The sequence below is a fragment of the Nuphar pumila genome, chromosome 3 (genome assembly GCF_984573655.1).
Source record: "Nuphar pumila chromosome 3, dmNupPumi1.hap1.1, whole genome shotgun sequence".
NCBI classification, from domain to species: Eukaryota; Viridiplantae; Streptophyta; class Magnoliopsida; order Nymphaeales; family Nymphaeaceae; genus Nuphar; species Nuphar pumila.
This window is the reverse complement of record NC_143251.1, coordinates 9,356,892-9,482,668: the sequence shown is the minus strand read 5'-3', so window position 1 is coordinate 9,482,668 and position 125,777 is coordinate 9,356,892. Positions and strand designations below refer to the sequence as shown.

The window sequence follows — 125,777 nt, the reverse complement described above, 5'->3', positions numbered from 1 at the left end:
TGAGTTTTTGCAAGAGAATCTGTGTGCGTGCGTGCGGATCTGCGTGTGTGGCCATGTGGGTGTTGCTGTTGTTTTTCTCACGCATGCAAACTTAGCCGCAGACACGAACTGAGGTGGGTGTGGGTGTGTGCGCGCGCATCCGAAGTTACTCCGTGCGTGCGCACGAGGTGATGCACCTCTCTCTCTCTCTCTCTCTCTCTCTCTCTCTCTCTCAAAAGACCCCTTGAATGGTTGTATGGTGAACCATGTTTCACCCAAACGTCAAGTCTCCACGCTTCATTTCATGCTCTCAGTGTACGAAGCTAGATTACTGGTAGGGAATTCATTTAGAACAAATGCGGTGCGGTTAAATATATTACAGATCGCAGCAATTGGCTTAAGGCTTGAGGTTAGTACTTTCGTTCTCATGTCCCGATGTCTGAATGGGGTGAGGGATCTTTGGAGGATTATACAAATCGTCCATCTTTGATTGTGTGAATTATGATCAGTGGTTTGTAAGCCACAAAAGGGTTTGGTATAGTGGGATGGGGGCCTAGGTGGCTAGGCTGCAATCTAGGTTCAAATTTCATGGTTGTCACCTCTTGAACAAGAATAGTGGTGACTCTCTTAGGGCAAGGGATAAGCTCATGGAGTTTTATGCTGTCAGAACAGCGGCAGATAGAGCCAGGCTAGTCTCTGATCCTGAGAGCAGTGTTTTCGTGTAAATGTAAAAAAAAAAAAAAAAAATCAGTGGTTTGTATGGAAAGACTGTGCTAGGAAGTCTTGTTAACCATTGTTGTTTCTTGTTGTAGTACTGTGGCTCAAGCTCATCTTACCTGGCCTAGATATATCAACTGTTGCCCACTAGGTTGTGCTGGTAAACCAGCCAACTAAGTTGAGCTCTTCTCTTTTTTCGTTTTTTATAAGCAAGCAGGGGTTAGGTTCAAGCTTAATTGGCTTGTTTTAAGCAATATGAGCCTTGGTTGACTATGCGTGCAGACTCACTATGAGCACAAACCGTGCTACGCGTGGCTCCCTTGAAAATAAAAAAATACTTTTTATAAATAACAAGGGCGATGAGAAATTTAATTATAAGGCTCGTCTTTCTAAGGTAAAAAGAATGAACGGCCAACCTCTTGTATACAACGGGTGGCCACCAATTTACTTACACTTTATATAAACCAAATTAAGTAAAATTCATTATACATATATATTTTTGTTATAACCAAGGAATCACTAAGAACCAGGTTACTTAGTGGGTCCCTTGTTGCCGTTTCATCATAACGGAAATAAGAATGCATACATGGATGCAATTTGCATGCACAGGTGATCGGTGTTCTCCTCAAGGTGTTCTCCTCAACCTATCAATGCCTACGATGAGCTCAGGCCTTAAGTCAATGGTGGGCAAGACCATGAACCTTGTATATAAAAGAAGAGTATACATACTTGGTTATTCTCATCATGCAACCAGGCCCCTTCTTATAGGCTTCTAAAAGAAGCCTATAGTGGGAGTAGTGGGTGGAAACCACTACTAGTGGTTACCCTGCATCAGTTGCAATAAATGTCTTGTAACTCCCATGATGTACCCATGTTAAACCGGATCACATCAGATTGGATCTGATCCATATTTCAAGATTCTTCCACTTGACCCATTGACATAACAAAACACTACATCAAGGTTTTATTGTTATCTTGATTCAATTTTCATGAGGGTTCACATGCTATCCTTTGTCAAAAGAATGAATCATAAAGATGAACACTTTATCATACATCAGAAGAAATCAAACAGACTCATCCCCTTTACACATTGATAATATAATCTTAATGCTAGCCTTTTAGTAAGAGAAACTACAATCATTTATTTCATACTGATTGTATTAATACGTACTAAATGATTCTCAGTCATTTCTTTAACACCAAAGTACTTTAAGTACATGTGTCGATACAAGGTTGAGCTCTTGTTGTTATTCAAGAAGGACATATCAGCTTCATTACACTACAAAAAAATATTATTTAGCGACAAAAATTTATGATAGAAATAATTCATCATAAACTTGCAACGAATTAGCGAGCTGAGAAAACTATCCATCCCTAAAATTGGAATTAGTTGCAGAATTGGCAAAAGAACAATTCCATCGTAAACGTCGTCGCAAATTTGTGATAGATTAGCGATGGAAAAATTCTATCTTAAACTTTATCGCAACTTCATGATGAATCAGCGACAACATTTTTCTGTCGCAAATTTGCGGTAGCATTTGCAATAGAATAAATCTGTCGCTAAATTTCCCATAAAACCCTAATGTGAGCCCATTTCTTTTCTCTTTTTGTTTCATTCTGTCGATCGCTCCTCGTCGCCCATCGTTCATCGTCCGCCGTATGTCTCTTTTCGCCCTCTCCTTCACCTTCTCCTTCTTCCCTCACTCTATCTCTCTTATTGTCGTGTGCCACCGCCATCGACTCCTGAGCACTCTTTCAGTAGCTATGGTCATTCGGCAGGGGCTAAAGCCCCTGCCAGTATTCCATTAGGTCAGCAGCCATGGCAGTTCAGTGTGCTTATGCCCCTCCCTCTCTCGCATTCAGCATGCATGTGCCCCCGGCTTGCTTGCTCACTCGTTCGGCGGTTATGCCAACTAGTGGGAGGAGCTCCAGGCCTACTGTGCATGCTTTGGACATGGGTGGGGTTGGCTTTGGTACCCAGCGTCGTCATGGCTATGAATTGTGCTTTTCCCACGAGGTGCTTGGCTTCTCTTCCTGTCTTCAAACAGAGTCTTTGTTCCCCTTCGATTTGTGGGATCAATTTTCTGTTTTATTTTAAGAAACCGAGTTTTCATTTGTATATTTGTGATTTACAGGTGCGTAGCAGAGCTAATTGTGTGATACTTAGTGCTAAGCATTGCATGCGGCTAAAAATGTCATGCAAAAAGAAATAAAAAAATGCAAAGGGAAAAGCATGTAAATTGGGTAAATACCCATGGTGAGTAAGTGATGTAGGCGCATCATAGGTTATTTACTTTCTTCGATGCAACACTTTTTTGTTCACACACTCACTTAGTTGTGGATATCTAGGAATGCTTTACTGGAGTTTGGAGATCATGCTGAGAATGATTTGAATATATGAAAATATAAGTGCTCTTGTTTTTGGAGTTCGGATTTCATACTAGTCATGGTAGTAGTTAGGGAGATATTGGAGTGTGTTTGTTGCAAGTACATGTTTGACATTGTTGTGATATGAATGAGTGATTGTATTGTCATGTTTGATGTGATTGTATCCATGCTTGTATGAAGTTATTTTCAATTTGATTATGCCTTTCATGTGAAATTGTATCATTAAAATATGTTTCAAATGAATGTATCGTGTTGATGAATGCGATTTTATTATTTTAAATATCCTTATGATGAGTGTAAATATAATGTGATGGTTTTGCACATGAAAATATTAAGTTATCAATGCATGCAGCATAGTTATTGTGATTGAATGACATCATATATATGTATATATATATATATATATATATATATGTGTGTGTGTAATATATATCAAATCATTACATCCACCATGAATGCATGATAAATTAGATATTTTCTTCATCATAGCATTATTATGATTTTCTTTTAACTGGTGAAGATAACATCTGTAACATCATAGGACAAAATGGTTGCAAACCGTGAATGGATATGTCGTAGGATAGTTGACAATGAGATTCGCTCGAATATATGGATGGTGTTGACAATTTTATTGAATTTTCAATGGCAAGTGTCAATACAGTGGATCCCACAGGTCGGATCAGGTGCCCCTGCACGATGTGTTAGAACAATCAAAGTATAGAACCTCATGGCGTTAGACATCACCTATACAGGAAAGGTTTTGTGAGTGATTATCAGAATTGAATGCTTCATGGAGAAGAATTTTGGAATAATTTTGACGCATAGGTGAATGTAGTACATGATAATTCATATGTAGATTTGATATTTGATGTCGCATGACCAGAACTAGGTTCTGCTATGGGTCATAGTGATGTACCAAGTAGGGTAGAAGAAGAAACACCAAACGATGCAACTAGTAGATTTTATGACTTACTTAGAGATGTTGATGAGCCACTTTGAAATTGTTGTGATAGTCACACTATCTTGTCTGCAGTTCTTCAACTACTGAATTTGAAGTCAGGGTATAATTTTAGTCAATCATGTTTTGATCGTATGTGCTCTATTGTGAATAGTATGTTGCTTAAAGATGAAAAATTGCCACAAAATTTCTATCGTGTGAAGGTTATGGTCAACACTCTAGGTATGGGGTATCAAAAGATAGATGCTTATCCAAATCATTGTATGTTGTATTTCAAAGATCAAGAAAATAACAGATCATGTCTGTCATGTGGGCATCCTCGGTTCAAGCCAAAGACAGGAGGCAATGGTAGCATGAGGTCAAAAGAAGTGTCATACAAGTTGCTCCGCTACTTCCCTCTCACCCCTAGATTGCAATGATTGTATATGTCTTCGAGGATAGCTTAGCACATGAGATGACATGTAAATAAAGTTCGACATGATGAAGACAAGATCACACATCTTGTTGACGCGAAAGCTTGGAAACACTTTGATCTTACTCATCAGACCTTCGCAATGAAATTGAGAAATGTTAGGCTCGGTTTATGTACAGATGAATTTGATTCATTTGGGGGTAGATCAACTCCATACTCGTGTTGGTCAGTATTTGTCACATCATACAACCTTTATTCAAGCTTGTGTATGAAGCGTCAAAATCTTTTCTTGTCTCTATTGATCCCTGGTCCGACGTCTTTGAGCTAAAATCTTAATGTATATTTAAGGTCATTGATTGATGAACTGAAAATACTGTCAGATGACAGTGTTCTCACGTACGATGCCCAAAAAAAATAAAACTTCAATATGCAGGTTGTTGTTTTATGGACAATCAGTGACTTCCCTTCATATGGTATGTTATCTGGTTGGAGCACACATGGGAGGTTGGCATATCCGTACTGCATGGAGGATACAAAATCTTTTAGATTGACGCATAAAAGGAAGTCATGTTGGTTTGATTGTCATCATCGATTTTTACCCAACGACCATCTGTTTCGCCGACAAAGGAATATGTTCTGAGCATGCACAACTGAAATAGAAGGTTCACCTATACGATTGTCTGGCATAGAGATTTTAAGATGATTGTGATACTTTTCATATGGACTGACAGATGCCCGTAGTCTGACGCCCTTTCTTGGATTTGAAAAAGATCATAATTGGACAAAGAAATCTATATTTTAGGAAATACCATATTGGCTAACCTTATTAATACGACATAATTTGGATATGATGCATGTAAAAAAAATGTGTTTGATAATATGTTCAATACGGTAATAAATGTCAAAGAGAAAATGAAGGATAATCCAAAGGCCTGTATAGATTTAAAAGTAATATGTGAAAGACCAGAATTGGAACTCAAAGAGTATAATAGCAAAGTACTGAAACCAAAAGCAAGGTACATACTTGGACCAGATCAAGTAAAGCAGGTATGTCAATGGTTGAAACAGTTGAGATTTCTAGATGAATATGTCTCTAACATTGCTTAGACTGTGAAGATAGACAAGGGACAATTATATGGGTTGAAGAGCCATGATTGTCATGTCATTATGCAATGGTTGATTCTCCTAGCATTCTATGATATGTTAAACAAACCTATATAGGGGGTATTATTCGAGTTGAGTAGGTTTTTTAGAACATTGTGTGCATCAAAAGTTGTAGTAACTGAGGTAAAGAATCTCGAGGATTCTGTCGTCACTACTATTTGTCAGCTAGAGAAGATATTTCTGTCAGCATTTTTTGATGTTATGAAACATGTGATCATACATTTGCCATATGAACTTAGGGTCCGTGGTCCTGTGCAATATCGGTGGATCTACCCATTTGAAAGATATATATTTTTTTATATTTTCTCTCAAATGCTGTTGAGAATTTATCGTATTACGAGATGTATATTGTTGACAGATGCATATTTGACCTTAAAAAACAGGTTCAAAATAAAGCAAGAGTGGAGGGTTCAATTTGTAAGGCGTACACTTTAAAAGAGATTTCAAATTTCTCATCTATATACTTTGAACCTCACATTCCAACACATTATACTTATCCACCTCGTAATGATGATGAAAAATAAGTTATTATGGCTGACAAACTATCGATATTTAAACCACTTGGGCACGCCTTTGGTAGTTGTCAATCAAGACTCTTGAAAGATCGAGAGCAAGACGCAGCATAAATCTATATCATTTTTAATTGCTCAGCGATCGACCCCTACATCGAGTAAGTATACTTAATATGTTACACTAAGTTCTCTATATACGTACATGGTTCAGTAATATAATTATTTGTTAAGTGTAGACAATTTGATCTGGAGTTACGAAGAGAACTTTCACATCTCACTGATTCAAGAGTACAAAAATAATATGCAAATAAGTTTGTGGCATGATTGAAAGAGTTGGTAAGGACGATGACATGCATTCTTTTCATGTAAACAATAATATATTACTTAATTGGCCATGAACATAGTCATTTTTTATGCTTGTAGGTCTGCCATAGTGATGTTAATGACCAAGGAATATGTGATTTATAAAATGGTCTGACCAAAGTTGTGCAATGTTACAACGGGTACATCGTAAATGGTTATCGATTCCATACAAAAGACTACGGTGTAAACAAGTCAACGATGAATAGTAGCATGTGTGTCAAGGGTAGCAACTACGGTGAAAATGAACATAACTATTATGGTGTTATAGAAGAAATAATAGAGTTGACTTAGACATAAATAACAGGGTAACTTTATTCAAGTGTCATTGGTTTGATCCCACAACAACAAGAGTCGACAAAGCCTCAGGCATTATGGAGGTGAATTATAAATCAAGGTTTGGAATATATAAACCATTCATATTAGCCTCACAAGCTCAACAAGTTTACTATACTTCATATCTGAATACAAGGAAGTCAGATAGAAATGAATGGTGGACAATTTGCAAGGTAAAGTCTAAACTATACCCCGAGTATAATCGATTAAAGAAGACAAGATTACTAAAGAAGGTGATTACTATCAATCAGATGATATGTATGACTTCTCTTATGGTCACGATGTCACACATGGTTTGCATGTCACATCTTCATTGTCCGATGACATACGTATGGAAGAATATGATCCAAATGATATACCAAGTAGATGGGCGCCCAATGAAAAAGAAGACGAAGAGGAGGAGGAAGAAGAAGAAGAATATAAAAGTCAAATAAGTGACGAGGAAATATACTCGAGCTAGTGAAATACATCTTGTAATACATACCACATCACTTTCTCATATGCTCTTATATTTATATTTCAAAAACCATGCTAGTTATGGTTGTAGTTAGTGGGATATTGGAGTGTGTTTGTTGCAGATACATGTTTGACATTGTTATGATATGAATGTATTTTAATGTTTGATGTGACTCTATGCATGCTTGCATGAAGTTATTTTTGATTTGATTATGTATCCATGTTCATGGAATTGCATATCATGTTACATTTCATGCATACTTATCATGTGCATGCATAGTTATAAAACTGATTTATGTAGGACTTTTAAATCTTTACATTTCGTGCATATGTTGTGTCCATGATATGATCAAAGTTATGTAATTGATCCAAATAACATTTTTATTTGTTAGAATATGGTTCGTGGAGGTCACAGTGGTTGAGCACCTAGTGGTCGAGGATCAAGTGGAGGCCGTAATAGCCAGTCTTAGCCTTCGTCTTCACGTAATGCTTCGATAGGTATATCATTTAAATAATTATATACTTGATTAATTTAGATGTGCATTGTGTAAATTTCTAACTCATTTTTCTATAGATGATGTTTCGCGTACATATAACCCACCTACACCAGTTATTTATACACATCATGAGACAACATCGGATGCAAAGTCTTCTCAGTCTGACACACGATGACTCATTTAAATAATGTATATCGATAGTCGACCATAAATATTTCATTTTCACTTATCCAATACTTATCTTATAAATAGTGTATATTGATAGTTGATTGTTAGTGTGTATCAATTCATGTGCAACGCGAGGTTCGAGCTACAAGAAGTAATACGAGAAATTAAGTAATCACTAGTTCAACATCTTCCAGGACCGATCACTCAATAGAAAGAGTACGTGAAGGAAGTGTTGGACAGATTATTGTCCTCATTTATGGTATGTAATCGTTTATCATAACTAATGTGTTCCATATTTAATTTTTTGTTATAGTCATGTGTGTTAACTTTCTGAAAGTATTTGTAGGCTTTGCATCGCTTCGCGACTGCGAACGAGGAGAAGGATGCGAGGGCAATGTGGCAGAAGGTGACTGTCAATTGATGTACCCACATGTTGCACAATATAAAGACTACAACAATAAAAGCAGCTAGTGAGATAGATGATCCACTGCAGTGGAAGAGTCATGGCCCTTGTACTATCATAAGAGATTATTGGGAGGGAATGTGCGACAATTGGGTGAGCAATGAATTTTGAAACCGCTCAGCAAAGACTACACAAAACTGAGCGAAGATGCCCGATGCCCATCTACACACAGGTGGATCTAGGACTTTTGGGAGCTACCAGAAGAAAATGGTAACTCATCAATATATATATTGTCAAATTCATAAGTACTTTTTAATTGATTTTTTTATCCCTTAACCTTGTAGGAAGCAGAAAAAGGAGACATTATGCCTTAAAAGAATATGTTTGTTGAAACACATAAACGTAAGAGCACAAGGAAGTTTGTATCAGAGAAGGTGAGAGCGAGATCGGTATGTATTTATTGTATTAATAAATATTATAATATACAAGTTACCATGAATATTGTAATTCTTAATTATTAATCCATACTGTAATCATTACTTTATAGGAGTCATACAAGCAGTAGATGATAGAACAATATGACGATGACTCCACTCAACATCCGCCTTTTGATCCTGCAGCATGGGTGTCTGCAACCGGTGAACCAAAAAAGGGTCATGTGTTCGGGTTTGGGAGTAATATGAACACCACACCAGTCGTTGCTTCCTTTAGATAGGGCTCTCAGAGTTCTCCCGCCAACATCAACTCCCAGTGTTCGATTGACCCTGCTAATTATTGGGATGGTGTCCGCCAACTTGTTAAGGACATAGTGTGTAACTTTTTACATGAAGTCATTTTTTACATTGTCCGTAATGAGTTGTGCAACTTTTTTCGGGACAGAGGAACTTCGTCTGCAGGTGCCTGTCAGGTATGAAAGTTTCATGTCATTTATTTTATTTTGTTAGATTTCAAGATAGTGTATGCATGATTTCATCACATATGAGCATGATTTCATCACTATGAAAGTTTTTTTACTGCGTTATAACACATATATGCATGATTAAATGACTATGAAAGTTTTTTGACAACCTTAGAACACATATATAAGCATGATTTCATCACTATGAAATTTTTTTACTGCCTTAGAACACATATAAGCATGATTTCATCACTATGAAATTGTTTCACTGCCCTATAACAAATATATGCATGATTGAATCACTATGAAAGTTTTTTGACAAACTTAAAACACATATAAGCATGATTTCACCATTATAAAAGTTTTTTTACTGCCTTATAACACATATATGCATGATTGAATTACTATAAAAAGTTTTTTGACATCCTTAGAATACATATATGCATGATTGAATCACTATGAAAGTTTTTTTATAACCTTAGAATACACATATAAGCATGATTTCATCACTATGAAATTGTTTGACTGCTTTATAATACATATATGCATGATTGAATCACTATGAGAGTTTTTTTGACAACCTTAGAACACATATAAGCATGATTTTATCACTATGAAAGTTTTTTGACTGCCTTATCACACATATATACATGATTGAATCACTATGAAATTTTTTTGACAACCTTAGAACACATATATGCATGATTGAATCACTATAAAAGTTTTTTGACAACCTTAGAACACATATATAAGCATGATTTCATCACTATGAAATTGTTTGACTGCCTTATAACACATATATGCATGATTGAATCACTATGAATTTTTTTTATAACCTTAGAACATATATAAGCATGATTTCATCACTATAAAAGTTTTTTGATTGCCTCATAACACATATGCATGATTGTGATACATAACACATTTATTTGGCAGCTTTATAAACCATATATGCATGCTTGAATCACTATGACATTTTTTTGACAACCTTAGAACACATATCTGCATGATTGAATAACTATGATTTTTTTTTTTAAACTTATAACACATATCTGAATTTTGTTAATGTCCTTCACTTTATTGCTAGTTTATGTATCATTCATCCATGTTACTTTGATTGCCTTAGATTATGTGCATTGCATATAATTTATTTCATTATATTTTGTTTATTAATACTAACCTTTCGGTTCTCTTATAGGATACTGGAGATAATCAACGTAGAGTAGTTGATGGAGGCGTGGATGAAGGTGCATATCGAGACAATAAAGATGATGATGCTCCGAATCTTGGCGATGATTAGATTCATGTGTTGAATTTGTTGCACCTTCTTGTTGTTTCAAATGAAACTCTTTGTATATGTTCACTTGTAAATAATTCTAACTTGACGAAGATTATAGTGGATCGATAAATTTTTTTCCCTTGTAACTTATGTTAAATTTGTTTCACCTGCTTTGTATAAGTATTTTTTATGTGTACTTTGTTTTTCATACATAGGATATATAAATTGTATAACGAGAAATTTTTTCTCGATATTTATATTTTAAAAAAAAAAATAATTTTTTATTTTTGTGATGGATTAGCGATGGATAATATCCGTCGCTAATTAGTATCATCCTCCAATTTAGCGACGAATATTTATCCATTGCAAAACTGAATCAACCAATGTTTTATGACAAATTATAATCCGTCGCAAATTCGTCGCTATAATAGTGACAAAATTAGCGACGGATGTGTATCTGTTGCAAAACCAAATCTTTGCGAATTAGCGATGGCCTTGCGATGGATCATGACATTCGCTAATCCATCACAAATTAGCGATGAAAGTAACGACATATATGTTTCGTTGCTAATTAGCGACGAATAAATTATGATAAAAGTTATTTGTCGCTAGTCTGTCGCTAAACTATTTAGTGACAGATTTGTGATAGATTAGCGACGGATTACGTTTGACGCTAATTCGCATATTTCTTGTAGTGTTATCACATAAGATCTTTAGTGATCTTTCAATAGAGTCCACTATACTAAGATCCACAATGAAACTTCTAATTCATATGGCCTCGGATAAAATCTCCTATAAAATTACTAATTTCTGCCTTAATGGATTTCAAAAATTACTTCATTGTCCTGCAGTGAGAGATGTCACCTCGAATATTCTGAGTCACTCATAATTATAAAAGCAACTGGCTAAGAATATTCGAACAGGCTAAGAATATTCGAACACTCCTACTTCTCATAGATATCCTTTTAAGCGCTCCTGCTTTTCATAGACAACCTTCATAGCAGTTGTTATATTCTCTGTATGAGTGAGAGATAAATTGTTCTATACAATATTCATATTGAAAAGGTAAATGTGAGACCCCTTATTTATTCACCTTTTCTGAGATAAACATAATTCAGCTATTATCATTCCACTTTGATAGAAACAATAATACTCATAGTTGTTTCCCTTCCTCAATTCATAAGGAATTGATTTCAATTGGTGAAACTGACAGATTATGTAATTAGAGGCAATTCAACACTGTACTTTTGGGTACGAACATGCTTCATGGGCTGATATGCATATGTATTATTGCACCCTGTGTAAATTTGGAATACAATGACCTACCTTTCGTTAGAATCACTGTTTTATAAAGTCACACACAATCATAATGCTGGATCTTAATACAGTTCAAAGAATCCTTAATCAATACAACTCATATTACTTTAGTGATTGTATGAGTCAATTGATAAAGATCTTTTACCGCAAACATATTCGTATTATGAAGCATGCTCATGAACACTTGATAATGCATGTATATTCATGACAAAATATGCATTATATCTTCAAAAATACAAGATCGTGCTTCAACACATATGCATAAATAAATTTTGATGAAAATACATCATAAATGTCATGAATTTAATCATATTTCTTGCTTAAATATCATGCATAATGTTAAATAATCATCAAATGCATGTATGAGTCATGCTTTCTTGATAATAAATACTTATAAGGCATAAAAAGTAACAAAGCATGCTCTTTTGTGTAAAACAAAGGGTTCTCAAACTGGATTTGGTCCCTAACTGCTTCGAATCGATCTAAAATGGTCCCAAACCGGTTAAGTAAAGGCCGGAACCGGTCCAAAAACTAATGAATCGGTTCAAAACATGAACAAATGACTTATAAGCCCTTAAAAATGAATGAGAAATCCTTATTATTTTACTAATACATGAAAAAGAGGGTTTCTTCATTCAAGAACTGATGAAAAATCATCAGGAACAGGTCAAAAGGGCTCTGAACCGGTCCCAAAAAGCCCTGTATCGATCACAGAACCAGTTCAAATGTAAATAGTGCTTGGACCCTGTTGCGGATTTGATTCGATTCAATTCAGATCTAGATTAGGTCCATAACAAAATTCAGGTCTTGATCCAAACAGTCCAGATCCGTTCTATAACAGGAACTGGATCTGGTCCAAAGAGGACCTGGGTCAAATCTAATCCAAAGAGGACTCAGGTCGAACCCGATCCACAAAGGACCCAGGTCGGACCTGGTCCATATAGGATCTGGGTCGGATCCAGTCCATACAAAACCTGGGTTGGCTCTGTCCATATAGAACCCGGGTCGGACCCAGTCCAAATAGGATCGGTCCAGATCCATACCTGGTCAGATTTGGACCACGATCCGGTCTGACCCAGACCCAAAACAGGAAACACGATAAAAGACTAAAAGTTTTTTGATTTCTCAGAAACCGAAAACCACCACCGCGTCGCCCCCATGATGGTGTTAGACCTCCGGTGGCTCACATCCACGTAGTCTGTTGTGCATGTGGGTGTGCCAGTGTTCTTAATGTACTTACCAGAATTTTTTTTACTAGCTAAGTAGGGAACTAGGCCATAAACTATTTTTGTCGGTGCGTCCACTAGTGCCGACGATAGCACAATTGATCGCACAGGAACAGGAGACCATGTCATCACCTTTGTTTTCTCTTTTCTGTCGACTTTATCGGTGTTGAGCCGCTGTCATCGGCAACATATGAGATATGCCCTTAGCGATCAACGGTAGGGGTGGCAATCGGGTCGGGTTGGCGGGTCAGCATACCTCAACCCGAACCCGACCCGTTTATTAAACGGGTCGGCTGTGGCAAACACGAACCCGACCCGTTTTATCGGAGGAAACTGCGCCGTTATGTGCCTGGCCTGCCATACTTAAGGTCGCTGTCATGACAGCATACAACTATAGGGACTTACCCCTCGATCCTAGGGAGTCGCCAAAGCTTTGGCTTACATAGGTGGGTGATGCTCATGGGATTTGAACCTAGTTTGCTGTCAAAACAGCCTAGACCCCATCCCACAAAGCCAAACTCCTTGAGAGGTAAAACTCCGGGTTGAGGACACGATCACCCAGCCTTGTGTACACCAACCATGATACACAACAGCAGCCCCATCAGTGGGATTCGATCCTGAGCCTTCAGCTTGACACAGGACTCCGCTGACCACATAGGCTCCAACCTAGCTTAATAAAGCCTTTTTTTATGAGCTCATTGTGCAACAGAACAGAGCTGAGTCGACTAGCATGATTCACTTAGCGGCCCTCCTGCAGGCCTGTACGCAAAGACCAACGTTAAAAACGACAAAATCTTGTTTTTCAAAAATTCGTAAGAATTTGAATTTTTTTTATAAATTTGGTGTTTTTTGGACAAAATTTTGTCAAAAATATTAATAAAACTTATTTAAAAATAAAAATACATGATTTTTTCACAATAAATAGTTGTTTATAACATAAATATCATGTTTAAATCACGGTATTTATATTTTTCATAAATTTCACGATATTTTGAAAATCTAGCAAAATTTTGCCGTTTTAAACTTTCAGGAAAACTTTTCGCGCTTGCAAGCCAAGGAAAGCCCGACTTCGTGTGCAACACTGATACCCTTTGTACTTTATCCCAGCCAGTGTTGTTTCCGAATGTTTGGCGACATGGTTATAGGAAATGGATACGGAAAGCGAAACGGAGAAACGTGAAGCGTTTTAGACTGTGTGTCTGTTGGCTGGGTGGTCAAAGGTAAGGTTGGTAACATATAAAAACGAGCTTCTCAGAAAAAACCTAGAGAGAGAAAGAGGGGGTTTTGGGGACCTTTGCCGTGGTTATCAAGAGAGAGAGAGAGAGAGGTATTGCATCATGTTTCTTGGGGCAATGCCTCGCCGGCCGGACAAGGCCACGGCGCACAGAGAGCTGAAGAAGCACCTCACCGTACTGGGCGTGTGGGTTGCGGTGATCCGTGTCACCCCCTACATCCTCCATTACCTCTCCGGCAACAATGAAGAACTCAAGCTCGAGCTCTGACCCTTCCCTACCTTCTTACTGCCTCCCAACAGCTGGTAAACCCCATCTCTTTTCAGTGTTTTCATTCGTTTTTGGTTTTTATGCACTAGGCCTTTAGCTTGGTTCTACTTCTGAATCTTCACGGAATCCTTTTAGCTATAAGATGCAAAATTATTTTACTTGGTTTATCTTATGCTGCTGGCTTTAATGGCTATTGTTACATGTGTTTGTCCTCAATTTCTCTAACTTTTTCATCGATATGCCGATGATGAAAAGGCACGAACACCTTCTTTTAGCTTGTGTGCTTCTTTCCTTTGAAATTGTGCACTTCGAAACATAGGCCCGGATATGATATTTGTGCAACTGTGTGTTTTCTGGTGAATGTTTTTACACTTCTTTAAATCGTCTGTTTTTGGTGCCGTATATTGTTTGATATGGTCCCATCGATGTATGAAAAAATGTATGTGTCCTTTAGCAAAGTAAAACCATGAAGTGTTGAAAGAATGTAAGAACGGGATTTGAGCAAATTGTAACAAGTCCATCATGGATATTCTGCGAGTTTTCTAGTTTCCGTTTGTAAGAAAGAGTTCTATCATGTGACTGCCACCAAAAAGAAAATCCTCCTTAAGGCTGTGGAATACTGAGGGGTTTTAGACAAACTGTTGTTCCTTATTAGACTGCTGCTTATGCTTAGAATCAGACCACACAGACTAAATTATTACGCGTGGTTTTCTTGCTTTTGCTCTCTCTCTCTCTCTCTCTCTTTCTCTCTGTTTTATTGGAACATTTGAAACTCTACTTTTGGACTACCAAAATTGGCTTCCAAAGATTTCTATTGGAGCGGTTTGTGTTATTTTGTCATGCTTTCATCTGTCACTCTTACTAAAGTTTCTGTTATACTTTGCCTTTTTTATTCAGTATATTTGCATACTAAAGATATTATCCTTTTCAATCTCTTGATTCATCCCATTAGCTTCATCATCATAAATAGTCCATCCAAGTCTCTTTTTTTTGGAGAGTTTATGCTTCTTCAGTACTCCTTCATGTATGTGTTGGGATAAACCACCACAAGTGGTGGTGGTTACCCACGACGTGGATGACATCCCCACGGAAGATGCTCCTTCCAATAAACTTGCACATAATCAGGGGGAACAATTACGCAAACAGTTCCCACTTTGTGCCTATAAAAGGGGCATCATGAGCGACCCCCAAATACGGTATATACAGAAAAATACAGTAAAATACAGAGGAAAAACAGAAAGGGAAAAGAGGTCGAGTGCCTTACCTTTCATCCGGTGAGGGAACATATCCTGCTCACCGACTGCATTCGGAAGCCTGCGCTCATGGAGGGCAGCAGTCCGGCTGAGGAGAAGCTTTCCCTTGTTCAGCCATCACCAACAGCTTCCTTTGCTTCAGCCACCGATCTCGGTTCACCGATGGCGGCATCAGGTACGCCTTCCTTTTCTGTTTGTTGTTTATACGCAGGTTGAACCCATCAATGGGTTATGGGCCCACGCATGCTGGTTTATGCCATAACCGATCAAGGTTTTTTGACAGAACTGATGTCTGAGTGGCGACGCCCTAATCCTCCCTTTCTTGACCTCATCCAGGCCGATTTCTTAAAGGAGGGAGATGCAATCGCCACATCCGAGACTCAGACGAGCAATCCCTTGCCAGTTTTGGGAGTGCCGGACTTTGAGCCGTTTATTTCCTGAAAGCGCCCAAAATTAATCCAAAAAAGGTCTTTACCTCCATTTTTGGGCATCGATCGGGGCCATGATCCGCCGACCGATCCTTCCCTGCTTTTTTCCCTTGCGGGTGCTGCAGATCTGTCGCGCCGTCTTGCCGACAGTGTCACCGGTCATGGGAGCTGTCAGCACCTCTGCAACATGTTAGGCTGTCGGAGTTGTTGCCTCCCCACTGTCGTCGACCATAACCGTCAGGCTATTGGCAAGATGGTGGAGGGTGCCGCATCTTTTGCCGACGGAGTCGTCGGTGACCTTCCAGTTGTTGGACCGTCGAAGACGCTCTCTGAGAAAGGGGAGAGAGAAAGTCGGAAGGAGGGTTGATGCAGGGCAGGATGGACCCAGACCCTACTCCAAGACCCGTGACCCGGATCCAGATCCATCAAGAAGAAGACCCGGATCTCATCTCGGATCCAGATCCATCAAGAAAAAAAACCCGGATCCGCCAGCTGAATAGTTAAAACCCTCTCCTAGGGTTTTACGAAAGGGAGAAGATTAATTCCTTGGCAGCAGCCTTTTCGTTCCAGCATTTTTTTTTACTTTCTTTCCCTTTTGTCTCATTCCTTTGCCTTGTTTGCTATTTTCATTTATTATTCAACATTGTTTTTTGTTCATTGAAGTTCTCTATTCCAATAAAAGGAGGTTTTAGCACAATCACCATCATTTTGGGTGACTGTCTCTCTTATTTTCTGCCCATTGCTGAACGTGAGAGTCATATTTCCTCATCCAGCTAGCAGATAAGTTGCAGCCGATCCTCACCACTGCATCAGTTGGTATCAGAGCCAGCGCCTTTCCCCTCGTACGCAAGATGGCTTCGGAGGTGAGGGGCGATCCGGCGACGACAATCGAGCAGGAGGATGCCGGCAACGCAAATCCAATACTACGGATGATGGAAATGATGACAAAGATGCAGGAAAGCGTATTGCGAGTCAGCCGGGACGTGGCAAGTATATCATGGCGATTAGATGGGGTGGAGAGTCGAGTTGCAGCGATTGATTCACCAGCAGTACCACCCTCAGCGTCTATTCAGCAGGTTGGTGTCGTCCCTGTCGAATCTGTGGCTGTGACCCAACATCACTTCCCGTCAGTCGTGCCATCTGGTGATACAGGGAGGGAGTTATGCAGGGACGTCGGCCAACCGTTACCCCAAAGCCTGCCCATGAGCAACGTGGGTGCGCAAGTAGGGCAACGACCCACGCAGCAGGGGCTGCCAATCGGGCACGGTCTGCGTGGGCCGAACCTGATGCTGAGTCAAGCTGCTAACACACCCACCTCAGCCCAGACTGGGGTGGGTCTGTCAGTTTTCCCAGCACCTGTGCGCGGGGGCGCTGTTGCACCACATTTGCAGACCAAGGGGACTGAACCCCTATGGACCGGACCTGCTCCAGCAGGGTCCGGTCGAGATCCCACTAGGATCGGACCCATACCCGATTTCCAGGGACCACCCTTTGGGTTCCCGGTGGCGGGTATGGGTCCTGCAAACCCATATCCAGCCTACCCAGTTGGGTTTGGATTGCCGTTTACTACGAATCCGGCCCAACCCGTTATTTTCGAACCCCAAATGGAACCCCATACCGACCCAAACCTGTATCGGACCCGGACGGAGCTCCAGCTTGATGTTGAGCCGGGTCAAAACCAGACCCATCATTGTATGGATCGTGGATCGAGTTCAAACCAAGCCTTTTACCACAACTCGATCCCCGATCCAACCTATTCAAATTTGGGTCCGACGAATAGTCTAGGATTAGGCCCGATCCATATCCAGTCGGGCGAATCATCTCAGTCCAATACCAACCCAACCAGATACACGAACCAGAACCAACCCGGTAACCCACCCTAGATCCAAAACCCAATACCATTATCCTAACCCGACCTATAACCCAAACCCAAACCCATACTATCCAATTTCTACCCACCTAGAGCCCGAGACCCGACCAACCCTTCCGCCTATCGCAGGACCACCTGTCATACCAGTACCCTAACGTCGGACACAGATGGCTCCCGCCCATGGGCCAGCCAGACCGAGGCATATTCAGCAGGGACCGACGCGACCTGAGCGTCGTCCACACGTCATTGGAGTAACACAACACCAGCAGCCAGGCGAGCAGAACCGCGATGATAGATCAGTGTGGGACGATACTTTTTGGGATGAATACCCTGCAGGCTTGGTGGAGGCCCGTCAGCAGAGAGCACCAGAGCGCCCCTTCACGTATGGGGTGAAGTTAGAGCTTCCAGAGTTCGTAGGTCGGTTCGATGCAGAGCAGTTCTTTGATTGGTCATATGCCGTTCAATTCTTCTTCGACTACCATGATGTCGCCGAGCACCGTCGTGTCTCTCTAGCCTCCACTCGGTTGAGAGGCCTAGCACAGACATGGTGGGTTGAGATGCAGCGGTCGAGGGAGCGACAGGGATTAGAGCGTGTACAGACTTGGGGAGAGATACAACGGTTGATGCAGTCTAAGTTTGTGCCGTCAGATCACGTCGAGAGAGCCTACAAGGAGTACCTGACCCTGCGTCAAGGCACCAATACTGTGGCGGATTACACTGCGGAGTTCCATCGTCTCTCCCTACGAGTGCAGATCGAGGAGACCGCCCGCCAGCAGGTCACGAGGTATATTTCTGGTCTCCGTCCTGCTATTTCTGACGACTTCAGTTGTATCACAGTCGAGTCACTGGATCAGGCAAGTAGTTATGCTATGAATGCAGAGGAGAAACTGAAAAGGAGGCAGGAACATAGGACATCCCGTAGTGATCAGTTCAGTCAACCCAAGTTGAGTTTCCCAACCAGGGGAGCGAGCTCTCCTAGGAAAGAAGACTCAAAGTCCACCCAAGGAGTTGACCCTAGCAAACCCGATCAGTCTGGACCCGCGTACCACACCAGATCCAAGAGTAAGCCCAATGAGTCCATTGTTCGTTGTTTTAGGTGTCAAGAGTTAGGTCATATTGCATCCAAGTGTCCCACCATGAATAAGAACACTCATCTAGCAGAGGGCATTGTTGAGTCTGCGTCTGATAGTGAGAGCGAGGGTGAGTCGCTTGTTGAGGGGAGTGACGAGGTGAAAGTCGTAGAGTTCGATGGCAGCATCAAAAATTTGTTAACCATCCGTCATGTGTTGACCATATCTCGAGAGTCGGCCCCCACGAAATGGTTACGAAATAATATTTTTAGAACCCGGTGTAACTGTGAGGGGCGTGCGTGTGATGTTATCATTGATACTGGAGCGTGCGAGAATATGGTGTTCGAGAGTGTCGTGTACACCTTGAACCTAAAAACAGAAAAATTGTCCCAACCTTATAAAATGGCATGGTTTAAGAAAGGCAACGAGGTGCCCATCACCCTGCGTTGTCTAGTTCGTTTCTCTATGGGGAAGCATTACCACGATGAAGTGTGGTGTGACGTGGCGCCCATGAGTGCGTGTCACATCCTGTTGGGACGTCCCTGGCAGTTTGACCGTAAGACCATCCATGATGGCCGTAGGAATACGTACACATTTGTCTTTCAGGGTCATAGGATAGTTCTCCTTCCCACCAAGGAGACCGGGTTGCCCCGGCTAGCGGGCCTATTTGACCGATCTTTCCTCCTTGGGTTGCCCAAAACTTGGCACTTTTCTCCTACATCTAAGGTGTCTGATCTATATGCTTACTGTGGAGACAACAAGTCGTCAGAGCCGACTTCTTTCCCACCAGGGGAGAATGATGCAGGGCAGGATGGACCCAGACCCTACTCCAAGACCCGTGACCCGGATCCAAATCCATCAAGAAGAAGACCAGGATCTCGTCTCGGATCCAGATCTATCAAGAAAAAAACCCGGATCCGCCAGCTGAATAGTTAAAACCCTCTCCTAGGGTTTTACGAAAGGGAGAAGATTAATTCCTTGGCAGCAGCCTTTTCGTTCCAGCATTTTTTTTTACTTTCTTTCCCTTTTGTCTCATTCCTTTGCCTTGTTTGCTATTTTCATTTATTATTCAACATTGTTTTTCGTTCATTGAAGTTCTCTATTCCAATAAAAGGAGGTTTTAGCACAGTCACCATCATTTTGGGTGACTGTCTCTCTTATTTTCTGCCCATTGCTGAACGTGAGAGTCATATTTCCTCATCCAGCCAGCAGATAAGTTGCAGCCGATCCTCACCACTGCATCAAGGGTTAAGGGTTTTCTGAAACCCTATTTCGTAAAACAGGGTCTTATAGTTTCGGGTCGGGTCCATAATTTGGATTCAGACCCACCCCACTCGAATCGATCCATAAGGCTCAGCTGGATCGGGTCCATGCTTCGGGTGAGGGATCCAGTTTTCTCAAAAACCCAGACCCATGTAGCTTCGGATCTGGATCAGGTCCACAATTGGATCCGAACCCGACTTACCCGTACCGATCCATAAAGGTTCTTTGGATCGGATTCGGTTCTCGGGTAAGAGACCCAGACCTTGCGACCCTGACCCGTTTTGGTTTTGGATTCGGGTCAGGTTTTGTGGAACCCGATCTGGACTCTGGATCTGTATTCGATCCATATTGTTTCATTGGATCGGGTCATTGCTTTAGATCTAGATCTGTGAACCCGTACCAACCCATAAAGTTGTTGGGTTGGATCTGGATACAGGGTTGCAGATCACAGTACCTGAGTCCAAATGTCTCTGGATCAGATCCGGGTAAGCAAAATCCGGTTCTTTTAATGGCAGATCCAGAATCTGATTAAAACCAGATTATACAGCTCTGGATCCGTCATCATGACAAAACCAGATCTGAATGCACTGTAACAGAGCCCGAACCGTCTCAGCTAGTTCAGTCTGTTTCTGAATCGATCTGGGTCTCTCTGGAACCGATGCTTAGACAACTGAGACCGATTCACTATAACAGAGACCGATTCAAAGTGTTTTAGACCCGGTTCAATGTATTATGAACCAATTCAGAGCTTGTTTTGACCGGTTGATCCATTTTTGGCACAGGTTTGGGGGTCCTTTTGACCAGTTCTTTGCGTTTTGAGACCGATTCAAGGGATTATGTCATCGGTTCAGAGGTTTTATAGTTGGTTCATAAGGATTGAGAACCGATTCAATAAATTGGTGACCGGTTCAAGCTTTCATTTCAACGGTTTATCAATTTTTTGATATGAATATTGATTTTTTCTTCGGTCTATGGGCATAAGCATTAAGTTACAACATGTTTAAAGTGCTATTTCATTATTTTATGAATATTCAATATTGGCATTAAGGATAGTTAGATGATTTAGTATATTCACGTCACCAAAGTGACTGAATACACGTATGTTGTCGAAAAATTTCTAGTACTATCATACAGTTTTAGCCAATGTAAACATTGTACTTAAATTCGTGAAGCGATAAACGACCTAAAGGAAGTTTTATCGTGTTTGTAATTTAAGTAGGGTAAAATAAGGTAAATGTGTCGAGATACATCACACATGTGTATCCAAAAATACCTTGTGTCGATGGTCTAACTTCACAAGAACCTTAGTTTTACCAAATATGGTTGGTAGGCGAAGTGGTTTCGCGTGTTGGAGCTCTTACCAAAGTAAGGCTTCAATGACCCCCTACACTCGTTTGGAAATAAGCATATTAAGGGCATTTATTCATTTGCTTTTTCCATTAAGTTTTGTCTCGTACGAATGCCTTTTGATACATGTCTTTTGTCGTGCAGTTTCTAGTCATATGATTTTAGATGGCTCTAGTTATATTCCCTTTCTAGATGGATCAAACTTTAGTGATTGAAAATAGATTATTTTATTTACATTAGGGTATATGGATTTAAATCTGGCCCTAAGGATAGATGAACCCGCTGTCCTGATTGATTAAAGCACTGCTGATCAAAAGAGTGCTTTTGAAAAGTGAGAGCGCTCGAATAGGCTTAGTGTGTTGCTTTTGCAATCTAAGGTAGCTAATAATATTTGCAGTGCTATCCCTCAATGCAGGACGGTAAAAGAATTTTTGAGTGCTATTGAAGCACATTTCATGAGTTGAAATAAGGCTATAGCCAGTACCCTGATGTCAAAGCTCATATCTATGAAATATACTGGAGGGGAAAACATTCGCCAACACATTTTAGAAATGAGGAACATAGCGTCTCAGTTGAATGACATGAAGCTGACCATTTCTGATTCTTTCCTAGTGCATTTAGTTCTAGCGTCTTTATCCTTGGTGTACGGACCTTTCAAAATCTCTTACAACACGCATAATGATGGATGGACATTCAATAAACTTATGCCCAAGTGTGTTGAAGAAGAAGAGAGATTGAAATGAGAGAAAGTGCAAAGTGCATATATGGCTTTTCATGAACCCAAGATAGGACCGAAGAAGAATGCATTCAAGAGAAATGCTAGGAAGAAGCCAGCAGGAGATAAGACATCCCAAGGCAAGCAATCTAACTCTACTCTAATAAAGTGTTTCTTTTGCAAGAAAAAAGGGACACAGGAAGGCAGGTTGCATAAAGTACAAGAAGTGGTTGGAAAAGAAAGGTAATTTGTCATTTGTTTCTCATGAATGTAATTTATTACAAATTCCTGAAAATAGCTGGTAGATTGATTCTGGTGCTATTGTTCATATTTTCAACTGTCTACAGTTGTTCCTAAATAGAAGGGAATCAACAATGCATGAGAAGAACATCTATTCGGGAAACAAGATGCGTTCGCATGTGAAGGGTATTGGGACCTGCATGATTACTTTAGATACAGGCGTAGATTTGGATCTTCATGATGTCTTTTATATTCCATCATATAGTAGAAACTTGATTTCAATTTCAAAATTGGATAAATTTGGATATTGTTTTAAGTTTGAAAATTTCAAGTTATTCATTTATAGAAATTCAATTGAAATTGGTTTTGCATCAGTTTATGATGGTTTGTACAAATTAAACGTGAAGATCCAAATCCAGGAGTCTTTGACTTTTGAATACGCATTGGTTGAGAATAAACGTAGCATGATTAATGATGAATCCTACATGCTTTGGCATCGAAGGTTGGTCATATCTCCGAAAAGAGAATAAAAAGACTCGTAAATGAAGGGATCTTGAAATCTCTAGATTTTACCGACAATGAGCCGTGTGTTGATGGATGTGTGAAAATACAATAAAAGATAAGATTTAGAACGGGGAGATACGTAAGAAGGTAGGCATTGCACCCATTGAAAATAAGATGAGAGAGAATCGTTTACGGTGGTTTGGACATATTTGACGAAGGCCTAATGATGCTCCAGTTAGAAGGATGGAGAAATGGGAAAATTTATTAGTTAAAAGAGGTCGGGGTAGGCCTAGGAAGACTTGGATGGAGATGATAGGAAATGATATGAATGCTTTGAACCTCACCGAGGACATGACATTGGATAAAAATGATTGGAGGAGAAGGATTCATGTGGAAGACCCAGAATGATTTTCTTTTTTGGTTCATATTGCCGACACCAATTGTTTTGAGATGAAGGCGTTGTTGTTGTTGACCCGTGTGTTGATTGCATAAAGGCTAAGCATACAAACACATATAAAGAGGGTGTCAAACGTAGTAGTGAGATATTGGAGATAGTCCATACGGATGCATGTGGACCATTTACCCTCTGTTGTACAGGCGAAAAATATTTTGTCACCTTTATTGATGACTATTCACGGTATATGTATCTTTACTTGATCTTTGAAAAATCTGATGTTTTTCAGATGTTTAAAGAATCTAAGAAAGAAGTAGAGAAACAAACTGATAAAGTTATTAAGATAGTCAGGTCTGATAGAGGTGGTGAATATTATGGTAGGTTTACTGAGATGGGGCAAAGAGAAGGACCATTAGCGTGATTTCTTAAAAAGGAAGGCATTGTGCCTCAATATACCATGCCTGGTAGTGCCTACCAGAATGGTGTAGCTGAAAGGAGAAATCACACGCTTAAAGAAATGGGGAGGGCCATGTTGAATTATTTAATACTTCCCATGAAGTTGTGGGCTGAAGTCTTAAGGACAACTGTGCATATTTTGAATAAGGTTCCTGCGAAATCTGTGCCTAAAACTCCCTACGAGTTGTGGACAGGTAGAAAACCATCACTGCCTTATATGAACATATGAGGATGTTCAGCAGATGCTAAGTTGTATAACTCCCACATTAAAACGTTTGATATAAGAACAACCAATGGATATTTCATTGGTTATCCAGAGAGATCAAAATGGTACAGGTTCTACTGCCCATCTCATTCACCATAGATTGTTGAAATGGATAAGGCAAAATTCTTTGAAGATGATTCAGTAAGATTAAGTGCACTTCAAAACCTTGGTTTTGAGGAAGTACATGATCCAGTTTCACCACCTGTTAAAGAAAACATCGAAAGATACCACATTATTATTCTTAATGATGAGGTGGTTGATCACCCGGTTGTTGATGCACAAATCCAAAGTAAACCTATTGTGGACAATGCGGAAGAGCACGAACAAGATGATTAGGTTCAATCTGAGCCTGAAGAACGACCTGTTTGGAGATCTGCCATACATCCTGATTATGTGGTGTACCTTCAGGAGCCTGATGATTTTATAGATATAGACGATGACTCGTTGACCTTTATGGAAGTTGTGGAAAACAAACAGTCTTCATGCTGGATAGAAGTCATGAAAAAAGAGTTAGACTCTATGACTAAGAATCAAGTGTGAAATCTTATCGAGTTACCTAAGGGAGTAAAACCTGTAGAGTGTAAATGGATCTTTAAGACAAAAAGGGACTCCAAAGGTAAAATAGAGAGACATAAGGCAACATTGGTTATTAAAGGATTCACCCAGATGGAGGGCATTCACTATAATGAGACATTTTCTTCTGTCTCAACTAAAGAGTCAATGAGAATAATTTTGGCCCTCGTAGCTTATTATGGCTTGGAGCTACATCAGATGGATGTGAAAACAATGTTCCTCAATGTGGATCTGAATGAAGTGGTATACATGGAACAACCTCTTGGTTTCTCTGAAGATGATCGTTTGGTTTGCAAGCTTAACAAATCAATATATGAACCTAAACAAGCCTTCCGATAGTGGTATGTTAAATTTTTCCAAGTCATTGTGACTTTCGGGTTTACAGAAAACATTATTGATCAATGTATATACCTTAAGGAAAGTGAGAGTAAGTTCATTATATTGATGTTGTATGTGGATGACATTTTGCTTGCAACCAACGATATAAAGTTACTTTTAGAGACAAAACAGTTTCTTGCATCACATTTTGATATAAAAGATATGGGTGAGGCTACTTATGTACTTGGCATAGAGATCCGTCGAGACAGAGTAAAAGGTTTTTTAGGCCTCTACCAAAGATCCTACATAAATAAGGTGTTAAAGCGATATCGGATGGAGAATTGTTCTCCTAGTTCAACACTCATATCAAAAGGTGACAAAGTGAGCCTAAAGGATTGCCCACAGGACGATATTGACAAAGCACAGATGAATGCTTATCCATATGTATCAATTGTTGGCAGCTTACAATACGCGGAGACTTGTTCTCGTCCAGATATCCCTTTTGCAGTAGGGGTGCTTGGTAGATTTCAGTCTAACCCAGTCATACCCCATTGGAAAGCTGCCAAGAAAGTCTTGCGGTATTTGCAAGGACAAAAGACTATATGTTGACATATCATAAAGTTGATCACCTCGAAGTCATTGACTACTCAGATGCGGACTTGATGATGCCTTGATAGTAGAAAGTCTACTACTGGGTACTTTTTCTTATTTGTTGGGGGCACAATCTCTTGGAGGAGTGAGAAGTAGACGGCCACTGCTGCTCACATCATGAAGGCAGAATTCATAGCATTGTACGAGACTATCTCATAGGTCATATGGTTGAAGAACTTCATGTCACAGTTAAAGGTGGTTGATTCCATTGAGAAGCCACTAAAGGTCTACTGTGATAATGAAGCAGGGGTGTCCTTTTCGAACAATAAAAGTATTACATCATGCAAGCATATGGAGCTAAAGTATTTTGTTGTTAAAGAAAGGACAGTGAATCATGTAGTGCATATTGTTAATATTGGTATCAAAGAGATGATTGTTGATCCTCTTACTAAAGGGCTAGCACCGGGATTATATTCCGAACATGTATTGAGAATGGACTTGTTAAACTCTTTTTGACATATGCATATGAATAAAGTGATCACATTCAGTTCATTGATTCTCGTTCTTACTTGTTTGTTATTAATCTCATAAGGATTAGAGATTCAACTAAGGATCTACAGAATAGATCATAAATGCCAATCTATTCATCATGTCATTCCCATAAAGTTTTATGGTTAAGGGTTTATCGTCGGAACAAGTGGAAGAATGTTGGGATAAACCACCGCAAGTGGTGGTGGTTACCCACAATGTGGATAACATCCCCCACGAAAGATGCTCCTTCTGATAAACTTGCACAAAATCAGGGGGAACAGTTATGCAAACCGTTCCCACTCTGTGCCTATTAAAGGGGTATCATGAGCGACCCCCAAATACAGTATATACAGAAAAATACAGAGAAAAAACAAAAAGGGAAAAGTGGTCGAGTGCCTTACCTTTCATCCGGTGTTTTTCCATCCCGTGAGGGAACAAATCCTGCACTCATCGACTGCATCCAGAAGCCTGCGCTCATGGAGGACAGCAGTCCGGCTGAGGAGAAGCTTTCCCCTGTTCAGCCATCACCAGCAGCTTCCTTTGCTTCAGCCACCGATCCCAGTTCACCGATGGTGGCATCAGGTACGCCTTCCTTTTCTGTTTGTTGTTTATGCGCAACCCATCAATATGGGTATCATAAATTGAACATTGGAATCTTTTCAGTAATATTACTTCTCTTTTGCTGGTGCTATCTTTAAGTCCCACTAGCTTGGCGATTTTTTTGTCATCTTGCCCAGATTTCACAACTATGGAGTTGGCATTAACAGATTTTTCCCTTGGTGTGCTTGGGAATGTTCTCTTATGTTTGAAGGTGTTTGTGATAGTATTACTCGATCTTAACAAGATGAATTGATTAGCAATGTGACAATAGGTTCGATACTTAAAAGGTTTTCTCTTTAGCTTCAGATGTTAGATGCCTCGTGGGCACACAGTCTGGTGTCCGACATTGATGAGATCAATTATGACCAATGTTGTGGAAAGCGTTGAGGCATAGCAAAACACCCCACCAAATATGAAGCGAGGCTTAAGCCTCGAGGCATAAAGTGTAAGCCTCAAAATAATTTTTTAAAACTTTAAAAAATATGTAAAAATACAAATAAATAAAATAAATGCTTTATTCATGAAGCAACAACCAATAAAAAATATCAAATAAATGTTGTAAAATATGATAATAACATGTAAAAGTAACATGAATGCAACAACTTGACCTATCTAAGTATCTAACAAATAAAATATGAGCATTCAATGAAAAATTAAGTAACAGAATTACTAAATTAAATTCCTCAACATTATGTCATCATCATCGTATAATGCATATCAACATTAACAACCAAAAGTTAATGTATTTGTCCAAGACCCTTCAAAATGAGAGATGAGAGTGTTACAGCATTACAAGTGAAAATGAAGGACAAAAAAATAGATGCAAAATGCCTATAGTTCTATCATATGAATTAGGCCCTAGGCTCTTCTTGTGTCTCGTCATCATTAATATTCAAACTTTCAATGTCATCACCTGAGGAATCTATATAAACATGTTCTGCTTCATCCTTGTTCTCTGTCTTTTCATCATCTGAACTTTCTTCTTCCACATTAATCATTTCTTTACCTATAATAAAAAATTATATATTAAATGCTTATTTAATATAATTAAAAAATTACATTTATGTTCATAACAAAGTAAAAGGTAATATAGCTTTCTGTAGGGATCTTGATAACCTTGCATTATTGTCTTGCCTAGAACCACCTTGTGAACCATGATGTGAAGTGGCTTTTTCAATTAGCACATGCTCAATGACACTTATGTCAAAGTTCGGGTCCAACAACGAATCCTCCAACCAATTAGGATTACTAGGTAATACCAGATCTTCTTTCTCAACAATTCATTCATCATTTAGGTCTATGTGATCTAGACATATTGGGTCTTTGGTTGCTTTTCTCTTCGTATTTCTCTCCCTTAACTTCATATTGTACATAAAAAAAATCAATGCATTCATCTTCTCTTGTTCAAATTTATTCATCCCTTTTGAATGCTCCTATAATTTCAATCATCGATAATAATGTATAAAATATTTAAAATTATAGAAATTATTTTAAAAACAAAATGCAAAGTCACGTACCAAAGAAAAGGTAGTCCAATTTCACGTATATCCCAATGCACTACATGTCAAAATTAGAATTTTAATTGCAAAATTCATCAGCTTTGGATCTTCATGCCCAAATGAACTCCACGCTACATTCAAATAAAACAACAAAAAAATGCTAAAAATAATAAGAATTTCACAATTAACAAAAGAAACAAAACATAAAAAGTTTATATTTATTAGCAACATAATTGCAAACTTACCATAACTTTTTAGTTTTTTTTTTTTACGGTTGCCTCTCTACCAAACAATCCTTTTGCCTTTTTAAATGCATCTATTTGTGTTTTAATTTTCAATCAAACATTTTTAGCAGAAATCATTTTTTCAACACAACCATAGAAACCAATCATAACTTCTTCATCTAGGGTGAAGTTTTCATCATAATGATAACGATGATTTAAATAATAAGCACTTGCATGCAAAGACTTATGGTGTTGCAAATCTCATTGTTTATCAATGATATCCCAAATAGGTTTATATTTTCTTTTAACATTACCAAGGTACGAAGCAATTTCCTCATTTTCTCTATTCATTGCCTCATACAAAAATCCCATGGCAGGTTCGTTAACATCTACTAGTTGCAATACTTTGACAAAAGGTAGCGTAGCTTTGCATGTGATATGGTAACCCAAAAATTATGATCATTTCTTCTTAGCATTGGGCTTTTTATAATAATTAGATGATTTAAAATCTAAAGACAAGAACAACAACTTCAACTCTTTTTTGTTGCATCCAATGTTATGAAGCGTGAGATATGCTGTGAAAAAATGAGTGATGGTTGGATGAAAAGGTTTTCTTTTTTTATAAACTTTTTTCATTAAATTTAATATCTATGCATGGCTATAGATGTATCTTGTGATTATTTTTGTTTTTTCTATGGTATCTGCAAAAACTAGTATCTTTTCAATATCTTCTAATGTCAAATCCAAGCAATGTGCCATACATGGTGTCCAAAAAATCTTTTATCTTTTGTTAACATATTCTCAGTTGTCACATAATTTGGTGCATTATCTGTAATGAATTGCACCACATTCTCTTCATGAACTTTTTTAACAACTTAAACAAATTTTCAACAATTTTTTCGTGTTATTGATATCAACAAACTTAAAAAATATTGTCCCTGATGAGCTATTCACAAGAAAATTAATCAATTTTTTTCCTTGCCATTTGTCCAACCATCTGCCATAATGTTGCAACCAACTTTGGACATTCTTTTTTAATCTCTTTTAACATATCTCATGAGTAGACTCTACCTCATCCTTTAAAATTCAGGTTCTGATATCGTGGTAGGAAGGTGGTTTAAATCAGAGTTACCGGAAGCGCCTAGGCAAAAGGGGAAGCGCGCTTCCCCGAAGCGCGCTTCGGAAGCGCGAAACGTCGCGCTTCCGAAGCGTGAGGGGAAGCGTCCCCCTTTTTTGGGAAGCGCGCTTCCCTTTTATGGGAAGCGCGTCCCCCTTTTATGGGAAACGCGCTTCCCATAAATGGGAAGCGCGCTTCCCCCACGCTTCCCCCACGTTTCCCCCACGCTTCCCCCACGCTTCCCCTTCGCTTCCCCCTCGCTTCCCCATTTTTTCATTTTTTTTCGCTTCCCCTCGCTTCCGGTTCGCTTCCTAGGTCGCTTCCTAGGTCGTTTCCGAGACGGTTCGGAATTTTCTTCTAAGTGGTCCCACGCTTCCCCGCTTCCTGAATTTTTTAAAGTGCCTCGCTTCCCGCTCCCGCTTCCCGTATCGCTTCCCGCTCCCGCTTCCTCGACTGGTAACTCTGGTTTAAATCCTTGCCCATAGTTTGCTACAACTTCTAGCATGTGACCAAAATATGGGTTGTTATAAAGATTAAATGATAGGGTATTGACATAAAAACATTTCAATAGCATGCCATACATATTTTATATCTTCCCTTTTAAATGCATTATTAATTGTGGTTTGTCGTGCTTTTTTTGTACAAATTGGTTGGGACCATGTATGTTTGTTTTTGCCACACCACTTGATCTACTATTATCCACATTATTGGCCACTGATGATGTTGAACCAAAATAAATACCCCTACCAATTTCTGACTTTTTTTGTTTCCTTTCCTTATGGTTCCTTAGATATTTCAGAAAAAAACTTCTCACATCATCTCGAATGTTGTCGCATTTTCTTACACTAAGCCTTATTCCATCTAAGTGAAGTTTCAACCTCAAAATGCCACCTTTAGTCTCTTTCTTACAATACTTGCATATTACATGCCCTATGAGTTTCTTATCATTGTTGGGATTTGGAACTTTAGTTATGACCCCACCTTGGATGTCTTTTCGTCTATGTCACCTGGGTACGGGTGTGGGTACAAGTAGGAATGGTATGACACAAAAATTCCAAAAAATGTGTGTCTAGGGACACAGTTATATATATGTATATATATTAAATATCACATAAATCTAAAATAAACTATATTCTAAATATATATTATATATTGAAAATATAAAGTTATAAATTGAAAATATAATTATCAATTATCAATTGAATACAAACTTGTATGTACGGAGGGTAAAATGGCGTGTCTCGGTGTCAACGCGTGTCAACACGGGTAGAGAGGGTAAAATGGTGTGTCCTTGTACATAGTTTCCATTGTTCAACTGATGCAGAGCAGAACCGGGTCTGGTCTCTACAGAATGAGACTCGTCAGAACGAAGGTCTGAAGCATGCACACACACGTCAACAATGTTCCAGCTCGACAGCGTTTCATCACGTCAACAACATCGGGTTTGTCTCGGGTCCAGGGATTGGACCTGAGATCCAGATCCGTTAGCAACCTTTTAAATACCCTATTCTAGGTTTGCATGAGAGGATATTAAACTTGGAGCAACCGTCTTTTTCTTCAACAACTTTTCTTTTTTTTCCTATTGCCTGTTTCCCCTTTGTCTTTAGGTTTCTTTACTCGTTATTTTCTTGTCATGTTCAGCCTACAACCTTTTGGCTAGCTGTATTTATGTTATTTGTCTGTTTGTCAGTAATTACAACACTTTCATTTTTTGCCTTTATTTTCTTTCATTCCAGTCGCTAGTTTCACCTTGCTATTTACCTTGTCTTTATTCATTGTAGTTTTCCCATTGTCTCATAAACCATTGATCGGACCAGTTGATCCGATTCCTTGTCTTCCATATCTCCCATTGAGTTACTGTTGCTGCACGACTATGCACTGGGAGAGCAGCCCCAACGTTAGTCCAACAACGGAACAACGTCCATTCCCTCAGTGCAACTACGATAATCACATCGGCATCCTTTAAGTGAAGGGTTTTCGCCTTCCGCGCTGCATCAAAATGGTATTAGAGCGCAGCTCCTCCTCCTTGGTCAACGACATGATGCAAGAAGCGAGGAACGTTCCTACGAGCGGAAAGGTGCGAGAGGAGATCATGAAGCGGATACTCGACATGGTGACGGAGATGCAGGAAGATATGCTATGCCTAGAAAAGGAGGTAGTCGGTCTGTCGAAGCGCATGGATGGGGTCGAAGCACGGATGCATGCGCTTGAATCCAAGGCGGATGCACATGCAGTGCAATTGAATCAGTTAGGCGCGCATGCGATTAACCCTGTTGATACTACTGTCGTCGATCCAGCCCCGATAACGCTCCAGCACACGGTGTGACGAGAAGGCGTTGATGAAGCCTTGCACAGGGATGCAGGTTGCGGCAGTTCTCCCCATCCGGTACCTTCCCTCCATCTTGAATCGGCAGCGACCCCGGGTCGCCCATGTTCGGGTACCCTCCAACCAAACTGCCAAGCGGCGCAGTGGGTCCCGGTGACTGCGTCGCAGGTCGGGCCTGAGTTGCAGGACCACAACGTTACACTGGGTCCTGTCCCAGGCCTGGATTCGTGGCCTCACACCATGGGGATTGCGCCATAGTGTGGGTCAGACCTGCAGGGCCCCGACGTCTTACTGGGCCTTGCTAGAGACCCGGGTACCTCTGTCCGACCCGGGAAGGCAGTAACCTTCCCCCTTGAACCCGTGCGTGGGAGCCATGAGGCTTGCAACCATGAGTGGGAGCAGGGGGACCTGGGTGGACGGGTCTGGATGCAATTGTGGCTGTTAATGTTCGTCTTGGCGGCATTCAAGAAATCTCTTTGGTATTGAATCAAGCTTCATTACAGCATGGCATGTTCAGGGCTGAGCATATCAGAAGTTATAAATCTGAAGTTGACGTTGTGAAGGAGACAATGAAGTGTTGCAAAATGAAAGGGGCAATAGATTTTGGAAAAACGCTCTGTGGGTATGGTAGGGTGGCCAACCTTGATGATGATGGATTCCCATTTATTGGTGCCAACTTGTGAAAAGACCATAATACCCTTATCGGGTATTATGGTAAATACATCTATATTTATATATATATAGATGTATTATTACATATTATTACATATGTCTTAACACACCTTTCTCTCTCTCTCTCTCTCTCAAGAAGAAGAGAGGAACAATTGAACGCACCCTCTCGAACTCTCTCTCTCTCACTCAAGTACACATACTCTCTCTCTCTTCTCTTCTTCTTCCTTCCTCTCTTGTTGTTGCTTCTTCTTCTTCTTCTTATTTCCTCATTTTTTCTTCCCTCCTTCCTCTATTGTTCTTCTTTTTCTTCTCTCCTCCTCCTCCTCCTCCTCCTTGACGTGCAATTAGCGAAGCACTTTCAAAGTTTTAGAAAGCAGGAAGCATGGGACGACTTAGAAGCGAATCAAGAATCGTCTCGAAAGCGACCTAAGAAGCGAAAAAAGAGAAAATAAAAAAAAATAAAAATAAAAAATAAAAAATAAAAAGGGGGAAGCACGCTTCTACAAAAAAAATTGGTGCTTCCTAGCACGTTTTTATTTCAGGGAAGCGTGCTTCCCCACTTGGCTAGGCGTTTCTAGTAACTCTGGTAAGGATTATTTGTCATTGAATTCATTGCAGAATTTGACCATCGTTTTCATTTTTTTAAGATTGTACATATGTAATATTGTGATGTTTATGTTGTATATTCACTTCCCCTTCCGTCCGGTTATGTTTTATATATTTGGTCGTTGCATACTCTTGGGAAGATGACATTGGCTACATGAAACAATTATTTGATTGTGCATATGATTATGTTCTTCTTGATGTGAAATTAATTGACTATGAGTATAGGTTCATAAAATTGATTGTGCATGTGATTATGTAAGTAGATTTTTTAAGTTTTTAAAAAAGTTTTTTTGAGGCTTACACTTATAGTCTTTTCCTATGAGTCATGATAGCTATATATAATTTTCATTTTTATTGTGGCAGTTGATGATGCAGTGCGGAAGGCGAAAACTCTTCACTTAAAGGATGCCGACGTGATGATCGTAGTTGCATCGAGGGAATGGACGTTGTTCCGCTGTTGGGCTAACGTTGGGGCTGCTCTCTTAGTGCGCAATCGTGCAACAACAATAACTCAATGGGAGATGTGGAAGACAAGGAATCAGATCAACTGGTCCGATCAATGGTTTATGAGAAAATGGGAAAACTACAATGAATAAAGACAAGGTAAATAGCAAGGTGAAACTAGCGGTTGGAATGAAAGAAAATAAAGGCAAAAAATGAAACTGCTGTAATTACTGACAAACAGACAAATAACATAAATACAGCTAGCCAAAAGGTTGTTGTAGGCTGAATGTGACAGGAAAATAACAAGTAAAGAAACCTAAAGACAAAGGGGAAACAGGCAATAGGAAAAAAAGAAAAGTTGCTAAAGAAAAAGACGGTTGCTCCAAGTTTAATATCCTTTCACGCAACCCTAGAATAGGGTATATAAAAGGTTGCTAACGGATATGGATCTCGGGTCCAATCCCTGGACCAGAGACAAACCCGATGCTGCTGACGTGCTAAAACGTTGTCGAGCTGGAGCATTGTTGACGTGCGTGTGCATGCTTTAGACCTTCGTTCTGACGAGTCTCCACCGTCCCATTGGTGTCAACCGGATCATTCTGTAGAGACCAGACCTGGTTTTGCTTTGCATCATTCTTCTCGGGTTGGGAAGAAGTCGGCTCCGACGACTGATCTTCTCCACAGTAAGCATATAGATCAGACACATCGAAGATAGACGCTTCCATTTAAAATTGTGATCTGCTCCCGACTCTGCAAACTTACCAATGACCACATCTCCAGCTTGCAAGTTGGCACCAATAAATGGGAATCCATCATCATCAAGGCTGACCACCCTACCATACCCACTGAGCATTTTTCCAAAATCTACCGCCCCTTTCATTTTTCAACGCTTCCCTGTCTCCTTCACAACGTCAACTTCAGATTTATAACTTCTGATATGCTCATCCCTGAACATGCCATGTTGTAATGATGCTTGATTCAATACCAAAGAGATTTCTTGAATGCTGCCAAGACGAACATTAACAACCATAATTGAATACAGACCCGTCCACCCGGGTCCCCATGCTCCCACTCGTGGGTTTGCCGCCTCATGGCTCCCAGGGGTGGCCAGCCTTGATGATGATGGATTCTCATTTATTGGTGCCAACTTGCATGTTGGAGATGTGGTCATTGGTAAGTTTGTAGAGTTAGGAGCAGAGCACAATTTTAAATGGAAGCACCTTTCTTCGGTGTGTCTGATCTATATGCTTATTGTGGAGAAGATCAGTCGTCGGAGCCGACTTCTTCCCAACTCGGGGAGAATGGTGCAGAGTAGAACCAGGTCCGGTCTCTACAGAATGACCCGGTCGACACCAATGGGACGGTGGAGACTCGTCAGAACGAAGGTCTGAAGCATGAACACGCACGTCAACAATGTTCCAGCTCGACCGCGTTTCAGCACGTCAGTAGCATCGGGTTTGTCTCGGGTCCAGGGATTGGACCCGAGATCCAGATCCCTTAGCAACCTTTTAAATACCCTATTCTAGGGTTGCGTGAGAGGATATTAAACTTGGAGCAGCCGTCTTTTTCTTCAGCAGCTTTTCTTTTTTTTTCCTATTGCCTGTTTCCCCTTTGTCTTTAGGTTTCTTTACTTGTTATTTTCCTATCACGTTCAGCCTACAACAGCCTTTTGGCTATCTGTATTTTTGTTATTTGTTTGTTTGCTAGTAATTACAGCACTTTCATTTTTTGCCTTTATTTTCTTTCATTCCAGCCGCTAGTTTCACCTTGCTATTTACCTTGCCTTTATTCATTGTAGTTTTCCCATTTTCTCATAAACCATTGATCGGACCGGTTGATCCGATTCCTTGTCTTCCACATCTCTTATTGAGTTACTGTTGCTGCACGATTGTGCATTGGGAGAGTTGCCCCAACGTTAGCCCAACAACGGAACAACGTCCATTGCCTCAGTGCAACTACGATCATCACGTCGGCATCCTTTAAGTGAAGGGTTTTCGCCTTCCGCACTGCATCACCCCTATTTATACACAAAAGAAGAGGAGTGAGAGGCCATTGGGGCTCCCACATGGAGTCGTTAGGTGCCCCCAACGACTCTATGTTGGGACCCCCAATGCTATTTAAAAAAAGAGAAAATAACAAGAAATAAAAAGTAAAAAATATAAAAAAGAATCTACCTAATTAAAATAGTTGTTTCTAGAAATAACTATGTAAAAAGACTAAAATACCCCTAGCAGGTATATATATGTATGTATTTTAGCAGGGGTGCCCTAACATCCGGCCTCCCTCCTCGCTTTTGTTTCGAGTTTTATTTTATTATAAATGAGGCGTGCGCCTGACCATGAGGCACACCTTGCCATGCGGAGTGCCCCCTAAGGCGTATGAGGCGCACGCCTCAACCACTTTTGTGCCTTGGGCTTGCGCCACAAGGCAAAAAGCCCTTCGCCTTTAGGCAAGGTGCGCTTTTTGCACCTTGAATTGCACTTTCAACAACAATGCTTAGGACATTATGTTGGAGAAAACAGTTTGTTTCTGCTTTTGGACAAGAGTATAAAGGGCTGAGAGAAGGATGTTGACAACCTTTCTTGACAGTCGAGGCATATAGGGCATAAAGATTCTGTTTTAGATCTTTCTATATTCCCTGTTATAGACTTATGTCCAATTTGTACCTCATGTTTGTTGGGCAAGAGGTCCTAGTGAATGTTCTGAGTTGCTTGGTTACTGTTACATGACAAACGAACTAACTTTAGAGAGGCATGCAATATGGTTTATTGGTTTTATGATACTGATCCATGAATGAAGGTTTTTGAATCTGACAAGCCTTGTTACCTTTGGTTTGGCATGAACCTCTCTTTAGATTGTAGAGTAGAGGGGAATTCTGTTGGAGCTTTTTTGATGATCTTTGCCTACATAATGTGGACTGATTAGTGCTGAGATGATAGATTATGCTGTCCTAATGTGCCTTTTGTGTTCAACAAGCTTTTGTCGATGTCTGGTTTCTGGCTTGTGTGTCTAGAGTGTTGTGGATATGTTTTGGTTCCTAGCCAGATTTCTTTTATGCATAGATGCATTGTTGTAGATATCGAGCAGCAGAATGCCTTATTCCTTGATCTCTGGGATGTTGGTTGTTCATTACATTTGTATGTATCTCTGGGAGTGACTTATAAAGAGGGTGAGTGAACGTTTTTTCCCCAGAGTTGGAGCCATCTTGTCAAAAATTCCATTTGTTGTCTTTCATTCTTCTGGTTCTGTAGCAAAATCATTAACATGAAGTTGAAAGCACAACACTTCTGCTATTCTGAGCAAGCTTGGTCAATATGCTGTGGTCAACAGCTTCTCAATTTCTTAAATTGTTGTGAAATGCTTGTTTCTATGGGCTTCCGCTTAATCTTTATATTTGGTATTGCAAGAATTTATTGTTTCTTGGTATTCTTGGAAGCGACATTATATGCCCTAATGTATATTATGCTTTAGGCTCTGTTTGGAAACTGGTAGTCCAAGGGAGTTTGTGTTTGGAAAAGTGGTAGTTGCCAAGTCCCGTGAAATACTTGTTTCCAAGGTTGTTAAATGCATTGAGGCGAAGCGAGGCGTTGAGCTTGTTATGAAGCGAGGCGTAAGCCTCGAGGCGTTGAAGCGTAAGCTTCATGATCAAAATAAAAAATATATATAATATTAATAAAATAATAAAAATTTTAAATAAAAACTAATAATAACCACAGTATAAAATAAATAGTATTTTCCTATAGTTAACTCGTCGTTGTCGTCGGGTTGCTGCTCTTCCTCGCCGCCAACCTGCGATATCAAATGACATTTCTTTTATATCACATAAGAGTAGTACAACCTGCAATATCAGATGATGACTGTGTGACTGTATCTGCACCATGTTTAACAGGTGTTTAGGATTGCCCTTTTTTCCTTTTCCTGTTTCTGTTAAGATTTATCTGATCATGAGGCAATAGATTAGATGGATGAATGACTCAAAAGGGGTATCTTGTTACTCTTTTTGTGAGTTCATAATTTGTTTATTTACCTGGTTGCAGTCATCTCATCTATTTATCGGTTGAATTCATTTCTTTAAAATATTCACCTTGCCTGAAAAAAGTAACCTGCAATTAATTTGGATTCCCATCAATGAGGAATATAGGAAGAGTGGGAATTCACTATATGCAGAGACTTAATGTTGTAAACCACACTACAAGTTTAATTGATGGACAAAATCGTGTTATAGAGTCTTCTCTGTCTTATTCATGAAAGGGCACAGCACAAGGTACTTCACTCCTTTTCATTTTGATGTCACTTCTCAAAATTGAACAGGGAGATATTTGTTTGATTATACCTTAGTGATTGGATAAGAATTTTCTTCATTTTCAAATTAGCATCATGATTTTTCAAAGCATGTAGCTATTGATTCAGCAAGAACGTATTGGCCCTCTAAATGATGGAGTCAATATCATCATCTATTAATAAAAGGAACTTCTTGATTTGGCCAGAGAGCAAACTTACCAACTGCAGAGTCATACGCAAGTGACTGGTTCAGAACCTCAGGTGCCCTATACCTGGATGATAACAGGTCAGAAAAAACTGGGGCAAAAAAAAAAATTGTAAGAACATGACCTTAGATGTATGGTAGCCTTACCATCGAGTTGAAACATATTCTGTGTATGGTGGCTTAGAGAAGACTTCACGTGCAAGACCAAAATCAGCAATCCTAATTGTATCTTTGGTAACCAAAAGATTCTCTGCATGAAAAATACAAGTACCTTTACCACTACTACTAAAAAAGAAAGCATGTTCACTTTTAATTCATGACCCATAAACTTATTTTCACCGCAACAACATCAACCATCTCAACCGCTAATCAAACACTATAATGAATAACAAAAATTGTAGTTAATGACCAAACTGTGCCATGGTTTTGACTATAAAACAGGAACACAAGCATCATGCTCAAGGCCTTCCTTATACTTCTGTTAATATAAATTCGAATCTTGCAAAGAAGAATTAGTGCTACACTGCTACCACTTCTACCAATTGTAGTGTTAAGCAACAGAAGAATTCACCACATCTCCACTGATATTTCTGCTCTACTGTCTATGCAGTGAGAAGCGCTAGGCAACACCTAGATATTGTCTGGAAGCCCAAACAAAAATTCATTTTTAAATGAATCTTATAAAATTGAAAAATAAAAGTTACTAGATGATCATCTTTAAAATGCCATATTGAAAATTTTAATTATTTTCTTGTGAATCTACCTGTAAGTGCTTGCCTTGTGCCTAAGATTCATATGAGCACCGCAAACATAGCTAACCATGACCATGGCACAGGGCATCAATTCTAAGAACCACCTTGAAATTACAAGGCAGAAAAGGCAACACAAACATGTGTGAACTAATCAAACAGACAACCAGATATAACCACTTGATTGCTAGCAATTTTTTATTTCCATGAAGTACAACATTAATTTACTTAGAATGCAATAAAACAGTCCACCCATTACTCTTTCAAAGTTCAAACAGTAAAATGAAACTTGCAGTTAACAGTTAGTCTGCAATAGCAAAGAACCAAAAGAAGCCCCTTCGTATTATCATGCAAACGTGTCATCATCTTCTGATGTCATAATTCTAAATGTGATAAACATAACATAACTAATGCTGCAGACCGTATCATCATAGTTAACTGTAGCATTGCTACAGGATAAGAACTGCTGCTTCTGCTCTTAATACCACAATAATTTACCAATACCAAACTCCAATTTTGAATAATAATTCTGAAACTAAAACAGCAGAAGGCAACACAAGGACAAAAGATCTGAAACAGATTGGTATTAACAACTAGAAACCAAAGCAGAATATCTTGCATCAACCGCTCGATGATCTTTCCATCACCAAAATCATAATTATACAATAAATTATTTCTAACCACCGGAAAATGTCGCTCCAGGCACCACCTATTCAATGAGCTTTATTGATGACTCTATACCAGTGATATTTAATAGCACATGCACTTGTATGACACAGTTGATCTTAAACGACTAGCAGCAGAAACTTGAATTAGGAAGAATAACTACGGAATAAAATATTCAATGATCAATATGATCCACTTAGTCAAATGAACCTAGTGTGAAATGGAAAATTCACCTGGTTTCAGGTCTCGGTGAAAATACCCTTGCTGATTCATGTAAGCAAGAGCCTGAAATACTTGGAAGCACCAATTTCGCACTACAGCCTCCGAGAATAACTTGCCCCTATCTTTCATCAGCTGGTACAGGTTACATTCCTAACCAAAAAGTGAAGGCTATGAATCAGGAGATGTTTTCCTCAATAATCATGAGAAAAACTAAAAGCAACAGAGCAGAGACCACAGCCGAGAAAGCCCTCCCTGCCCTCTGTGATTTTTAAAGAGGGTTGGGGGAGGCACAAAAAGGGAAAGGAGGGGATGCGACGCATGGGGGGATGAAGGTTTAAAAGAAACCCTCGCCCTCCCCCTCTTCAGTGTTTTACTTTTATATATGTGGGTTGTACATGATGCGTATGCCTTCAAATAGAAGCGGGCCTCGAAGCGAGGCGCACACTTCACTCATGTGAGGCGTGCGCTTCGAGTCTGCAAACGCTTCACTACAGTGCTTCGGTACTTAGAGGTTGCGCTTCGCCTCTGAGGCGTATCCTTTAGGTATTGAGGCGTACGCCTCTCACAACACTGCTTGTTTCTATTGGCTTGTGCTTAATCTTTATATTTGTCATTGCAAGAATTTATTGTTTCTTGCTATTCTTGGAAGCCACATTATATGCTCTTATGTACATTAGGCTTTAGGCTCTGTTTGTAAATTGGTAGTCCAAGGGAGTTTGTGCGTTTAGAAAAAGTGGTAGCTGCCAAATCCACTCTTTAGTGCAAATATAAAGCAAAGAAAGTCTCATCCCTGTTGCCAGTTTCCAAACAACCACCACCAACATAGTTTGACCATGTATCTATCAAATGCATAAACTCTCATCCCTGGAACAGCCTTACAGTAGAGTTCTCCTTGTAGCATCACTAGTTTAGATGTACTTGTGCATTGCAGATATTATTGATGACCAGTACTAATAATCTATATTGCTTCTGGTACTGCAGATTTCCACTCTGCAAGAACTGCAGATCATTCCCTTTGTTTGATAATATTGGCAAGCCATTTTCTTATGAAATGTCTAATTACCATTATAATTGATTTTGCCTATGAAATCGTTATTTTTTGTGCGTGTGGATATGAGATTTTTTCCTCAAGAAGTTGCATATTTTGCATTTGTTGTTCCAAGTTGGATTCACGAGAGGTGTTGACATCTGCTACTATTGCACCACTGCATCCATTTGAATTCTGCCAAAGTTACAAATTGGCTTATAGCTGGATGAGGTGCTCTATTGTCCATATCAGATTATCTACTTCATTCTTATTTTGCTCATTCGTGACTATTTTAATCTAGTTGAGTGCAGACATATAAGACTTTGAATGTGGCTAATTATTGATTTTGCATACAACTTATTGCATTTGTCTTTTGGTGAATCATCCATTGGGTTGTTCTTTTTAGCTAATTGGCAACTTGAGTTTGTTAAGATTTTCTTTTTCTTATGGAAATTTACAGGTGGGTGGTGGGAGGTCGATGAGGAGGATGACAGCATGTTAGCTTTTAGATGTTTAACAGTTACCGTTCATACAGAGAGATAGTCTGGCAAGAAATAAATTGATGTTTGTCTGCATTTTTCTCGCGGGGAACTCAATGTGATATCATGGCTACTATTCCTGCTCTCTAGTGAACTCATTCCAACAATTTTCTTTTCTATTTGGTAGTCTAAGCTTTAATATATCTATCCTAATTTTACACAGTCTGAATCTTACATTTTTCAACTAATAAAACCGTGAACATGAGAACTGGCCTGAAACTGATGGTTTTTAAGCCAGGATTGCATATAGGAGCTCTGTTTGTCAGGTTTCCAAGGCTATGGGAAGCTTGTTTGCTGTGAATAATAATTCAATTGGTGCATTGATCCGGGTTAAAGGAGATGCGATTCAGTGAGCTTGCTCAGAGTTCTAGTTCCTGCCCGGATTCATGAATGACTTGGCCATGTTAACCCAACCACTTGAATCTATCATGTGGCTCATCTAAACGTAGACTAACGTGATACAGTGCTACCTCAATGATGCAGATTTTTATGTTCTCCTTTCATCATCGGGGGTAGCAAGTAACCTCGTATCTTCTTTTCCTTTTTTTTTATTTTTTATTTTTACTCGGAGAAACCACCCTAAGATCATAGACCTAGTTGTGCTGGTTCTGCCTGCCGTACTTCTTAAACTCTGAGGGTTTACCTCTCGCCCCCTTGGAGTCATCACGCTTCAGCTTGTGCAAGAGGTGACATTCATGGGGTTTGAACCTAGACCACCCACCTAGCGGCCTAGGCCCCCGGTTGTTATGGATACTCTTTACATGAACCAAGGTCGAGCTGTTTTCTGAGTGAGTCCATAAGTCTTGCACACAAGCTTTCAAGTGTCTTCCATTTCAGGCTAATGCGTTTCTGGGCAGGACTGAAGCCAATAAGAGCTCCCATTTTGATCTTCGAGTCCCACACAGCCCCTACCAGACTGACTGGAGTAGAGATCCAGGGAGCGGCTAAGTTCCATAGCCAATCACACGTGACTCAGTTTGGTTTGTCACGAACTCGCTTGTGATCGGTTTGTATAGTTGGTGAGCCAAGCCACAAGCAGCTCGTTTAGTTTATTCGAGTTGAGCCCCAACACAAGATGATCAGCTCGGCTCAGCTTGATAGTGCTTGTACAGGTAAAATATATACTTTGTGTAATATATAAAAAGGAAGAATGCATAAAATATATAAAAAAAGGATGAATGAAAAATATATATATATATATATTCAAGTATAATATATAAAAATGCATATATAATGTATAAATAATATGGATGTTTTGCCAGCTACGGATCGGCTCTTCTCATTCAAGGATGAGTCAGACTCGAGCTCGGCTCAGCTAAACATGAACACGAGCCGAGCCACGAGCTCAATCCACTAGTAAATGAGCCGAGCCTGAACATGCCCTGTTCAATTTGTTTGGCCGTTTACCAGCCCTACACATAGCCACATTCAATGTGGGGTCCACTCTCTATAACTGTGAGCCCCATGCAATGCTGTCATGTGATTGGCTATAGCACTTAGCCAAGTCACTTAACCGATCATTTGATCTCAACTTGATTGAGAGCTGCCCCTCCAACGCAAGTTCCACCCAGCCCACAAAGCAAGTCTAAGGATAAAAAATTTATGGTCATTTTCACCTATGAGTGGGTGGTATAATATATCCCTCCATATGGAGACACCTAAAAAAAAAAACGTGGCCACATGTGAGCTTTACATATTGAACTCAACCAATAGGATGGCATCTTATCCATCCTCTTATCCATCTATACACCCCGCTCCATGAAATAATCTCCTCTTTCTTCCATTTTATTCACTAGAAGAGAAGAAAGAGGAATAAAAACTTAGAGGGAAGAGAGGAAGAGGGGGGAGGAGAAGACCAAGGAAAGAGAGAAAGAAGATGGCGGCATCTCTTCAAGCTGCAGCCACCCTCATGCAGCCCACCAAGCTGGGGGTCTCGGCTCGGACCAGCCTGCTCATGAGGTCCTCCTCGCACATCTCCAAGGCTTTTGGATACGAGCCGGCTGCGGCCAGGCTCACTTGCTCCGTCCAAGACGACTTGAGAGAGATGGCTCACAAGTGTGCCGATGCTGCTAAGATCGCCGGGTTCGCTCTGGCCACCTCGGCTTTGGTCATCTCGGTAGGCCGTCCCCCCCTTGACACTTCCTTTCTATGTATAGTTATTTAAGATTTGTCCATTATTAAGGCGAAGCCCGCAAGGGCTAGTTCGAAACCCAGGGGTGACATCCCTTGCCGCGTGGTCGAAGCTGGGTGTGATCTTCAGTGGGCAAGGGAGACCTCAAGGGTTTTACCAACAGGAGGCCAGCCAATGTGCAGTCGGTGATGGGGTTTGGATCCCTTGAATTATCTTAAAAAACAACAATTAAGGAGAAAATATATACGATTATATGAGCATGGATGATGCTCTTGATTTAGTGTTGCTTCTGATGGGTCTGTGATTGCGCTTGGTGACTGGGTCCCACGTAAATTCCCGGTTTGATAATTTTTGGATCGAATGGTGCAGATGATAGACTCCTCCTTCTCCTTCCCATCTGCATCAGCAACCTGATCACGCAATCATTTTCCTATTTGGCGATACTAGGGTGTCTTTTTAATTAACAAGATAAATCAGGATCTTCCAAATTCAGTGGTTCTTTTAATCAAGGTGCAATTATATATGCCTAAGATGGTTTGAATTGCGTATCAGTTTTTAAATACTCGCTTTTTTTAAGTTACAAGAATTTTATTATTATTATTTGAAGTATTGTTAGAAACAGTGTTAATAAAATGCAACTCTTTTTCAAAATAATGAAAATTTCAGAGGCTATGGTTGATATCGTTGATTAATGAGAGGGATTATTATATCCCACCAAATTAGTTTGAATTAAGTAGCCATCTTATAACCCCCATTACCTTTTGAAACTTGGACCAGTAAAGTAGTCAAGATTTAATTATGTCGGAATTAATTGAGAAAACTGACCATTTTCTTGAACCAGAATTACCAAAAGTTTCAAATTCTATATATTTTTGTTTATTATTTTCTTAACTGTTTGATTAATTTCTTGGTTAAATTTATAGCTATTTTTATATTAAGGTTTAGTTTGATTTATTTCTCTTGGGTTTGCAACCATGGTATAATTGATGGCAGGGGGCGAGTGCAGAGGGGGTGCCCAAGCGGCTGACGTACGACGAGATACAGAGCAAGACGTACATGGAGGTGAAGGGCACGGGGACGGCGAACCAGTGCCCGACCATCGAGGGTGGGGTCGAGTCCTTCGGCTTCAAGGCCGGGAAGTACAACTTGAAGAAGTTGTGCCTGGAGCCCACCGCCTTCACGGTCAAGGCCGAGGGCGTCAGCAAGAACGCTCCCCCGGAGTTTCAGAGGACCAAGCTCATGACCCGACTCACCTACACCCTGGACGAGATCGAGGGCCCCTTCGAGGTCTCCTCCGACGGCTCCGTCAAGTTCGAGGAGAAGGACGGCATCGACTACGCGGCCGTCACCGTCCAGCTCCCTGGCGGCGAGCGCGTCCCCTTCCTCTTCACCATCAAGCAGCTCGTCGCCTCCGGCAAGCCCGACAGCTTCAGCGGCGAGTTTCTCGTCCCCTCCTACCGCGGCTCCTCGTTCCTCGACCCCAAGGGACGGGGCGGCTCCGCCGGATACGACAACGCCGTCGCGCTCCCCGCCGGAGGGAGGGGTGACGAGGAGGAGCTGGTGAAGGAGAACATCAAGGACGCGTCGTCGTCGACGGGGAAGATCACGCTGAGCGTCACCAAGAGCAAGCCGGAGTCCGGCGAGGTCATCGGCGTGTTCGAGAGCATCCAACCGTCCGACACCGACCTGGGATCCAAGGCGCCCAAGGACGTCAAGATCCAGGGCATCTGGTACGCTCAGCTCGAGTAGTAGGTCCTCTCTCTTCTTTGGTGCTTCTCTTCTCAATTATTGTGAAAGTAATGACAGACCTTGTGCTTTCAATCTCTTGCAACGTTGGGAGTGCGTACATGCTGTGTATAATTCGAGCATATCTTTCTCTTTTCTGGATAAGTGGGCGCATCGGATTATGAAACAAACCCTCTCGCAGTAGGTTTCTTTGCATGTTTGTTTCATGCTCTTTTCTATGCTTTTTCAAAGAAAATAGAGCTTCTTTCCTACAAATTAAAAGTGAAACAAACACGCCCATGAGAAATATGGGTTGGGACTCGCATAATAAATGCAAAATAAACAGCTTTTCCAACAAAATAATTGGATATAAATTATGCATTTGAAAAAGTGGCATCTGCCCACTACCTCAATTTCATTCTTTAGCATGAGCAGGCCTCGCTTCTCAACCCAAATCCATTAACACCCCGTCCCAGCTATCAGTTTCCAAAAGTCCACCACTACGGCCCTGATTGGAAACTATTAGCTGGGATGGAAAGTGGCATTTCAGGAAGTGACAATGCCACTTCCCATCCCAAATGCATTAACTCCCATCCCATATCTACCAGCCAAACAGCCAGCAGGTGGTAGTTTGACCAACTTTTTCTCAAATGCATTAACTCCTGTCTCAGTTCCTAGATTCCAAACAGGCCCTAAGTTAGTTTGACCAACTTTTTACCATTTCCATTAACTCCCATCCTAGCTATTTAAAGGGCTTGTTTGGAATCTGGTAGCTGGGATGGGCGATTATGTATTTGAGATGAGAAGTGAGGCCCTTACTACTTTGTATTTACACTAAAGAATGAATTTTCCTCAAATGCATAAACTCACGTGATTCTATCTCGGGTAGCAGATTCCAAACAGGCCCTCAATTTCCTTATCATGATTACCGCCTTCTCTTCACCCAAGGATCTTAAGCCAAAATCTGAAGCTGATTTAGCTTAGATGTAGTGAGGCTTGAATTAGTTTATATATCTAAAAATATGCCATCGGATCCCCACTGGAGTCTTGGCCCAGTTTATTTTCACTTATGTCGACATCATGCCTCCTAAGCTCGGATATACTTAACCTGGGTCCAAGTAACTATATCCAACACATTTTGTCACTGTGGCGACCTGACAACAAAAGGGCTAAATTTTGGTTCCTTGTCCGCTCTATAGTGTTTTGCATGTACCCTCGCAACATTGGAAGGCCAATAATATTCTCAAACCATTGTGGCAAACCCAAGCTTTTATGTGAGTTTAATTTAACAAATCCAAAACTAAAATAGGTTTCATTGACCCCCAAAGGGTTGCCCACATGGCCTCAGGCTCGTGGATAGAGTGATATCCACCCACCCCTAGTTCAACTCTTCCTCCCTAAGGCGAAGCGGGGGGCTACCTAGCTAGGGTCGAGGAGGGCACTACGGTTTTACGGTGCCGGAACCGTAAGTATGGCGGACAAAGTCCAGCGCAATCAAGTCTCTGATTTCGGAAGTGATTTCTCGGTTCCATGAGAAAAAGGGAAAAACAAAGCAAAATAAAAAGTTTAAGACTCTTCAAAGTGCGTCACACCAAATGCAACCAGTGGCTCGTTTCTTGCAAAGACGAGAGAGCAAAGGGTAGATTAAACTTTCAACTTCCAAGAATTCCTTTGCAATCAACATCTTACCTTCCCATCCACATGCACTACTATCCTTTTGGGATCCCGATATGCATGTTTTCTCACCTGAGAGTAGTCCACTTTGTCCTGTATTTTGAACCCGCTGCAACTTTTTGTTTTGATATTTACACCAAGAAACCACTCACAGGATCAAAGACCTAGCCAGGCTTTGCCAGACGTAATTACGGTTACGGTTGCTGTTTTGATGGCGTAAAATTCTATGGGCTTACCCTTTGCCCTACTAAGTTGCCGCGACGCCCATGAAATTTGAACCTAAACCGCCTGCTTAATGGCCTAGGTCTCGTCCCACTACGCCAAACCCCTTTGGGGCAACCTGCCGCAACTTGAAGTTGGATGCTAATTTTTTTTTTAACAGTAACCACGTCACTTAATGGGATGTAAACTCTTGGTGGGGCTCACGACCACCTTGTCTTACTTGACTCACTTTACCCATACACCAGTGAGGTTTCATCGCTCAACACCTTCACAAATATGGGTGTCGACGAGTCATGTTTGGTTCGAACTCAGGTGGAACCATACTTGAATTGGATTTTTGGGTATGGTATCCGACTCAGACCCAAGTCTAATCAGGTCTATCTTAAGTGTAACGTTTTAAATTTTGAAACCAAAAAATTTAAGTTTTTTTAAAAATCTTTCTACACAATTTATTAAGAATACAACGAAAACTCTTTTTAGATTCGGTTTAAACCTTGAGAGGGTTACAGTTACCAACAAACACTCAAAAGATTAGAATAAATAAACCAAATAATTAATTAAATTACAATAAATCAAATATGAGCCTTTAAAACACTAGAGTTTACAAGATTAAAAAAAATATTAGAGTAAATAAAATCATTTAGTCCCTCCAACAAGCCTAAAAGAATGTAAGTCTCTTGACGCCACCGGCCCCAAGCCTCCTGTCATCATCCTCTATCTTATTCGTTACCTAAAATATTAAAATGTATGAGCATTAGCCACAACCCTAGTAGAAAAATACTCTACACGTAGGCATAGAAAGAATACAAATTCATAAAACATACATTTTTATCAAAACACTCAAATTATAGCATGTCATAGCATATAAACCCAACATAGTTAATGATTACAACACTAATAATTTAATCATGCAAGATTTCATAATAATTCAATCTTACCATAAAGTGTTGTACCAGAATAATCATTAGTCATCAAAACAATAATCGAAGGATTCATGTATGCCAACATATGCAGGAATTAAAAATTATACATGACATGCATAGAGATTTATGCCAATATTTCATGATTAATTTAACCACTAGTGAACATGATCTAATGTATTGTTTTTCTTTTCTTTCGTGAAGGGTACGTACTCAGGACCTAATCCTAACTTAACAATCAGATGGAGGTTTATTATGCTATGTATTTTAATTAACACATCGATTCAAATAGTCAGGACAAACATCTATTGAAATGATTTTTAATTGAGAGAGAAACTTACATTAGTCCAAGCAATTGATTCCTACTCTCAGATCCTGACTGTCTACCTAAGATAAATTGATAGCCTCAACCCTTACATCGACGACTGAATGCCAAAAAGGTATCAATGCCCCCAAAATATGTCAGTCGATGAGTGTACCTCCTACCCTCTCCAAGGTAGGTCACTAGAACAAATAAGCTATTAGGTGTTATTTATATTAAGTCAAACTATAACACTGGGTGCACTCAACACCAGGTTCAACAACCCCAAGCTCCATTATGATCAGCTCAACAAACCACGGTCTCACAAGACAAAAACTCACAACTCCCACAATCACTGAGGTGTCCTAACATAGCTTATTTGAACTTAACTCAAAGTAAGTACTCAACTTAAAGAGCACCTAAAAGTATCTCAAGGTACGTACTCACATTAAGGAGTACCCAAGAGTATCTCAAGGTACGTACTCACATTAAGGAATACCAAAGAGTATAGTTAGAGTGTGTGTACATAAACATATTTATCAAAGCCAAACTAGGTACTCACAAGCAATCCACAGGTTCTACCAAACTTGACTTGCATTCGAACCTCATGTATGCATGCTTCACATGACTTACAACATATCGCAAGCCACATATCACACTCCATGATGAATGAAACTCATTTCAATTTAACATGAAACATAAATTTCATAAAATAACACATGCATGATCATGCATACCATTTGGTCTAATTCTCATGTTTAATATATAGTCTCATATGCCATCATGCCCAAATAATTCAATGTATATATACAACATATTTATGACAAATTCTACATTAACATATGCATGATTAATATCTAATATCATAATCAAACACATGATTTTGGAAACATAATTTTACAAGTTAAGATATTATCTAAAATCAAGAACTGTATAATATCAAAATTTGCATGTTGTTCATGGGTCTGAAAAATCATCAAAATGAATAGATACAAATCTGTAAAAATTCACCGTCATGTCAGAGTATATTATATTTTAATTCCAAGTGGTAGATCTCAAAAAAATGAATTTGTTTGCTCGTGAAAATTCATGGACCTAAAACTATTTTTCTATTATTGACAGAACCTGTCATAATCTTTCTTTCCAAAGAAGCAACCACCAAGCCCAATCCGAGAAGAATTCCGTCCTCCCAAATTTTTTGGTGAAAGGTATGCTTGCTAACTTTAAGAATCATTTGAGTTTGTCAAAAGACTCTATCATATGAATTTTCTAGGTTTTTTGGACCGAAACATGCTTGAGAGAGTTTCAGATCTAGGTTTTTTGTAAAATCTTGAATCTTTCACTATTTGTGTGAACTTTCAAGATTTACAGAGAATAAAAAATATTTTTCTTTTATTTTTTTTAGATCTGTCCGTATGATATGAATGACATATCCAAGAATCAACTATTAATTCAAAAATCATTAATTTATTAGATTTTTGGCAAAACTGACTATCAAGAAACACTCTGCACGCATGATAGAATTTCTGTCTTGGGTTGCAACAACCATAACCCTCACTTTCGTACAACTAATAAGGCTCAATATTTTTTTGAGACACCTTCCAAATGTCTTAAAGGTATCTATGAAAGGGTTTGGCTATTGGTGATTCGATTTGAGAGGTAAAATTATTTAATTATGATGGATCGGTCAAGAAAAATCAAGAAAATATGAAAAATATAATATAAATCATGAGAAAAATAAGAAAACTCAAGCATCTTCATGAAATAATGATTTTTTAATTATGAATCAACCCATGGACAATATCTAAACATCATCTACAATTATAAAGAGACATCATGTGATCATTATACATGCTTTGGAATTGAAACTATCAAAATAAATGATGTTTTTTGCATAAAATAACTAGTTTAAGATGCTAACATGTGAAACACCATGAAACACATAAAATATATTTGCAGATACATGATTCATAATGTAAACACATGCAAGAAAGCAAATATACATTTATTTATACTAGAAACAAAGATTTAACTATCTAAAATTATGTAAGAACACAAAATTATGCATTTCGAGTTACCCAATTTCTCGGTTTAGCCATCAAGAAATAGATTTACAAAAAATAATTTTCTAAATCTGTTTTAAAGCATGATAATGAATTAAAAACACTTTTAAAACCTTTTTTTAACCTATTCCAGATCTGATCCACCATGAATCAACCTGTAGAATTGGCAAGATGTACGGTTTATGTATTTGCATTTGATCTATATTACACGTAGGTTGAATCCTACCTTAATCAAGTTTTCAAATGTAGATCGGTCTTCGTCTCCTATCTTAGAACCTTAGAAGAGCTTCAATGGTTGCTAAAAAAGCTCTAAGAAGAAGGAAATAAAGAAAATGAAGAAGAAGAAAGAATAGAAAAAAAATAAGAAGAATAAGAGAAATACCTCTCTCATTTTTTTTTTTAAAGTCCACCAAAAGGAGAGGGAGGGGGGCATTACCTCCTTAGAGTCCAACACTAACCAAAGTAAGCTAATCTCATCCCTAAGGGTCCTATTTCAGAATTTTACTAACTAACTCGCTTAATTAAATAATTAATTAATTTAATTAATCACTAATTTATTTTAATTACTAACTAATTAATTTAATTAGTTGGGGGTCCAGTAGGGGGGCGTCCTACCCTCTTTAGAATCCTCTCAGGTTTTAAAAGACCTTCTAATGAAATCTCTAAAGTCTGGAATGGATCTCACTTGGGTTCAGATTAAAAAATGATTCAAATCCAAAACCCAATCTAAATTCAAAACTTGATCCAGATCCAATCTTCAGTTGTGTTGGATCTAGGAACCAAACAAAAAGATCCAAATTCAAGACCAAATTAAAGATCCATATCAAAATATAATATTCAAATCAACACTAGATCCAAACTTAACTCATCCAGGATCCAAAATAGCCATGTGTCACCCTTGAACCCCTGTGAACTACTCTAACCATACATGGTACCCCACTGGGCTAGGCGTAGCCCCTCTGAGCCTCTCATAGGCCCTGGTTTGAGTTCAAAACACCACTTAGTCTACTTAGACTCTCAAGTTTTACCTGAATATAAAATCGATTTTAAAAGTTAAAACTAAAACAAAATCTCTATTGTTACATTAAGAAAAACCATACCCAAACCTGATAAGAATTACATGAACCAAACTTGAACCATACTTGATAAAACCAAATGTTGTATCATTTTTACATTGAAAATTTGTGGGTCTCAATCGAAACTTGGGTCAGGTCCAAATCTGGTATAAAATTTCATAAACTATACCTGGGTCCATGTATTAATCAGACCTTCGAATCCAAAGATGAGTCTTAATCGGGTCTTCTTATTTATCACCATATACTCGAACCCTATAGGGTGGTTCGGGTTGGGTCCGGGTAAACCAGGCCCATTGACAATCCTATTCACAACCACCTTGCTGGCCAAGGGGTGACCCCGTAGAGGTTAGTACTCTGCTACAAAAAGTTGAAAGACAATACCGAGGGTAGCTTTCAAGATGGGTTGGTTTTATCTTTATACAAACAAATGATCAAGAATTTTTTAATAGTAATACTCCCTTTTAGCAACCACCTCTTCATTGCTAGTCTCACCTTATGAGCCAACTTTTGGGTGGGGATAAAGACCCCAGGTTCAAGTGCGACCACTTATCATGGGGAGGGTGGTGTATGTTCTCCCCCGATGATTCACTGAATCCCACGTCTGTGTTCGGGGGTCTGAATGAGCACCACGTATACAAGCACATGAGGCTCGTATCCCCGTGTATTTTGACATCACTTAGCATTGGAGTCTGGTGTGGTTGCAAAGACTTAAGTACTCTTTTTTGCTATTTTTTTCATAAAACGATGATTTGAGAAAATGACAAAAATGCCCTTCATTCAAAAAAGAAAAACAAACGGTTCAAAAAAAGGACAAACAAGTCCTCCATCCAGAAAGTCGAGGATGATGTTGACTCTTCAAAGTCTACACAACGAAACAAACCTTAATCGTTTCGCCGATGGTGAGCCGACAATTCGATGGTGAGCCGGCGATCCGATGGTCATTCTGCGAAACAAACCTAAGCCATAAAAAATGTCTGTTTAAACTTTTCATCGTCATCTTCTTCTTCTTTCTTCTTCGTAAAACACTGTAAAACCCTCTCTCTCTCTATATAGAGAAGAAATCAAGGGAGGCAAAAAGTTTCCCTTGGTGAAGGCCATGAACATCAACTCTCACCCTTCTCTTTCTACTTCTGTGCACATCCAACAGACGATCCTACATTGCTCCATCAAACACTGCGCTGGGAGGAGCCCCGGCCCCCCTCCGGTAAGGGAAAAAACTCTAAATAAGGCTCCACAACTCATCAAGTTGAATGATGCTACACACGCTGGGAGGAGCCCCCAAACCCCCTTCTGTAAGGGCAAAAACTATGAATCAGACTCCACAACTCATCAAGTTGAACGATGCTACCCACGCTGGGAGGAACCCCCAAACTCCCCTCCTGTAAGAGCAAAAACTCTGAATCAGGCTCCACAACTCATCAAGTTGAATGATGCTATCCACGTTGGGAGGAGCCCCCAAACCCTCCTCCTGTAAGGGCAAAAACTCTGAATCAAGCTCCACGACTCATCAAGTTGAATGATGCTACCCACGCTGAGAGGAGCCCTCAGACCCCTCTTCGGTAAGGGTAAAAACTCTTAATCAGACTCCACAACTCTTCAAGTTGAATGATGCTACCCACGCTGGGAGGAGCCCCAAGACACATCTCCTGTAAGGGTAAAAACTTTAAATCAGGATCCACAACTCATTTAGTTGAATGATGCTACCCACGCTGGGAGGAGCCCCCAAACCCTCCTCTTGTAAGGGTAAAAACTCTGAATCAGGCTCCACAATAATCAATGTGCAGGTCAGTCGGTGCTTGATGGAGCAATGTAGGATCTTCTGTTGGATGTACACAGAAGCATAAAGAGAAGGGAGAGAGAGAGAGTGAGAGGGTTGATGTTCATGGCCTCCTCCAGGGGAGATTTCTTTCTCGGATAATCCTGCAGTGCAGAGACTGAGTCTTAAATAATCATCTTCGGGGCACTTAAGTCTTTACAACCACTCCTTTTCTTGAATCGTCATTTTTTTTTGCACCAATGGAGGAGAGGGTACTTAAGTCTTTGCAATCACATCAAACTCCAACGCTAATTAATGCTGACAAACATGGGGATACAAGACGCAAATGCTTAAATACGTGGTGTTTTTTGGGACCCCCGAGCATGAGATGCCCTGGGGGGGGGGGTAACATATAACCTGTTTCGCTTATCGTGAGAGCCTTTATTGCGATTAAGAGTACCACCTGCTTTTTCAACCATATTACCATCGATCCTTTTCATTTACCAGTCAGCTTGTCAAGACCATAGTGACAAATATAGATCTATGAAAAACTTGCGAGAAATTGCCCGAAAGTTTAAAGCGGCATTTTTTCCCAAGATTTTTAAAATATCATGATATTTATGAAAAACATAATTACCATAATTTAAACACGATATTTACATTTTAAACAGCTATTTTTCATAAAAACCCGTGTTTTTATTTTTAAATAAATTTTATTAATATTTTCTTATAAAAATTATGCTTTATATTTTTAATTTTGTTTTTTATTGCCTTGCTTTTGCCAAAAAAATACAAGATTTATGAAAAAAATTCAAATTCTCACAAGTTTTTGAAAAACAATATTTTGCCATTTTTAACTTTTGTCACTATGATCAAGATGCATCTTCTTTAAAATTGTCAATTCATGTATTGCAAAGGAACTTCTTTAAGTAATAATTTCGCTATCTGCTGATAGCAAGGGAACGAAATTATTGAGTAAAAATCGCTTCTTTTTTATATTTTATTATTTTTTCTAAAATATGGTTTTCATGTGATTGCAACATGAAGGTGTTTTTTCACTAGCTTCAATGCGTCAACTTCATGACCAAACATTTTTATATTTAGGCCAGGCAAACACAACCCAAGGTTCTATCGCTAGCAAATAAACTGTGTTGAATGCATTTACATGGTTGGTTGGATTGAGTAGTTGCAACTTACACATCAATTTAGTTGGGACCATAGTTATTGGAAGCTTCTTGTTACATGGAGAAACTGGCTTCCCTTAGCTTGCTTTGGAAGTGAAAAAACTCCTTGATTCCTTCATAGGAGATGAAGATTTGGGAAACACGCTTCCAAAATATAGAAAACTTGAATTTCTTTAGGGAAAAATCCACTTCCTCTTCATGTCTCAAATGGATTCCATTTAGCTTCCTTAAATAGGTGTCACTTTTCATTCACTTTCTCCTCACTTCTCATTTTTTCATATTAGAAAATTATATATATTTTATAACAAGCTTACATGTAGGTTTTATATCGAATTATATTTGTGTTCATGTCCTTTCTTATTTGCTTCAACCTACACTTTGTATTGCTTTTTATCTATTTTCTTTTCATTTTTTCATACAATTGCATAATCACTTCATAACCATATTCCACTTTCCACTTTTTATCACTCGTTTCTTCGCATCCACTTCACGCATCGCTTCTGGCATCCATTTTGTTTCTTGGTAAGTATGTATATCATAACTAACCACAAACTAAAGAATATAACAAGCATGTTCAATTTATTGTTTTCTTAACAATTCTTCTCTTTTGTATAGTTGAAGTCATGACTCTTGATTTTTTCAAAAAACAATTTACATGGTGCCTGATTTTTTCAGTCCACAACTTGCATGGCGCCTCAATTTTTTAGGCAACAACTTAGACAAGTGCTTTGACCACGGTGCCTAATTTTTCAGGTGACAAAAGGATAAAAATAGTCAAGAAAAAATCAATTGACCAAATTTGTTATATTTTGAGTCACGAATTGGCTAGTCTTGTCACATTTTTTCTATCTCGGCCAAAATACATAATAGTGCCAAAAGTTAGTGTCATCCATGTATTTGTTAGTTTTTAATTCATTATTCAATACCTTCCTTACTAGCGAATATTTACCTGTTTTACAATAGACACACACACACACACACATATATATATATATATATATATATATATATATATATATATATATATATATATATATATATAGAGAGAGAGAGAGAGAGAGAGAGAGAGAGAGAGAGAGAGAGTAATGCTTTCTTTAGGCCCTTTTTTTGGTTAGGTCTCTTAGGCCCCCTTAAAAATTATAGTTTTAAGTATTTTTTCTCACATCTAACACGGTAGATATGATCTATAGGTTTTGTTTAGTAGGAACCTGCTTTTGGATATACAAGTTTTTTGGGTGATCCAAAATCAATGGCTATAAAGGTACCAGTTTTTCTCAACTCATAAAAGTATATTTTTTCATTGAAAAAACATGATCCAAGAGTATATTTCCAGTGATTAAATCAATTGTGATAAAACACATCCAACTATTCAGATCTATCATAAAACACTTAAAACCTATGGGGCAGAACGAGAAATGGGGCTTAATATGTTCAGCTCTCATATATATATATATATATCATTTGCTACCCTTGTGAGTAAGGGTCCCTTAAATAAAACTCATAGGGAGAGGTTGCTTTGACCAAATATGACCTCATAGATGTGTTAAGCATGGTCAAAATAATAAAAATTGACCCTTTAATTATAGTTTTTTCGCACAATTTTTGTTGAGGCTTAAAAAATTGTTACATTGCAGGCTATCATTTTTTTTCACCCTAGTAAAATCTAACAGATACATCAGAAAAACATGATCCAAAGGTTAGTTTCTACTAAACATAATACATAAATCACATCTCAAGGGTTAGATATGAAAGCAAAACTAAAATTTTGAAAATATTATATTTTTTCACTAGAAAGTTCCTTACAAGAGTAGCAAACATTTTATCACAGATACTGGAAACTTGTAGCTACATGGCGAATCACACTTCAAAACTAAAAAACTCTTTGCTTCAATAAAAAAATGTGAGGCATTGGGAAACCTGCTTCCAAAATATAAGAAACTTGATTTACTTTAATGGGAAGCTTAGTTCCTGCTTGTTCCTCAAAATTTTTTTTTTCTTAACATTTTCCTATCCTTGTACATTTCCCTCACTTCCTACTTTTTTTTTATATATAAACAAGCTTGCATGTTGATCTTATAAGGTTTTATACTCATGTTCACGTTATTTTTTATTTGCTTTGGCGTGCGCTTATGCTTTCTACGTGTGTCCTTTTCATTTTTGGTGCATTTGTATAAACAATTTACAACCCTTGTTTCGCCTCTGGCTTCCACTTCATACATCGTTTTTTTATCAATTTTGTTTCTTGGTATATGTGTGTGTGTGAGAGAGAGAGCCTGTTAAATATTCAATGTTCTATATTAATTTTACCATCATTCAACTTATTGAAATAATGATTAAAATGTATTTGAAAGTATTGGTTTTGACATAAAATTAGATAATTTTTATTTAAGGATAAAAAATTACCATCACATTTAACCAAAAACCATAAATATAAAGTTTGGTGATTTGAAAATTTACTCTTGATGTTTTTTTCTTCAAAATACAAAACTTTGCCAAAATTGCTCCCTTTTTCTATGATGTGTTATTTCAATAGTTAAACACTGCTAAGGTTGTGTTTAGGAATCTAGCATTGAGATGGGAAAAGTGGCTCCAATGCTTTGGTAAAAACATGAGTTTAGAAAATTATGTTACTGCCAATTCCATTAGTCTTGCAAACTCTTTTTGGTTTTCAAGTGGTTTTGCCAATACAAGGAATTGGTATTGGCTACCAAACATGCTTCTCATATTCACCTTTTGCTCTGTTGTATCTACGGGAAAAAAAACTTAGAATTTTTTTTTTAAGAAAATAAACATGGCCGGCCATAGCCAACCACTGTTTGGGAAATGGCCGACCACTCAAAAATTAAGATAAAATAATAAAAAACACAAAAAAGTCATAAGCTGGAGATTTCCAAGCCACCCACCGGCCGGTAAATGGTTGTGAATCTAAATTAGGGTGGGCACAAATGCACAGTAAAAAAAGGAAAAAACCTAAAATCTAATTAAATATTTATGTTATTTAAGAAATAAATATAAAACCTAAAATTTAAACCGCAACAAATATCACATATATATATAATAATTAAAAAACTATAAAAATCTAAGTTTATAACTAAATCAATCATGTGGATTCAAGTTTAATATTGATTGAAAAGAAAAAACAAAGTACCTAAATGCTAATAGAAAAAAAAACAGAAAAACCTCTAAAACCTAATGAAATATTCATGATTCATGCCATTAAAAAAAAATAACAACAAAAATCCTAATCAAACATTATTCACATGTATATATTAATTGAAAAAAAAAACCTAAAATAATAAGTTTCTAACTACAATTAAGCATGCTTACTGTTGACTAAAATCAAGTATGTGAAATCATGTTTATTGTTGATTTAAAAAATACAAAAATAACTAATAAATATTTATCCGATTAAAAAAAACTAAATGTTAATTAAAAAAATACAAAAAAACCCTTGAACTTAATTATTGATATGCAATTATTTAAAAATAAATAAATAAACCCTAAATAATAAGTCTTAACAAACATCATTATTAATTTCATGTGCTAATTAATAAAACCAAAATATTCTCGAAATCCTTAACCATGAAAAAGGCGCAATAAGTTTAAACGTCCACCGTACTGGAGAGACGGCCGGATGGCAGACGGTCTCGGACGCAGCCACGCATACAGGCAGCACGCCTAACCCCGGCTAGAGTCTAAATTCAAAGAGAAAGGACCTCGGCAGTGGTGCCACCTGACGGCGAATGGCCGAAGTCGTCCTTTGGTCTGGTGGTGTTCAGAGAGAAAGGTGGGGTCGAGAGGGCACAGAGAGAGAGAGAGAGGGTCGGGGGACATGACACACATCGTGGATGGGCTCGGGTGGTGCCTACCTTGATGGCACCTCTAATGTGGGCACGATACCCTTGAGAGAGTTTTCCACTCCGGCCATAATGTGGCTCCGCCACTGGTGCCAGCCGGTGTGGGCAACAAAAAACTGGCCTTGAAACCTGAAAAAAACAAGAAAATTTTATGGCCTTTTCCAGCCAGCCACCGCCCGGGAAATGGCCGGTCGGACAAAGTGAGGTGGGGAGGGGGTGAGGTTGAAGAGTGAGGGAAGATGGCTACCTAGGGCATCAAGCAAGGTGTCGGGCAGGGAGTCCATCCATGAAATCCACAAAACCCACCTCTCGATGTGAGGATTGAATCACTGCATTGGGGAGGGTCTCAGAGCTGCCAAAACCCTCCCCATCACCCACGTTTTGACAAAACGTTGTTCCCAAACATCGAATCCCCATTGATGAATCAGCAAAACAGTTAACAGCAGTTCGAATTTCGAACCCTATATACGCTTTCAGAATTCAGACCACGAAGGTTATCCAACAGCATTTACCGTTAACATCCAAGTTTGGACAATCCATAAGTTTTATTACTCCATACCAAGGCTATTGTTCTCAAGAGTCAAGACCAAAACATATGCAAAAAAGCAAGGCCAAACCACAATAGCGAGTAGAACCCAGCTTGGCACATGAACAACCAATGACCAACCTGCAATAAGTCCCAGATAGTGCAGTTTGTGAAGTTTCAAGATCCGAACCAGCTTAAAAACGGACCGAGCTTGAGCTCTCGAACCACACACAGCTCGGCTCGGTTCTCCAGTGGACCACGCCAATCACAGGAACGCATAGAGAAGCGCACCGTTTTAGGCTTCCCAAGGGGAAAAAGATCTGATGAATGTCGTACGCAGGATCGCTGCAACACATGAATGCATGCTCGACCAGTGCATGCAAAGTCTCGTCAACATCACCGCCCTACCAACGTTCTCTCTTCCTCCGACGAAATGACACTTTTAGCCTTCAATGAGTGGCAATCTTCTGTTTACGTTCCAGGGCACGTGTGGTAAACGTAAGAAAAAGAGAGTGCAAAGACAGATTCTCGTATTTTTATACCTCACGGTAGCACTCGTAGGATAGGACCGGTCGCATTGATGCGTTCCCTCCCGAGAAATCAATGCGCGCACCATCCTCATTTAATGCTTGAAGCTAAAAGCGAGCCCCAACCAGACGCAACATTAAATTCGGCACGCTACGCCCATTATGACTCTGTCCCCTCCGGAAACTACCTCTTCCGCTGGTGGCGGAAACCGTTCCTCCTCCTCTGCTACGCACAAGGAAGCAGCAGCACCTCGGTTTGGTTCTACCGCCGGTTGAATCTCTCCGGCGATAATAGAGCCTCCGGGTCGCCTGATCTCAGACGGCTCGACGAGAAGGCGGCGACAGACCGCACGAACATGGGGCTCGTCATCGACTTGCAGCGCCGAGACGAGGAGGAGGCGCCATCGTGGACCCGCGACTCAGAGAGAGGGAAGAAGCCGCCCAGAGAAGACGTGCTCCTACGGCGGACAAACGGCGACTTGAGGTGGCGGAAGGAGAAGACCGATGGCTTCAGGCCGAAGGGAGACGGGCGCTTCCCCCAGAAACCGCCGCTCCGACGGTACCTCCACGGCGACGCCGTCGCGGCCTCCAGGACGAGCCGCTCCGTCGCGATGTTGCTCTCGAAGCCGAAGGAGTACGACCTCTTAAGGAACCCGAAGTTCCGGACGGTAGCCGGAACCTCCGCGTCGTCTCCGGCGTCGTTCTTGGACGGGTCCGGCGAGGCAGCGGTGCTCGAGAAGGGGGAAGGTCTGGCCTCCGCCGCCGGCGGATCGGGACGCGTCTCGGTCTCGATGATGATGTCTCGGAGGATGCCGTCGTCGAGGCTCGGGCGTATCCGGGAAGCCATGACCGGGACGAAGGGGGAATCTGGGTGGAATATTCCGGCGCGGCAGAGGGGGCAGTTGGCGTGGGACCGGAGCCAGATGTCGATGCAGTCGACGTGGAACGCGTGGCGGCATCTTGGGAGGACCCGTAGATAGTCGCCGGAGTCGAACTCCAGGAGGCAGACGGCGCAGTCGTGGCTGCCGTCGACGAGCCGCTTCCCCTTGGCGAAGACGCGTAGGGGAATCGTCTTGATGACCGATTCGTCCAGGCCGTAGGAGGAGAGAGTCGGGTGGAAGAAGGGCGACGAGTCGTGGGAGGGGGAGGCGCCGAAGCCGTCATCCGAGGGGGCGGAGGGCCGCCGCCACCGCCGGAGCAGTCGGAGGAGGCGGGCGAAGGCGGGGAGGATGTACTTGGAGATGAGGCGGGAGTAGGCGACGACGAGGAAGGCGGTGGCGACGACCGCAAACATGGCGATGAGCGGCGGGCTGAGCTCCGGTGCCGGTCGGGCCGGAGCGGCCGTCGGTGTCGTCCCCGGCGGCCACACGAACTCGTACTCCGGCCGATCCGTCGCGTTCATTCTTCTCTCTCCAAATCTTGCTCTGCTTCCACCGACTAATAAAAACACACACACACACACTCTCTCTCTCTCTCTCTCTTTGGGATGACACGTGCGGAAGAGCGTGTTTTGGGTGCAGACGGCACGTGCTTACCTCGAGCCGACGCGAGCACGTGGCACGAGTCTGAGATGGTCACCCGCGGGTTTGAGGGATGACCACGTTTCCGGATTCCCGTTAAGCGGGATTAGCACACCAGACCCGAGATCCAGAACTAGCAGAGACTGTAGACTGGTCGGATCCGGGTCGGATGGGGCACTACCGAATATCATGTGATTAAATGTGCCTGATTCAGATATGGAAACATATTCTGATACGGATACAAAGCGCTTGGTCAAAGCCCTCACCTGGTTAGCTATTTGCCCTTATCGGATTTGGGTTCCAAAGGCCTTGGTCCGGACCATGGTATATTGGAAAACCAAATTTTAAACAGCATGACCAGTAGATTTGGATCTGGATCAGAATTGGATATGGTGGTAATGTACATAGTAAAAATAGGTTTGAGACAATGAGAGCAATCTAGATAAGGGGTGATTGATTGACCATGTATCAGTACCAGACCCCACCCTTTGACGTCGCTGAAAACGAGGAGTGGGAATGATAAGAGAATATAAAGTAATAAGAGGCAGCTGAGAGCAATTAATGGAGATGGATGGATACAGGCTGGTCACCACCGGATTCAGGGCTCGTAGATACCACATATATATATATATATATATATATATATATATATATATATATATATATATATATATATATATAAATTAGTTGCATTGTGTGCTGCCAGCATAGTGACAAATATCGCGAGTTATATGAAAATCCTGCGATAATATCGCGAGAAATTGCCTGAAAGTTTCTTGCGAGATTTTCAAAATATTGCGCAATTTGTGAAAAAAACATAAATACCATGATTTTAAACGCGATATGTATGTCTTAAACAGTTATTTATCATGAAAAAACTGTGTTTTATTTTTAAATAATTTTTATTAATATTTTCTTATAAAAAAATAATTTTAGATTTTTTAATTTATTTTTTTCTTTCCAAGATTTTACCAAAAAAATGTGAGATTTGTGAAAAAATTTCGATTTTTTGCAAGTTTTTGAAAAACGAGATTTTACCCATAAAAACGTTTGTTAGGGGCTAGGCTCGGATGGCTCATGCAAGCTGAGCCAAGCTCAGCTCGTACGGGCCCAACCCAAACAAACTGAGCCCGAGCTGGCTTGCCTAAATAAAAAAATTTATTTTTTATCAAAGAGTTCATAGTTAGAATAGAACCCTCAACTTGTTGGATGCAAGTGTGTACCCAACCACCCAACTTGTCTATATAAACTATCTAAATGAGCCTATACGAGCCAAGCCAAAACGAACACCCTGTGCTCATACTCAGACTCGGCTATATATAACGATCGAGCTCATGCTCAGCTCGCCATTCAAACGAACCGAACAGAAACAAACTTGGGATGAGCTGAACCGAGCTGAGACATGAGTTGCTCGGTTCGGTTACCAGCCCTATACATGGGTAGCTTGGATTTAAGTCCATATTGGGTTGGGTATATTACATGGAATATATACCTGGATCAGGTTTTTTAACAGTTCGTGCTAATACAGATTGAGTTTGTAATGATCTGGTTCTCAGTCAGGTTGGATGTTAACCGGGTGGGGCTGTGTTTGCGTCGTGTCCTTCTTGATTCACATACAATGATACAAGCCACTTTAATAAAATAGTTTGTTTGAATCAGTTCATATAGAAACTGCAAAGAACTATGTGGTGTTAAGTGCAAAAACGGGTTGGAGTTGTGTGGGTTGGGTTTTGTAGTGATGGACCCAATAACCGAGTCTAGCTTTGTAAATTCAACCAGACCAACTGATTCGCAAAATCAGGTCCAGTTGGGTCTAGAGAGGTCACTTTGGGCTCTGCATTTGGCCTATGGTTGGAGTTATGTGGGTTGGGTTTTAAGTAACGGGCCCCAACAACCAAGTCTAGCTTTGTAAATTCAACCAGACCAATAGATCCATAAAACCAAGTCCAGTTGGGTCTAGGAGGTCACTTTAGGTTATTCATTCTGCCTAATCGACATGCTTACTACCGTATCAAGCAGAGGGTGGAGAATTTCATGCATTCATGAGGTCAGATTAGGCCCTAGATGTGCAAACGGACTGGATATGGGCCGGATTGTGCTTGAACCTGAATCCAAACAACGATCCAACGTACAATTATATGACTTTGATCTGAATCCAAAAATAATCCAAGTAAGCAAATCCAAATCTGATTTTAATACACATTCAGATCTTATTTTTAGGATTTATATCCGGAAATAAGGTGTCAACCCCAAATTGGAGCTATGACTATTGAGTGAAGCTGATCCATTTGCGCCCCTATTAGGCCCCATCTGTTTACTAGATGGCCCAAACAGTTCGTCCCAACATCGGTGGGCCTAGATCGAGCTGGACTGGCCCAGGGTCCATTCACAATTGCTTGTTTGGTTGCATCTCAAATAGGGGCACAAAAGTTTTTGTCCTTTTTGTTGCTGGTAGAGCGTCATGGTAGATCCGAATTTTGAACCGTAGATCCTGATCTGAACTATATCTGACGTAGTAAAACTCAGATTTTAATTTTATTTGGTAACAGTAGATCTTGAAAAAAAAAGGTTGGGAATACGGATGGAAAACAAGCCGAGTCGTTCATGTTCGGCTCATGAAGAGCTGTTCAAACTCGTAAAGTAGGCTCAGCAAGCTGAATATATACAATAGGTACTCGGCTCAGAAATAGTTTTTAGATGTATTTTACATGAATTATTTTGTAATCATATTTCTTCCAGATAAAATACAATGTATTTTTGTATAAACGAGCTGGCTCTAACTCGGGTTGATTATAAGCTCAAACTCGGCTTGGCTCACCACAAGAATGAGCCAAACTTGAACAATTCAAGCTTGACTCGTAAAGCTGGTTTACCAGCCCTAATTGGAAACAAGTGCTAATGCATTGGATTCGATCCTGATTCAAATACATATCCAACAAAACATTCTGAAAGCAGATCCAGAAAGGTTCAAACATATAAGTTATATCGGATCCAAATGCACATTCAGTTTCATTTTGAGATTCATATCCAAATATCCTACCAAATCTGACCTACTTTCACAGTTTCTCCCCTTGACTATCCGGCACTGTAAGTGGCGAAGACCCGAAATGGAGGCTCCTTATTTTGGTGGGGGCACTGGGCCCATATTTATGCAATAAAGACAGCTAAATAAATACTGATACTGTGATACATGCTTCATCAAGACTAGTGTCAACAGGTAGGACCTTCATCGGACATGGATCTGATTCTGAGGTACGGTACTGGACCTGGGACATGTTCAGACGGGAGCTATCATAGGAAAAACCACACCTGAGTCCTATGAGCATTACATATCATACCCAGTCGGAGCCCAGTAAAATAATATTTTTTTTTAATTTTTTACATTGAAAACTACAAATCTTAGTTGGAACTTAAGTTGGACACAGGTCTGGTATGAGATTTCATAAACCACATCTAGCTCCATACATATTTTATATATTATTAAGCTTTAAAAAAATAACCTTTTTAAAAAACAAGCCAGTTTGTGATCAGCTCGTAAAGCTCGGCTCGTGACGAGCTCACAAGATGAACGTGAGCAGAGGTGCAGCCTTAACGAGCCAAACACAAGTTCTTTTCGCTCGGCTCGTTAATTTACCAGCCCTAACTGGAACACACATCCAAATAAAAAAAATATTTTACAAACTAAAAAAAAAATTAACTTGTTTGGGACAAAAACATGCTCCTCACGGCTGGTTATAAGCACTCCAAAGTAGGGGTGTCAACGGGTCTGGTTTACCCGGACCTGAACTAGACCAAACCCTATAGGGTCCGGGTATGGTGACAATTAAGAAGACCTGATTAAGACCTGGGTCCAGACCCGAAGGTCCGATTAATACATGAACCTGGGTATAGTTCATGAAATTTTATACTAGACCCGAACCCAACCCGAGTTCTGATTAAGACCTGCAATTTTTTAATGTAAAAACGATAAAAAATTTTATTATTTTACCAGGTATGGTCCGGGTCTGGTTCATGTAGTTCTTATCGGATCCAGGTATGGTTTCTTTTATAGTAGACCTGGGTACAGACCCAATGCCATACCCAAAAATCTGGTCCAAGTCTGGTTTCACCTGGGTCCGAACCAAACCCGACCCGCTGACACCCCTGCACCAAAGGCACACAAGCTCGAAAGCAATCAGCAGCCAATATTCATGGCTACTGTATATCCATCCCAATATGGATCTATTTCTGAGCAACGTACTCTGATCTGGATCAGTTTCAGAATCACTTTGTGTTTATGAATTCAGAATGAACCCTGCCCATTCTCCGAGTGGTCCCCCCAAGTGATTCACTCAGCCAATCACATGATAGCATTTTGAGTGGAGCCTGTATTCCGCTGTTGTGGGGCCCATGAAATGCTGTCATGGGTTTGGCTGAGAGCACCTAAGCTATCACTTAGCAGATCCCCTCTACTTGTTGTACACATCTCATGAGGGTCGGATCTACATTGGACACTACGTAATCTGAGTCCGAGTAGCTGGACATGGGCATACAAATAAAGGCCATAATTATTCATGACAAGTACGGATCAAACTAAATACCAATGTTGTCAGTATCGTATCGGCCCTAACCGATTTGGCCACCGATTCATCTGTATCGACGATACTATTACTCAAGTGAATCGCTTCTTTATCGGCCAAAAAATAGTAAAAAAATATTTCATGGCAATCATAATCTGACACTTGTTAAAATCATTAAAATAATATTTAAAAACTTATTTTATAGTATTTTTTTACATTTATTAAAAAATAGCCTATTCAGGGGGTGAAGCTTATCGATTTTCTGCCGATACGATGCGTGTTGGCCGATACAGGTAGATACGCACAAACTGATAACATTGCTAAACACCATTAGGAAGGATTTGAGATGTGATTTTTGGCCGATACATAGTAGTTCTGTTTCACTCATCCCCTCTGTCAACCCCCATCTTCATGCCCCTTCTAAATATTATGATGCAGGTTATTTTGATCAAATTTGACCTCATAGATGGATTCAGTATGGTCTATTAAATAAGAATTGACCCTTGGATCATATTTTTCAATCAAAAAAATATGATTTTTTAAATCACAAAATTTTGTGTTTTCTCAACTGATAGTTATTGAATTGTCAAAAAATCTTGCACACAAGTTGGATTTGGGATATTTAAATATAGATCTTCATTAAATGATTGGTGTAGAATTAGATCACACATATGGAGCCCCGATTTGATCAGACCAACTTGCAGCAATGAAAACCCAATGAGGGTATGAAGATGAGGATGACTTTGGGGATGAGGGAAACCGAGTTGGATACCCAGCACAACTCAACCTCAAAATGCATTGCAAGCATAAATGCACATTTTTATAATTTCTAACATGAATGTCATGAATCTTACTCTTGAGTCTTCTGGAAAAAATATCAGCACATATAAGATAAAATCTTCCTACACTATATATAAAGTCACAATGAATTAATCAACAAAAAATTCAAGCTTAATTTAGGGCAACCAATCATAAGTTCCATCTTGCTTTCATAATTTTTTGGTTTTTTTTTTAACCTTGGTCCCTGCCTAATGGCAGTCCACAAGGTCTCCACCCCCTCTCCGTTTCAAAATCCTGCCCACTATCCCCCCACACAGGTTTTTATTTTAACCTTCGTCCCTGCCTAATAGGAAAACCGCGAACAAGAAACAATCGAAGAAAACAAAATACAGAGTTATGTAAAAAAACCTCTCTTTAAATCTGAGAAAAAGTAAAAAATCACGACGGCCTAGAGAAAAAATGTTATTGCTCTTTTACGACAGATACAAGAGAGAAAAAAAATAATTTATACAAAGCAAGGGCGACAACCCTAAACCTAAACAAGTCGGGTCTGATTTATAAGAAACCAGGCCTCAAACATAAGCCCCAAAAACATTTTCTTTCGGGAGGTGCTATCCCCCTAAGACCCCCCCGACCCCTGCCCATTGAATGCCCAACGAGACCTGCATCGGGGGGCCCCCCGAACCCCCCTTACTGCAAAGGCAAAAACTCTGAATTAAGCTCCACAACTCATCACTGCCTTCATTTCTTTCTTCCCATATTCGCCACCAACTTCATTTGGAAGTCGCTGCCTTGTTCTCCATTGATAGAGACTGTTAGTGTTTACTGAGCATTAGAGATTAGCTCAAAGACCCATCCAATGAATCGTTCACTGAACCCCATGGACTCCATGCATGATCAGAGGAAGGGCCAACTTATTGAGTCAAAGTCTTTGTGGAAATATATTTTTAAAAATGAAAGCCGATGTGACACTTTTGTCCAGATAATCAACTACTTAGTTTAAAAGGAGCCCACAGTCATGAATGTTACGCTTGGACATTATATTGGTGAGCTCGCATTTCAATCTTAGGCCAAGGATTTTGTCAAGCAACTTGTAGGAGGGACCATAGTGACAAAAGTTAAAAACGGCAAAATCTCAGGAGTCAAAAACTCGGGAGATTTTGAAAATTTTCATAAATCTCATATTTTTTCGGCAAAATCTAGGCAATAAATAAATAAATAAATATTTTTTATAGAAAAATATAAATAAAACACATTTAAAAATAAAAATCTCATAATAAATAACTGTTAAAATGGTAAAATATTGCGATATTTATCACAGATTGAAAATCTCACGAGAAATTATCGTTTTAAACTACTTTTAGGCAATTTCTCAAGATATTATCGAAAGTTTTTTTTTTTTATAAATCTCTCGATATTTGTTACAGGGGGAGGGACATCGGCCTGATTCAGGGGACATCATCTGCGTTGTCGAAATGGGACCTATTGAGGTTCTTTAATAAGGAACAATTTGAGTGAGAAATTCTTAGCCTAACTCACAAAGCTCCTTTTTATAACCCCCAGAAGGATTTGAAAGAATGGGAAGAGAGTATTGTCTGTATTGATGGGAATTGGCCTGCAATCAATTCGATAAAAGGCTGATTTAGCCCTCAACTGATTTAAATATTTTAATAATTTAGTAATTTTTAAAATTGTTTTTTATATTAAAAAATAAAGATGACCGATTCGGCTCGATTCGGTTTGAGTCTGAATCGACAGATTCTCTAAATCAATTTGAAGGTCTGAAAACGATATTGACAACGTTGCTCTCTCTCTCTCTCTCTCTCTCTCTCTCCAAGAGACTATTTTTGTCAAGCTCCCTAAATGCCATTTCGTTTGAAACCAGTTTCACCACATTCTTTCTTTATCCCTCTTGTTTGCAGCCAATTTCATTTCCTTCTTTGTCCTTTTGCCTGTGAATGCATTATTTTAGGATAAACGATCGGAACCAAACAGAGGATGTTTGGCTCATTTTTTGTAACAGGCTGAGCCGAGCTTGAGCTCGTGAAAGGCAAGGCCTGAGCTAAACAAGACTAACACGAGCGAGCTCATTTACAAAAACTATAGTTTTTAAAAGTTGTAACAATAAAAATTAGACCTTAAACCTACAAAGCCAAGCTCAAACTAGCTCATTTGAGAAATAAAACTTGTATGCAATATGATTTGAATTACTTGCAGGCCAAATACTTCAATCTTTATTTTATAATATAAAATATATGTAAAACAAATTTATTATTAATATACAAGTCTCTCTCTCTCTCTCTCTCTCTCTATATATATATATATATATATATATATATGAGCTGAGACAAACATTGGTTGCATATGCTTGAGTTCGTTGAGCTTATTTCATGAGTTCGAACATGCACTTTACAAGTCGAACATGAACCAAGCCACGAGCAACTCATTTCGTTTCCCAGCTTTTTTTATATACATAAAGTGTGTGTTTGGAGCACTACAAGGATGAGGGTCAATAGCGGAGATTGTTCTCGCCGCTATTGCTCTATTTCTCTATTTCTCATCACTATTGGTCTACAACGGTGATATTTCTTGCTGATATGTCGCCAGCAAAAAATAACGTTTGTTGATCATGATATTTATAAGTTGCTGTTAAAAACCAACAAAGAATCTTGCTGGATTTAAGAATACTAATAGCGGCGGGGTAGTTTAGAAGGGTGATGTTGTTTTAATTGCAAAATACACTATAATGATGAGATCTTTAGCCAATTGTTATAGGCTACCTATAGGTTATAATATTCATTCTCGCCGTTATAGCTTATAATGGCCAGCATTAACTCGCCATTGTAAGCTATGTGATAGAAAAAATTACTCACCATTGTAGGCTGGCTACAACATGGAGACAAAGATTTCTTATATCATCGAAATAGAAATGTTGTTGTTATAGTCTATAAATTCATAAATTTAAAACTCAAAATTATCAAATATGTTATGCTCAACATGCATCATATTTAAGTTGTCTCTCAGCTTAATAATAAAAAAAAATATTTTTTTTCGTCCAATTTAATTGAGCAAGCACAATGGCTTTTATTGAAACAAGCTTCAACCTCTCAATTATTTGGTATGATGTAATACTTGCCTAGGCTAATCCATATTTAAAGCATTTTATATGATCAACAGGTCAATTTATTCAACATTTCCATGCTCTAAACAAACAAATTACTAGTAAGAAGTTGGGAGCAGCTCTACTTTGTAAAGGAATAGAGTAGCTAATTAGATTCATCAACAAAAAAAAGACCATGTCAAAGTTCAGACATACTGTCTACGGTCTAGTTTTTAGAAGATTTTGATCATCATTGTCATGAGTTGAATATTTCCTTCAACAGGGGTTAGTCTTGTTAAAGAATCTGAAAAAGAGGTGAGCTAATTACTTTCTTTAGGATTCGAAGTAGGCATGTTTTTTAATAATAAATTTATTGCATCTATTCTTCTCTAGGGAATAAGGACAGTAGGCATTACACCTAAGTTATGCATGTTTATGTAGGGCAGTGATTGGGCCAAATCTACGTGGTTGTGCTTCTAGTTAGAGCTTGTGGTAGGCCTTAATTGGGCCTGGTTTGTATTGCATTCTTTAGTTTGTACCATTACAAATGACCTATTCAGGTGTAGTGGGTCCTTAAACATCTTGCATTTCGTGGTACACTAGCCATGGTCAGAATGTAGGGCGTTTGTTTCACCCTATTTCATATGGCTTTTTCGTATGAAATGGGAGCTCTTTCTCACGGATACTGAAACAGACGCCACTTGGTAGGGATGGATCGGGTTAAAGCCAGATCATGCCAGTCTCAAATCTGAATCCGAATCAGATCATATGAGGAAAGGTTGAATCTGGATCCAAACTACAGGTGATAACACTGGATCCAGTAAAAAATGTAAAAAAGGCAAGCTATTTACAGGTAAAAGTACAAATGGGTCAAATTCTAATCCAAATCCATATTAGATCCGACTTAAAATATTGAACTGCATCTGATCCGAGTCTTAAAACAATCTGATTAACATATCTGAAACAGTGAAACCGAACAAAATGCACATTCAGATCTAACTTTAAGGATCCAAAACCGGAAATAACATGTCTGACTCGGATCAGATATATCCGACCGTATCCGACCCGTTTTGCACGCGTAAGCCTATCTTTTCTGTGGGCCCCACCCGACCCCTCCCGCTGGGGAAAGGCTTTCGTGCGAAAGCGGTCCCAGCGGGGCTGCGTGAAACCAACTTCCGGAGCCTTAAGTGGGAGGGCGTCGGTGAGGATTTGCAGAATCTCCGACGCTCTCCGCTCTTTGGAATCTGGGGTACAAGAAGACATGGGAGCAGTGTTGTGAGAGGCGTACGCCTCAGAGGCGAAGCGCAACCTCTAAGTACCGAAGCACTGTAGTGAAGCGACTCGAAGCGCACGCTTCGCCTCGCTTCGAGGCCCGCTTCTATTCGAAGGCGTACGCATCATGTACAACCCACATATATAAAAGTAAAACACTGAAGAGGGGGGGGAGGGCGAGGGTTTCTTTTAAACCTTCATCCCCCCGTGCGTCGCATCCCCTCCTTTCCCTTTTCGTGCCTCCCCCAACCCTCTTTAAAAATCACAGAGGACAGGGAGGGCTTTCTCAGCCTGCACCTCCCTTCTCTCCTCTCCTCGTCTCTCGCTCCCAGCGTCAACAACTCCATCACCGACGACCTTGCGTCTGATCAACACTATTGTCGCCATTGCCGACGACCTTGCGTCTGATCAACACTGCTGCCGCCATCGCCGTCGACCTCTAAGGTACGCACCCTCTCTACCTCTGTCTACTTCTTCTCCTTCTCCCCCCTTTCTTCTATTTCGTCGGGAGGCCGGCACGTTTCCTTTCACTAAGCAAAAAGCTTGCAGGTTTTTGTTCAATATTTAAGTTTTGTCTATCTATCCCATAGCCTATAGGCATTGTTTTCTCTACGAATCAGGTCATGAACATCCAGTGCCATAGCTTGGTTAGGGTTCTCATATATAAGTATTAGTTACTGTCAACCAGTGGTGGTAGTCAATTAGATATTGTCCAGGGGATGCTGGTTTTTGGTTTTGCAGTTTGACTACATTGGTCTGTGCTTGATAGGGTATTTCTTGTGTAAGATTTTTGACAAAAGGGTGTTTGTAACTGTCTTTCATCAGATCACTTGCAAGGGTGGAACCTTTGGAGACTTTGATTTCCTTTGCTGGTAGAAATTGTAGTGGAGATAGGGCAATAATCAACTGATGATGTAAAATGCAGTTCTAGGTTATGATCCAACTGGTACAGTGCAATGCCTTATACCAGCTAAATGTACTACATTAAGCAGGGGAATCATCCTTATTGTGATGAGAGAAGACAAGTGTAAAATGTTTCCCATTGATAACTACCACAACATCCAAACTGGTCACTGGAACTAGAAAAAACAGAAACCAAAATTCGCTTCTGTAACAATTGTAACAATTGAAAAGGTGTTCGTCCACTATAGATTAGGTGTTTGTCAGATGTGCCTTTTAATTTTATTGACTGATGAATGAATGACGAAATCTTTGACATTTAGTGCATTGATGTATTTGTCTATTTCCATTTCTTTCTTTCTTGTGGTAGATGCTTCTCGTTGATGGCATATTTCCATGTTGGTTGAGCTTGAGTCCTTTTACTGGGTGCTTTGGCATTATATATGGTGTTTATAGAGTCATATCCTATCTCTTAGAGCAGCAAGCAGCAACATTACTTGCTTGTTAAAGTGTTGGGGCCGAATATTGTTCTATGATCATTGTTGTAACAAAACTCTTGGATGGAAAATGTACTGCCTTATATCAGAACATTTCCTTCCTCATATTTTATGATAATCATGGCATTAGTGAGAATGATACTCATTAAAATAGACCTTTCATTTATTGAAGGAACAATTGAAGACCAGGAAATGTAAGCATGCTTTTGGAGGATTTAATATTAAGTTGCTGATTCCAATACAGTTTGCTTATGGTCATCATTGGTCTTCTGAAGTCACTGGCAGACTGATGCACAATGAAGTGGAGGAAAACTAGTAGTGCCTTGTTTGATAAGTTGTTGCACCTTTAAACTGTAGATTCGATGCTGATTTTGAATAATGTAGAGTTGATGATAATCAAAAATTTCTTTTTGGGTATACCTACTTTTCAATCCATTGATGAAAGCAATTTGAAACTATGGTTCTTTATTTTCTCTTTTTTGTTCCATTCATAATTGTTGATGCTCTGTATTTTGTCGATTGATGGAACGTAATGATTAGCCTTAATTTTGTTTTTAACGCTATTAATTTTTTCTGAGATTCTGGGAAGCTATTATATTGCTGTTTTTATTTATTGTCCAAAAGAAACTGAGAAACCAAATTTTGTTTACAAGTTTTTCATTTTTTGATGCTTCAAAATTTACCGGATAGTATCTATCCATTTTCATGATCTGTTGGATATTTCAAAACTTAAACAGGCATTATCTATCCATTTTCATGGTTTGGTTTTGGACAATTATAGTTCCCAAGTCTTGCATTTCTTTTCTCTACATTTGCCTAAATTGGATGATAGAGATGCTTTTAAATATATGTTTTCTTGATTATGGATTATATTGTTTTAATAAAAATCTAATTTTGTGCAGGTGGTTGTTTATCTTAAAAAAAATGACAAGGACAGATCCAGCTTGGAAGCATTGTTTTGAAGAAGATTTGAATGATAAGGAAAAAAAGGAAATTTGGTATGTATGTATTGTAAGGTAGTTTATAAAGGTGGTGTAGCAAGAATAAAAGAGCATCTAGTTGGAAGTCACAAGGGTGCTAAACCATGTGATCGTGCACCAAATGAGGTGACACAATTTTTTGCAAAATACTTGCAAAAGAAGAATGAAGAAAAACAAAAAGAAAAAAATATATTACAAAGTGGTATGAATGAAAGCTTTACTCAAGGACTGATGAGTGGTGAACTTTCTTCTCCAACTACTAGTAGAGCTGGAAGTTCACAAACAAGAGGCCCTATGGTTCAATTTGTGAGTTCAGAAGCTCGTCAGACAACGATAAATAATGCATTTAAAAGAGAAGAAAGAAATGAAGTATGTTATGCTATTGGGCGATTCTTTTTTGCAAATGCGTTATCATTTAATTTGTGCAATAGTCGATATTTTGAATCCATGTGTGAAGCTATTGCTAATTATGGTCAAGGATTTAAGCCACCAAGTTATCATGAGATGAGAACTTGGATTTTAAAAGATGAAGTGGATAAAACTCAAATTATGTTGGAGGATTACAAAAAGACATGGGCAAGAACTGACTATACTATAATGACAGATGGTTGGACGGATGGTAAAAGTAAAAATTTGATTAATTTTCTTGTGAACAATCCTTCAGGTACAGTATTTTTGAAGTCTTGTGATATTAGTGGAATAAGAAAGACAACTGATAATTTGGTAAAGTTATTTAGTGAAGTTATTAAAGAAGTCAGAGAACACAATGTAGTACAAGTAGTTACAAATAATGCAGCAAATTACAAGGCTGCAGGTTTGAAGTTAAAAGATATTGAAGCTTTTCAACATATTTTTTGGACACCTTGTGCAGCGCATTGTATAGATTTGATACTTGAAACATTGGCAAGATACATTTGCATAAATGAGTATTGGAAAAAGCAAAGATTGTAACTACATTTATATATGGACATGCATGATTTTTAAATTTGATAAGAAAATATACAAATGATAAAGAGCTCTTACGGCCAACTATTACTCGTTTTGCAACTTCTTATCTTACTCTTCAAAGTATTGGTGTAAACAAAAATGCATTAAAGAATATGTTCTTATCTCCAGAATTTCAAGATAGTGAGTATTATATTAAAAATTCAAAGGCTAAAGAAGTAACATACATTGTCACTGAAGATAGAAATTTTTGGAAAGTAATTGTTTATATCATTAAAGTCACATTACCTTTAGTGAAAGTATTGAGAAGGGTTGATTCAGATGATTAACCAGTTATGGGATTTTTGTTTAATGATATGAGAAAGGCAAATGAAGAAATAACTCATAATGTAGGCAATGATAAGAGCAACTATATAGACATTTGGGATATTATTGACAAGAGGTGGGATAATCAAATGCATCACTGCTTACATTCTGCAGGGTATTTTCTAAACCCACACTTTCATTATGATGATGATTGTGTAAAAGCTAAAAAAATTAAAATTGGGTTTATGGAATGTTTAGAAAAGATAGTGCCCAATATAGAAGAACGTTGTGAGATTTTGATTCAGCTTGATACATATGAAAATGCAATTGGTTTGTTTGGTAGACCAGAGGCAATTGGCACAAGACAGAGAAAAAATCCAAGTATGTATTTTTCTTTATATTGTCTTAATTTCAATTCTAATTGATCTAATTTTTGTCTTACTAACATTCTTTTTTATTTTATTTTCTCAGCTGATTGGTGGAATACATTTGGTGATGAAACAAAAGAATTGAAAAACTTTGCAATGCGATTGTTGAATCTCACATGTAGTGCATCAGGATGTGAGCGTAATTGGAGCACTTTTTCTTTGGTAAACATAGATATTTTCATATTATTGATTGTTCATTGTTGCATAATATATTGCAAATTTGTAATTACATAAATTTTTAATTTATAGGTACATACAAAAAGGCGAAATCGCCTTGAGCAAGAAAAACTCAATGCTTTGGTGTTTATCATGTACAATATGAAGTTGAAAGAAAGAGATATAAGGAAGACAGTTGAGGATCCTTTGTGTCTTGAAAATATTGATTCTGATGATGAGTGGATTATAGAAAAAGAAGATCCAGTTTTGCCACAAGATGCATTAGAAGATTCTTGGTTGGATCCAGCTTTTAATTTGGATGATATAGATGTTACTCCTTTTGATACTTCACCAAGCTCAACTAAGAAACGTAAAAAGGATCCATTTTCAAACAAGATGCATGCTAATAAAGGTATGTCTTGTATTTTATAAATCTTATACTTTTTAAAATTTAATTATTAATTTTTGTTAATATTTTGGAATGAAGGTAAAAGAAAACAAGTAGAAGATTCAGAAAATGAGAGAGCGAATAATGAAGAAATTGAAGATGAAGAAGAAACTATCCTATATATGGATGATTCAAATGAAGATGAGCTATCTAGTTCTAGTGAAGACAATTTTGTTGAAAATATTTGATATTGTTTAAGGCTTATGACAATTTTGTTGAAAAATTTTGTGCATAAAAGGTATTTCTAGAACATATCAATTTGGAGATGCCCCACATGTATTCAATATGTTTTCATGAATGTAGATATAACTTGTTTTATCTTGCACTATGAGTCTAACTTAATCTTGATGATGGTGCTTTAATCTTGAAAATGGATAGGTTACACGACAATCATGGCCTTTAATTTTATACAAATTATGTTTCTCGTATCTTAATGATAATTTTCTAATGAGGATGGAGATACTCTCAAAGGTAGCTAGCACATCTTTCCTACATATGCTTGTGATCCCTAAGCTATTTATTCATAATCAACTATTTCTTCTCCATTTATGTTTCACAAAAATGTAAGTGTCTGCAGTCTTTGGTGGAAAATGAAATGTCAGCATTTTAGGCTATCTGAAATGTAAGTGTCTGCACTATTAAGATGAATTCTTAAATCCCTAGTTGGTATGTATGATGCATTCAGCTCGATCAGAGACGGATGAAAAATGTTTGGCAGAATGCCTGAAAGAGTTCTCGTACATGGAGCTTCATTATATCAGCAGGTCTATCCTGATGCTCTGTTAGCATTTGCAAACGTATATGATCAATTCAGACATCTTGGTAACCTTCTTTCTGCCTGCTCTCATCTTCGTAATTTGAGATTGGGTGAAAGCATTCATGATTATATTATTGTGAATGAGATTAGATTGGATGCTTACAAAGGTAAATAATGTGTTTCTTGTGTATCATGATTATATTATTGTGAAAACATATTGAATACATGTGGGGCCATCTCCAAATTGACATGTTCTAGAAATACCTTCTATGCACAATTTTTTTCAACAAAATTGTCATAAGCCTTAAACAATATCAAATATTTTCAACAAAATTGTCTTCACTAGGACTAGATAGCTCATCTTCATTTGAATCATCCATATATGGGATAGTTTCTTCTTCATCTTCAATTTCTTCATTATTCGCTCTCTCATTTTCTGAATCTTCTACTTGTTTTCTTTTACCTTCATTCCAAAATATTAACAAAAATTAATAATTAAATTTTAAAAAGTATAAGATTTATAAAATACAAGACATACCTTTATTAGCTTGCATCTTGTTTGAAGATGGATCTTTTTTACGTTTCTTAGTTGAGCTTGGTGAAGTATCAAAAGGAGTAATATCAATATCATCCAAATTAAAAGCTGGATCCAACCAAGAATCTTCTAATGCATCTTGTGGCAAAACTGGATCTTCTTTTTCTATAATCCACTCATCATCAGAATCAATATTTTCAAGACACAAAGGATCCTCAACTGTCTTCCTTCTTATATCTCTTTCTTTCAACTTCATGTTGTACATGATAAACACCAAAGCATTGAGTTTTTCTTGCTCAAGGCGATTTCACCTTTTTGTATGTACCTATAAATTAAAAATTTATATAATTACAAATTTGCAATATATTATGCAACAATGAACAATCAATAATATGAAAATATCTATGTTTACCAAAGAAAAAGTGCTCCAATTATGCTCACATCCTGATGCACTACATGTGAGATTCAACACTCGCATTGCAAAGTTTTTCATTTCTTTTGTTTCATCACCAAATGTATTCCACCAATCGGCTGAGAAAATAAAATAAAAAAGAATGTTAGTAAGATACAAATTAGATCAATTAGAATTGAAATTAAGACAATATAAAGAAAAATACATACGTGGATTTTTTCTCTGTCTTGTGCCAATTGCCTCTGGTCTACCAAACAAACCAATTGCATTTTCATATGTATCAAGCTGAATCAAAATCTCACAACGTTCTTCTATATTGGGCACTATCTTTTCTAAACATTCCATAAACCCAATTTTAATTTTGTTATCTTTTACACAATCATCATCATAATGAAAGTGTGGGTTTAGAAAATACCCTGCAGAATGTAAGCAGTGATGCATTTAATTATGCTACCTCTTGTCAATAATATCTCAAATGTCTATATAGTTGCTCTTATCATTGCCTACATTATGAACTATTTCTTCCTTTGCCTTTCTCATGTCATTAAACAAAAATCCCATAACTGGTTTATTATCTGAATCAACCCTTCTCAATACTTTCACTAAAGGTAATGTGACTTTAATGATATAAACAATTGCTTTCCAAAAATTTCTATCTTCAGTGACAATGTTACTTCTTTACCCTTTGGATTTTTAATATAATACTCACTATCTTGAAATTCTGGAGATAAGAACATATTCTTTAATGCATTTTTGTTTACACCAGTACTTTGAAGAGTAAGATAAGAAGTTGCAAAACGAGTAATAGCTGGCCGTAAGAGCTCTTTACCATTTGTATATTTTCTCATCAAATTTAAAATCCATGCATGTCCATATATAAATGTAGTTACAATCTTTGCTTTTTCCAATACTCGTTTATGCAAATGTATATTGCCTATGTCTTCAAGTATCAAATCTATACAATGCGTTGCATAAGGTGTCCAAAAAATATGTTGAGAAGCTTCAATATCTTTTAACTTCAAACCTGCAACCTTGTAATTTGCTGCATTATCTGTAACTACTTGTACTACATTGTGTTCTCCGACTTCTTTAATAACTTCACTAAATAACTTTACCAAATTATCAACTGTCTTTCTTATTCTACTAATATCACAAGACTTCAAAAATACTGTACCTGAAGGATTGTTCACAAGAAAATTAATCAAATTTCTACTTTTACCATCCGTCCAACCATCTGCCATTATAGTACAACCAGTTCTTGTCCATGTCTTTTTGTAATCCTCCAACATAATTTGAGTTTTATCCACTTCATCTTTTAAAATCCAAGTTCTCATCTCATGATAACTTGGTGGCTTAAATCCTCGACTATAATTAGCAATAGCTTCACACATGAATTCAAAATATCGACTATTGCACAAATTAAATGATAACGGATTTGCAAAAAAGAATCGCCCAACAACATAACATACTTTCTTTCTTTCTTCTCTTTTAAATGCATTATTTATCCTTGTCTGACGAGCTTCTGAACTCACAAATTGATCCATAGGGCCTCTTGTTTGTGAACTTCCAGCTCTACTAGTAGTTGGAGAAGAAAGTTCACCACTCATCAGTCCTTGAGTAAAGCTTTCATTCATACCACTTTGTAATATATTTTTTTCTTTTTGTTTTTCTTCATTCTTCTTTTGCAAGTATTTTGCAAAAAATTGTGTCACCTCATTTGGTGCACGATCACATGGTTTAGCACCCTTGTGACTTCCAACTAGATGCTCTTTTATTCTTGCTACACCACCTTTATAAACTACCTTACAATACATACATACCAAATTTCCTCTTTTTTCTTTATCATTCAAATCTTTTTCAAAACAATGCTTCCAACTTGCATCTGTCCTTATCATTTTTTTAAGATAAACAACCACCTGTACAAAATTAGATTTTTTTTAAAACAATACAATCCATAATCAAGACAACATATATTTAAAAGCATCTCTATCATCCAATTTAGGCAAATGTAGAGAAAAGAAATGCAAGACTTGGGAACTATAATTGTCCAAAACCAAACCATGAAAATGGATAGATAATGCCTGTTTAAGTTTTGAAATATCCAACAGATCATGAAAATGGATAGATACTATCCGGTAAATTTTGAAGCATCAAAAAATGAAAAACTTGTAAACAAAATTTGGTTTCTCAGTTTCTTTTGGACAATAAATAAAAACAACAATATAATAGCTTCCCAGAATCTCAGAAAAAATTAATAGCGTTAAAAACAAAATTAAGGCTAATCATTACGTTCCATCAATCGACAAAATACGGAGCATCACCAATTATGAATGAAACAAAAAAGAGAAAATAAAGAACCATAGTTGCAAATTGCTTTCATCAATGGATTGAAAAGTAGGTATACCCAAAAAGAAATTTCTGATTATCATCAACTCTACATTATTCAAAATCAGCATCGAATCTACAGTTTAAAGGTGCAACAACTTATCAAACAAGGCACTACTAGTTTTCCTCCACTTCATTGTGCATCAGTCTGCCGGTGACCTCAGAAGACCAATGATGACCATAAGCAAACTGTATTGGAATCAGCAACTTAATATTAAATCCTCCAAAAGCATGCTTACATTTCCTGGTCTTCAATTGTTCCTTCAATAAATGAAAGGTCTATTTTAATGAGTATCATTCTCACTAATGCCATGATTATCATAAAATATGAGGAAGGAAATGTTCTGATATAAGGCAGTACATTTTCCATCCAAGAGTTTTGTTACAACAATGATCATAGAACAATATTCGGCCCCAACACTTTAACAAGCAAGTAATGTTGCTGCTTGCTGCTCTAAGAGATAGGATATGACTCTATAAACACCATATATAATGCCAAAGCACCCAGTAAAAGGACTCAAGCTCAACCAACATGGAAATATGCCATCAACGAGAGGCATCTACCACAAGAAAGAAAGAAATGGAAATAGACAAACACATCAATGCACTAAATGTCAAAGATTTCGTTATTTATTCACCAGTCAATAAAATTAAAAGCCATATCTGACAAACACCTAATCTATAGTGGACGAACACCTTTTCAATTGTTACATAAGCGGGTTTTGGTTTCTGTTTTTTCTAGTTCCAGTGACTAGTTTGGATGTTGTGGTAGTTATCAATGGGAAACATTTTGCACTTGTCTTCTCTCATCACAATAAGGATGATTCCCCTGCTTAATGTAGTACATTTAGCTCGAATAAGGCATTGCACTGTACCAATTGAATCATAACCTAGATCTGCATTTTACATCATCAATTGATTATTGCCCTATCTGCACTACAATTTCTACCATCTGATGAAAGACGGTTACAAACACCCTTTTGTCAAAAATCTTACACAAGAAATACCCTATCAAGCACAGACCAATGTAGTCAAACTGCAAAACCAAGAACCAGCATCCCCTGGACAATATCTAATTGACTACCACCACTGGTTGACAGTAACTAATACTTATATATGAGAACCCTAACCAAGCTATGGCACTGGATGTTCATGACCTGATTCGTAGAGAAAACAATGCCTATAGGATATGGGATAGATAGACAAAACTTAAATATTGAACAAAAACCTGCAAGCTTTTTGCTTAGTGAAAGGAAACGTGCCGGCCTCCTGACGAAATAGAAGAAAGGGGGGAGAAGGAGAAGAAGTAGACAGAGGTAGAGAGGGTGTGTACCTTAGAGGTCGACGGCGATGGCGGCAACAGTGTTGATCAGACGCAAGGTCGTCAACAATGGTGACAATAGTGTTGATCAGACGCAAGGTCATCGGCAATGGCGACAATAGTGTTGATCAGACGCAAGGTCATCGGTGATGGCGTTGTCGACGCTGGGAGCGAGAGACTAGGAGAGGAGAGGAGGGAGGTGCAGGCTGAGAAAGCCCTCCCTGCCATGTGATTTTTAAAGAGGGTTGGGGGAGGTATAAAAAGGGAAAGGAGGGGATGCGCGCACGGGGGATAAAGGTTTAAAAGAAACACTCGCCCTCCCCCCTCTTTAGTGTTTTACTTTTATATATGTGGGTTGTACATGATGCATACGCCTTCAAATAGAAGCAGGCCTCGAAGTGAGGCGCACGCTTCACTCATGTGAAGCGTGCGCTTCGAGTCTGCAAACGCTTCACTACAGTGCTTCGGTACTTAGAGGTTGCGCTTCGCCTCTGAGGTGTACGCTTCTGGTACTGAGGCGTATGCCTCTCACAACACTGCTCCCATGATCAACATAAAGTAGTAGAATAACTACTGAAGACCCTGTACTTTTCACATACAAAGCAGTGTCAGTATAACATGAACGAAATTTCAAACTTGTCATTACATTACTGAATCTATCATGCCAAGCCTTTGTAGCTTGTTTCAAACCATATAATGCCTTTTTAAGTTTGAGAATTTTATTTTTACCAATACATACTTTTGGTGGAGGATCCATGTAAACCTCTTCATTTAATTCACTATTTAGGAATACATTCTTAACATCGAGTTGATAGATAAGTCATTTTTTAACTAACGCAACGGCGATAAGAGTCCTAACACTAGTCATCCTAGCTACGGGTGCAAAAGTTTCTTCATAGTCTATACCATATTCTTGAGCGTATCCTTTTGCTACTAATCACGCTTTATATTGTTCTAATGAACCATCACTTTTAGTTTTAATTTTAAAGACCCATCTACATCCAATCGATTTCTTTTTACAGTGGGTAATGAAATTATTTTCCAAGTTTTTGCCTTTTCAAGGGCACTAAGCTCTAGGTTCATGGCTTGAACCCATTGGGGAATGTTTTTGGCTTCATTATAATGTGAAGGTTCATGAAATGAGTGTAACGCAATTAGACACGTTCTATACCTTGGAGTTAGAGAATCATAGGAAACAAACCTATTAGGAGGATTGGAGATTCAACCGAATCTTCTTAAGGAGGTTTCTTCTAATTTGGACCCTTGAGAGTATTTTTCTAAGGCGCTCATTTGAGTTTGTTGACCACGCCTAACATAGGTTTGGATTGGTCTATCACTTTCATTTTCAACATTGTTAAGAGGAATATCCTCTAGGTTATTTAAAGACTCATTAGAGATTTCCTCTTCTTGAGGAGTCTCATCTTCTTGGGAGAGAAGATCAAATAAGAAAGCATATTCACTTTCGTCAATATCTTTAGTTTTCATAAAACCATTTTCATTTTCCAAAAAGGTTACATCCTTGAATACATAGAGTTTGTTATTTTTCAAGTCAAAACATCTAAAACTCTTTTGATTTTCTCCATATCCTAAGAAAACACATTCAATAGCTTTAGGAGATAATTTGTCTCTTTTATGTGTAAGGACAAAACATTTGCACCCGAAAATTCTTAATCTATTGAAATCAGGTGTTCTTTCAAATAGTTTTTCATATGGAGATGTATTTTGTAAGGATGAAGATATCATTCTATTTATTAAGTAAGTTGAGGTTAAGACGACTTCGGCCCAAAAACTCTTTGGAATTTCCTTGGAAATAAGGAGTGTTCTAGTGGTTTCGATGATGTGTCTATGCTTTCTTTCGGCTAAACCATTTTGTTGACGAGTCCTAGGACACAATCTTTGATGACAAATGCCATTTATTTCTAAATAACTTTGAAATTCATTTGATAGATATTCTCCACCAGAATCAGATCTAAGAGTAGAGATATTACTTGAAAATTGATTTTTGACTATCATATGAAATTTCTTGAAGAAGTCAAAGACTTCGGATTTTAAATTGAGAAAGTAAATCCACACATACCTAGTATAGTCATCGATGAAAGTAACGTAATAGGAGTATCCTCCCTTAGACATGACCGAAGAAGGACCCCAAACGTCCGAATGGACTAACTCAAATGGTCTTTTGGACACAAAAGTTCGATTTGGAAAAGGAGTGAATTTCATTTTGCCAAAAATACAACTCTTGCAAACAAAATGTTTCTCATTAAAAAATTTCTTTCCAAAAGGAAAGAAATACATTTTTGAGAAACTTGGATGTCCAAGTCTTTGATGCCAAATTTCAATATTTTTATCTTGGACATAGTTACAAAAAGAGTTAGTTGAAAGTTTCAAGTTGCTCATGTAATAGAGATCTCCCCTCCTATGGCCTTGCCCAATCTACTTCCCGGACCGGAGATCCTGTATAGAGCAATCCTTAGTTGAGAAGGAGATTTCACATCCATGATCACATATTTGAGCAACAGAGAGAAGATTTAAATTAAGTTGAGGTACCACTCTCACGTTTGACACAAAGAAATCTTTGGAAAAATTTAAAGTTCCAAAACTTTTTACTTGTAAAGATGTACCATCGGCAGTTGAAACATAGGAGTTTTTAGAGTTATTACACAAATCGGAAAGCTCATTTTCAAGAGGGGTCATATGAAAGGAAGCTCCAGAATCAAGGATCCAAGAAGACATACCTGGAGGAGAGGAAGAAGCTATTGCGGCACCTGAGGTTGATGGTATCTTGAGTAGAGTTTGTAGTGCTTCCGATAGTTGAGCAAGAGAAAACAACTCCTTCCCTTTGATAGTTTCCTCCTTCTTTTGAGTAGCTTCTTCAACGGAGGCAACCTTATTTTTAGGTGTTTTATTCAACTTAGGGCAATTAGGTCTTATATGACCCGATTCTTGGCAATAATGGCAAATGGCTTTTCTATAGTTGCCATTATAATTATTTTGCCTTCCAAAGTGTGGAGGCTTATAGGCTTTTACATGGTTGCCGGGTTTAGATACGGCCAAAACGTCATCTCCTCCTTTAATCATGCCAAGACGAGTTTCTTCTTGGCATATTTCGGCTATGGCATCTTCCAAGGGAAGAGGCTTAGATCTATGAAGAAGGGAAGATCTAACTTGTTCATATTCGGGCCTAAGCCCATGTAGAAATTAGAAAAAGTGTTCTTTTTCTATTTGTTCTCTTCTTAGTTCCACATCCACACTAGAAACCCACTTTGGTTCTAGTAAAGATAGCTCATCCCACAAGGGTCCAAGAGTGCTAAAGTAATCCCTTACACTCATCTCTCCTTGCTTGATGGTTCAGATTTTTTCTTGGAGGAAGAATTGACGAGCAAGGTCTTTTTGAGTAAACATATCTTTCATAAAGAACCATGCTTCATTAGCCATCCGAAATTTAGCAATGTTGGCGCAAATTTTGAGCTCTACATTGTTCATGAACCAAGCAAGAATCTTCACATGCTTACTTTCCCAATCTTCCACTTTAGATTGGTGATCTTCAATGGCCTTCATGCGGGCATTTCCTTCAAGAGCTTTTTCTTGATCACCATCCATCTTGGTGAGTTGGAGGTGGGTTCCGGAATGGTGCCCATAACGTATCCCCAAAGTTTTTTACCTTTGAGGTTGTTCTTCATGGCGGCGACCCACATCATGTACTTGGAGCCATTAAGCTTGAAGGAAAAATCAATCTTTTGTTTCCCTTCCATTTAATCTCTCACAAGAAGACAAACAAAGAGAGATACAAAAAAAAAACAATATATAACAACTCAACTAGCTATATTAAGAATCAAGAGCATACACAAGGCTCTGATACCATGTAATGAGATATGCGGGAAAACAAAGAGTGCGATAAGCACTTACAACATCCACCAATGGACAAACAAAAGGGATAACACCCAAATCCACAAAGAGACAACACAACATAAAAATATAAATGTCTCTTATTGAAAAGAGAGAGAGCTCTCAAGAGTGAAGAATACAAGAGGGGGGCACCCCTATATATACAAAAAGAAAGGGAGAGAGGGGTGGCCTTATGGCCTAAAAAGAAGAGCCACAAAGGGGCTCCCCATGGAGTCGTTGGGAGCCCCCAACGGTCACAAATGTGACCGTTGGGGGCCCCATCGACTCAATGGTGGGGCCCCTTATGTGGGTAAAAAGCAAAAATAATAAAAAAAGAAAAAAATGTGCAAAATAAATACAAAAGAAAGGGAAAATAACAAGTACCCTATCGGCTACTTGTGAAATGACTAAAATACCCCTATTGGGTATATTAGACAATATATATATATATAGATTACATGTATTTTAACAGATATGTAGCATTCTTCTTAGTTAAACCTGTCAGGATGTTGTCAAAATTACATTTGTATTGATAGTACGACTTAGTATGTTATCTGCAGTTAAATTCTTTTGAATTATAGATTGGAGAAATTCTGCTGCCCTGCAGGCTTTACATCTTTTGAATTATAGATTGGAGAAATTATTTTGAATGCAGTCAGGTGCCCTTTGGAAAGAATGGAATGATATGTAGTTACAAAAGATCCACTTCTTAGTTATTGCTTTATGTCTTTGCTCATAGAATCCTTTTTCTATTTTTCTTCTCTGAATGGATGCATCTGCATCATAAATCTTTTTGAAATTTAGTTTTGGAACATGTTATTTATCTTCTTCTTGCATTAATTGGTTCAGGAAAATGTTCCCCAAGTGGCTAGTCGAGCAAATGCTCAAGCTGGGCCCACTGCAGCCGTTATGGCACAACATGACCTGAAAGTAACTGTAGAAAGGGACCTTGTCTCACAAGCTGAAGATGCGGATATGGAGGCACTTCTGGGGAGGTATCCATTGGTGCATTTATTTGATAATTGGTTATATACCTTTAATTTTCTGCTCTTTCAAGTCACAGTCACAGTCATTGGGTATTTTTCTTAGAAATACTATTTTCAATTTATTGTTTCTTGTTTGTACCTTTCCTTGGAAATTGTTTTTTGGCTGCAAGCAAAATCCAGTATAATCAAGTTAACAAGTCCTGGTCTTTGGTTTCTGTTTATTCATTTTTTTAATTAGTAAGTGCAACATAAGAAGATTTTCTGTTTATTCATTTTTTTGGAATAGTTTTCTGCCTCAAATCTAAATTCAATACAGTGATCGTCAGGTGATGTTCATCATTAGCATCATCATCATCATAATTCATAGTTCATTTTTATTATTTCACACCTAATTTTCCTAAATATTCTAATTCTTCAGCATATTCCAAGCTGCGTCTGATGGACCTGGATTGTTGTATTTGGATAGTATATCTCCATAATTAGGTCAGGTCTGGAACAAAAGTTGTTGAGTTTATAGGGATCCAGGTTGGAACTAGATAGGCAAAAATGGTTGTCTATGTGTCAGAATTGGGTTTAATCCAACCAAGCTATCCTTTTCACCCAGAAACCAGAAGATTTTACCTGTTTGCAGCTCACCCAGTACCATAGAGGCTCATATCTCAACCAGATCTGAGCTTGATTTTGAGATCTGACTGGACCTGGATCTGAAACTGGACCTATATACATGCATGCGTGTGTGTAGCTGTAACACTACCATTTGATACCTCTGTCGATAATCGAACAATAGATTGCTACACTTTTTCCTAACAATCAAATTTTTTTGTTGTGAGAAAAAGTCCTGAGCAATCAAACGGTAGAGAAAAGTCAGTGCACTTTTTTCTCAACATTGAAACAAACTTTCTGTTAGGAGAAGAAGACTTGAGCAATCAAAGGGTACCTTGAGGAAGAGCTTCATCAACTCGCTATCACTATTTTGGACAAATAAATTTATATTGTAGACGTGGTAAAGATAGTTTCTCTAGCAATCCAAACTTTGTGAAGACTATACAAGGGCTTGACCATAAATAATTAAAACTTGTATCCCTTATTGTTTTGAAAAGATTCACACCCTTGTAACATGGGTAATTCTATATTCTACCTGCCCCTTCTACCTGTTTTGTGCCCGCACTAGTACTTGGGTACTTTAGGTATGGGTCAATTGGGACTAGGAATTAATTTGACCCATTTTATCTACTTTATGATATAGTAAACATGCAGTCAACACTTTGCATTCAAGGCATTCAATGTCAACTGCTATGTTACTTGGACACTGACATGGGTGTCGGTGTCGAACACGGGAAGAAGTGTCAGACGTTGCAAGACTTGAAAAACTAGACACGGCTATATATATAATATATGGGAGAGAGATTTAAATAATTATGCAAACAAAACCAAAAAATATAAATGCACATTCCTTTCTCATTTGCATTATGATCCTTGATGATTTACACAAATGTCAATGATGTAATATGAACATGTAAGATTGAGTGCAAAAAGTCAAAACAAATCATCAAGACTAATGGGAGTGTCGGATGCTCGATGTGTGATGGATACTTCCCATGTAAGTATCTTTTAAAGCTGGATATCAAACATCCGACACGGGTATGACACTTGCTGGACATGGCATGTGAGACACCTTTTAAGGTGTTGGACACTCACACGTGTATCCAAATTTTTGGACACTTAATTTTAAAAATGTGTTGGTGTCAAAAAGTGTCTGACAATGACACTTCAGCCTAGGTGAAGTGTCCATGTAACATAGGTTAACTATTGTTAAGATGTGCTTCTAATATATATTTATATGTATATGTATATTAATATATATGCATGTCCATATGTATGTAAACCGAAATACCCATCAGGAGTTATTTTGGTCATTTTACCTTGTAATAGAAGTCAACCCATTAGGGGTTGACTGTATAATTGTTATTTGTATTTTTTGTATTTTGGTACAATCGATTGGGGCAGCTCCAACTAGCTTTTGGAGCTGCTCCCAACGGTCACAAATGTGACCGTTGGGCTGCTCTCTATCTCTCTTGTTATAAATACGGCTTTAAGCACTTGCAGATTCTAATGCTTTCTTAAGCATTTGTGTAATACAAAAACATTTATTTTATTCTTGGCCCTTGTGTGGGTGGTGTGGATTGATCAATTAGTGTTCTTGTGTTGGTCGTATTTTTGTAAGCCCATAAGAGGCACTTGTTTGCTTTTGTTCTTATTTCATTACATGGTATCAGAGCTTGCATGCTCTTGGGTTGTTATTCATTCAGAAAAGCTAAAAGGAGGATTGTGATATTGGTGGAGAATCGGTTCGTGGGATCATTGTATCAGAAAGTGCTTCATCAAAGATCTCAACAAAATTCTTACTACCTTCCTTCCTCTCTCTCTCTTTTCTCATTATTGTGAAAATGGAGGATGAAAGAGAAGTGATCGTCTACATTCCCGTGAGACTCAATGATACTAACTATGTGATGTGGGCATCCATAGTAAAAAATAAAATATGAGAAAAGGGTATATGGGTGTGGATTGATCAATTAATGTTCTTAGGTTGATTGTGTTTTTGTAATCCCATAAGAGACACTTGTTTGCTTTTGTTCTTATTTCATTACATGATATCAAATCTTTGGTGCTCTTGGATTGTTATTCATTCAGAAAGGCTAAGAGGAGGATCGTGAGATTGGAGCATCGGTTTGTGGGATCGTTGTATCATAAAGCGTATAATCAAAGATCTCAACAAAATTCTTGCTACCTTCCTTTCTCACTAACCATGTGATGTGAGCATTCATAGTGAAACATAAAATATGGGAAAAGTCTCAATGAGGTTTGGTCGATGGCACCGAAAAAATGCCTTAACTTATACTTCTAAGATTGAAAATAGAAAGGAAGTGGAAGAGATGTTTAAGTCTGTCACCGAATATTAAAAAAAATGAAAAGAATGGAGGATGGGTCATTGCAAGATAATTAGATGACTCATCAATAATGTTGACATCAAAAAATGCTCTAGCTTAACAAAATTTGATTTTGCTAGTAATGCATGAAAGTATATTAAAGATATGTACAATATCAAGGATATTGCTCACATATGCAATGTGTAAAATAAGGTGAGAACTATGACCCAAGGAAAGATGAACATTAAGGAATATTAAAATGCCCTCTCTCTCTTCTTTGGGATGAATTAAAACTGAGCATTTCTATCAATTTGTTAATGGGCTTAGACCCGAATTTGAAGGGACCAAATTGACTCTTTTTCATAGAGGAGGTGTATCTACCATAGTTGAAACTCTTGAAGAATTAACTATGGAGGAAAATATGTTGAAAAAATCATCCTCTTCAAAAGCTGAAGAATCCGTGCTTGCTATGTCAAAGCCTGAAAACCACACAAGGAGTTATAAGCCTCCTAAGAAGTCAAAATGATAAACGAGGCGATCATGAATACAAGAAGAGTGACAAATAAATATGTTATCATTGCTATGAGCTGGATCACATCAAGCCTTTTTGCCCCAAAAGAAGGAAAAAAGATCAAAGAGATGATAAGAAGGTGGCTTTGGTGGGATCAGAGTTACCGGAAGCTGCTTAGGTAAGTGGGAAGCTCGCTTCCCAGAAACTCGCTTGGTAAGCGCGATACTCCTCACTTCCGAAACTTCATGGGAATCTCGATTCTCTTACGCTTCTTTTATGCTTCCCATATACATGGTCTATGCTTCCTATATGCTTTTCTCACGTTTCTTTTCATGTATTTTCTCTTACGCTTTCACTCACTTTCCATGTACTTTCTTTAAATTGGTAACCATCATTGTTAGATTTTAACAAAAATTTAACTCTTTTACTAAAAAATCATGAAATATAAGAATGATTAATTTTATTTTAGTTTTTATTTGTTTCTTATTTGATTCCCATTCAGTTACCATATTGCTTCGTTTTTTATTTATATTTTACTTTTAAATTGATATTTTGCTTCTCGTGTCCTAAAATTTTTAAAATGCCTTGCTTCTGCTTTTCGTATCGTTTCCTGCTTTCTTTTCCTAGTTTGGCAACCTTGGGTGGGACCATCTTTTAAAAGAAATGGTGTGGACGACTCCAAATGCATCGACTCATTATCCTTGGCACAACTTATGGAGGCACTACAACCAATGTTCAAAAATCAAGCTTCTTCCTTCTCGGGTGCATATCCACAAACATTGACCTTGGTAAGACTTCTTGGATTCTTGATTCTGGTGCTTCTTTTTATATGACCTTAAATGAGCTTGTATTATCCGAATGTCATACTAACCCAAATGATTCTTATGTTTCAACCGCTGATGAAACTTTCTTAAAAATTAAAAGTTTTGGGTCTTTTAAAAAACAACAAACTTTCTTCATACCAAATATTAGAGTAGTACCAAAATTGAATTTAAACATCTTATATGTTTCCCAAATTGCGGATCATAGATGTAAATTTTTATTTTTATCTAATGATTGTTTGCTATAAGATCTCCAGTCCGGGAAGCCGATTGGGTGAGGCCATAGAAGATAAGATCTCTATGTTATGGGCAATCTTGAATTATCAAAACATACTTTTTATAATTTTGTGGAAAAAAAAGATATAAAAAATTAGCACAAAAGACTAGGACATCCTAGTGTGTTCAAGTTATAAAGAAAGGAATTTTGTTTGTGAAGATTGCATCCTTGGTAAAATAAAATCTTTACCCTTTGGGCCTAGTCATTTTATATCTAAAAATCCATTTGAGTTGGTACATTCGGATTTACGGGGACCGGCTCCAGTTATATCCAAAGGAGGAGTATCTTATTATATTGTGTTTGTGGATGATTATAGTAGACTCTTGGATATATTTTCTTAAACACAAATCCGAAGTATATGATTGTTTCAAAAATTTCATTGCTATACAAAGATTCAGTTTAAAACCAATATTAAAATCTTTAGAACCGATTCTGACAGAGAATTTGTATCAAAGGAGTTAAAAAATTATCTTGACTTACATGGGATTATTCATAAAAAATCATGTCCTTACACTCCCCATCAAAATGGACTAGCCGAAAGGAAGCATGGACATATTGTTGAGACTACTAGAACACTTCTTATATTAAGAAATGTTCCAAAAATGTTTTGGGCCGAAGTTGCTCTTACGGCGGTTTATTTGATAAATAAGATGCCTTAAAAAACCATTGAAAACATTTTTCCTATTGAAAAATTATTTAAAACATCTCCCGATTATAAAAGCTTGAGAGTCTTTGGTTGTAAATGCTTTGTCCTTACCAACAAAAATGACAAACTTTTTCCAAAAGATATTCCTTTGTGTATTTCTAGGCTATGCCGAAAATAAAAAATGATATAGATGTTATGAAATTAAAAGGAACAAATTATATGTTTCAAGAAATGTTACTTTTCTTGAAAACGAAATGGATTGGGTAAAGAGAAAATCCAAGAGCATTATGACTATTCATTTCTTTTCGACCTTGTCAATGAGCATGAAAGATGTGATGACATTCATGATATGCATGAGTGACAATGAGGACACTTATGATGCACATGGAAATGTGAATGAGGGTCTTGATAATATAAACCCATCTCACAATGAAATTCAAACCTATACTCAACATATCGAATACCATTCACCGTGTTCTTTAAAAAGATATTCTCAAAATCAAAATATAGATTCCTCTAGTATTAGAAGATCCATAAGAATTTCAAAGGCTCCTAGTAGATTCGTATTCTATGATTTCTTTGAACCTAAATATAAATCTTGTCTAATGGCTATACACTTATATCTAGAACCATCATCTTACCATGATGTTAAAAATCATCAATAATTGATTAAGTCTATGAATGTTGAATTAGAAGTTTTAGAAAAGGCAAAAACTTAGAAATTCAAACATTACCTAAAAGAAAGAAAACTATAAGATGTTGATGGGTCTATAAGATAAAAACTAAAAGTGATGGGATATTAAAAATATATAAAGCTAGGATAGTAGCCAAAGGATATAGTTAAGAATACATAATAGACTATGATGAGACATTTGCTCTAGTCGTTTGAATGACTACTCTTAGAACCCTTATTTGTATAACATTAATTAAAAAATGGTTAATCTTTCAAATGAATGTAAAAAATGCATTTTTAAATGATAATCTCAATGAGAAAGTTTACATGGATCCCCCACCAGGTTTAAGTTTAGCAGATGAAAAAATTATTCGGTTACGAAAAGCATTGTATGGTCTAAAGCAAGCCTCCAAGGCTTAGTATGATCGATTCAGTAGTGTGATGACATAACTTGACTTCAAATCTTATTATACAGACATTGCATTGTTTGTTAAGTCTTTTAATGCTGGAATGATGATATTGCTTCTCTACGTTGATGATATGCTTATCACAGGAGGTGATAAGAAGGGAGTTAGTCATATCAAAGATGTGCTCAAAGCTAACTTAGATATGACATATCTTAGTTTTTACGATATTTTCTTGAAATAGAAGTAGCTTACTCACCTCGTGGTTATTTGTTATCGCAGACTAAGTATGCAGTAGAGATCATTGAATGGTTAAAACTCTCAGATGAAAAACGAGTTGATACTCTAAAGGTCATCAATGCAAAGATGAAGAAAAATGATGGAGAACCTCTGAAGGATCCAACTCCATATAGACAAATGATTGGAGCTTTATCTTATCTTTCTCATTCTAGTATGTACATTGTGATTTTATGGCATATGTTTTTCATAAATCCATTGAAAGTAGATTTTGTAAAAATTATTGTATCTTGACCTTTGGTTTTGTGTAAACATAAAATATATATATTTGATTGTGGATAAGTGTATTTTGCAAAAAATGTATGGTTTCTTAAAATCCTATATGTTTTTTATGTTTTGCAAAATACTAAAATTTTGATATGTCCTCCCTTGTATGACACTTAATAAGTGTACTTACATGAATCTTGTGATTTTTTTAATGTTATGATGTTTTGATGAATCTTAGTTTGTGATATGCATGATATGTTGAATATATTCTTGTACTCCTTAATATTGTATGCCCTCCATTATCGTGTGAATGTGTTTATGTCAAAAAATATGTTTTAACCTCTTGAATAATTTATTCATTGAGTCGTAGAGGCTATAAATTGTTTATGAATGTTTTATAGGCTCTCATGAGATTGCACTATTATGGTTGTGTGACATCAATGTTTGACTTTAAGTTATATTTAAAACCATCTTATTGTGCAAAATAATTTTGTAGAAGGATTAATGATTGATTGAGTATGATATTCAATGGTTTAAATTTATGAGATTAAGGAGTGATTCTTATATTTGATGGAATATTATCTCTTGCTTTATATTCTTGGGTATATGCCATGAGTGGCCTTTGCGATTGTTATATCAACTTATATTGGATTGCATGAGCAAGCTTTATTATTATTTACTTGAATGCGTTCTTTTACATATTTTATATGATTTCTTTGAGTCCCTATATGTGTATATGCCTCTTTGTTAGGCCTTTTTTCTTATAAAAAGCTACCACATTTTTATGTATTGAGCTTTTGTGCCTCTTAGTGATCGGTGGTGCTTGGATTCTTTGTGTTCGTGCTTTCACTACTTTTACTTGATTATATTTCTTTTTGGTCCCTTATTGGACTTATGATCTAGGGTAAGCTAGCTTCTTGGTCATTCCCTATTGTTTTTTTTGTTATAATCTTGGTTGTCTTTGCTTGCACAAGATTTAGATATATTGTCAATTGACACCTTGTTTGCATGTGATTACATCATATCCTAAAAGTCTTTATTGAAACTGATTTGAAATAATAATTTTCAAGTCATTTATTGTATTTGAACTCACATTATTTGAAATTTATTTTCATGAGTTCTTTGTTGCCATGTTATGACATTTGTTTAGTCCATTACAGAACTTTGGTTGATGGATCATTTACTTTGGCCTTGTTTTTGGGTCATGGTTAGCTGTTGAGGTGAGTTATGTGTGCACCTCATGTTATCTTATCAGTCTAGATTCCCAAGGGTTATGAGTGACGTGTTGTCATTTGCCTTTTGTCTGATTAATGGTTGATTGACCTCTAAACTCATTGTTGTTGAAAATCCGAGTTAGTCATTGGGTGAGTTGTGCGTGCAACTCATGTCATCTTGTCAGTATATGTATGTATCTAACTGGCAGGTGATTGACTTCGGTTTCTATGAGTATGTTTTACCACTCATTTGTTTATATGACCATTGTTATAGTATTGAATGCTTGATATCTTGTTTTTATTGTGATGATAATTATGTTTTTTAAACCATAGAGTTTTGAAAGATTGTTAAAATCATTATTCTTATTTTTTTAATGGCATTAATTTGTTTTTAATTATAAGCTCTCTTACTTCTTGTGTTTCTTTCTGTTATGTGTCTTATCTAAGTGTCATTATATGTAGACAAAAAATGTTTACTCACACTTTTGTGTGTTTGTTTAGCCCATAAGTAGCTTTATGATTATACTTTTGTTCTAGTAGCTAATACACTTATTTTGAGTGTCATTATGTGTAGACAAGAGATGGTTAATGTGGTGAGTTATGTGCACCCGTTGATTATTCACACTTTTTGTGTATTTGTTTAACTTATAAGTGTCATTTTTATTGTAGTAGTTGATACACTTGATTTTTTGAAGTTTGAAGATCTAGTGAGGTGATTACTTGTGGTGGTTGAACTATTATTGAGATTTGCAAATATCATTCATTGTATTATGTGGGGTTTTTAAATCTCTCCATAAAATTTATAAATTTTTACTACTCATTTGTCCTTGTATGAAAAATAGTTATTGAAATATTTTCATGCATTTTGCATTAAATATGCTTTAATTGCATGATTAAGAATACTTTAAATTTATTTTATGATTGGTCGTCTTGCGTGTTTTGTATATATATTGATATTCACAAACTATCATTTATTGATATTTATGGGATTTTAAATCTCTTCATATTTCCTGGAAGGTGTTGTCTCTTGAAAGTTTTTCATTGTTATCTCTTAAAATTGGTTCAAAAGTGACTTTTTTATTGATTCTAAACTATTGCATGATTCATTCATATATGCATTAGTTGTGTGGTTAATATTGCTTCTAAAATGTAATAGTTAATTGATCCATGATTATTTGTATCTTTTTAAGTCCTTATTGAATGACTTGAATCATTTCTTATATCTTTCGCTATGTAAAAATGATTTGTTCTTGAAAGAAAATCTGAGTAATTTACTCTGCTTTGTGGGATTTTAGGATTTAAACTCTTTTGTGAGTTATTTTTTTATGGTATTGATGTGAAATGAAGTGCTAAGAGAGGGATGTGATATCTCCACGAGCCAAGCAAATGCACACACACATAAACAAGTAGCCACTAATGGACAACAATACAATAAACCACAAAAAGTGGTATGCACACAAAAGTGAGAGAAAAAATATATTCACTCATGAATAGCTTCCAAGAAGCTTGAAATACAAAAGGGGGAAACCCCCTTTATTTATAGACAAAAGGAGACCTTTGGAAGGGCTCCCAAAGGGACGTTGGAGCCCTTCCAACGGTCATAAATATGACCGTTGGATGCTCCAACGTCCCTTAAGGTGGGCCCTTCCAAATGGAAAAAGAAATAAGAAAAGAAAAGAAAAAAGAAAAAGGAAGAAAAGAAAAAAGTAAAAAAGGAGAAAATTACATAGGGCGAGAATGAGTAAAAAAGACAGTTTTACCCCTAGTGGGTATTACAAAAGAAATATATATATATATGTAGATAGACATATAGACATATATATGTAATATATATATATATATGGGTATGTGTCATGATCTCTCTCTCTCTCTATCTCTCTCTCTCTCTCTCTCTCTCTATATATATATAATTTAACACCCCCCCTCAAACACATGTTGAGATCACCGATAATTTGCTATGGAGAAAGTAAAAACGAGGCGATGTTAGAGCTTTAGTGAAGAAGTCCGCTAGCTGGTACTCAGTAGAAACATATAGAAGTTGAATGATACCCCGTAAGAACTCATTACGAACATAATGACAGTCCATTTCAATGTGCTTTGTTCGTTCGTGGAAGGTGTGATTGCTGACAATGTAGATGACACTCTTGTCGCAACACAATTTTGAAGGAGTGAAGAATGAAACACCCGTAACTTTAAGCAAGCTTCTTAACCAGATAATTTCAGTAGTGGGTGTAGCCATCGCTCGATATTCAGCCTCTGTAGAAGAAAGAGATACTTTTTGTTGCTTCTTACACCTCCAAGAGATAAGTGACTCTCTAAGAAACACACAATAACCTATTGTGGAAATACGATCATCGGGGTTACCCCCCAATCAGAGTCAGTATAAGTAAGTAAATTAAGAGATGAGGAGGAAGATAAGAATAATCCTTTTGTTATGGTGCTCTTTAAGTATCTGATAATTCTCATGACTGCGACCATGTGAATGGTAGTAGGGGCAGTCTGAAATTGGCTTGCACTATGAACATGAGAAATATTGGGCCTGGTGATAAATAAATATGTTAGAGACCCAATTAACTGACGATAAAGAGTGGGATCTGCTAAAAGAGTGCCATCATTGGCTCTCATCTTGGCATTGATCATTTTTAGAGTCTCCACTTTCTTGTCATCTGTTAGCCCAGATCGATCAATGATGTCTGATGCAAGCTTCATCTGAGAGAGAACATACCCCCTTGGAGAGTATGCAACTTCAATCCCTAAAAAATACCTTGGAAAACCAAGGTCAGACATATCAAAATTCTCTTTTAGAATATTTTTAATAAGCTCAATACCCTTCTTATCATTACCAGTGATGATCATATCATCCACATATAGTAACAAAATTGTTATATGTTCCCTTGAAGTCTTAACAAATAAAGCAGTATCAATATAACAAGAAGATAAACCATTATCGAGAACTACTTTGCTAAATAAATCATATCAAGCTTTTGGTACTTGTTTAAGACCATAAAGAGCTTTGTTTAATTTAAGAACATTTCCTTTTCCAATTTCAAGACTTGACGGAGGATCCATAAAAACCTCTTCACATAGATTTCCGTTTAAGAAGGCATTTTTAACATCAAGTTGAAAGATAGGCCATTGTTTAATAGATGCTAAGGCAATCAAAGTTCGTACGCTAGTCATCCCAGCTACTGGAGCAAAAGTTTCTTCATAATCAATCACATATTCTTGGGCGTAGCCTTTATTAACCAACCAAGCTTTATATCTTTCGAGAGTTCCATCACATTTAGTTTTAACTTTATATACCCATCTACACCCCAAGTTTTGGCTTTATTAAGTGCTTCTAACTCAACTTTCATAGCTTCAATCCAATGTGGATGGTCCTTAGCTTCTTTAAACGTGGAGGGTTCATGATACGAATATATCATCATGAGACATGTTCTATATTTAGGAGAAAAGGATTCATACGACACAAATTTTTGTGGTGGTCTACTATTACGAGAGGATCTCCTAAGTTGGTTATCTTCAACATGTTCTTCTAGAGAGAAGTCTTGAGAATATCTTTCAAACGCAGATTGATGTTCATTTCCTAACCGCCGGGTATACACATTAATATCATTAGGATTCTCATTTTGAGAATCATCAATATGTTGTGGCACATTGTCATTGTGATGTAAAGTACCATCACAAGAATTATCACAAATAATTTCACTTTGGGACTTAGTTCTAAGTGCTAAGTCAAATAAGAATGAGTAATCAATGTCTTCTTTAGATGTATGAATGTCAAAATCATTTTGTTCCTCAAGAAAGGTTGCATTTCGAGAAACATAAAGTTTATTATTTTGAATGTCATAGCATCTATAACCTTTTTTATTTTCACCATAGCCAATGAAGACACATTCAAGAGCTATTGGTGATAATTTGTCTTGTCCTTGAATAAGAACGAAGCATTTACATTCAAAGATCCTTAGTCTATTAAAATCTGGAGTAATTTTAAACAATTTTTCAAAGGGGAAAACACTTTTCAAAGAAGAAGAAGGCATACGGTTTATAAGATATGTTGCAGTGAGAACAACTTCGGCCCAAAAATTTTTGGGGACCTTTTTAGAGACAAAAAGAGTTCTTGTAGTCTCAATTAAATGCCTATGTTTCCTTTCCGAAAGACCATTTTGTTGCAGAGTTTTTGGACAAGATCTTTGGTGCAAAATTTCATTTAGTTTGAGGCAATTTTGAAAATCTTTTGACATGTATTGACCTCTGGAATCAGATCTAAATATAGCTATATTATTTTGAAATTGGTTTTGAATAAGAGTATGAAATTCTTTAAAATTAGATAAGACATCAGATTTATTTTTAATAATATACACTCATGTGTATCTAGTAAAGTCATCAATAAAGACAACATAGTAAGAATAGCCTCCTTTAGATATAACGGGTGCTGGTCCCCATACATCGGAATGCACGAGTTCGAAAGGTCTTTTTGACACAAAGCTACTATGCGAATACAGAAGCGAATGAATTTTTTCAAGTATACAATCATTGCAAGTAAATGTATTACAATTTTTTTTCAAAAGAAGAAAGAGATACAACTTGGAGATACTAGGATGTCCAAGCCTCTTGCGCCAAGTCTCAATATCTTTAGATTGAACATGATTACAAAAAGATTTGGATGGTAATGACAAAAAATCCATATAGTATAGGTCCCCTCTTCTATAACCTTGCCCAATTCGCTTCCCGGACTGAAGATCCTGTACATAGCAATGGGTTGGTGAAAAAAAGACACTACATTCAAAATCGGTGATTTGGGAAACGAAAAAAATGTTTAAATTAAGTTTTGGAATAATTCGTATTTTTGGAACAAAAAATTCTTTATTTTGTCCATAAATTTTTCCAAGGTTTTCAATTTCTTCAACATCTAAAGATGTTTCATCGGCCGTGGAAACATATGACTTAAAAGCATGGTTGCCAGTTGAGGAAGCGGGAGCGGGAAGCGATACGGGAAGCGGGAGCGGGAAGCGAGGCACTTTCAAAATTTTAGGAAGCGGGGAAGCGGGGGACCACTTAGGAGCGATTCGGGAAGTGTCTCGGAAGCGACATAGGAAGCGTCTCGGAAGCGAGGGGGAAGCGAAAAAAATAAAAATAAAAAATAAAAAATACAAAAAAATTGAAAAAAACAGGGGAAGCGTGGGGGAAGCGAGGGGGAAGTGCGCTTCCCATTAAAGGGAAGCGCGTCCCCCATTAAAGGGAAACGCGTCCCCCATTAAAGGGAAGCGCGCTTCCCAAAAAAGGGGGACGCGCTTCCCAAAAAAGGGGGACGCTTCCCCCCATGCTTCGGAAGCGCGACGTTCCGCGCTTTCGAAGCGCGCTTCGGGGAAGCGCGCTTCCCCTTTTAGCTAGGCGCTTCCGGTAACTCTGCTTAAAAGAATTAAGACTTGGTTTTGATAAAAGTGATGCATTTGGAGTTATATGGAAAGAGGCACCCGAGTCAAGAATCCAAGAAGTCATACCTGAAATAGAGGAGATGGCGGCACCGAAAGTGGAAGATGTAGTGGAGTTCATCCTTATGAATTGTTGGAGAGTTTCGGTAAGATGTGCAATTGAATCCTTAATGTCCCCATCTTTCTTTGAATCTTCATTTGAGATTGGAGAAGTCTCTCCAACGGAAGCTACTTTCTTTTTGAGCTTGGGGCAATCCAATCGAATATGGCCCGGTTCATTACAATGATGACAAATAGTTTTTCTTCCTCCACCACCATTGTTTTTCCAAAAATGAGGAGGTTTATATGGTCTTACATTGTTACCGGGTCTAGACACGACATAAACCTCATCAACATCCTTTTTTAAGGCCAAACGAGTCTCCTCTTGACATAAGTCAGCTAAAATATCACTAAGAAGAGTGGACACCCTATGTAGGAGGGATCCTCTTAGTTGCTCAAATTCGGGACGAAGCCCATGAATAAGTTGGAAAAATCTTTCTTTTTCCATTTGCTATTGCCTCATGGCAATAACACTTCCTTCCCATTGAGGTTCAAGAAGGACAAGTTCATCCCATAAAGAGCATAGAGCACTATAATAGTCCCTAATACTCAGATCACTTGCTTTGTTTCTCTAATTTTTTCTTGCAAGAAAAAGTGTCTAGCAAGATCACGTTGCGTGTACATCCCTTTCATGAAAAACCAAGCTTCATTGGCTTTCTTGAATTTGGTAAGATTGGCACAAATTTTTAGTTCGACATTATTCATGAACCATGCTAATATCTTAGCATGCTCACTCTCCCAATCTTCTATTTTTGAGGAGAAATCAAGAATAGCCTTTTTTTTTTCTTCTTCATTTAAGGCTTTCTCCTCATTGCCTTCAAACTTAGTGAGTTTCAATTATGGTTCCAGAATGGTTCCACACACATAACCCCAAAGTCTTTTACCTTTGAGGTTATTTTTCATGGCGGCCGCCCACATAGGATAGTTAGTCCCATTTAATTTGAATGAGAGATCAATTTTTGAATATTTGTCGGCCATTCTTGAAGTAGAAATGTTAAAAGCAAGAGAGAGGAGAGATATTACTTGTCAACAAGATAATCCAATGAAGCTTTCACAACCTTGCTCATGATACCATGAAATGAAGTGCTAAGAGAGGGATGTGATATCTCCACGAGCCAAGCAAATGCACACACACATAAACAAGTAGCCACTAATGGGCAACAATACAATAAACCACAAAAAGTAGTATACACACAAAAGTGAGAGAAAAAATATATTCACTCATGAATAGCTTCCAAGAAGCTTGAAATACAAAAGGGGAAAAACCCCTTTATTTATAGACAAAAGGAGACCTTTGGAAGGGCTCCCAAAGGGACGTTGGAGCCCTTCCAACGGTCATAAATATGACCATTGGATGCTCCGATGTCCCTTAAGGTGGGCCCTTCCAAATGGAAAAAGAAATAAGAAAAGAAAAAAGAAAAAAGTAAAAAAGGAGAAAATTACATAGGGCGAGAATGAGTAAAAAAGACAGTTTTATCCCTAGTGGGTATTACAAAAGAAATATATATAAGATACATAATTTAACATAATGTTGGTTGAAAATCCATTTTTTTTTGTTTTTCATGATAGATATATGTGAGTATTGACTTTGAATAATGCATGTTTTCATGAATTGTTAAAGTAATTAATGATTTATGAGCTTATCTTTGAGATATTTTATTCTTGTATTTCTCTTTTTGATAATATGCAATTATGTTCTCTTATGAATTAAGAACTATGATTTCTTAAAATTATCCATTGAAGTGAGTCTCTCAATGACTATTGTGTTTGAAAAATTAATGATTTTTCAAAATTAATTTTTTTAAATGATTTTTCAAATTTATTTTTTTAAAATGATTTTGAAAAATGTTAAATTGTCTTAAATATTTTTTATATATTATATTTTTGGTGTATTTGGCCATCTTCTCTCCATAATATATAACTGATATAGTTTATTTTTGAAATCTTTTTTGTTTTATGATATATATGTGTATAGTTGGGATGTTTTGTTAGCTCTATTTACATGTTCTCAAATATTGATGATATTGAAGATCCTAAAGACCCTTTGTATAATAGAGCATATGATTGAAGATCAAGAGAATCCTTTAAGAAAACAACAAATGGAAGAACTTGATGAAGTCAATGAAGACATTTTATGTAATGAGTTTTTTCTTTGTAATTCCAAACTCATGGTGAGTCACCGTAAGTTTGAGGGGGGTGTTAAGATCACTCTGTCATTTTTTTATGTACATAATATATTATGTATACACATATATATGTATATGTATTTAGATATATAATATTTATATACATATATATTCATTGTAAAGTCAACTAAAGTTGACTTTATACTAGTTGTTGGGAACTCAGCCCAATAGCTAGATTTGTGTTGAGAACTAAGGTCAACCTAGTTGTTGGGAACTAAGCCCAAATATCTAGATTTGTGTTGGGAACTAAGCCCAACAACTAGATTTCTAGTCCAATGGATAGAGGGGACTCTCTCTCTCTCTCTCTCTATATATATATATATATATATATATATATATGGGGTGTCTGAGCCTATTCTGGGTGAGAGAGTGATGAGTAGTTTAGGCTCATGAGTGAGTATATTTGTGTAGTGTGGTATTTGTGTAATATTTTTCTTTTTGCTTTTGTATTTCAAGGTTCATTATTAAGGAAAATACATTCACAATGTCTTGTGTTGTGTTTATTTTTCATTCATATGTATTCTAAGTCACAAGGACTTGGCAAAAGGCTCCTCGCACCCAGTGCAGCAAACACGTCACGAGAGAGAGAGAGAGAGAGAGAGAGAGAGAGAGAGAGAGAGAGAGAGTTGCCTACCCACACACAAAGAGAGAGAGGGCTGGGGTCGTCCTCTTTTTTCTTCATCTCTTGGAATAGAGAGATGAGAGAGTTATCTCAAATCTCTAAAAAAAAAGTTGTCAAAGGAAGGAAGATACATGGCCCTTGTATTGTCACATAAACTATGACACTTGTCGTTCTCAACCAGCTGTAACCTGCCTGCCTTTAATGTTTTTTCTTTTTGAAATTTAAATCAATATCAGCTGGCACCTCAGATTTCTTTTTTCTAATTTTTTTTGCTGTGAACGAAGGGAAAAGAAGAACTCTTTTGTTAAAATTTACACCGTTTGCTTCTCTCGTATCTAGACCTGGGTCTGTTGGGTTTACTTTGACTCAGTTGAATTCAGACCCGGGTTAAAGTAAACCTGGGTTTGAATCAGTCTGCGTATACAGAGCCAAGTCTGTCCGAGATTATATATATATATATACACACACACTCCCGCACCGGCACCTATATGACATAGTATGTATTGCATGTTGGTATTTGGTTTTGGGTTTTGAGTGCCTTGGATTCTGTGTCACTTTCATGAAAATTATCACAACACAACTTCAAGGGTTTGGAGATGACGATTCTCATGTTTTTGAGAAGATTCCTTAATCACACTAGCTCCATTGTTGTCGGAGTCATTGCATGATACTAAGCTTCAGGAGAGGATAATGAGAGCTTCTTGCATCTCCAAGAAATCAAACAGTCACCTAAAAAGACAGAGAATCCAGTGGTTGAGATTCTATCATTAGGAGACCTAGCCAATGTTGTTTCAACACTTGCTAAATTTTACCATCAAGCTAGTGAGTCATATGAACAGTCTTGCACATGCCATATTACTTCAATTATATACCTTGTAAGTTCCATAAGCAGAGCATCTTTCTTTAATCTTTCCATTGATCTCTACTTGGAAAAGCAATTATTTCTTGCTTCAGGTTTGGTGAACTGCCATGTGCAAATCCTTTCTTGGATAGGATAGTAATTTCAGGTTTATAAGGTGTTTTTGCTTCTTGTTTTTGCAGGTATTTGACAAGTTATTTCAATTTGGTCGTAGAATTGAGGATTTGATGTATACAATGCAGCCGGAGGAGGTAAATAAATAACATTGCACATCTCTTTTGTTTGTCTTTTCAGTAAAGTACTATTTCCAGTTGCACTTATCATATTGGAACTATTTAATTGAATTTCTTAGAAAGATTCCTATGTAGATGTAGAGGAGCATTTATTACTCTTTTAAGAATAAGTATATCTTGTAGTATATTTTGTTCAATTATCCATAGTTGGCAAACTCGTGACTCAGGCTCAGATCGGACCCCTACTGGGTCACCGAGTCAGCGGGTTGACTTGGTGACTCAGACGAGTCAGGACTCTATATTTTATAGTGTAAGCACATGTCTAGTTATACATGATTATTAACTTTTTTCATTGAACAATATTAGATTCTTCATAAAAAGTGGCTTTATATAAGAATTATGCATTAAAATAATAAAATACATGATAACAAATATATTTAATGGGTTGGATCGGCAGTCCTGAATCGTGACCCAGTTGGGGTCCAATCCGGGTCGACTCGGGCGATTCCCGTGTTGACTCGCCGGGTTTGCCAACTATGCAATTATCCTTGCATCTAAGTATTATTCTAGTCTTTGACGGTCCTTCCTTTGCATATAAGGTGTCTAAATGATACACTTCTATTTTGTTAAAGTATAGAAACGCCTTTCATTAAATAATCTATGTACATAATGAGTGAGGGTAGCACAGAAATAGTAATACATATGATACAAAGCATATGTTAGAAAGTGACTTGGAATACATTGGGTTCAATAATGAACCCATACTTATGCACGTGGAGTGCAAATATACCCATTAAAGGGAAACAACATAAGCACATAATGTGCTAACACATAAAACCCATAAAAAGGGAAAAATATGACATAAAGTCATAAGTTGCATATCATTGAAGAATAATGGAGAAGGGGTAAAAACTCCATTACAATGGAGCATAAGCTCCCTCAAGAATACCAAATACAAAGGGGAAATCCCCTATTTATAAGCATGAAAAGGGACCACCTTGGGGGCTCCCAAAGGGGACGTTGGAGAGCCCCCAACGGTCACATTTGTGACCGTTGGGGGCTCCCAACGTCACTTTTGGGAGGCCCCCAATGTGGTACGAAATCCAAAAATATAAAAAACAAAAAATAAAAATAAAACAAAAATTACAATGCATATTCCAATTGGAATATACGTAAAATGCTAATTTACAAGAATACCCTTGAGGGTATTTTAGGAAGATAAAATATATATTTATATATATATAAATAGAGATATGTATACATATATATATATATATGTATACGTATCTTTATATATATATAAATATATATATGTACATTTAAGGATCAACATATTTTAACACCCCCCCTCAATCTTTGCGGGGAAACGAAAAGATTGATCAAAGGGCAAGACTCCAAGAGGCTCCGGCAAGGATGCAATGGAACTTGAAAAGGCCTTCCTCCTATTGTCTTCAAATTTCCCGAACTATCCAGGGTACTTCTCTTTGTCCTATCTCCAAGATCCTGTGAAATAACAACAAAGAAACAAGTAAAACAAATCTTTGTACTTTTATTCAAATGGAACATTTCTAACTAGCACAGGTTAGAAGAGATGCAAATTATGCAAAAATGACACCAAAGTTTCAAAATCATATATCATGTTTAAAACAAAATGAGCGGAAGCAAATTATGCAAAAATAAATTGCAAGAATGCATAATGCATTCATAAGGTCCAACGTTGGACAAATATAACCCCATAATGAGGAATAACAAAATGGTCCACTAAGGGACACCACAATAAGCCTACGAAGAAGCATGATATACATAAACATTATTGAATGAGGGCCCAAAAAGGCCATCAAGAGCATATGCATATACTTATCATGAAATGAATTAATACTCAAAGAACTCATTAATGAACATGCTTCAAACATGTAATGAAGTGCCAAACAAGAGAAACAAAGTCTCCAAGCATACTTTAGGCAAAATAAACCCAAGAGTTCACAAGGTTTTAAAATCATTTATGAAAGACATACTTAATACACATTTTGCATATAAGGGTGGCAAAAACCATAAGCACTTAATATATAGATTAAATGCTAAGAAATCAACTTGATATGCATATCAAAAATATGATTTTCTTGAAAAACACAAGTCATGAATGAAATTTTGCAAATTTCAACAATAGTTTATCCATTACAAACATCTTCCTCATTAGTCCTCCAAAACCCATAAATCAAGTGTATAAGCTACTAGATCAAGAATATAAAGCCATTAAAGGCCAAAGACACACACAAAGATGTGTAAAAGAACCTCTTGTCTATATATAATAATACTTGAAATAAGTGCATCTACGACAAGAACAAGAGAATACATGCCAACATGGACTAAAAAGTATCTCTTGTCTACGTAAAAAATACACTTAAAACCAAGTATGTTCAGCTACTAGAACAAGAGTAATAAGCCAACCATGGGCTAAAACATAATACATCTCTTGTCTACATATGATAGCACTTGAAATGAGTGAAATAAGCCAACCATGGGCATACATCTTAAGCGACTAGAACAAGGACACAAACGCCAACATAGGCTAAAAATCACACACCATGGTGTGAATCAACGTGCCTTGTCTACATATAAAAACACTCAAGACAAGTGTGTTCAGCTACTAGACCAAGAGAGCAAAAGCCAACAAAGGGCTAAAAACACACGAAGGTGTAATAAAATTCTTGTCTACATATGATGACACTTAGATAATGGGCATAAAAGGAAAAGATTTTTGAGGCAATAAACTTGTAATGAAAATAAACCTCGAATAAAACAATACTCCTTTTAAAATGAATTCTCATAACAATAACATGCATGTAAAAAAATATCTTCAACAAGATACTATAATCGATAAAATAAAATTCTTGAGAACAAATGTGTGAACATACACACACCAAGAACACTTAGAATACTTGTGCAAAATCACAACACAAAATCATAAAAGTGCAAATGTACTCATAAGATTCATAAACAAGAAAAGGTTGGGCAATAATCCCAAAACCCTTGATTTTTAATATACCTTAAAACATTTAAGGTTTTAAAACACCATATGTCCATCACATTTACATAGATGCATCCATAATATCAATGGCCACAAGAGAAAAAATGAGTGACACGCTCATAATTAGAGATCATACAACAAATCATTTTAGAGTCCTAAGGTGCCCATAACTCACCTCAACAACCATCTATAATATGGAAGGTGGACAAACTAAAATGATATAACACGAGGTGCCCATAACTCACCTCAACAAACATCTCTAATATAACAATAATAAGGCCAAATAAAAGATGCATTAAATAACATGTGATGGACAAATATAAATGCCACAAAAAGGCAATAAACACTTAAGGAATCATTTTTCAAGGAAAAGAGGACCGATTAAAAAATTGAATCAAAAGGTCCAATAATCAATAATGTGCTTTATAACAACAATTTTGCATGAACACAAATTATGCTTAATCTTCAAACAAGTCATTTATACCAAAAAGGACTTATTAAGCAATAACCACAACAACATAAAGAATTCATCAAGACAATCAAGCTTTTAATCAAAGAAATCATAAGAACCGTAATGGTTCACAAAGAAGGCTTTAACACAATACTCAAGGAATGAATATTTAAAACACTTGAAAATTTATAAATTTAAGATTAAATCCCATACAACAATTTTTAAAAAAACCTTTGATTGTGATGAGATATGCGGAAACATTCAAAGTGCTAAAAGCACTTACAATGATTTAAAAAGGACTCAATATCTAAATTCATTATATTTTTCACAAAAATAAATGTGCATAAAGGCTCCATAATGCAAAAATGTCTACGAAGAGACAATACACATGTGAGCACAAAAGGCTTTATAAAAGATGTGCACGAAGACACTCATACAATACTTGAACAAATACACACCAAGGTGTAAACAAACATGCACTAAGGCATGTATTTCATAAAAAAGAGGGAATGCATACAAGCGCAAATATTTGAGAAACAAATGTGCACAAAACACAAAAATACACAAAAGTGAGCAAGTATGCACTTTATAAAAAGAGCAATGATTGAAATTCTCAAACTTTAACAATTGCAATTGAGGACAAAGAAAACCATATTATGGCCAATGTAGGCATTTTTAAAAAATATTATTAAGAGGTTTCGAAACCTTATGAAAAATACAAACCAACAAGTTTATAAAGATGAAAAATGAAATCATTTATACCAAAAGGATGCAAAAGATGAACTATGCACTCTATGTAGTGTGAGAAATTCCTTTTAAAAAATCTTTCCTAATGGTTTATCATAAACAATTTTTCAAAAAAGAAACATTGAAAAACTTTTAGGAGTTCTTATAAGTTAACATTAACAAGAACTACTTTAGGATTCAACAAAGATTTTTAGATGTGAGAGATTTTCATATAAGGATTATATCAAATTTTTCAAAAAATGCACTAAAATTCATAAAAAAGAGGGAACTCAAATCAACTTAGGGTTCATATGAGAGTTAAGAAATTTTAAGCAAAGATCATTACTTTAGCAAGAAATCATATATATAATTTTAAAAATTAACTTATAGGTCAATCATGAGATAGTTATGTAAGAATTATAAATCTCACATAAATGAAGGTAATTTAAAAAAAAACATAAATTGCTATTATATGCGATGAGTAGTTCGATAAACATAAATTATATATTTGAACAACAAACGAGTTCACCAAATTTGAGGGAGATAATTTTAAAATATACGAGCACACGAAATGTGAAAAGACATAATTCAACTATCATAACCATTAAACGAACAAACTATATGCAAAAAACATATTTTCAAATGCATAATACTTTAAGAAAAGGGATACATACCGAATAACTTCAAAGCAAAAAGGAAGAGCAATGAATACTTCACCATTTCTTGAGCGACACGCTTTCCGTTGCACCAAAGGACAACCCCATCGTGACCTTGCTCTGATACCATGTTAGAAAGTGACTTGGAATACATTGGGTTCAATAATGAACCCATACTTATGCACGTGGAGTGCAAATATACCCATTAAAGGGAAACAACATAAGCACATAATGTGCTAACACATAAAACCCATAAAAAGGGAAAAATATGACATAAAGTCATAAGTTGCATATCATTGAAGAATAATGGAGAAGGGGTAAAAACCCCATTACAATGGAGCATAAGCTCCCTCAAGAATACCAAATACAAAGGGGAAATCCCCTATTTATAAGCATGAAAAGGGACCACCTTGGGGGCTCCCAAAGGGGACGTTGGAGAGCCCCCAACGGTCACATTTGTGACCGTTGGGGGCTCCCAACGTCACTTTTGGGAGGCCCCCAATGTGGTACGAAATCCAAAAATATAAAAAACAAAAAATAAAAATAAAACAAAAATTACAATGCATATTCCAATTGGAATATGCGTAAAATGCTAATTTACAAGAATACCCTTGAGGGTATTTTAGGAAGATAAAATATATATATTTATATATATATAAATAGAGATATGTATACATATATATATATATGTATACGTATCTTTATATATATATAAATATATATATGTACATTTAAGGATCAACATATTTTAACAGCATATTACACTTCTCAACAGTGAGGATGTAGTTGAAAATGACACATCTCCACTCCCAAGACCATTCTCTTCTCCCAAAACAGTTCTCAAGCACCTGTGGGGGTAGGTGGTATTTATTAAATCCTCATTAAATACCATCTCCCCTCTCATCTCCGGCTCCCAAACAGAGCCTAAGCCTTTTAATGTGACCATCTTGACAATTTGCGGGCATTGCACTCTAGCTATACTAATCATGTACGTATTTTGCTGTTACTTCTTAGACACATGAAGAAGTTGGTGGATCTTTATGGACACTTGCTGTTCCAAGAAATTTTGTGCTGCAGTGACACTACATTCTTTTAGTATTTGTCTTGCCATGTGCACAAAACTACATCTTGATACTCCATTATTCTTTTTTGTACTTCTTTCACAGGATTCCTCCTTACCTCCTTTTTTTTCAATCCTTGATCTTAAGCCTAAATAATCTTTGTTGACTTCATAAGAATCATGCCATTTTTATGTAAACAAGCAGTGTCCTCTGGAACTCTAGAGAAGTTATCTTCATCGATGTCATTGTCCTCTTTGCTGTCCCAGATCTTTATTTTCTCCAGTCTCTCATTTCTTGAGATGAGTCTTTCATGTCCATTCAAAAGTTTTTCACAAGCATAAAGTTGTGTGTGTGTGTGTGTCCAACAAGATAGCTTTGGTTCGTGCTGTGATTTCTCGTCTGCTTTCATTTTTTTTAAATTTCTCCAGTGTTGCAAGGGTAACTGAAAAAAAAAGTATGCTAAAATGGATCTGATGAAGTGTTAGAATTGTTAGGATATGCATGCTATTGCTCTCTGATTGTCAGTAATGTACACTTGTATGTTTGTATGTTGTTCATGTCTTAGGTCATAAGTAATGATGTCTGTAATGCATATTTTATATGAGTATTACATTTAGGCTATTAAGCTTAAGCTTAATTAGGTTAATATATATAGGGAAATTTTAAAAAAGGCACTTAAAGTTTCGGCATTAATCATGAAGACACCTAAGTTTTGGGAATTTTTAAAACTGCACCTAAAAAATAGTGGCTAATTAAAAAGGCCCAGGGGTTTACTACCGGCAAGTTTGGTGTTAAATGTGATGTGGACTTACCTTTTTATCCTCAACATCATATTTTCAATAATGCTCCTAAAAAAGATGAAAAAGTCTTTGAAGGGTTAATTAGTAAATTAACTCGCTTAACTCATCTTGGGTTAGCGATAACCTAAGTTAAATGGACGAAATTTTGTTTTTGATTAGCGGTGCAAAAATTTAGGTGACTTTTTAAAATGTTCTAAAACTTAGGTGTATTTTTAATTAATGCCCAAACTTTGGATGTGTTTTTGAAAATTTCCTATATATATATAATGGGACCTGGGTCTTTTTGTAATGTATACTCAATTGTTTTCCTCTTTTGTGGCTCGTGATGGTTGTAGCTTTACAGTTTTGTCCAAGCAGAAATCTGTAATTTTGGTTTAGCATTTGTCTCAATGGGTTCAAACTTCAAAGGATGACGATGATGCAGGGAATGATACTTCCTCATGGACATTGCGAATGTGGTCTCAAGAGAAGAGGCAACATTCCTTCAAGGTCAATTGATGACATTCTATTTATCATGTACGAGGCAAAAAGAACATTTATGGACATAAAACTTTTAGGACTATTTTATATAAAAGAAAGATATTATTATTAATGTTCTAAATAAGAGCAAGTACAAAAATGAAGGGTGACTACGTCAACCTGAAAGACACTAATAAGTGAAAGCAGTAAACCCAACTTGTGGCCTCAGCCAAACAAAATCTGAATCTCCCTGTTTGGCTTTGGCGCATAGAAGCGTCACATAAAATGATTTTATTGATATGGGAAGTGCTGCAGTAGCTATCCTCAAACACACATCCTTTCTTCCTTTCCATCAAAATATCGGCAAGTTGTGTTATATAACTTGTATGGTGATAACTGAGTGACATAAGAGCTTGAGCCACTAGTTTGCTCTGTCATGCACAACATTGGATGACCAAAGAGAAGCTCCTATGGTCACAAACCATGTTTGGTCTGACTTGGTTTAGAAAATAGGCTCAGGAATATTTTCAGCATTTTACATGTTAAAAGACATGCTAGGCTTTTTCTATGCCCTGCAGTGCATCAATGTATTTGATACTTTTAGATTCTACAATTTTATGTAATTAAGCATAATGGTACACTGAAATATCACAGATGGTAAGACTGCAATTGTACTTATCAGATGTTATTAATAAATTGCTAAGGAAATCTCAAGTAGTCGACTCTAACCATGAGACTTCTCTTTCAAGAACTCTTTGCGGTCTCCTCTCTCCTTTTCAAACACAAGCAAAGGTGCAGCCACAATATCCTTCACAACCCAATGGCCACTTTTAAATAGGCCTGCCATTTGCCATGAATTGATTTCAGTCATAGTAATTTAGTCACAGCCTTGTGTATTACTTGAATTAAATTGAGTTTATTAATATTGGGATTCTGTTCTTCACAACTTTTTGACTGTGTTGTCACATGCAAAGGTTATGGGATTTCTTCTTTCTGTCCGTATTCCCACAGGTCAATGAGTTTAATTTTAGACACTAAATATTATAGCTGATGACATTCATTTCCAGATACCTTTCCAGATTGGATTGTCAAAAATGGATCTGCGGAAAGTGTTGAAAGCCAGTCTACCTGGGGTAAGCTAAAAATGTACTATCCCCCTTCTAACCTGTATTTGGCATGATTTTGCTTGCATATGTCTGATGACGTGTTCCCATTTCAGATGGATAAATCCATTAGTAACATGTACAGAAGTGATGCAGCGAGGAAGCCGACACCTTCACGTAAAGGTTACCAACGCTGCTACTCTTTGAAACAGGGAGGGAACCGATGCTGTCACGCAATGGGTTGACGTGATGCTGGTCTTCCAACGCACAGTCAGTCGTGCAGCCACGAATATTCAAAGGAAACGTGAAACCAGAAAATCGAATCAATCGATCCTATCGATATTTTATTTTGAGATCGGTAAGACTACAATGACTATGACAGGTAACAGGCAAAAACGAAACTTGCGACTGGAATCAATAGCAAAACAAAGTGAAGACAAGAGGAAATGAAAAAAAATAAAAACTGCAGGAAAAACCAAATTAGCAAAGAAGGCTACTGAAACTTCAAAATTGCTGCACGCAACCCTAGGAGAGGGATTTTAAAGACTGCTGGTGGACCCGGGTCGCGGGTCCGGTCTGGGACCCGAGTCGTTTTCAAGTTGCTGCTGGGCCTGTGTTGTCCTTGCCTGTGCTTGTCTGGAATAGGTACGCAGGGGTACATCATCCCTGCGTCTTGGTGCTGTGATCTGGATCAGATCTACTACTTGGGTCCGATCCTCAATCCCATCGTGCAGGTCCGGTCCCCTCCCTGGGTCAGGCGGTATGGATCTGGGTTGATCCTGCTCTGCATCATTCTCCCTTGGTTGGGAAGAAGTCGGCTCTGACGACTTGTTGTCTCCACAGTTAGCATATAGATTAGATACATTGAAGATAGGCGAAATGTACCAATCTTCAGACAATTCGAGGATGTAGGCATTCAGACCCAATCGCCGAAGAATCTTGAAAGGACCATACTTCTTAGGACTCAATTTACCATAAGTACTCACTGAAAACGCTCAGGACGTAGGTAAACCCATACTAACTGACCAACTTGGAACTTGACATCTCGACGACCTTGGTCTACGAAAGCTTTATAAGCTTTGTAACTCTCAACAAGTTTGGCTTAGACCTGATTGTGGATATCACACATGTACTCAACGACATCAAATGCGTCTAGGGCTGGGTCTGGAAGACTAGACACAGGTGCTCGATCTACTACATGGGTTGGTGACCGCCAGTAGAATACTTGAAAAGGAGATTTTCCCATGGACCAGTTGATGAAACTGTTATATGCGAACTCGGCTTGTGGCAAGACTAGGTCCCATGTTTTGACATTCTCTCCAACTAGACTCCTTATCAAGTTTCCTAGGGTGCGGTTCACGACTTCGGTTTGGCCATCAGTTTGTGGGTGGTATGCACTGCTTAACTGGAGCTTGGTTTTCAATAAGGCTTATAACGATTTCCAAAAATGACTCATAAAGCGCGTGTCACTATCTGAGGTAATCATGTGGGGCAATCCATGAAAGCGGGCCACATCCTTGAAGTAGTAAGAGGCTACTAACGAGGCGTCGGTGGTTCGCTTACACGAGACAAAGGTAGCCATCTTGGAAAATCGGTCAACCACAACGAAGATGAAATCAAAACGATGCGAGGTTCTGGGAACACCCACAATAAAATCCATGGACACATGTTCCCAAGGCCACTGAGGGATAGGCAACGGAGTATATAAGCCACTATTTTGACGTCGACCCTTGGACACTTGACACACTCGACAACTTTGAACAAACTTGACAACATCTTTGTGCATTTTGGGCCAAAAATATCATTCATCTAACAGTGCGAACATCTTATCATGTTCAAAATGCCCAACTAGTCCCCCTTCACGTAACTCGAAAATCAATTGGAGTCTAAGAGAAAATGCAGGCACACATAACTTATTACCTCGAAAAAGGTAACCGTTATGTATACTAAATCGTGGGTCAGCTGTGCTATCAGGGGAGAGGCACCCTTCCCAGACCTGCTGGAAATCAGGGTTCGTCGGGTACAACTTCTTGCACTGCTCGAACCCAATAACCTGCACTGACATAGTCATCAAAAGGCTATTCTTCCTGCTAAGTGCATCAGCTACCTTGTTTAGAGTACTTGATTGATGGCGAATAGTGAATGTGTACTCTTGCAAGAAACTAACCCACTTGGCATGACGAACACTCAACTTCTTTTGACTATTCAAATACTTTAATGCCTCATGATCTGTGTACAAGACGAGCTCCTTATAATGAGGTAATGCCTCCAATAACGAAGGGCTTGTACCACGGCATAAAACTCGACGTCATAAGTGGAGTACTGGCACCTGGCTTGAGTCAGCTTTTCACTAAAGAAAGCAATGGGTCTGCGGTTCTGACTCAAGACTGCACCAATTCCCACTTTAGAGGCATCACACTCAACCTCAAAGACTGCGCTAAAATCATGAAGGGCTAAGATGGGGCACTAGTCATTTTCTCTTTGATGAGCGTGAAGGCCTTTCTCGCGACAGACGTCCAATGAAAACTAGTCCCCTTTAGGCACTCCGTGATAGGGGCCATGAGGGTGTTGAAGTTTCTCACAAAACGACGGTAGAAAGTGGCTAACCCGTGGAAACTCTAGATCTCTCCTATAGTCTTTGGGGTAGGCAAATCTACAATCGCACGGACTTTGGCAGGATCCGCCTTAACTCCATCAGCCGACACAATAAAACCTAAAAGTACGATACTTGACGTCATAAACTCACACTTCTTGGCATTGACATACAACTTTTCCTTCCTTAAAATCTTTAAGTCTCGACACAAATGATCAGACAAAGACGAGCTATAAATCAAAATATCATCAAAATACACAATGACAAACTTCCCAATACAAGGACGCAACACTTGGGTCATCATATTCATGAAAGTACTCATGAAAGTACTCGGGGCATTTGATAACCCAAATGGCATGACTAACCACTCATACAATCCATCACGTGTCTTGAATGCCGTCTTTTACTCATCCCCTTGCCGGATACGGATTTGGTGGTACCCACTTTTTAAATCAATTTTGGAGAAAATAGAGGCACCAGCCAACATATCGAACATATCATCCAAACGAGGAATGGGAAAACAATATTTTTAAAAGTGATGCGATTGATCGCTCTACTGTCGACACACATGCACATGGACCCATCTTTCTTAGGAGTGAGCAGGGCGGGCACTGCGCAAGGGCTCACACTCTCACGAATAAAATCCTTTTGCATTAACTCTTGAGCCTGCCTCAACAACTCGACATGCTCGGATGGGTTCATGCGATACGCGGGGAGGTTAGGTGAACTCGACCCTGGGACAAAATCGATGGCATGTTGTACAACCCTCATCAAAGGTCGTTTGGCATGATGCAGCGAGGAAGTCGACACCTTCACGTAAAGGTTACCGACGCTGCTACTCTTTGAAATAGGTAGGGAACCGATGCTGTCACGCGATGGGTTGACGTGATGCTGGTCTTCCAACTCACAGTCAGTCGTGCAGCCACGAGTATTCAAAAGAAACGTGAAACCAGAAAATCGGATCAATCGATCCGGTCGATATTTTATTATGAGATCGGTAAGACTACAATGACTATGACAGGTAACGAGCAAAAATGAAACTTGCGACTGAAATGAATAGCAAAACAAAGTGAAGACAAGAGGAAATGAAAAAAAAATAAAAACTGAAGGAAAAACCAAATTAGCAAAGAAGGCTGCTGAAACTTCAAAACTGCTGCACGCAACCGTAGGGGAGGGTTTTTAAAGACTGCTGGTGGACCCGGGTCGCGGGTCCGGTCTGGGACCCGAGTCCTTTTCAAGTTGCTATTGGGCCTGTGTCGTCCGAGCCTGTGCTCGTCTGGAATAGGTACGCAGGGGTACATCATCCCTGTGTCTTGGTGTCATGATCTGGATCGGATCCACTACTTGGGTCCGATCCTCGATCCCATAGTGCAGGTCCGGTCTCCTCCCTGGGTCAGGCGGTATGGATCTGGGTCGATCCTGCTCTGCATCAAGAAGGCTGCAGAAAAATCTCGCGTCGGAAGAGTTGTTGCCTTCGTTATGGGATAAATGCAAGGTTGTATGAAGGAATTCTCTTTCAAAATGCATGTTTTTTACCTTAGTTGTGTGATTCTTTGGTTTATTAATTCATGCTGCTTCCTACATATTTCTGCATCTTGGACATGCAAAACAGTACCATTATGGCAGAATATGTCGTTTGTGACTGAATTGGTTTTTTTGAGTTATAAACTTCAGTCCTACTCATAGATTCTTTTGTTGCGACAATGAGGTCAAGGGCATGGACCGCAGGTTTTGCTTTCACTTGGGTTGACAACATTTCTCTTACACTTAATTACATTATTAAATCATATATTCAGTGGCATTATTATGCATGGTCTTGTGTATTTGCTTCCTTTTTTTTGCAGTTTGCAGTATGGGCTTTTATTTTGGTGACAACTGTAAATATTAGTAATAACATTATATCTTAGGGGTCACTTTTTGTTCTATTTTTGCAGAAGGAATTCTTGAGAAATATGAAGGTTTTGTTGTGTTTGCTGCCAAGATTTATCCCAATGAGATGAAAGAATTACCATCAGTTGCCAAGATGAAAGAGTTGCTTGCTGCAATGTAAAAGCAATTTGGTTGTATATAGATATATGGTTCAAGGTTGAGTTTTTTCCTACAAGGAAAAGAGTTTTACTGGAAGATGCTTGCTTTCACTCAATTTTTTATTTTCTTTTTTTGGTTTGTTAGATGTTTGGAAGGTTAACTTGCTGCTGTATGCCTTCATTTTCTGACAATAGGAGGCTCTATCTATGGTTTGTCCTTGTAAATAGACGAGTTCTCTTTTGGCCATCCATTAAACCTTGTCATGGTTGTACCTCGTAATGTCACCTTTCAAACAATTTGTGGCAAGATATTATTTTTATTATTTGTATCTCCTTTTATTCATTTTGATTACTCTTTGCATTTGCAGATGTTAATCCATCATAAGATTGTAAAGACAGCAAAAGTTTTATAAAATCGAGCTTAACCACTGGCTTTTAATCAGATGGAATACCAAAACATGTATGTGAAAGAGCACCAAACCGGATTAACATGAGGTTGGTTCATTGTTAATCGGGGTATTAGAGCTTGTTAAAGACAATTTTTCTTGATGGAAACAAATGATCGTGTAATAGAGCTTGTTTAAGATTATTTTTCTTTGCTTGATGGAAACAAATGTTCTCGTTCAAGTGCTTGTTGGTTCATTGTGATATTTGGGGTATTAGAACTTTTGGGGATAATTTTTCTTTGATTGATAGAAACAAATGATCTCATTTGAGTTTGAGATGCCAACATGGAACACGGGTGAATTCCATGAGCTTTTCCCGCTAATATTAGAAAATTCTGATTAATCAACTTGGGGTGTAATATGTAGAGCTTGTAAATGAGCCGAACCAACAGAACCAAATGTGTTCAAGTTTGCTTGTTTCTTGTGTCGAGCTGAGCCGAGCCAAGCTTGAACTCACGAAAAGTCTGATCTAAACTAGCCGAGCAAGAGCAAGCACACACACACACACACACACACAGAGTTTAAAAAAATAGAATTTGAACCTAAACCTACTAAGCCAAACTCAAACTAACTCATTTACAATATAAATAATTGTTTCAAACTTGTAAACAATAGGATTTGAAATCTAAACGTATTGCTTGCAGGCCAAATCGATGTTGTCAGAATCAGCCTGAATGGGCCCTTAGCCAATTCAAAAAGGACCGATCCGGCTGTCATTTCAACACATTTTTATAATATTTTTAAATGGTTAAAATAATTGTTTAATATTTTTTTAATATTTTTCAATATTTTTATTGTTTAATAACATGTCTTCTTATGGTAAGAAGTTGCCGATCTGCAATTGATTCGACTCCATTCTATTCAAAGGTCTTTTTTAGGAAAAAGATTGACAACATTGGGCCAAACACTTCAACCATCTTCATTTTATAATATAAAATATATATAATTTTTTTTTATTATTAAGAGCCGAGGCAAGACAAACATTGGTTGTTCATCGTCGAGCTTGTTGAGCTTATTTCACTGGTTTGAATGTGCTCTTTACAAGCCGAACATGAGCCGGGCCCTGAGCAGCTCATCTTGTTTATCAGCCCTAGTTATATAGCACTCATGCATGTTTATAAAATTTCCCACATTTGACACTCTTCGACCAAAAAATGATTAGTTTGGCCAATATTATTTCAAAATCATAGGCGATAACTGATGTATTCATTTGCAAGTCACTTGTGATTTCTCAATTAGCCCACGAGAGCTACACTCATCTGGTGGGGTTATCCTAAATATTGCCAAGCTGAGAGGACATCACTAATTCGAAACCCATGGGTGTGCATCTCTTGTGGCGAAGCTGAGCGTACTCCTGGGTGAGCAAAGAATGCCTGGGGCTTTACACCAATTAACCCAAAGGCAGTCTTTCACAAGTTATAATAAAAATATAAAAATGTAATTATTATGATTAAGTTTTGGTTTGGGTTATCTCTTACTGCATCTGAATTTAATTTCTTCCCTACCTAAGATCTTAAATTAAATGAAAAATTGCTTAACTAGATTGGGATCCCAACAGATTTTCATTAATTTTTAAACTTTTTATGAAGCCCTATTCTAGATCAAAATGCTTATCTAGTAAGATTAGTGGAGGCTTGCTAAGTCATGAGATATGATTGAGAGCTAGGTATCCAACTCAAACCCATAAAAGTTAGCATCTCTAAATTGAGATGTTGAGGACATTGTTGCCTACTTTTTTTTTTCGAAAAATGAATGTACTTTACGGCTAATTTGACATCTTTTTCAAAATGCCTAACAAATTTTTCTATTTTCTCTATGTCCAAAATCACAAATATCTGGTTAATTTTTTTTTACCTTTCATACATGCAAACTCCCTAAATATATGCAAAATTTCTCTCAAATATGTGACTGCTTTCTGCAGAATAGTTTCTATTCTCATATCTATATCTCTTTGATTCAACATAAAAAACTTACATTTTTAGAGTCGTTGAAAAGTTGAGACATAGGCCTATAACTTTTCTGTTTTGAGTCAAAACCGAAAACCCCTCTGGGGTTCTTGTTTCAGAGTTTAAATACCGAAATAGAAGCACGTTCTATAGATTGGAACAAGCGTGATTGTACCTTTTATGTCTATTCTATGCTATTTTTCAACTACCTGTGCTAAAAATCGAGAAAACAAAAAAAATAAAGAGACATATTAAGACATTAGCTTTTTAATGTCACCAAGATCACCTTGATTTAAAGAGTGGTTGGGGAGAAATGTTCACTGCAAGATAAATTGTTCAATTGTTCAAGTCTGCAGAGCATGTTTCTATTCTGCTTTTGAAACTCAAAAACGAAAACTTTATAAGGTTTTTCTGGTCTGACTCAAAATAGAAAAATTATAGCCCTATGTCTAAGCTTTCTAAAGACTATGAAGATGTAGGTTTTCAATGTTGGATCAAAGAGAAAGATTTGATAATAGAATTTTTTTTGTAGAAAATATGTATGCGATTTTTTCCCTAAATATATGTAATTTTTCTCTTATATATGTGATTTTTTCCCTAAATATATGCGGAGTGCTTCCTATACATATGTGATTTTCCTCTTATATATACAGATTTTCTCTTAAATATGTATGGAGTTTCTCTTATATATATGACTTTCCTCCTAAATATGTGTTTTTTCTCTTAAATACATATAATTTTTTAAGTTTAACAAGATGTTCGCACCTATTTTTATGCGAACTTATAAGGCATATGTGAACTTAGTCAGATATTTGTGAAGTTTGGAGGTTTGAGTTTAAAGGATGTTTGCACTTATTTTGATAAAAAATACCTCATTTTATATGTATATTTTGTGTGGACCTCATTTTGTGTAGCCTTCTTCATCCACGTGTATATTTTATGTATACTTTCTCATTCTCGCATATATTCTATGTAGTCTTCTTTATTTTTATGTGGATTTTCTCATCCTTTCTTATATTGAACAATCTATCTTTAAGAGGACTTTTCTCTCTAATCGCTCATCAAATCAAAGTAATCTTGAAGGTGTTGAAAAGATAGTGTCCCGATATGTCTTTTTTCATTTTGCTATTTTTTTAGATTTTTGATGCAGGTGGCAAAAAATATCATACAACAGATAGAAAAGGCGCAACCATGCCTGTTCATCTTTTGTTTTAGGAATACTATCGGGGTTGTATCTCAGCTCCCGTTTATTATTTTCTAGCAAAATAGGTATTGTTGGAAATGTATTTTTGTCTATTTTTTTTTGTGTGTTTTTTCAAAATCTTTCATTTTATGAGTTTGACATTTTAAAATAAATTATTCGGTTGTTCTAGTCTGCAAAATGTGTTTCTATTCTAGTTTTTTAAATAAAAAATAAGAACTCTAAAGAGGTTTTTAATTCTGACTCAAAACATAAAAGTTATAGTCCTGTTTCTCAGATTTTCAACTATAGAAATACAAGTTTTTATCGTTTGATCTAAGAGATACAGATTTGAGAAGAAAGACGGTTTTGCAAAAAATAGTCACATATTTGAAAGAAAGTTTGCATGTGCAAATGGTAAAAAAGTTTTTTTAAATTCAAATATTTACAATTTTAGACATAAAAAGAATATTAAAAATTATAAAATATTTCAAAAAACATGTCAAATTAGCCGTACAGTATGATCATTTTTCATTTTTTTTCTTGTTTTGGTTTAGACAGGTCTGCCTACACCCCTTTCTTTTTTTATGATGAAGAAAAACCCTCACCAAGACCTGAGTAATTACTTAACTGGCCTGCCTCATTGCAAGACAAAACTCTGGGTTGAAGACGCAACCACCCAGCCTTACGTGCCTCCAACTGTGATAAAACAATGTCAGCCCCCTATGCAGCAACATGTATTTTGATTATGGGCTTTGAGCTTGACTCACCGCTGACTACATCGGTAACCACTACAGTGGTCTTACCCCTTCAACATAAACAATATTTATCATAATCTTTTAGTTCCTTGCCAATCAGACCTTACAAATATGATATACATAATTTTTTTTAGTAAAATTCATGTTTAAGTCATGTGATTGTCACATATATGTAGTTTTTAAAGATCCCCCAAAAATGATATCCCACAATGTTTCAAAATTTTATGATTTAAAGAAAGTATAGATTTTTTTGTCAAAAAAAACATGATTTAAGTTATCATTCTTAAAATACATCCATGAGTTAGCCTCACAAGGAGCAAGGATCCAGGGAACGGCTATGTGCCTTAGCCAATCATATGACAGTATTGCATAGGGCCCAAGCCCGACATGAAATGCTATCGTGTGATTGGCTATGGCACTTAGCCTTGTTAACTGCTCCTTTGATCTCAACTCGCCTCACAAGGGCTCTAGGACTTGATCTGATGGGTCGGCTTAAGGCATTTGAAGGATGTTGAGAGTTGTTTGATACTTAGGGTGTGAGGCATTGAAACCAAAGCGATGATTTTTCCTAATTATAAACAAATATTACGTCTATTAGATCTGATTGAGAAGATGCAGTCTATACCTATAACTTCTATTATGTGGTTCTAGGTGCACCCAGAGATTGGTTCATCCTAACCAGCTTGGGAAAACACTGGAAATGAGCTGGTTTAATTTTTTCATACATCATTGCATGTTTTTTCAAATCAAAACTGAGTCTATAATTTATTTAGTGCTACTGGAGTGCTGTGCGATCGTAGAATGCCATTGCGGTTGAAGGGAAAGTTTTATAGGACGACTATTAGACCCGCTTTACTATATGGTACGGAATGTTGGGCTGCCAAGAGACATCATATTCAAAAAATGAGTGTAGCTGAGATGCGGATGCTTAGATGGATGTGTGAAAATACAATAAAAGATAAGATTCGGAACGAAGAGATACGTAAGAAGGTAGGTGTTGCACCCATTGAAAATAAGATGCGAGAGAATCGTTTACGGTGGTTTGGACATATTCGGCGAAGGCCTAATGATGCTCCAGTTAGAAGGTTGGAGAAATGGGAAAATATATTAGTTAAAAGAGGTCGGGGTAGGCCTAGGAAGACTTGGATGGAGATGATAGGAAAGGATATGAATGCTTTGAACCTCACCGAGGACATGGCGTTGGATAGAAATGATTGGAGGAAAAGGATTCATGTGGAAGACCCAAAATGAATTTCTTTTTTGGTTCATATCGCTGACCCCAATTGTTTTGGGATGAAGGCGTAGTTGTTGTTGTTGTTTGTTGTTTGTTGTTTAGGTAATGTTCCTTTCTTACCCAAATCAAATAATTTAATTTTAAGTCAAATGGTCGAGGATCTCAACGCCATTAGATTATAGATTATTATGATGGGCATATTCTTGAACAAATTTAAAAAATGACGGCTCACATTGCTATATTAAAACCAATAAAAATAAAAAAAATATTTTTTTTTTTGAAAAGAATCTAATGCAAGACATGATTTATTGTAAGCAAGAATTGTGATTTTTTTGAGCCAGTTCATCAATTAACCTATAGTAATATCATGATCAGTAGTAGGGATGGCAGTGGACCGGGGGAAACGAGACCCGTTTTGACCAGCGATGGAGGACATTAAACGTGGATGAAGGCAGGGATGAAGGTTAAAATCAAGACCCGTGTGGTGATGGATTTATGCTTTCCCCCGCCCCGTACCCAATCCTTATTCAGGAATGACAATGGACCGAGGGAAAGCGGGGCTCCGCCCTGCCTTGCCCCGTTTGGACTGGGGATGAAGGACATGAAACGGGGATGGAGATTAAAATAAAAAACTGCACACGTGAATGGAGGCGGGTATGAAGGACAGGCGGAGCGGGGGTTAAGACCTTGTCCTCCATCCCCACCCCGGTCCACTGCCATCCCTAATCATTAGAGATGCAGACTGCACGGTTCGGATTTCTGATAAAAAAAATACATTAGAGAGTTGGGTTCTGAACAACCAAATTTTGCAAAAGCCCCATCCTAAATCTGAACCGTTTGCTTTCTAAATGAACAGATCCAAAACCGAAAAAGTAGAGAAGCCAGGCTTTAGTCCAATTTCAAAATCAATGAGATCCATGTGGGGTGGGTCCACGTGTCCCATCACGTTGGGATCATAGTGACCAACATTTAAAACGGCATTTATTCATGAGCAGTTGCTTTCTCTGTGGATTGTGCTTTGAATTTTTTTTTTCACATTTTCAGGAAATATTGATAAAATAAAATTAATGAAAAGTAAAACCTACACCTGCCCGGATTGGCCGAGGGGTAGCAATCCTGGGGCAAAAGCGCTGACCCTTTCACATCTCAGGTTCGACCCCCGACCCCACTGGGTGTGTGGGCGCCTTCCTCTCAGAGGCTCCATTAAGGGCTTGGGTGTCGGTTAGACAACCGGGGTTTACCTTGCAAGGGTTTGGGCCCATTAATTAGTGACCCAGTTCTTGGCGAGGGCTCTTCGTTGTAAAAGAAAAAAACTAAGAAAAATACTAAAAAGTTAAAACTATGTAAAATAATTATTTTTTATATTTTGCTGATAAAATGTAAATATCATATGATAATGTCACAACATTTTCACTTAAGTCATAATCTTGTAATATTTGAAATGTATAAAATGATTGTATAAATATCGCACATTTTAACTATATTTTCAAAGTGTCCATGATACTTGTGACCATGGTTCGGATGCGATCAGGCACAGTGCATTGAAAGTTCCAGCTAAGAATGATTTTATAAATATCGCACATTTTCACGATATTTCCAAAATATAGATGATACTTGTGACCATGGTTAGGATGCGATCAGGCACAGTGCATTGAAAGTTCCAGCTAAGAATGATTTTATAAATATCGCACATTTTCACGATATTTCCAAAATATAGATGATACTTGTGACCATGGTTAGGATGCTAACAGGCACAGTCAGGCTAAGACGATACAAACTTGATCCACATTCGAAACCTACCAGTGTCATCCCTTGCCGCAAGGTCGAAGCTGGGTGTACTCCCTTGTGGGTAGGGAGGACCTCAAGAGTTTTACCAACTGAAGGCCATCCAACATGCAGTCCCTGATGGGGTTTTATTCTTGAATTATCAAAAAAAAAAAACATTGATCCACATTCAGTTTTATGGTTGAAAAGTAGGTAAGCAGTAAACCTCTAGAAGCCAATGTTGTATAAACTCCACGCAAAAAGTGTCAGTGGTACGTATAGTGGCCCCCACAATGACATAAATATGCAAACTTAGTGAACAAACGGTTGTTCAAAGTAGGTTAGTTAACATTAGCTTTGAGTTGGTCACTACCTGTGGCCGATGCAATTAATGTCCACTAGCATTGATTGGCCGCTCATGTTTTGTTGGTGCAATATGCTTGTGCTCTTTATCTTTTCTTCATTTCTTGTTTTAATATTTTGGTAAGGACCAACCGTAGTGACAAATATTGCTAGATTTGTGAAAAATCTCGTGATAATATCACAAGAAATTGCCTGAATGTTTAAAACAGCAATTTCCGGAGAGATTTTCAAAATATCGCAAGATTTATGACAAAGCATAAATACAGCGATTTAAACGAGATATTTATGTTTTAAACTGTTATTTATCATGAAAAAACGTGTATTTTTTATTTTTAAATAATTTTTATTAATCATTTTTATAAAATATAATTTTTATATTTATTTATTTATTGCTGAGATTTTGCCGAAAAAATGCGAGATTTATGAAAATTTTACAAATTTTCGTGAGTTTTTTGAAAAATGAGATTTTGCCGTTTTTAACGTTTGTCACTATGGGACCAACAGGGGCTCCCGGGTAGGAGCAGATGTGCGAGTTACCATGCGATGGGACTTTGCAAGTTCGAACCCCACTGGTATGAGGTGGTTGAATAAGTGTCTGGTTGTATAGCCACCGGTATAAGGCTTGTATACTGGAAAGGAGAGGGCCTTAATTCCCCCAGCTTGATCATTTAAAAAAACTCTCTTTGATAAGGGCAACTGGTGAACGTCAATCAGTTGACAGAACATCACGAGTTCGATACTCAGATATGCGCTTCATTTGCCATGAAACCGAAACTAGTGACTTGAATAGAGGTAGGCAAAGAAAACACGGTCTTTGATGATTTTCCAATAGAAAGAAGTCCCAACAATCTGATGCTGTGCCTATATAATATGCTTTTCTAAGAAGATGCATGCACCTACTACAGTTGAAGTGGGAATGGAATGCTGCAAAATAATATTCTTTGGTAGCTTAATAAGAAAAGACGTGAGAAGACTATTTAATTCATGTCATTTGTTACATATGAGTGGCAGGGTGTTTATAAATCAATGTCAACGACTGTGAAAAAGATGTGGACACAAGGACGTGTGATGCGGGATTGACTTGCAAGTTAATTTTTTTTTTTTGGAAAACAGAAAACGAGAAAGCAAATTCTTTTAATTTTTTAATCAATAAAAAACTAATTTTTGGTATTAAAAAATATGTTTTTATTAAAATATAACTTAAAAACATTTAAAATATTAAAATAGTATTAAAATATTAACCATACGTGTCAGTGTCACCCAGGACACACTGCCAAAATGGCGTGTCCCTGTGACATAGGTAAAACATCTCAAGAAAATAAAAATCACAAAAGCACAAAGAAATTTTAACAAAAAAATAAAAATCTTGTTAATTTATACCATGATATCTTGAAAATAACCATAAATTTGAAGAATATAATGAATTTATTAGGATTCTATAGCTTTCCAAAAAAATCACAATATAATCACCATATTTTCAAACTATGCGAATATTGTGATTACTGCATAAATCATATCCAAAAGAGAGTTTGGGTTTCGATGACGTTCTAAGTGTGGTCAACAGCAATTATATAGAGATCCCAATTAGATTTACGAGCTTTATGGCAGGGAGAAAGAGGAGGTGTGTCAACGGATCTGGTTTACCCGGACCAAACCCTATAGGGTCAGTGTAAGGTGACAAATAAAAAGATTCGATTAAGACCCGGGTCCAGACCCGAAGGTTCGATTAATACATGAACCCGGGTATAGTTTGTGAAATTTTATACCAGATCCGAACCCGACCCAAGTTTCGATTAAGACCCACAAATTTTCAATGTAAAAATGATAATTTTTTTTATTTTACCGGGTATAGTCCTGGTCTGGTTCTTGTAGTTTTATTGGATCCAGATATGGTTTCTCTTATAGTAAAACCGGATCCGGACCCGATGCCATACCCAAAAATCAAGTTCAAGTCTGGTTCCACCTGGGTCCGAACCAAACTGGATCCGTTGACACCCCTAAGAAAGAGCAAGCCAATAAAAGAATTAGGTTCCCGTTTAGAGAATAAGCCTTCAAATAAATCTCTGCCAC

General features: G+C 37.7%; 2 protein-coding genes, 2 long non-coding RNA genes and 1 pseudogene across 4 annotated transcripts; 3 read left to right on the top strand and 2 right to left on the bottom strand.

The window, feature by feature from the left end:
- The first annotated feature begins 14,333 nt into the window (after positions 1-14,333).
- Positions 14,334-41,684, top strand: LOC149841882 (uncharacterized). Its single transcript, XR_016430740.1, has 2 exons — positions 14,334-14,607; positions 41,489-41,684. It is a non-coding gene; the product is annotated as an uncharacterized LOC149841882 (long non-coding RNA).
- Positions 41,685-43,290: 1,606 nt separating this feature from the next.
- LOC149841881 (oxygen-evolving enhancer protein 1, chloroplastic-like) lies at positions 43,291-45,519 on the top strand. Its single transcript, XM_089998752.1, has 2 exons — positions 43,291-43,683; positions 44,692-45,519. The coding sequence occupies exons 1-2, from the start codon at positions 43,444-43,446 to the stop codon at positions 45,445-45,447; spliced, it is 996 nt and encodes a 331-aa protein (XP_089854878.1). The 5' UTR covers positions 43,291-43,443; the 3' UTR covers positions 45,448-45,519.
- A 13,464-nt stretch (positions 45,520-58,983) lies between these two features.
- LOC149841880 (RING/U-box superfamily protein) lies at positions 58,984-61,431 on the bottom strand. Its single transcript, XM_089998751.1, has one exon. The coding sequence runs from the start codon at positions 60,929-60,931 to the stop codon at positions 59,792-59,794; it is 1,140 nt and encodes a 379-aa protein (XP_089854877.1). The 5' UTR covers positions 60,932-61,431; the 3' UTR covers positions 58,984-59,791.
- A 16,164-nt stretch (positions 61,432-77,595) lies between these two features.
- LOC149841879 (uncharacterized) lies at positions 77,596-78,403 on the bottom strand (annotated as a pseudogene).
- A 7,195-nt stretch (positions 78,404-85,598) lies between these two features.
- On the top strand, positions 85,599-111,748 carry LOC149841878 (uncharacterized). The gene is made up of 4 exons (XR_016430739.1): positions 85,599-85,710; positions 103,062-103,130; positions 111,361-111,426; positions 111,513-111,748. It is a non-coding gene; the product is annotated as an uncharacterized LOC149841878 (long non-coding RNA).
- Positions 111,749-125,777: the final 14,029 nt, after the last annotated feature.

Bases quoted from the DNA above. Each gene is read 5' to 3' on its own strand.
- LOC149841880 (XM_089998751.1), bottom strand. From the start codon at position 60,931: ATGAACGCGACGGATCGGCCGGAGTACGAGTTCGTGTGGCCGCCGGGG.
- LOC149841881 (XM_089998752.1), top strand. From the start codon at position 43,444: ATGGCGGCATCTCTTCAAGCTGCAGCCACCCTCATGCAGCCCACCAAG. The intron at 43,684-44,691 runs GTAGGCCGTCCC...AATTGATGGCAG, and splicing joins CCTCGGCTTTGGTCATCTCG to GGGGCGAGTGCAGAGGGGGT.